This window comes from Convolutriloba macropyga, chromosome 1 (assembly GCF_964194025.1).
Source record: "Convolutriloba macropyga chromosome 1, txConMacr16.3, whole genome shotgun sequence".
Taxonomy (NCBI): Eukaryota; Metazoa; Xenacoelomorpha; order Acoela; family Convolutidae; genus Convolutriloba; species Convolutriloba macropyga.
The window spans coordinates 75,024,934-75,128,799 of record NC_134468.1 but is presented as its reverse complement, the minus strand read 5'-3'; the positions used below and the strand labels follow the sequence as shown (position 1 = coordinate 75,128,799).

Sequence of the window (103,866 nt, the reverse complement as noted above, 5' to 3'; positions counted from 1 at the left end):
ATCAGGCAGCCGAATTTTTTTGAAAAAAAATGGATTTTGAAAAAATCATTGGAAGCACTTGCAAAGGTCGTGCCCTTTTGCGCTTTTTCCTGCACGAGCATCCCTACCTTAAATTTTATCTGCTACATTTGTTAAGAGTGTTTGTCATAAAAACATTTAAAAAGATAAATTATGTATTTCTAATGATTGCTAGATCAAATGGAAAGAACGTGCAAACAATCTCTGTCTTATTGTGAAATTAGTAAACATCTGTTTATAAATTAGTAAATTAGATCAGACAAATAATTAAATAAATAAAAAAATATTTATATATATATATATATATATATATAAATATATATATATATATATATATATATATATATATATATAATACATTTAAATTATAAGTTCAGTTATATCCCTACTTATAACCCTAAGTGACTATTTCTGTATTTAACTTCATAATCAGAAATAAGCTCTAAAAGAAACATCAAACTTTTGTTACACTAACTTTGGTTTTTAAAAAGGAATGATATTCACCTCTTAATTCAAAAACATGATCCAATGGTTTTCTTCGTCATTATTCGAAAAAAAATTCATCAACTGTTCTCAAAATACTCAAAGTTGATAAGTTACAACATTGCAACAAACAGAACAACCGAAAAAAATATACAATTAATTTTGAAATCATTTTTTTGTATCAAATTTTTTTTCGGTTGCTCGGTTGCAATATTGGAAATTCTCATCTTTTCATGTTTTTTAGATAGAAAAAGTTATCACTGCCTTTTTTAAATCCGAGAACAAATTAATGATTTGCTGTTCCTTGCGGTGATTTTTGTTTTTCGGGGTGAAGTATAGAAGTAATCAATTAAATTTATAACTGATGGGGAACTGGCTGGGATATGCAAAATTTTTTTGTTTATTTTTCTGGCCAAGTTCAAATCTTTTTGTAATACAAAATTAAATATTCATTTCATACAAAACCATTCTTGCCTTTAGTTTGAGGCACTGTTTTATTAATTTTTTTTTTAGATTTTGGAATATATATGCTAGACCAGTTCCTTTTCTTCAATCAAAACTTCACTTTCTGTATACACATTGAGGCAATAAAAAGAAAAAATAATTTTGTAGACTTTAATGGCTACTATTGAGTTTCATTGACAAAATTGCATACTTTATGGCAGGGTGCAGATGGGGCCTTGTTTGAAAAATGTGAAGGAGAAAATCAAAGATTTGTAGGGGAGGGGCTTGATTTTTTGTTGCTGTTCACGGGCTCTTGTTTTCACATTTAACTGTTTTAAGTTCATTAATTGTTTTAAATTTATTTTTTGATAGTTTAACAGGTCAAAAGAGCCAAACCAGGAAAATGTTAAAAAAAAATTTAAAATCAAAAAAATTTCAAACGAAAAGAGTTAAAAAAGAAGAAGAGAAAATTTTAGTTTCCTCCTTTTTTAAATCTTTCGCTAATATAATAAAAAGAGTTTTTTTAGTTGTTAAATAGGATTTGACTTGACCGAAACTGTATCCAAGTTAACAATTGTCATACTACTGACGCACCAAAAACCTAAGATTAATAATTTTTCGAAAGAACAAGAAAAAGAAAGCATGAAAATGAAATATTTCATTCAAGTTTTTGCTGGTTATTCAAGTTTCTTGGAAACTGGTTTTTTTGATAGTTAACGAGTTAATCCAATCTGTGAATTTTTTTATTCAACAGAGGCAGTAGTGGTCAATTCTTCGATTAAAGAGAAAGATTAATCAAATATTGAAGAATTTTAGGTTTTTGTCATTTTCCGAGGGCACTTAAGCTAAGTCGAAGCCAAGCAGCTCCTTAATGATTTAAGGTTTGTCTTAATAAAACTGACAGCGATGGCCAAAAATCTTTGTTTTTAGAAAAAAGGCTGGTTTTTATTCTTTCTTTGTTGATTAAAACCTGATGTTTCAACTGAACCTCTGAAATTAATAATGCAACTGGCTTAGAGCTGACACTCTCTTTCAGTTAATTAATAATCTGAAGCAGCCACTTTTATGTTTTTCCTTCCTTGAAAAAATAAATCAATTCGGCATATTTTAACAGTAGATAATCATAACTTTATTGTAAAAATCTGCTAACATCCATGCTGTAGCTTGACTCTACATTCTGTATTAGGATTGTTTTGTTTTGTCCCAAAAGTTTGTGAAAGAATTTTAGAGTAGTCAATCAGAAATGAGACAAGAAAGAATAACCACTTTAGAAAACGGATAGAAAAATTCTAGAATCTTTTTAAGCCCTATAGACTTTTATTCGATTTGGTCCAAGTGCAGTTGAATTGGCTTCATTTTGTAAGGTTTATTTTTGGTGTTGTATCCGATTTAATGTAGATCTGGAATTTGTAGAAGTGTTTTGATCTTATAAAATCAAATATTACAGTACTTTCTGTGGAGTAGAAAAAATTTGGTCTTTATTAACCCTAAAAGTAATTAGGGGCTCACTCGGACTGTTAGTTGAATTAATCACCTTTCGGAACATTGTAAAACATCAAAAAAAGAGGAGCCAAAAATTGGTTTTGTTGTTCAACAGTGCTGTTATTCTCAACTGATGTTTCCTACTTAAAAAATTACTCTCTCCAATTTATCTAAAAGTGGCTGAAATCTAAAATCAATGTACAACTGAACCAACAATTGTGAGTGATTTGATATAGGACGACGTCACTGTCTTAATTAGAAAATTATATAAAGTTTCATAATTTTTCTTCAAATTGTAACAAAAACAACGAGAAAATTGATTGTTTGGTTAGCTTTAAAATGTACAGAATTTAACACTGCGAATAAAGAACTCACGATATTTTAAAAAACTTGGTTGATTTGGTCCAAGTGTATTTGAATTGGCTTCATTTTGTAAAGTTGATTTTTGGTGTTATAGCCGATTTAATGTAGATATGGAATTTGTAGAAGTGTTTTGATCTTATAAAATCAAATATTATAGTTTTTTCTGTGAAGTAGAAACATTTTGGTCTTTATTAAACCTAAATGAACTGCAAAAATTTGTGCTCCATGTAATTAGGGGCTCACTTGGACTGTTAGTTGAATTAATCACCTTTGGGAACATTGTAAAACATCAAAAAAAGGAGGAGCAGTAAAAAGGTTATGTTTTTCAACAGTGCTGTTATTCTCAATTGATGTTTCCTACTTAAAAAATTACTCTCTCCAATTTATCTAAAAGTTATTGAAACCTAAAATCATTGTACAACTGAACCAACAATTGTGAGTGATTTGATATACCACGACGTCACTGTCTTAATTAGAAAATTATATAAAGTTTCATAATTTTTCTTCAAATTGTAACGAAAACAACGAGAAAATTGATTGTTTGGTAAGCTTTAAAATGTACAGAATTTAACACTGCGAATAAAGGACTCACGATATTTTAAAAAACTTGTTTGATTTGGTCCACGTGCAGTTGAATTGGCTTCATTTTGTAAGGTTGATTTTTGGTGTTATATCCGATTTAATGTAGATATGGAATTTGTAGAAGTGTTTTGATCTTATAAAATCAAATATTATAGTACTTTCTGTGAAGTCGAAACATTTTGGTCTTTATTAAGCCTAAATGAACTGCAAAAATTTGTGCTCCATGTAATTAGGGGCTCACTTGGACTGTTAGTTGAATTAATCACCTTTGGGAACATTGTAGAACATCAAAAAAAGGAGGAGCCGTAAAAAGGTCATGTTTTTCAACAAGGCTGTTATTCTCAATTGATGTTTCCTACTTAAAAAATTACTCTCTCCAATTTATCTAAAAGTGACTGAAACCTAAAATCAATGTACAACTGAACCAACAATTGTGAGTGATTTGATATACCACGACGTCACCGTCTTAATTAGAAAATTATATAAAGTTTCATAATTTTTCTTCAAATTGTAACGAAAACAACGAGAAAATTGATTGTTTGGTTAGCTTTAAAATGTACAGAATTTAACACTGCGAATAAAGAACTCACGATATTTTAAAAAACTTGTTTGATTTGGTCCAAGTGCAGTTGAATTGGCTTCATTTTGTAAGGTTGATTTTTGGTGTTATATCCGATTTAATGTAGATATGGAATTTGTAGAAGTGTTTTGATCTTATAAAATCAAATATTATAGTAATTTCTGTGAAGTAGAAACGTTTTGGTCTTTATTAACCCTAAATTAACTGCAAAAATTTGTGCTCCATGTAATTAGGGGCTCACTTGGACTGTTAGTTGAATTAATCACCTTTGGGAACATTGTAAAACATCAAAAAAAGGAGGAGCCGTAAAAAGGTTATGTTTTTCAACAGTGCTGTTATTCTCAATTGAAGTTTCCTACTTAAAAAAGTACTCTCTCCAATTTATCTACAAGTGATTGGAACCTAAAATCATTGTACAACTGAACCAACAATTGTGAGTGATTTGATATACCAAGACGTCACTGTCTTAATTAGAAAATTATATAAAGTTTCATAATTTTTCTTCAAATTGTAACAAAAACAACGAGGAAATTGATTGTTTGGTTAGCTTTAAAATGTACAGAATTCAACACTGCGAATAAAGGACTCAAGATATTTTAAAAAATTTGTTCGATTTGGTTCAAGTGCAGTTGAATTGGCTTCATTTTGTAAGGTTGATTTTTGGTGTTATATCCGATTTAATGTAGATCTGGAATTTGTAGAAGTTCTTTGATCTTATAAAATCGAATATTACAGTACTTTCTGTGAAGTAGAAAAAATTTGGTCTTTATTAGCCCTAAATGAACTGCAGAAATTTGTGCTCCATGTAATTAGGGGCTCACTTGGACTGTTAGTTGAATTAATCACCTTTGGGAGCATTGTAAAACATCAAAAAAAGGAGGAGCCGAAAAAAGTTTATGTTTTTCAACAGTGCTGTTATTCTCAATTGATGTTTCCTATTTAAAAAATTACTCTCTCCAATTTATCTAAAAGTGACTGAAACCTAAAATCAATGTACAACTGAACCAACAATTGTGAGTGATTTGATATACAACGACGTCACTGTCTTAATTAGAAAAATATATATAGTTCCATAATTTTTCTTCAAATTGTAACGAAAACAAGGGAAAAAAGATTGTTTGGTTAGCTTTAAAATGCACAGAATTCAACACTGTGAATAAAGGACTCACGATATTTTAAAAAAGCTTGGAATTAGCTTCTTCCCAGAAAGACAAAAATCGATATACAAACTGACAATTATTTTCCCTTATTTGTTAACTAAAAATTTTCAACTGGTGCTTTTTTAAACTTGAAGATTCTGTAAGAATTTGTTTTATATTGTAATATAATTGATGACAAATTGATTTTGTGTTTGAAAAAAATACATCAATATTAAGGTTCCCAATTGTCCTTTGTTATCAAAATACAAAAGTGGTACTCAAGATTGCTACGGAAAAATGCTTGTTTGAGTTGCTAAGAATTAGTCAAAACAGATTTTCGTCTCAGAGCAAGGAGAAGCTTTTGACATATGTTTTTAGACTTATGTTGGAACATTATCGCAGCTTACAACGGACATCTAAAACCAATTAGACAGGCTAATAAACAAACGTTATTCTAAAATGGGAATTGCAATGACGTAGAGTGTAGATATATTGGAAAATGTCAAAATATGACAGATTTTAACAGATGACGACTTCCTGTAAACAATTTTGTTAAATTTTTAAAAACTTTCAACATATTTAGAAAAATCTTTTGGTTCGCTGATTTTAATCATTTTTCGCTCACTTCTCATATTTATCATTGTAATATGATAATTGCGTTCCACAATCATGCATAAAACATCAATCAATTTCCTTTATAAGCAACAAACCAAGTAACATATTTTTTGATATTTATTTACAAAATGTGGCGCTCAATCTTCATCAGATCCTGAAAACTGTATCAGTAAAATTAGCAATAAATGACGAGGTGTTCAGAGCATCAAATGTGCAGAAAGCAGAAGTTGGTAGTGGTTGCCGTAAAGTTTTTCGATGTTAAAATGTTAAATTTATCGGAGAAGCTTTATGTTCGGCAGCTTTTCGATTTATCAAATTATTAAATTTTAATTGTGCCGTTTCATCATCATCACCACCCCACCCCCCCCCCCCCCCCTCCCTCGAGTTCTTCTCTCAGTAACGATTCTTTCAATAAAACAGGTCTAGCAAAATACACGAATTTCGGCCAATTGAAACTTCTGTCTGATAATGTTTTGTTAAAATTTATCAGAGGAATGAACAAATTACAATTACAAACTGCTGATGATAAATACAATATCATTAAACATTTGTCAATTTGTCATTTCACAAGTTATTCACACAGATCGCCTGTTTTTCTGCTGAAAAGTGTTAATAACTTATCACACACACACGAGTAGTGTGAAGAGTATAAGTGTGTGTGATGATTATAGTGATGGAAGTGGTGTGAAAAAATAATGACTGTTTGAGATTTATAAGTAAAGTGAAGTATGAAAAGTGATGTTTGTGTGTAGTGGTGTGTGTGTGTGGTGTGTGTGTTCTTCTGTTTAGCCATGAAGAAGTGTTACATGTGAATGCGGCATGCGGATGTTTGTTGTGTTTGGTGGCTTTGTTTACAGAACAATCTGCGAAATTTATTAAATAAAGCATCTGTTCGGCAGTTGCACTTAACAAAACAAATAAAATTTTGATAAATTCATAAAACACAAATAATTTTTTCTCAGCTCTTTTCGTTTTTTCTCAATATCTGAAACATTTCTTGTCAATTTTTAGTTTCAGAGTTTTTGCTTTATCGCTCAGCTTGTTTTTCTTTTATTTCAATCAATTTTATGTCACTTCACTTTTGTTTTGCTGAAACTATTGAGTAAATTGCTCTTATATATTTGAAAAATAAACAAAAACAAACCCGGCTGAACAACAAACATCGAGGATAAACAAGTGAGTTTATTTATTATTTATTAACATTTATTAATGTAAATATATGAGCAAATAAATTAGCTTGTCAGAAAATATGGAAGTCAAACAGTTAAGCATTCAGCATACAGTTATGGTAGGAGTTTTCACTATTTGATCAAACTTTTTCCAATGTTGACTTCCCATTTTGTCCGATGTCATTTACTGACCAGAACTAAAAGCAAACAAAAAAATTAAAATTGACAACAACATATACTTAATGCAACTCCTCCCAGTCTTATGAACTAACTATGGCAATGACTTTTTCTGAGGGTAATGTTAGCCCCATCATCCAAAAAAAAAATAATAAAAATAATAAGAATTATTTTAAAAAAATTAGACGAAAAGATATTTTTCGTACGTCCTATATCACTCACTGTGGTACATTTTCATATAAAAGCCTTCGAAATCTTCAGAGCAGTTTTATATCTATCAAACGAATTGCAATAACTGCCCTGATAAGGAATCAAAACACACGAAATCGTCCATTCGAGCAAAGCAAAAAGTTAAAATACAGAAAAGGGGGTATGGAATATTTGGCGAAAACTCGATTAGGCAAATGAAATTTTTATAGGCGAAAATTCTTAATTGAATTTTTGTGGAAATTTGGAGAACAGCATTTATAACACCTAAAAGAGGTACTTCATGATCCACTCGATGCTGGAAAATTGTCAAGTGTCCCTCTCTGTCGTCTTTACAAGCAAGCGAGTAGTTAAAAATAACATGCTAATTGTATTACTTTTGCAATGTTTTGCAGCTGTTTTACTCTCCTTAGTATCATCCCAACCAATGATTTTGGTTAGAGAAAATTAACAGTGCAAGAAAAGAAAATCAATTAGAAAATCAATTAGAACTTACGGTGAAAAAAAGCACGAAAAAATTGGAGGGTTTGGGATTAAACCACACTGCAGAAATGATCTCATATCAAATACTCAGGTAAATTATTAATTGTTTTTGGATCTATTTTATTCGACGTTACATCATCAATCGGATATTGCAGTACCTCATATAATTATTTTTACTGGTATTCAATTAATTTCCACAAAACCTTAGTTGAGAGTTTTTGCCTAATGGCTACAAAAACTCCTGTTGTTTGCTCGAGTTTTAGCCTAATATTCTACGTCATATAAAAGGATAGAAAAACTTACACTCACAGATTTTTAGAAGCGCAAAAAGGTTGATTAACCGTGAGCAAAGATAAAATCTCTTGCAATAAGTTTACAGATTAACAAAACAGATTGCAAAACGTTCCATTAGATTGCGGAAAAACAACAAAAAGACCCAAAAAGTTTATTAAAACCATACCTTAAATTAATTTGCGGCTATCAATTTAGGTGCCACCTCAGCAATTATTAAATTTGTCTGCATCAATCATAAGCAATAGCTCAGATTCGATAAATTCTCAACTTATTACTAAATACAGTACCAAAAAACGCGAGGAAGCAACCGCCTGAAAGAAAACTGAACGCATACTTTTTCTCAACAATAACCAAATTTAAAAAATTATATCTAAAAAAATTAACTATGCAAATTTTAGTTCTCGGAAAGATTTTTTTTCTTAATTTCTCTCATTAACAGTGATATTGAGAATTTCTGACGTGTTTGTTTTCATCAATAATAACTCAACAGAGAGTGATCTGTATTCCATCCTAGGTTTATATATTTGTTGTTTTTTATATTAAAAATAAATTAACTGTCAATTTTTTCAAAATTATAGTTTTGCATTTTTCAAAAGTCTAAAAATTGATACAGTTGTTCCAAAGTTCTCAGTTGCTGTTTTCTTGCCAACCAAGATAACCAATAGCTGCCGGTCTTTTTTCTAGTTGTAGACTTCCTTATAAAAAGTTGCAATATCTTTTCTGAAACTTTCATTATTCTTGCTTTCTTTTTTTTGTGTGTGTTTAATTCTGTATAGATTAATGGTTTCTTTGCTAAAACAGTTTAATGTATCTCTTCTTTCGCTATTTAACATTTGTTTGTAAAGAGATTGGCAGGCATCTTCGATAAATGTTTATATTTTTCCCATGTAAGTATTTTTTTTATAAAAAAAGAGACTATAGAAAGGTTTTCATCTGAACATGAACATACTAGATCTCCTTTTTTATATATGCCTTTTCAGTATCAGAAAAAAACAATCAAAAAGGGAAAAAAGAGTTTTATTTTAAACGGGCTCCGAAAATCATTAGCAGTACTTGAATTTGTATGTTCGGACATCTCTCCCAGACCAACAATTATATATCAACTTCTTTCTATTTCTTTTAACTTTTATTCTATTCTATTTCTTCGATTTGTTCCATTTTCCTCGCGTTTCATCTTTTTAGATATAGCTCTAGTATAAAATTTTTAATTTCCAATATGAAAACATCAAAGTTGCTAAAATTGCTTTAAAACTTGTGAAAACCTGTTTGTGTCAAAAATGTCCAACATTACAAATTGAACGCCAAAAAGACCAAACACTATAAAACACTTTAAACATATCCTAGCACAACTAACAGTTTAACAAAAATGGAACTAGGGTAAGATTATGAATTTTACATATTGTTCCGGGACCTAACGCCAAGTCAATTTTAGTACTGGGCAAGTCTTATTTCAAGTGTTATTCCATTACAGATTCAGAATTAAGATCATGTCACTTTTTACACTCAGTCTAGACTGAGACTTGGCAATTATAAATCCAAGTCTGTTTTAAGACTTGGCAAGTCTTGGTCTTTTTACTCGAAAACTTTTCAAAAAACTGATATTGAGTTGGGAATCAAATTGCAAATGTCCTCCAAGTTTTGGCAAAGACTTGCGAGACTTGTGGCAATTGTAATTAGACCCACCCAGTACTGAAAAAATGGAATAAGACTTGTATTTAGACTTGCCCAGTACTGATGTTGACTTGGAGTTCAGTCAGTCCGGGTTTTTTCAGCTCAAATTGAAATTGAAAATGGTAATCAATATCTCACCAATAAATTTGGGCGAATGTTTTTCGAAGATCGCGCTTTTACATTATTCACTAGTTTGTCACCACATTCGATCGCACAAAGTTTCTTTCCAGACCAAAGTTTTAGGGTCTATCAATGCTTTCAAGCGCAGCAAAGTCTGGTCAATTGTCTGATTTGAGTCTGATCAGAGGATGAAAGTTTTCTTTAAACTGTTAAAACTCATAAAGAAAGAGCTGCTCTGTTAAGAGATTATTCGGATAAATTTTTGCTAAAAAAGCAACTCAGGAAATGTGCAAAAGCTACAATTATTCTTAAGTGCGATGAATGAAAATTGGAATTTTTGGCTTCAAATAGCCTGAAAATAAAGAAAAAAGATTGTAATCATTTTACCACTGTTGACGTAAAAAGATTCAAATACAAGTTCGAAAAGATTCGAAAACATATACAGGTTGTGATAAACTTGCTCAAAGTGTGTTGCACTCTAGTGGAGCACACAGGTTCAAAAGCAATGAAACTTTGCTAAAGTCTAAAAAGCGCTCTTTTCACCGCCTGTAATACTTTGTGAACTACTCAACAGATTGATGTCCTTGACCTTGGAAGAGAATTTAGGAAACGATATCAGACATTGTTAATGGTAGTTATGAACAGAGACTCCTAATAACAGAAGATCCCTTAACAAGAAACAAACTTTTCACAAGGTGCAACAATAAATAGGGGACCAAAAATTTATATCTCCTATTTATATATTTTATTGCTATCAACTAAATTTTAGATTTAAATTTATGACTGAGTGTATGACGTTTATTCAAAGTACGAAAATTGTACAAATTTTTTAAAAAATAAATAAATTATAAGAACGTAAAGTGAAAAGCATCCTTTGTCTAGCCCTCGAAATATGAAAACTGTTTAAAAATTTTGAAGGAGTTTATTACACGGTCAACATTAACTTGTCAATATGTGAAAGACACAGCATATTAAAAAGAATTGTATATTCAAAACAGATTTCTACAGAAATTTAAAGTTCAAAGAGAGTTAACGAATAAATTTGGGAAAAAAAATTAAAGTCAACTACCATGTCATATTTCGTTTTGCTGGCAAGAAGTTAATATCATTGTATCTTTAATTAAGGAAGCCTATAATTGGACAATTTTTAATTTTATAAAATGTTTTGAAAAATATAAGATAATTTTTCTTTCCGTTCCATGTTTAGGTTACAAATAAAGAAAAAATCTGAGGTTTTTGTTTCTTTTCGAAGAGTTTTTTATTAGAATTAAATCACGCTGCTAGATCCTGGTGAACAAAGTTGGCAAATGTGAAAAAATTTACTAAGTCTTTTATGGATTTCTTATTTACATGGAGTCTCTTGATCTGCGATTATAAAGAACAAAAAAAGTGCTCTCAAAAAAAAATATTTTTTAAATTGAATTGAAAGCAATGAACTTGAATCTACAGTATTTGCATCAAAAGGGAATAGAGACAAACTTAACAGCGCTATCATCAACACGAATTTTTTGGTCCCTCAGGGAAAAAGACTTATTGGTTATTTTTTTCGTTTGTTATATTTTTCAATGAAACTACAGAAACATCTCCAATAACATTAATGCAAAATAATTTTCAAAGGAAATAAGACACACGATGAAAGGCGAAGCGTTTAATTGCGCAGATACGAACATCAAAATAGTGATTTTCTTTTTTTTCTCAAAGAATTTCCTGATATGAGTTTTCTCTTATTTAACCCAAAATTTACCAGTGACTGCTTCACTTTTTTAGTTAAGTTATCTTCAGCAAGCCTGTTGATAGCCTAAATTAAAAAATAAGTTGGTTGAATTATCTTGAAAATTCATTATGAAGATAAACAAAACTGCTCTTTTTAAAACAAAATCTAGATTTTTGTTTAATTTTGGCCAACCCATTATACTTTCAATTATATCACTTCTCTAATAACTTAAGAGATAGTTTGTATAGATCATGAGTATCGAAGTTGTTCGAATGCAATCAGTCTCTAGCAAGTAAGACTGCTGAAAGAACAAAGAAGATACTGGAACTACAAAAATATCATTTTGATTTCTCAAGAAAAAGAAGAAACTTTAATTTATTTTTCTGTTTCTTTTCCGTTATCATTTCATGTGGAAAACAAATTCAGAAACCTAAATTTGGAAATGATCGCCAATTATAACATTATTTTTAACCTATAATTTGAATTTAATTATGTCGGATATTGTATCTGTTGCCAAACGTTAGTTGCAATTTAACTTTGCCTCGGCGCTCTCAATTTGGAATATGGGAAAAGAACCAACCAGAAATATTTTTTTTTCATGTCATCAACTCATTTAATTGTTTATTAGAACTATTAATTAAATAATTGAAATGGAATTGCGTTAATGAAGAAAACAAAATTTCACTTCAGTTTTGAAAAAAAAAATTTCTTTCCTTTTTTTTCATATGAAAACCATAAGAGGTAACCATAGGAGGTAACCCATTGAAAGTTTTCTAAATCGGACCAGAGGCCAACTTAGCAGCGCTATCATCAACGCGAATTTGGTTCTTTTAGGGAAGAAAGAAAAGGCATTTTTGGTTATTTTTCTCTGTTGTTATGTATTTCAACAAAATTATAGAATTGTCTTCAATAACATTTATGCAAAAATCAAATCTTTTAAAAATAATACATAGGGTTACAAGGCAGAGCGTGTAATTTCACGGATAAATATAGAAAAATGGACATTTTTTTGCTTTTCCAAAAAATGATTTATCTATTTCTTAATGAAAACATGCTGAAAATTGATGAAATATACTAAAAAATAATTAATTTTTTCGGTTTACCGAGTGGCTTTAGTTAGAAAATGTTTTGAAGCAAAAGCATTAATCAATATGATTTTAAGAAAAACAGATTTCTTCTTTCACCAAATTTCAAAACTATTAAAGAAAAGCGTTATCTTCGGATGTCCCTGGGGTTAGCTGACTCAAAAACATATTAAGAGTATCAAAGTCTTGCTTAAATTTCATGAACTGTATTATCAGCTTATGCGCTCTAAATTTTTTGCCCAGTGAACTATTGGCAATGATTGATTCCTTTTAAGACTCTAATGAGATCGATAGATTTTTAAATCAATTCTCGTTAGCCCATTTTGGGTATGAGCAAGATATGCTATCAGATCTGAGTTTTAAAAAATGCTCAAAATAGTAATGTTGAGGCAAATTGCAGACTGAACGTTGAGAATTGGCTGACGGAAAAAAATAAAATTGACAAATTAGGCAAACTAAAGCTGTTTCGCAATCCAGACGTTGCAAAACCAAAAAAAAATCAAGAACATAGAAGAGCTGGTTAGTGACTCCGCAAAGTTTTGTTGCATCAATTGCCAGCTCAGGTAGATTCTGAAACTACAGAAGGCAAAATTAACTCTTTTGATTTGCTTTGAGAGTTATCACAGAATCAGATCAGAAAAATAATCTTGGCATCGTCAAACAGTACTTTTCTAACCGACAGTATTCCGACTTATATTGTTGATGTTTCCCAGTTTCTAATCTTTCAATTTCTACAACCTCTAAAACTCTCCAAATATTTCAAGATGTCGGGATGTTCTCCCAAGATCTTTATAACGGCAACCTATGTGCCGTAAACTGCTAATTTCGTATATAAAGAACTTTTGAAACTATCAACCATTTTCAAACCGCAGCTCCTAGCTGAAACAAAAAGTTCAGGCGGGTTTTCAAGCTAACATGCGAATATCATAAAAGAGTATTTTTTAATTAAATATCGATATGTCTGCAAACTTATTTTTGACAGAAACACCCCGCTTGATGGTGGCTACTGATTCAATCCACATATTTAACTGAAAAAGAGCAATTTTGTTTTGGTATTTGTTTGTCAGATGTAACTGAAACCCTTGTTTTCGTCGATTTTGGTATTGGTTTAATTTTCGATTATTAAGCAGCAAACTTTGATAATAGTTATTTGAATTCATTAAAGATGATCTTTCGATGCCAAGAAGTACTAAAATGATTGTTCTATAAGCATCTTTAAAGAATTATTTTAGTTTTTAATTTTGCGGATGACACTTTTTTTGGGTACCAAGCTTATTTTAGTCAACAGCCGTTCGGTTTGAATAAGAGGACTTTGCAAAGTTGGTTCACTTTTGTTAATCTCAGACTGAACTCTGGCATATAGAACAATTTTTCGACAATTTTTGGAAAGACGAATCTCATTTGCGTTAATTAGTTTACACAGACACGGGTCTCTGTGAAAGTAATAATAACTTTCCTGGCTTTTATAAATATTACAGAAAATTCTGAAAAAATAGTTTTGTCTGTCGTAGATGTCTTTTTCTGTGATCACATACAGAAAGTGAAAAGAACAAATAACGAAACCTGTTGTCTCATTTTCAGACTATCCCCTGTTTTAGGCACATCATTTCATTATAAGGAATCTTACTGACTAACCATAAAGAAAAAGGACTCTTCATTTTTTGGACATCAGTCAGTTCATCAAACCTGGGGAAATCCAGGGTTTCTCGGCGCATCAAATTTCTAAAATTATAAGATGACCAGCTTCCAAAACGGATAAAATCTGAAACTTTCCACTTTCAAGCTGCACTTGCACCGAAAACAATCACTTTGCAGTTTCTTATGAAATGAGCCAATAAATCTTTGGTATAAAAAATTTACCGCTTGCTCTTGAATATTATACCACTATAGCTTGAACTTGAAGTTAATGTTGCAAATCAAGACAATGCAAATCAAATTTTACGCTAAGCTGGCAGGAGGTACCCAAACACTTCATTCAGATTAGAGGCCAATTACTTGTTATTCTAAAGAAGCCACAAAAACTAACGCATCTTACCGTGGTCTCCACAACTTGAAACCATTTTTAGAGTCTAATACTGATTAGCATCTAAAGACGGTCGTGGTATCCAAAATATAATAGAGTGGATGCAATTCCACCTGTTTTGACAAAATTAGCACGCATTCATATATTAGGATGGTATAGCATTGCAAAATAGCCTCATCTATATGTCAGCATGCAAATGAATGTTGTGGAACTTCACGCGCGTTTCATTGGCGTATAATTGATCAATGAAATGGGCCAAAAGAGCTGACTGCTCGGGAACGAAATTATGTTGCACAACGAAAGCCATTATTGAACACCCGCAATGAGTACCAATGCGAGGGGCTCATTTCATAATATTCGGCAACTGTAGGTTCATTGTTTTTTTCGAAAATTGCCTTTTAGCTAATTTAACCAATGAAACTTTCCAAACGGTTACCGAAGTAGCAGAAAGTCACAGAAAAGTTTAAAAATATAAATGACAAGCTTTTGAATAAATGATTTAAAGACGTAGTGAAAAACAAACTTTGTGAAAATTTTTGTTTCAGCAAAAAAACATCTCACACGTATCGCTTTGTTCCATAATTAAACTGATATTCTAGAATTGTTTCAAAATTATAGAATCCTAAACAGAATAACTTTGTGATGCATTTTACCTGAGCGTTTATAATTACATTTTAGGATGGCTTAGTTCTTTAACAACTGGAGGAACTTAAATCCTCGTTCAAATTTCAATTTAAAAGCACCTTTGAGTTCGTAAGTGAAGCGGAGAGAGAATAGTTAACTAATTAAATTGTAAACTATGAACAACTTTATATTGAGTTTTTGATTCTAAAGTTTTCGTACAAAAAATACGCCTCCACACATAGAAAAAATATGTAGCCACACAATCATTGGCGATATCTTAATCATTAGACGAGAAGACAATAATTTGACGTCCTCTGTTTCACCCCCCGTTAGCATTTATAATGCTTTTGCAATCCAAACAAATTTTGGGTGTGGAATTTCATGACAACCGGATCTGTTCATGATCTGATCATATATTCTTGTATCTTCCCAAATTTTTATCAACTTCTCAACCTCCAAAGATTTTCTTAAATTTTTTTCATAGCTGGGTTTTCTTGATTGATTATTAACACGACAAGTTGTATGCTTTTGTAAGAACTTTTGTAAATAACAATTTAAGATTAGCTTAGTTCTCTAACAACTGAAAGAACTAAAATTTTCTTTCAAATTTTATATTGAAAGCACATTTGAGTTCGTAACTTGAGGTTTTTAGACATAGAAGAAATACGTACCCTAAACATCATTGGCAAACTCTTAGTCGTGAGATCATTAGACAAGAACACAAGGATTTGGATCTACTCTGTTTAACCCCAGCTTAGCTTGTAAAAAGCTTTTTTGACCCCAACAAATTTTGGTTATGGAATTTGATGACAATTGGATCTGTTCATGACCTCATGAAAATATTTTTTATATCTTTTCTTGTTTTTTTTCCTTTTTATCAACCTGCTAAGACTTTCTAAGGTTTCGTTCAAAACAGAGTTTTCTTGAAAGATTTTTAACGCGACAACGTGTAAGCCTTGCAATGAAAACAAATATGAAATTGTAATTTTTTTTAAACTCCAAACAACTCAAATCTGAGCCACTAGCCGAAAGAAAAGTACAAAAGCCTTTCACGCAAAAAAGTGAACACCATGAAAAGGAAGTTGATTTAATAAAGATTAAGCTACAATCTCCATATTAATTCGACAGAAACGCCGCTCATGAAAGTGGCAACTGAATTACTCCAGAGAATTAAACATGAAAAATGTCCTTTTTTATTTTTACTGATCAATTATATGTGACACCCCTGAACTCTTAAATTTCAAGACTTGTTCAATTTTTCAATTTTAAGGCAGCATCTTTTTGTAATTAGTTACTTGAGTTCATAATGCCAAGAAATTCGCAAATGAGTGTTTTTTGAGAATCACCCTCTTGTCTCATGCTATTTTGTTCCATTTGATTTTCTTGAAAATCAAAGAAATTGATAACAATATTCATGTTTGGGGACGACAGTGTTTTTCAACTTGGACACCATGACTAAATAAGTCAGCAGCTGTTTACTGGTTAATGGGACACTGCAAAAGCAGTTCAGTGTTCCTAAGCTGAGACTGAACTCTGACAAAATAGAACAAATTTTAGTTGACGAAAAACTAATGTAAACAGCGCTATTTAGTCTCCAACGGAAATTACTCACATTGTTTTTTATTAGGATTATCAAATATCCTTGAAATAACAGCTTCGTGAGTCCTCGATGTTTTTTCTTCCTTCGAAAAATATACACCATCTCTGTTATTAAATTTTACTACATAAAATTTTAAACAGAAAGTAAAGCAAATAATGAGCTAAGCCTCTTGGCTCACTGTTAGACCACCCCCTGTACTACCAACATCATTTTATTTTGAGTCAATAAACTTTGAATTAAAAAAATATCATTTGAGCTTGAGTATCTGAAGTTTGGAAATCAGAGAAAAAGCTAAGCTAAGAAGCGATACTTTTCCTCCAATATAGAAGCCAATTAGTATAGAAAAAACAACGAACACTCTACAGTAGTTTCCACCACATAAAAATTCAAAATCTACTCAACATATTTAAAGTGTAACTTTTATTACCATGTGAAAGCGCTCGTGGTGTTCAAAATAAATTGTATTGGATGTGATTCCACTTATGTCGGAAAACTTGCACGCATTCAACCATTAATTAAAGCATTGAAAAAGCATGCTTGCTAATGTTGTGGCACTTCACGCACTTTAGATTGCCGTGTAGTTGATGAAAAAAATGGGCCGCAATAGCTGACTAATCGGGAAGGAAAACATGTAGCACAACGGAAGCTATTACTGAACGACCGCAATGAGTACCAAATCAGGGTTCTGATATTAAGAAATTAGTCAACTGGAGGCTCATTGCTTTTCCAAAAGTTGCAATTTATCAAATTTAACAACTGAAAAATTATTTAAAATAACCGAACTGGTAGAATATTAAAGAAAACTTTAAAAATCTAAATAACAAGATCAAGAATAAATGAAATAAAGCCTAAGCAAAAAACAAACCTTAATAATTTTTTTGTTTTAATGGCTGAGTCGTTGCTGAAAAACCCGAACAATTACAACTTTTACCATTTGATTTTTGATCGATTCTGGCGCGATTATTTGCCTGTCGAAGGAAGGTTCTCAACTTTTAGCAAAAAACATATGCCTACACAGGGAGCCCAAACTTATTGAGCAGGCTTCCAGCCCACTTCCTTTTTTGATATTTTTTCCGGTGCTAAATAATTAATGGCGTGAAGAGTACTTTAATGCAGAGTCAAACGATTGACGAAACAGTTTTTCTGTTGCTCACTTTGAAATGCCTATGATTGGCTTATAGTTAAACATTTTTCCAATTGCAAAATAAAATGAGGCCGTCATTGCGCTGTCCATGGACAACTGAATTTTTTTTTCCAATTTGTCAACCTAATGAGACTTTCTAAGGTTTCGTTCATAGCGGAACAAGATTATTAAAGCGACAAGGTGTAAGCCATGCTTTGAAAACAAAAATGAAATTGTAATATTTTTCAAAAGGTTTGTAATATTTTTCAAAAGGTTTCGTTCATAGCGGAACAAGATTATTAAAGCGACAATGTGCAAGATTATTAAAGCGACAAGTGAAATTGTAATATTTTTCAAACGCCAAAAATCCCAAAACCTAAGCCACTAGCCAAGAAAATTACAAGTTGCTTTTATTCAAAAAAATGAACACCATGACAAGGTAGTTTATTTAGTTTAGATCAAGCCACATGTTCCAAATTATTTTGACAGAAACATCGCTCATGAAAACGGCAACTGATTTATTCCGCGTATTAAACATGAAAACGGTCCTTTTTTGTTTTTACTGATCAATTGTATGTGACAACCTTGAACTCTTCAATTTCAGGACTTGTTTAATTTTCGATGATAAAGCAGCAAATTTTTTTATTTTGTTATTTGAAATCAAGTAATAAGATTTTGAATGCCAAAAACTTCGCAAATGAGTATTTTCTGAGAATTCCCCCTCCTGTTTTACGCTATTTAAGTTTCTTTTATAGCGGGGTTTTTTGAAAAACATTAAAATGACAAACTATAAGCCTTGCATTGAAAACAAATGTGAAAGTTTAAATTTTTTTGAGCTAAAAATATTCTAAACTCTGAGTTACTAGCGGAAACAAAAAGTACAAGCTGCTTCAATGACTAGATAGCTTATAGATGAAAGCTCATAGAATAAAGTTTTTCGACAGAAACATCCCTCATGAAGGTGACAACTGAATTACTCCGCAAATAAATGTGAAAATGAGCATTTTTTATTTTCAGTGATCAGATGTATGTGAGACTGTTGTTGATCTCTGCAATTTTGGGAACTAGGCCATTTTTTGGTAAAAAAGCAAACATTTTTGTAATTTGTGTTTTGAGTTCATCAAATATGGTCTTTCGATGCCAAGAGCTACATAAATTGGTGTTTTCTGAGAATCGCGTTCTAATTTCATGCTACGTTGTTCCCATTGATATTCTAGAAATTTGAAGGAATTGATAACACTTTTCATTTTTGTGGATAACTGTATTATACAATTTGGATACCACAATTTAAAAAAACAACAGCTGTTTAATGCATACAACTCTTCGATTTCCGGACTTTCGATTTTAAAGTAGCAATTTTTTGTAATTAGTTATTTGAGTTCAAGTAATTTGATTTTTCATGCCAACAACTTCGCAAATGAGTATTTTTTGAGAATACCCTTCTTGTTTTATGCTATTTAAGTTAATTTTATAGCGAGATTTTTGAGAGAACATTAAAATGACAAACTATAAGCCTTGCATTGAAAACAAATGTGAAAGTTTAAATTTTTTTGAGCTAAAAATATTCTAAACTCTGAGTTACTAGCGGAAACAAAAAGTACAAGCTGCTTCAATGACTAGATACCTTATAGATGAAAGTTCATAGAATAAAGTTTTTCGACAGAAACATCCCTCATGAAGGTGACAACTGAATTACTCCGCATATAAAATTGAAAATGAGCATTTTTATTCTCAGTGATCAGTTGTATGTGAGACTGTTGATCTCTGCAATTTTGGGAACAAGGCCAATTTTTGGTAAAAAAAAAACATTTTTGTAAGTTGTTTTTTGAGTTCATCAAATATGGTCTTTCGATGCCAAGAGCTACCTAAATTGGTGTTTTCTGAGAATCGCGTTCTAATTTCATGCTACGTTGTTCCAATTGATGTTCTAGAAAATTGAAGGAATTGATAACACTTTTCATTTTCGTGGATAACTGTATTATACAATTTGGATACCACAATTTAAAAAAACAACAGCTGTTTAATGCATACAACTCTTCGATTTCTGGACTTTCGATTTTAAAGTAGCAATTTTTTGTATTTAGTTATTTGAGTTCAAGTAATTTGATTTTTCAATGCCAAGAACTTCGCAAATGAGGATTTTTTTATTATCCCCCTCCTGTCTCATGCTACTTTGTTCCAATTGATTTTTTTAAAAATCAAAGAAATTGATAACAGTTTACAATTTTGGTGACGACAGTGTTATTCAACTTGGACACCATGACTAAATCAATCAGCAGCTGTTTATTGGTGTAATGGGGAATTGCAAAAGTGGTTCAGTGTTTCTAAGCGGATGCGGAATTTTGACAAAATAGAACAATATTTCATTTGACGAAAAACTAATGTAAACAGCGCTATTTTTTCTCCAACGGAAAAAACTCAAAAGTTTTTCTTCTATTAGGATTAACAAATATCTTTAAAATAACAGGTTTGTGTGTCTTCGATGTTTTTTCTTCCTGCGAAAAATATACACCATCTGTGATATTGAATTTTACTACATATCAATCTTCTACAGAAAGTAAAGAGAATAACGAGCAACGCCTGTTGGTTCACTGTTAGACTACCCCCTGTATTACCAACATCATTTTGCAAATCAGTAGTGAAGCTAAGCTAAGAAGCGATGCCTACACTTTTCTTCCAATTAAGAAGCCAATTACGCGTTAGTATTGAAAAAACAACAAAACGCATTCTAAAGTAGTCCCCACGACATGAAAATTCAAAATTTTAAGTAACTTCTTTTACCATGTAAAATCGCTCGTGGTGTTCAAAACAAAATTATAGTGGATATGATTCCACTTTTGTCGGAATACTTGCACGCATTGAACCATTAGGTAAAGCAGTGAAAAAGCATGCTAGCGAATGTTGCGGCACTTCACGCACTTTTGATTGCCATGTAACTGATCGAAAATTGGGCCACAAAAGCTGACTACACGGGAAGGAGATCATGTAGCACAACAAGAGCTGTTACTGAACGACTTTGATGAGTACCAAATCAGGGTTCTGATATTGAGAATTTAGTCAACTGGAGGCTCATAGATTTTTCAAAACCGAACAAATACTACCTTTACCGTTTGATTCTTGATCGATACAAGCGCAATAATTTTCCTGAAGACAGAATATTCTCAACTGTTAGCAAATTACATTTGCCTACACAGGGAGTTAAAACTTATTAGGCAGGCTTCCAGCCCACTTTCCATTTTCAAATTTTTTCCTGTGGTAAATAATTAATAAGGCGAAGAGTACTTTAATGCAGATTCAAACGATTGACGAAACAGTTTTTCTGTTGCTCACGTTTAAATGCCTATTATTGGCTTATTTTTAATACCTATCCTGTAGACGATCAAAATTCCAATCAAAGGTTAAACATTTTTCCAATTGCAAATTAAATTGAGGCCGTCATTGCGGTGTCCATAGATAACTGAATTTTTTTTTCTAATTTGTCAACCTCGTGAGACTTTCTAAGGTTTCGTTCATAGCGGATTTTTCTCAAAAGATTTTTAACGCGACAACGTGTAAGTCATGCTTTGAAAACAAAAAAGTAAATTGTAATACATTTTCAAACGGCAAAAATCTCAAAACCTAAGCCACTAGACGAAAGAAAAGTTCAACGGGCTTTCATTCAAAAAAGTGAACACCATTTATTTAATTTTGATCAAGCTACATGTTCAAAATTATTTTGACAGAAAGATCGCTCATGAAAGCGGCAACTGATTTATTCCGCGTACTCATTATGGAAACGGTCCTTTTTTGTTTTTACTGATCAATTGTATGTGTCATCCTTGAACTCTTCCATTTCAGGATTTCTTTTGATCATGAAGCACAAATTTGTGTAATTTGTTATTAAATTTCAAGTAATCAGATCTTTGAATGCCAACAACTTCGCAAATGAGTATTTTTCGTGAAAACCCTTCTTGTTTTATGCTATTTAAGTTTCTTTTATAGCGAGATTTTTGAGAGAACATTAAAATGACAACCTATAAGCCTTGCAATGAAAACAAATGTGGAAGTTTAATTTTTTTTTGAGCTAAAAAAATTCCAATCTCTGAGTTACTAGCGGAAACAAAAAGTACCAGCTGCTTCAATGCAGATTATTGAACTCCATGACTAGATAAATTATAGATGAAAGTTCATATAAAAAAGTTTTTTGACAGAAACATTCCTCATGAAGGTGACAACTGAATTACTCCGCATTAAAATTGAAAATGAGCATTTTTATTCTCAGTGATCAGTTGGATGTGAGACTGTTGATCTCTGCAATTTTGGGAACTAGGCCAATTTTTGGTAAAAAAGCAAACATTTTTGTAATTTGTATTTTGAGTTCATCAAATATGGTCTTTCGATGCCAAGAGCTAACTAAATTGGTGTTTTCTGAGAATCCCGTTCTAATTTCATGCTACGTTGTTCCCGTTGATATTCTAGAAATTTGAAGGAATTGATAACACTTTTCAATTTTGTGGATAAATGTGTTATACAATTTGTATACCACAATTTAAAAAGACAACAGCTGTTTAATGGATTAATGGGACTAGAATATAAAATACAATAACTTTGAGGTGCAAATTAAATGAACATTTGTATAACAAGTAAAGATTGGCTTAGTTCTCAACCAACTAATAGAACTAAAATTTTTGTTCAAAATTTATTTTAAAAGCACCTTTGAGTTCGTAAATTGAGCGCAAAACTATAATAGTAAACAAAGTTGAACTGTAAACTATGAAGAACTTTAAATTTAGACATAGAAAAAATGCGTACCCTAGGGAACATCATTGGGGAACTCTTAGTCGTAAGACCATTAGACGAGAATACAATGATTTGGATCCACTCCGTTAAAACCCAGCTTAGCTTGTAAAAAACTTTCGTGGCCCCAACAAGTTTTGGTAATGGAATTTGATGACAATTGGATCTGTTCATGATCTGATCAACATATCTTTTAATGTTTTTTTTTTCAAAATTTTCAACCTCTAAAGACTTTCTAAAGTTTCGTGCACAGTGGGGCTTTCTTGAAACATTATTATCGCGACAAATTAAAAGCAATGAAATCAAAACCAAAATGAAAACGTAAAATTATTTCAAACTGCAAACATCTCAGCCACTAGCCAACAGAAAAATACAAGCGGCTTTCATGCAAAAATGTGAAACCATGACAAGGTAGTTGATTAAGTATAGATCACGGTACATGTTCCAAATCAATTTGACAAAAACACCACTCATATAAGCGGCAACTGATTTACTCCGCGTATTAAAACATACCTTTTTTGTTTTTACGGATCAATTGTATGTGACAACCTTGAACTCTTCAATTTCAAGACTTGTTTAATTTTCGATGATAAAGCAGCAAATTTTTTTATTTTGTTATTTGAAATCAAGTAATAAGATTTTGAATGCCAAAAACTTCGCAAATGAGTATTTTCTGAGAATTCCCCCTCCTGTTTTACGCTATTTAAGTTTCTTTTATAGCGGGGTTTTTTGAAAAACAATAAAATGACAAACTATAAGCCTTGCATTGAAAACAAATGTGAAAGTTTAAATTTTTTTGAGCTAAAAATATTCTAAACTCTGAGTTACTAGCGGAAACAAAAAGTACAAGCTGCTTCAATGACTAGATACCTTATAGATGAAAGTTCATAGAATAAAGTTTTTCGACAGAAACATCCCTCATGAAGGTGACAACTGAATTACTCCGCATATAAAATTGAAAATGAGCATTTTTATTCTCAGTGATCAGTTGTATGTGAGACTGTTGATCTCTGCAATTTTGGGAACAAGGCCAATTTTTGGTAAAAGAAAACTTTTTGTAATTTGTTTTTTGAGTTCATCAAATATGGTCTTTCGATGCCAAGAGCTACCTAAATTGTTGTTTTCTGAGAATCGCGTTCTAATTTCATGCTACGTTGTTCCCATTGATGTTCTAGAAACTTGATGGAATTGATAACACTTTTCAATTTGGTGGATAAATGTGTTATACAATTTGTATACCACAATTTAAAAAGACAACAGCTGTTTAATGGATTAATGGGACTAGAATATAAAATAAAATAACTGTGAGGTGCAAATTAAATGAACATTTGTATAACAAGTAAAGATTGGCTTAGTTCTCAACCAACTAATAGAACTAAAATTTTTGTTCAAAATTTATTTTAAAAGCACCTTTGAGTTCGTAAATTGAGCGCAAAACTATAATAGTAAACAAAGTTGAACTGTAAACTATGAAGAACTTTAAATTTAGACATAGAAAAAATGCGTACCCTAGGGAACATCATTGGGGAACTCTTAGTCGTAAGACCATTAGACGAGAATACAATGATTTGGATCCACTCCGTTAAAACCCAGCTTAGCTTGTAAAAAACTTTCGTGGCCCCAACAAGTTTTGGTAATGGAATTTGATGACAATTGGATCTGTTCATGATCTGATCAACATATCTTTTAATGTTTTTTTTTCAAAATTTTCAACCTCTAAGGACTTTCTAAAGTTTCGTGCACAGTGGGGCTTTCTTGAAACATTATTATCGCGACAACTTAAAAGCAATGAAATCAAAGCCAAAATGAAAACGTAAAATTATTTCAAACTGCAAACCTCTCAGCCACTAGCCAACAGAAAAATGCAAGCGGCTTTCATGCAAAAATGTGAAACCATGACAAAGTAGTTGATTTAGTACAGATCACGGTACATGTTCCAAATCAATTTGACAAAAACACCACTCATATAAGCGGCAACTGATTTACTCCGCGTATTAAAACATACCTTTTTTTTCGTTTTTTCGGATCAATTTTATGTGACACCCTTTAACTCTTCGATTTCGGGACTTGTTTATTTTTCGATTTTAAAGTAGCAAATTTTGTAATTAGTTATTTGAATTCAAGTAATTTGATCTTTCAATGCCTAGAACTTTGCAAATGAGGATTTCTTTAGAATCCCCCTCTTGTCTCATGCTACTTTGTTCCAATTGATTTTTTTAAAAATCAAAGAAATTGATAACAGTTTACAATTTTGGCGACGACAGTGTTATTCAACTTGGACACCATGACTAATAAACTCAGCAGCTGTTTATTGGTGTAATGGGGAATTGCAAAAGCGGTTCAGTGTTTCTAAGCTGAGACTGAATACTGACAAAATAGAACAATATTTATTTGACGAAAAAGTAATGTAAACAGCGCTATTTATTCTCCAACGGAAAAAACTTAAAAGTTTTTCTTTTATTAGGATTAACAAATATCTTTAAAATAACAGCTTTGTGTGTCTTCGATGTTTTTTCTTCCTGCGAAAAATATACACCATCTGTGATATTGAATTTTACTACATATCAATCTTCTACAGAAAGTAAAGAGAATAACGAGCAACGCCTGTTGGTTCACTGTTAGACTACCCCCTGTATTACCAACATCATTTTGCAAATCAGTAGTGAAGCTAATTAGGAAGCGATGCCTACATTTTTCTTCCAATTTAGAAGCCAATTACGCGTTAGTATTTAAAAAAACAACAAAACGCATTCTAAAATAGTCTCCACGACATGAAAATTCAAAAATCTGCTCGCCATATTTAAAGTAACTTCTATTACTATGTAAAATCGCTCGTGGTATTCACAAAATTATAGTGGATATGATTCCACTTTTGTCCGAATACTTGCATGCATTGAACCATTAGGTAAAGCAGTGAAAAAGCATGCTAGTGAATGTTGCGGCACTTCACGCACTTATGATTGCCATGTAACTGATCAAAAAATGGGCCGCAAAAGCTGACTACACGGGAAGGAGATCATGTACCACAACGGGAGCTGTTACTGAACGACTTTGATGAGTACCAAATCAGGGTTCTGATATTGAGAATTTAGTCAACTGGAGGCTCATAGATTTCTCAAACCCGAACGAATACTACCTTTACCGTTTGATTCTTGATCGATACAAGCGCAATAATTTTCCTGACGACAGAATATTCTCAACTGTTAGCAAATTACATTTGCCTACACAGGGAGTTAAAATTTATTAGGCAGGCTTCCAGCTCACTTTCCATTTTCAAATTTTTTCCTGTGCTAAATAATTAATAAGGCGAAGAGTACTTTAATGCAGATTCCAACGATTGACGAAACAAATTTTCTGTTCCTCACTTTTAAATGCCTATGGCTGGCTTATAGTTATTCCCTACCCGGTAGACGTCAAAATTTCAATGGAATGTTAAACATTTTTCCAATTGCAAATCAAATTGAGGCCGTCATTACGCAGTCCAGGGGCACCTGAAAAAAAATTATTTTTCAATTTTGTCGACCTCGTGAGACTTTCTTTAGTTTCGTCTCTAGCGTTTTTTTAATTGAAAAACCATTAAAAGGACAACCTATAAGCCTTCAAAGAAAACAAATGTGAAATTTTATTCTTTTTTGAAGTACAATTTTTTAAAACCCTGAGCTACTAGAGATTTTAAAGCAGCAAATTTTTGTAATTAGTTATTTCAGTTCAAGTAATTTGATCTTTCAATGCCAAGAACTTCTTAAATGAGTATTTTTTTAGAATCCCCCGCTTGTCTCAAGCTATTTTGTTCCAATTGATTTTCTTACAAACCAAAAAAATTGATAACAATTTTCAATTTTGATGACGACAGTGTTATTCAACGTAAACGCCATGAATAATTAAGTCGGCAGCTGCTTACTGGATTAATGGTGAATTGCAAAAGCGGTTCAGTGTTGATAAGCTGACACTGAATTCTGACACGATAGAACAATTTTTCAGTTGAGGAAAAACAAATGTAAACAGCGCTATTTATTCTCCAACGGAAAATACTCAAAAGTTTTTCTTTTATTAAGATTAACAAATATCCTTAAAACAACAGCTTTGCAATGTATTTCCTTCCTGCGAAAAATATACACCATCTGTGATATATACTACCCTGTAGACGATCAAAATTTCAATCGAATGTTAAATTTTTTTCCATTTGCAGATTAAATTGAGGCCGTCATTTCGCTGCCAAGGACAACTGAAAGAATTTATTCTATTTTGTCAACCTCGTGAGACTTTCTAAAGTTTCGTTTATAGGGTAGTTTTTTGAAAGACCATTAAAACGACAACCTATACGCCTTCTAAGAAAACAAATGTGAAGTTTTAAAAAATTTTCGAAGTGCAAATTTTTAAACCCTAAGCTACTAGCGGAAAGAAAAAGTACAAGCTGCTTCCATACAAATATTTGAACACTATGACTAGGTAAATGATTTAATTTAGATGAAAGTGCATGTACCAAACTATTTTGACAGAAACATCCCTCATGAAGGTGGCAAATGAATTACTCCGCAAATTAAGTCTGAAAATGGGCTTTTTTTTACTGATCAGTTTTATCTAACACCATTTAACTCTTCAATTTCAGAACTTGTTTAATTTTCGATTTTAAAGCAGCAAATTGTTGTAATTACTTATTTGACTTTAAGTAATTTGATCCTTCAATGCCAAGAACTACTGAAATGGGGATTTTTTTAGAATCCCCTTCATGTCTCATGCTATTTTGTTCCAATTGATTTTCTTAAAAATCAAAGAAATTGATAACAATTTTCAATTTTGGTGACGACAGTATTATTCAACTTAGACGCCATTAATAATTAAGTCGGCAGCTGCTTACTGCATTAATGGGGAATTGCAAAAACGGTTCAGTGTTGCTAAGTTGAGACTGAATTTTGACAAAACAGAACAATTTTTCAGTTGACGAAAAACTAATGTAAACAGCGCTATTTATTCTCCAACGGAAAAAACTCAAAAGTTTTTCTTTTATTAGGATTAACAAATATCTTTAAAATAACAGGTTTGTGTGTCTTCGATGTTTTTTCTTCCTGCGAAAAATATACACCATCTGTGATATTGAATTTTACTACATATCAATCTTCTACAGAAAGTAAAGAGAATAACGAGCAACGCTTGTTTGTTCACTGTTAGACTACCCCCTGTATTACCAACATCATTTTGCAAATCAGTAGTGAAGCTAAGCTAGGAAGCGATGCCTACACTTTTCTTCCAATTTAGAAGCCAATTACGCGTTAGTATTGAAAAAAACAACAAAACGCATTCTAAAGTAGTCTCCACGACATGAAAATTCAAAATCTGCTCGCCATATTTAAAGTAATTTCTATTACCATGTAAAATCGCTCGTGGTGTTCAAAACAAAATTATAGTGGATATGATTCCACTTTTGTCCGAATACTTGCATGCATTGAACCATTAGGTAAAGCAGTGAAAAAGCATGCTAGTGAATGTTGCGGCACTTCACGCACTTATGATTGCCATGTAACTGATCAAAAAATAGGCCGCAAAAGCTGACTACACGGGAAGGAGATCATGTAGCACAACGGGAGCTGTTACTGAACGACTTTGATGAGTACCAAATCAGGGTTCTGATATTGAGAATTTAGTCAACTGGAGGCTCATAGGTTTTTCAAACCCGAACTAATACTACCTTTACCGTTTGATTCTTGATCGATACAAGCGCAATAATTTTCCTGACGGCAGAATATTCTCAACTGTTAGCAAATTACATTTGCCTACACAGGGAGTTAAAACTTATTAGGCAGGCTTCCAGCCCACTTTCCATTTTCAAATTTTTTCCTGTGGTAAATAATTAATAAAGCGAAGAGTACTTTAATGCAGATTCAAACGATTGACGAAACAAATTTTCTGTTCCTCACTTTTAAATGCCTATGGTTGGCTTATAGTTAATCCCTACCCGGTAGACGCCAAAATTTCAATGGAAGGTTAGACATTTTTCCAATTGCAAGTCAAATTGAGGCCGTCATTACGCAGTCCAGGGGCACCTGAAAAAAAATTATTTTTCAATTTTGTCGACCCCGTGAGACTTTCTTTAGTTTCGTCTCTAGCGTTTTTTTAATTGAAAAACCATTAAAAGGACAACCTATAAGCCTTCAAAGAAAACAAATGTGAAATTTTAATCTTTTTCGAAGTAGAATTTTTTTAAACCCTGAGCTACTAGAGATTTTAAAGCAGCAAAATTTTGTAATTAGTTATTTCAGTTCAAGTAATTTGATCTTTCAATGCCAAGAACTTCCTAAATGAATATTTTTTTAGAATCCCCCGCTTGTCTCATGCTATTTTGTTCCAATTGATTTTCTTACAAATCAAAAAAATTGATAACAGTTTTCAATTTTGAAGTGTTATTCAACTTAGACGCCATGAATAATAAAGTCGGCAGCTGTTTACTGGATTAATGGAAAATTGCAAAAGCGGTTCAGTGTTGCTAAGTTGAGACTGAATTCTGACAAAATAGAACAATTTTTCAGTTGACGAAAACCTAATTTTAACAGCGCTATTTAATCTCCAATGGAAAATACTCAAAACTTTTCTTTTATTAAGATTATCAAATATCCTTAAAATAACAACTTTGCGATGTTTTTTCTTCCTGCAAAAAAAATACACCATCTGTGATATATACTACCCTGTAGACGATCAAAACTTCAATCGAAGTTTAAACATTTTTTTAAATTGCAAATTAAATTGAGGCCGTCATTACGCTACCCAAGTACAACTGAAAAAATTTACTCCATTTTGTCAACCTCGTGTGACTTTCTAAATTTTCGTTTTCAGGGTAGTTTTTCGAAAGACCATTAAAACGACAACCTATAAGCCTTCAAAGAAAACAAATGTGAAATTTTAAAAATTTTTCGAAGTGCAAATTTTTTAAACCCTAAGCTACTAGCGGAAAGAAAAAGTACAGGCTTCTTCCATACAAAGAATTGAACACAATGACTAGGTAAATGATTTAGTTTAGATGAAAATGCATGTACCAAATCAAATTATTTTGACAGAAACGTCCCTCATGAACAGAAACATCCCGTCATTACGCTGTCCAAGGACAACTGAAAAAATCTATTCCATTTTGTCAACCTCGTGTGACTTTCTGACGTTTCGTTCATAGCGTAGTTTTTTGAAAGACCATTAAAACGACAACCTATAAGTTTCCAAAGAAAACAAATGTGAAATTTTAAAACTTTTTCGAAGTACAAATTTTTTAAAACCTGAGCTCCTAGGGGAAAGAAAAAGTACATGCCGCTTCCATACAAAGAATTGAACACAATGACTAGGTAAATGATTTAATTTAGATGAAAATGCATGTACCAAATTATTTTGACAGAAACATCCCTCATGAAGGTGGCGAATGAATTACTCCTCAAATTAAGTCTGAAAATGGGCATCTTTTTTACTGATCAGTTTTATGTGACACATTTTAACTCTTCAATTTCGGGACTTGTTTAATTTTTGAATTTAAAACAGCAAATTTTTGTAATTAGTTATTTGATTTTAAGTAATTTGATCCTTCAATGCCAAGAACTACTGAAATGGGGATTTTTTTAGAATCCCCCTCATGTCTCATGCAATTTTGTTCCAATTGGTTTTCTTAAAAATCAAAGAAATTGATAACAATTTGCAATTTTGGTGACGACAGTGTTATTCAACTTAGACGCCATGAATAATAAAGTCGGCAGCTGTTTACTTGATTAATGGGGAATTGCAAAAGCGGTTCAGTGTTGCGAAGTTGAGACTGAATTCTGACAAAATAGAACAATTTTTCAGTTGACGAAAACCTAATTTTAACAGTGCTATTTAATCTCCAACGGAAAAGACTCAAAGCTTTTCTTTTATTAAGATTATCAAATATCCTTAAAATAACAACTTTGCGATGTTTTTTCTTCCTGCGAAAAATATACACCATCTGTGATATATACTACCCTGTAGACGATCAAAACTTCAATCGAAGTTTTAACATTTTTCAAATTGTAAATTAAATCGAGGCCGTCATTACCCTATCCAAGGACAACTGAAAAAATTTATTCCATTTTGTCAACTTCGTGTGACTTTCTAAATTTTTGTTTTTAGGGTAGTTTTTTCGAAAGACCATTAAAACGACAACCTATAAGCCTTCAAAGAAAACAAATGTGAAATTTTAAAAATTTTTCGAAGTGCAAATTTTTTAAACCCTAAGCTACTAGCGGAAAGAAAAAGTACAAGCTGCTTCCATACAAAGAATTGAACACAATGACTAGGTAAATGATTTAATTTAGATGAAAATTCATGTACCAAATCAAATTATTTTGACAGAAACATCCCTCATGAAGGTGGCGAATGAATTACTCCGCAAATTAAGTCTGAAAATAGGCATTTTTGTTACTGATCAGTTTTATGTGACACCATTTAACTCTTCAATTTCGGGACTTGATTAAATTTCGATTTTAAAGCAGCAAATTTTTGTAATTAGTTATTTGACTTTAAGCAATGTGATCCTTCAATGCCAAGAACTATTGAAATGGGGATTTTTTTAGAATCCACCTCATGTCTCTTGCAATTTTGTTCCAATTGGTTTTCTTAAAAATCAAGGAAATTGATAACAATTTTCAATTTTGTTGACGACAGTGTTATTCAACTTAGACGCCATGAATAATAAAGTCGGCAGCTGCTTACTGGATTAATGGGGAATCGCAAAAACGGTTCAGTGTTGCTAAGTTGAGACTGAATTCTGACAAAATAGAACAATTTTTCAGTTGACGAAAAGCTAATTTTAACAGCGCAATTTATTCTCCAACGGAATATACTCAAAAATTTTTCTTTTATTAAGATTATCAAATATCCTTTAAATAACAGCTTTGCGATGTTTGTTCTTCCTGCGAACATTATACACCATCTGTGATATATACTACCCTGTAGACGATCAAAATTTCAATCAAAGGTTAAACATTTTTCAAATTGCAAATTAAATTGAGGCTGTCATTACGCTGTCCAAGGACAACTGAAAAAATCTATTCCATTTTGTCATTCTCGTGTGACTTTCTGACGTTTCGTTTATAGCGTAGTTTTTTGAAAGACCATTAAAACGACAACCTGTAAGCCTCCAAAAAAAACAAATGTGAAACTTTAAAACTTTTTCGAAGTACAAATTTTTTAAAACCTGAGCTCCTAGGGGAAAGAAAAAGTACATGCCGCTTCCATACAAAGAATTGAACACAATGACTAGGTAAATGATTTAATTTAGATGAAAATGCATGTACCAAACTATTTTGACAGAAACATCCCTCATGAAGGTGGCGAATGAATTACTCCTCAAATTAAGTCTGAAAATGGGCATCTTTTTTACTGATCAGTTTTATGTGACACATTTTAACTCTTCAATTTCGGGACTTGTTTAATTTTTGATTTTAAAACAGCAAATTTTTGTAATTAGTTATTTGATTTTAAGTAATTTGATCCTTCACTGCCAAGAACTACTGAAATGGGGATTTTTTTAGAATCCCCCTCATGTCTCATGCAATTTTGTTTCAATTGGTTTTCTTAAAAATCAAAGAAATTGATAACCATTTGCAATTTTGGTGACGACAGTGTTATTCAACTTAGACGCCATGAATAATAAAGTCGGCAGCTGTTTACTTGATTAATGGGGAATTGCAAAAGCGGTTCAGTGTTGCGAAGTTGAGACTGAATTCTGACAAAATAGAACAATTTTTCAGTTGACGAAAACCTAATTTTAACAGTGCTATTTAATCTCCAACGGAAAAGACTCAAAGCTTTTCTTTTATTAAGATTATCAAATATCCTTAAAATAACAACTTTGCGATGTTTTTTCTTCCTGCGAAAAATATACACCATCTGTGATATATACTACCCTGTAGACAATCAAAACTTCAATCGAAGGTTAAACATTTTTCAAATTGCAAATTAAATCGAGGCCGTCATTACCCTATCCAAGGACAACTGAAAAAATTTATTCCATTTTGTCAACTTCGTGTGACTTTCTAAATTTTTGTTTTTAGGGTAGTTTTTCGAAAGACCATTAAAACGACAACCTATAAGCCTTCAAAGAAAACAAATGTGAAATTTTAAAAACTTTTTGAAGTGCAAATTTTTTAAACCCTAAGCTACTGGCGGAAAGAAAAAGTACAAGCTGCTTCCATACAAAGAATTGAACACAATGACTAGGTAAATGATTTAATTTAGATGAAAATGCATGTACCAAATTATTTTGACAGAAACATCCTTCATGAAGGTGGCGAATGAATTACTCCGCAATTTAAGTCTGAAAAAGGGAATTTTTTTACTGATCAGTTTTATGTGACACCATTTAACTCTTCAATTTCGGGACTTATTTAATTTTCGATTTTAAAGCAGCAAATTTTTGTAATTTGTTATTTGACTTTAAGTAATTTGATCCTTCAATGCCAAGAACTACTGAGATGGGGATTTTTTTATGATCCCCCTCATGTCTCATGCAATTTTAATCCAATTGGTTTTCTTAAAAATCAAAGAAATTGATAACAATTTTCAATTTTGGTGACGACAGTGTTATTCAACTTAGACGCCATGAATAATAAAGTCAGCAGCTGCTTACTGGATTATTGCGGAATTGCAAAAACGGTTCAGTGTTGCTAAGTTGAGACTGAATTCTGACAAAATAGAACAATTTTTCAGTTGACGAAAAGCTAATTTTAACAGCGCTATTTATTCTCCAATGGAATATACTCAAAAATTTTTCTTTTGTTAAGATTATCAAATATCCTTTAAATAACAGCTTTGCGATGTTTTTTCTTCCCGCGAACATTATACACCATCTGTGATATATTCTACCCTGTAGACGATCAAAATTTCAATCGAAGGTTAAACATTTTTCAAATTGCAAATTAAATTGAGGCCGTCATTACGCTGTCCAAGGACAACTGAAGAAATTTGTTCCATTTTGTCAACCTCGTGTGACTTTCTGACGTTTCGTTTATAGCGTAATTTTTTGAAAGACCATTAAAACGACAACCTATAAGTTTCCAAAGAAAACAAATGTGAAATTTTAAAACTTTTTCGAAGTACAAATTTTTTAAAACCTGAGCTCCTAGTGGAAAGAAAAAGTACAAGCCGCTTCCATACAAAGAATTGAACACAATGACTAGGTAAATGATTTAATTTAGATGAAAATGCATGTACCAAATTATTTTGACAGAAACATCCCTCATGAAGGCGGCAAATGAATTACTCCGCAATATAAATCTGAAAATGGGCAATTTTTATTTTTACTGATCAGTTTTATGCGACACTCATGAACTCTTCAATTTCTGGACTTGTTTAATTTTTGATGATAAAGCAGCAAGTTTTTGTAATTAGTTATTTGAGTTCAAGTAATATGATCTTTCAATGCCATGAACTTCGCAAATGAGCGTTTTTTGAGAATCCTCTTCTTGTTTCATGCTATTTTGTTCCAATTTGTGTTCTTCAAATTCGAAGCAATTGATAACAATTTTTAATTTTGGCGATGACAGTGTTATTCAATCTGGATGCCATGACTAAATCAGTCAGCAGTTGTTTATTGGATTAATGGGACGTTGCAAAAGCGGTTCAGTGTTGCTAAGCTGAAACTGAACTCTGACAAAATAGAACAATTTTTCAGCTGACGAAACATTAATCTAAACTGCGCTATTATGTTTCCGACGGAAAATTCGCTTTTATTAAGATACTCAGATTTCGTTAAAAGATAGCTGGATCTTTTCCGTTTGTGCCCCCCAATACGTTATGCTCCCCCCAGTTACAGAGCACGTGTCATTACATAGTAAATCATTATGTAAAAATATTGCACGTGCATCTGGGGGTTGCAAATAATATGCACCCACTAAGCTGGGGGACACAAACGGAAAAGATCCAGATAGCTTTATGTATCGGCGATGTTTTTCCTGCAAAAAATATACACCATCTGTGATATTAAAATTTCCTACATGTCAATCTTTTAAGGAAAGTAAAGAAAAGAATGAGCTGAGCCTGTTGCCTCATTGTTGGACTACCCCCTGTATTACCAACATCATTTTATGAGTCAATTAATCTTTGAATTAAAAATTATATCACTTGAGCTTGAATATCTGATTTTTGCAAATCAAAAGTAAAGCTAAGCTAGGAAGCGATACCCTCACTTTTCTTAAAATTTAGAAATTAGGCGTTAGTCTAAAAAAGCTACAAAAAATAACGGAGCCTGCAGTGGTCTCCACAACATGAAAACTCAAAATCTGCTCACCGTATTTAAAGTTTAACTTTTATTAGCATCTAAAGGCGCTCGTGGTATTGGGAATAAATTATAGTGGATGTGATTCCACCTATGTCGGACAAATTTGCACGCATTTAGTCATTAGGTAGAGCAGTGAAAAAAATATGCAGGCGAGGGATGTGGTTGTTCTTTCACATGCGTTTGATTGGCGTATAATTGATCAATGAAATGAGCCAGAAAAGCTGTGTCTTTCCCATTATAGCCCCCCCATGAAATTATAGCCCCCCATTATGGTATAAATACCATGATGTGGGGGGGGGCTATAGGTTATCTAACCGCTAAGCTGGGGGGCTATAATGGGAAAGACCCGAAAAGCTCACTACTGTTCTGCGCCATCACTGACCACAAGTATGACATAAAAACATCAGACTACATAGCACGTAATACCAACGAACGAACCAGACAAGGCTCCAACTCCAGCTTCAACATTCCCAAAACCAGACTCAAAAGGACCGACGATAACTTCTGGACACGAAACGGAACACTGCACAACATTCTGAGTAAGCATATCGACTTAACAACGAAAGAAAACAGAAAAGCACGAATAACACAGCAATTTTGGAAATTCTTCGAAAAGTTCAACGAAGCCAGTCTATGTACCTGGAGGATACTCTGCCAATGCACGAACTGTAACCAACCTTCCAAACGTACTCACTAATGACATAAAGGGTGAAAACCCATGGTATATCCCTAAAGACTTCGCTACTACTACAACTACTCGGAAAGGAAAGCATGTAGCACAACGGAAGCCATTAATGAAAGCCCGCGATGAGTACCAAAACTAGGGGCTGATATTAAAATCTTTTTCAACTGGAGGCTCATTGCTTTTTTTCGAGGGTTGCGTTTTAGCGAATTTAGCCATCGAATTTTTCCAAACTGTTACCGAAGTGGTAGAAAGTAACAGAAAACTTTTTAAATCTAAATGACAAGCTCATGAATAAATGAATAATAGACGTAGCGAAAAATTAACTAAAAAATTTTTGTTTCATTGCTGATCCCTTGCTGAAATTCCCCAACGACTACTACCTTTAACATTTAATTCAAGATCGCTTCCGGCGGGCCCATTTTCCTGACGACCGAAAGGTTCTCAATTCTTTGCAAAATACATTGGCCTAATCCGGAAGCGGAAACGTTTTAGGCAGGCTTCCGGCCCACTTTCTATTTTCACATCTTTTCCGGTGCTAAATAATTAATAACGCGAAAGAGTGCTTTAATAGATATTCAAAGCGCTCACGAAACATTTGTTCTGTTGCTCACTTTAAAATGTCTGCGAGTGGTTTACAGTTAATCCCTACCTTGTAGACGATGGCATTTTCAATCGAAGATTAATCGTTTTTCTAATTGAAAGTTAAATTGAGACCGAGGCCGACATTGTGCTGTCCAGGAACTCGTCGGATCCTAATAGAAGGCGTGATTGAAGAAAAGCACAGGCTCATTTTTAGCCCATGATTCTATTCGACGAGAATTCTGGGTTTATAGATACTACGATCTATTTCAATCAGACTATTTCTGAGGAATGGTTAGACTTCTTGAAATTCCTATGCAAAAAAAGGCTCATAATTTCACATAGGTTAGACTCGGCTAGTTTTGCCTAAACAGAAAAGTCAACTCTTAACAACCGACCATGTTGATTTATTGTCCGTTTTCTAGTCCAGTATCACCAAGGGCATTATGCCTTACATCTTTGCCAGTATGCCATAGATGTAAATCCTTAAATAGCTCCATCAAAAGTGAATGCATGATATGATGGATTTACATACAATTTTCTTTGGCTCGCTCGGAAATTTATTTTTGAGAATTTTTTTAAGTTGAACAAGAGACAGTTCGGCATGCTTCAGGTTTCAAACCAATACAGATTAGCTTGGATTCTTGAAAGTTCCCGTCAAAGCATTTCAAGCTGTCGGAAAATCGAAGCGTAGTTGATGGGAAAACGCTATCAAGCAGGTCCTTATTATTTCGTAGAATAAGAAAAACTGGCGTAGTGCAGATCCTTGAAGTAAATTGGCAAGTAAATCTAGAAGCAGATAGAATGTAGACTATCTCGTCTAATGATCGTGCCGGATTTGTTGCTAGCTCTAATTTTTTGCAAGGGTTTTCATTATTTTGTGGATACGGTTGTAGGTTCCAACAGGGTGAGGTCATCTGGTAAAATAGTGTTCTCAATTACTGCTCTTTAATAAAATAATTTTGCGCCAAAAGAATTTGCTCCCTTTTTTGATACATCAAATTGTCAGCTTTAATCCTCTCAAAGATAGGTAATTGATCTCTACTCATCTTCGAAAACATTTCGGGCGTTTCATTTTGGTAAAAAAGCTTATGAATAAAACGTTTCAGTTTCAAATTGCCCGACAAAGCATTTTTGCCCAGCACGCCTTCACAGCTTATGTTCAGTATATTTTGAGAACACTTTTTTGGTGGAATAGTGAGTCTAATTGTATGAATTTTCAGCTAATTTTTAGTTTTCCGAATTCTCAGTCAGCTGTCATTGCTCTCCTAACTATTTTACGAGCACTGGCGAGTTTACGTTTTCAAATCAGTTTTATACGTTTATTAGTGTTTCTTAGGCATTTGGATGCGATGTGAGGCTTTGTCAATCCTCGTGACAGAATACAAACAATAAATATTTACAATAAAATATATAGCCAATTTTCGACATGATTTGGTCTATTAATGTCTAACTATGACCTATTTATTATGATTATTTTTCCTTTGCTTATTTTGTCATGACCGAAATAATAAGATTAGATTTCGATCATGAATATTATAGTTTGCATTGTTTAATTTTTGATATCATTGAAAATGTGGTTTAATAGTTTATCCTGATTGGATAAAAAGATTGTTATAATTCTATTCAAATGCTAAAATGTTATTGTATAGAACCTGAAAAATAGGGAAGTTGTCTTACTAAAGTTTGAAATGAAGAAGAGTTGTCAGAAATAAAAGTTGGTTGATGAAAAGAAGAGAATAGATATATCTGAATTGAAGTTGTGCACAAAGGTTTCCAGAGGGTATAGCCACATCGAATTCGCTCTTAATCCGAAGACCTAAAACATAGAGTAATCAGATACTTAATAGAACATACTAACGTAAGCGTTATGAGCTGGTGACAAGAGTGGGGTTACCATCAGCATTACCATTAGCAGAAGCACTTACAACCCCGGGAGAAACAACTACCCAATCTACAAATTGCTCTCAAATATGTCACAATTTCTAACACCTGAGCAATATAATACACCAACTTCAGAGTCATCAGCAACGTCATCACCAACGCAAACACAACCCTCTGCTTCCATGCAACCACCAACGTCTAATCTAGCATGGTTAATAAAAGAAAAACGTGAGCAACGAAAGCAAACAAATATAACAGATTAACAGCCATCACCCCTCCGATATTCTCTCAACCTACACAAACACTCAGTCGTACAACCAGTACAAAAATAACAGAAACTGGACCTCAAATTGCTGACACTACATCACTATATGGCCGTGAAACAAAACAAACGCAGTTTTTCTTCTGGGCAAAAATTCTTGACTTTTCACATTAAAGACAAGATTAAATTGAATTATTTTCCTTACAATTACTTAATTACGTCAATTTTGTTTAGCTTAATTAGCAATCTCATGTCTTTCAGGAACTTAACCATTACAAAGTAGTGACTAATAGAATACAAACTTTTCCCTTAAAACATTAACTTGAAACAACTATATATAGCGCTCTACTGAACGTATTAAATGACTGTGCACTCAACAGTGTGGAAGATAGCATTATAGGTAAGCCATTCCAATTTACCCGCAGGCACATTAGGAATACTTCGGTTATTCATTAGTTCCACAGTTTGAAACTTCAATTTTGCATAGCCATTTTCTATGCTTATACATGTTATTACCAATAAAATTGAAAAATCTTTTCAAGACAGAAATTTAAAAATTTACATCCACAGCGTTGTTCACCTTGTCAATACCTATCGTTTAGTCTATAATATGTTTCATAGCATATACTCAGAACTAATGGGGTGAATAATTTGAACCTATTTTAATACCTTATTGACACCATAATCATGCCTTTCTACATGAATCAATGTTCTTGGAAGCCATTTGGAAACATTCATGTCCGAACTGGCTGTAACTGCCCGGCTTTGCGTGTATTCCAGTAACAATGAGCTGTGCTTCAAAGTCACAATTTCAGCACAAGTTGCGACACATTCGCGACAGGAGATTTTCTTTACATGTTTTATCCAATTCCCTAAATAATATATACAAAGAAACTATAATAGAACATACTAACGTAAGCGTTATAAGATATTGTGTTTAATCTTCAATTTTTATTTTTTTAGGGTCATGCGTTGCTTGCCTTGATCAGACACTAAATAGATTTTTTTTTCACTTATCGAATTTTGGTGTCTATTTTGCTTTTTCGTTATTTTCTGGGGTTTCTGTTCAAAAGATTTTTGCTGATTTGAACAAAACATTACCACAAGTACGCGCTAGTAGTCATTTGCTCGCCACTGCTTGTAACGAATATCTTTAATATTGGATTTTTTTTTTATTTTCCGTGTCTGGCTCATTTTTCTGCGGCTCTTTCGTGACTGATTATTTTATTATAATATCTATTATTCTTCGAGTCAAGACCAAATAAATTTATATCGAAAGATTCAGAGTTTCAAAGGTACAGAAATTAAAAAAGAAGTCGAGAGTTCTTGACTTGCTTTTTACGTGAATGCTTTTGACAGCTTTTTTGTGATTTTAATAGTTATTATTCTTCTCTTCCTCATACAGTTCAGAGGATGTGACGGTTCATTTCCTTGCAGAAAGTTTAGTTGAATGTTTAAGTCAATCGTCGCCGGGTCGTTCTGGGAGTCTTTAGACTGTTTTTTCACTTAGTCAAAGAAAAATTTGCTTCGCGTTTCCCCCTTTTTGCCCGACTGTTGACATATTTGATATATTAGGTGAGATATCTTTGACTTTTCTAGGCTTGTTTCATTCTTCGTTCCTGGTGCTAAAAATTATGTAAGAAGCTGTTGCTCAGCAAAGCAATCGAAACTGAACCAAATCAAGTTAGAAAACGAAATGAAATTAGTTTTTTCTCTTCTTGTTTTTAATCTCAATCGGGGTCATGGGAATCAGTGGCGGGTGTTGTCCCCGATCTTCTGGGTATGTTTTTTAACAAGAATGTAAAAAGAGATGGTGTTCAAGGTGGTAACAATTATTTATTCTGATTAATTTATATTGAAGCACAGTATTTAAATGGTACCTAAACCTATAATATAATAATGATAAAATAAGAATAATTATAACATCTTGTCCTCTTGTAAGTTTAAGTGGTTGATTTTTTGTTTCATGATCTTCTAGTTTAATCTTGGTTTTTAAGTGAACTTAAAAGTATTTTTTATTATAATTGGCAATTGAATACTGCAGAAAACAATTATCTGATTTTAGTCTCAGATCTCTGGAGCGTTGCCTTTTTCGTTGTACAAATTATTCGGGCAACTATACTTTATGTTCTAATGTGTACTATGAAATGTCCAAGCGAAAAATGGAAACTTGAGTAGGCGAGATTTTTCATGTTTGTTTGCTATCATGTCTTTAGAATGTTTCTAAAATATCATCAGTAAATATATGTTTATCTCTTGAGAATGAGGAATTTGTTGTTGCCTCAACCACCACTAGTAGCGAGTGGGCATGTGGGGTGTTTGTTGTGGGGATTCTGTTGGTAATTGATAGGGGGTTTGGAATGTTTTGCTGGGATTAAATTAAACTGCATAAGTATCTCTCATCTTAGCTTACCAACCAATTGGCCACGTTGGCTAAATATTTTCTAGTGCCTTGTTGTTTTCCTCAGTTTTAGCCTAATTTGTCAATTTACCATTCAGTTGTTTTGTTGTTTTTATCGATTTAAACGCGCGTAAACCCTCTTGTTGCAATCCAGCCGATTGCTTACCCCCAACTAACTATAGCACCCCCTTTACACTCGTCTCGCTTTATTCCCCCCACACCTCCCCGCCTCCTCCCCGGTGTGTGGTGTTAGAGGGATAAAGCAATGGGAGGAATAAGCGGAAATGAGGAGCAGTAAGAAGGCAGTCTTCTAATATGTATATTGGATTGATACCTGGTTGTTTATTTGTTGTTTTCATTCACTTTCCATATTGTTTTCTTTTGTTTTTATTTACTATTTACACCTTTTTGGACACTGCTATCGCTCAACCTTCCCCCCAATCCATCTATCTGTCGTGCTGCTTATCTGTTACGTCTGATTATTTAAAATCTAAACGGCTATTCTAACTTGCTAATGCTGTTAACTATGCTAATAAATCTCATGATATTTCGTCTAAACTGTAAACATTTTGTTGTTTTTATTGGTTTCCCCCATTCTGTTGCGGAAAATCCCCCTCCTCTCAAATTTCAGCCACTTCCCTTGCTGCTTTTCTTGTGGGCTCTATTTCTCTCTTTCTCTCTCTCTCTCTCGTCATCTCTCACTGTTTCTATCTATGGATTAATTGTGCAATAGCTCGCCTGATTAATCAATAAGCATGGCCAATAAACCGATCTAACTCTTTGCCATCTTGCTATGCATTCATTTTATTTATTGCTTATAAAAATTGCCTCTGTCTCATCCCAAAATAAATAAACAACTCAAATAAACTGTAAGTTTTTCTCTATTTGGAGTAGAAAACAATATTTTCAACTAAAAGCTAATACAATAGTCTTAGTGTGAATTCCAAGTATTGCGTATTTTGAAAGTAATTCTGAAAAATTCTAACAGTCATAATGTTGACCTCATTTATCAAACTAACTCTATTTAAAGACCAATCTGAAAGTGTTTGAGCTTTTTTAAAATCCTGAGTTTGTATTTTGCTAAATTGTAGTTTACTACACGTGGAACTCTTTTCTTGTTTAGGCGATAAGTCGCCGACTGTCTGTTCGGAGCTCCGATTTCATCAGCTGAACGTTTCACCTCTGCTGCAAAAATTTGTTACACAATTCGAAGTGTTGCCCAGACGCCTTGTAGCAAGTCCCCCAACATGATGCCACAAATCAGGTAAGGTTTCATATCTGGACCTTAGGACTTTGTGAATAAAGTTTCAAATTTCATTATCTCAATTGAGATGTTGCAAGATTTGGAGTTTTGGAGACTATACTCCTAAAGTTGCCGAAAAAAATTTGATGCAATCTCTAAATGTCATATCTGTCTGCAAAAGACGGTGATGCATGTTTTAACTGTTATCAAAAATGGGCGCAAACGTAACAACAAATTTTATGATCCGCGAAGTGACAGCTGAAGCTAATATAGTGGTAAAACGTTTTTCTTCACAGATGGCCGTGGTTAGCTTCAAACATTTTGATCTTTCGTTCAAATTTAGTTTTCAAAACAGCAGAATTGTTCCGTACCTCAATCTTTTCGTCGTACAATCAAAGTTGTCTTAAATTTCAGCAACGCTTTTTCTTGAAGCAACCTGTTCTTCTGGCTGGAGTACGAGGATAGAAATTGATCAGGAAGCTCTATTATTGATCTCATAATGGTTGTATGCGTCAGTTTTTATTCTGACTATTTGATTGCGCCTCTAAAAATACTGCATTAACTTTTCACCTGAAATATATTAATGGGAATTGTTTTCAGTTGAAAAAATAAATTCAATTATTCAACATTTTACTCAATACAGTCAAGTCAATTATAGAGAATCAATTGGATTATGAAATTTAAAAGTCTGAACAATAGTTTCAAGTTGATGTCGATATCGTCCAATTTTGGTCGATTCTTATTTCGACATAGAAACAAGACTTCTTGTGCTCTCTATAGGTCCTGCCACATGGAATTTACATCATATCATTGGGATTAGTCTCGTGTTATATTTTTGCCTAGCTCGTGTTATGTAATTGCTATCAGTGTTTTCTTCACTTACGACTCTGAACAGTCGATTTAGCGGTTATTGTCTGACAATTTACCGGCTATTTTGCTTTTTGATTGCTCTCAAACGAAGTTTAGCAATTATATTAGGCTGTGCTTTTTTAATTCGATTTTTCACTTGACCGATGTTTCGTCCGACTCATTTGACTTTTCTTCCACAAAAACGGGATAAATAGGTAGCGCCCTGAGGCCATTTCAGAGCCTCTTAGAGCCTTTCAGCTCAATAGTCTCCAAGTATGCGATTCATAGAAATTGTTTTGGAGACGTATAATCATGTTGTGAAGGGCAGTTCTTAGAGTTTGACCCCAACCCCCCCCCCTCCCCCACTTCACCACTCTCCCACATCAGCCCCCCTCAATTCACCCCCATGCCCACCGCTGCACATCGCTCAGGCCGTACGGACGTGGCTCCCGTGCAGCCAAAGACCCCCGGACCGTTGCCCCCATCAATCCCCCTGTGCATGCCCCCCTCCCCGCTGCGCCCACATGCCCGTTGCATTAAGCTAAAGCTAGCCTCACAAAACCGTAGCTAGGTTTTGACGAATCCAATCGCTCGTCGGTCTTCTGTGAGCAATTCACCTTAATTTCAGCTTCTACAGGTGCGATACGTCGAATTTTGTGACAATAAAAGTATAACGATTTGTGGCAAAAAATATGTAATTTGGTTAATTGTTGGTTGTTTTATTTTAGCGTGAAGGCCTTGAGTTCGTCGGTACTTATGCGATAGTGTGTAGTATTATTTTAAGATTTTAAAATTTTCTTAACTCTGAGAGAACAAACTTTAAAACTCTGGATTCAAATTTTCCTATTCCTAACACCGTACCGAACTACTCACGATAGAACGAACCTCTGGGCTTAAAAGTTTGAAAAAAGGTTTATGATGTAAGGGTATCCAACTTTGATATTTAAAGGATGAGTGCGCTGTATTTATTTATGGATTGATTTAAATGTTGAGTTCAACGTTTTATTTGTAGTTGTTCTAGACCACCTTAGTTAGAATTTCTATAATTTTTCAAATATTAGGTTGAGATTGCCGAATTGGAGTTGTTTTTGAGCGTCCCTTGATTTCTTCGTCAGGATTTCTGCTGGGATCATTCATTCACGCCCCCTTCAAGATAGCTATTTGTGTAGTCATTGACGTCTCTGTCAACTGAAGTTTTGGGTCCTCGTTCTTCTCTTCTCGCACCAAAACTTTGAATTTCGTCCAAGGATTGTCAAAAATGCTTTTATACAGGCAGCTTAGGACGAATGTGCCCGTTTGAGTCAAATTTAAAATCAGTTTCGTGACGTGTGCAGTTAACCGAATTTAAAACAATGGAACTTCATTTGTTAAAATGATCGAAAGTGGTTTATCCCTGTGGTTTGTTGTTTTTCTTGGTAGCTACCCGGACATCTGAAGCAGTTATCCATCCTTTCTTTTAAAGATTTGGTTGTTTTGAATCGTTTCTAAGTGTTCTCGAACTGATTTTCCTTTTTGTGTCCTTTTTTACACTTTTAATCTGTCGAGTGCTAGTAGTATGCACGATAGCCGACTCAACGACTTGACGAACGTCGTTAACTATATGCGCTATCAACTTTAACACTAACTTGAGTTTATTGCGATATGGAACAAATCCGATGCATCCATATTTCGCAGTTTTATATTCGGGGACTCAGGATTAGAGTTTCTGTATGTGTTCTTGATCTAAATCAATTTTAGGGAAGCTACGATTTGAGGTTATCTATTGAACCTTATTTTGCTTTTCCTTGTTATAGATAAGATAGTGTGTGTATGTTAGCTAGTGAGTGAGTGAGTTTGTTTGGGCTTAGCACGTGTTTTACGTGTTTGTCTTGGTTTGTTTATCAACAGAGCAGAGTTTGTTTACAAACACAGTTTCAGGTGCAGTGTGGCGTAGGATAAACAACGAGTGCCTTTTGTTGTTTTCTTCCTTTCCCTCTTTGTCTCTTGCAGTGAGTCCACCGATTCCATTCTCTAAACACACAACCACATGCTCTCTTAATTGTTGTCCTCGAAGTACCGCCAACAGTACCTTCGTTATCTCCGCCTCGATTTATTTAACAGTCGAAGCTGCAGCCTCTTGCAAAGTTAGTCACGATTTTTGGCTTGTACTACTATTAGTTTCCCGAAGGTCACTTCTCACGACTAAATTATCACGACTGTTAATTTTCACGACCGTGAATTTTCACTTTCAACCTTTTTTCTCGTTGTTTGCGACTCAGTTTTCATGACTTGTATTCCACCTGTGAGCAACTAAAAAAAATTTTAATAGAAACGATTTTGCAGGTTAATTATAAAAATTATGTTTTAAATTTGACGGTACTAATAGTGTGTTCCCACAGGCAGATGATCGGGTTGTTTTTGATAGTTTCAAGTATAAATTTGTTTTGTGAACGCTTCAGACTGTGAAAATATTTTTCCCTCACTGGCATATCAAACTTCTTCGTTTTAGTCAAATGAAAGTATTAATCTCAATATTTGGACTAAAAGGGGCGGTAAAGTTTAATTCTGATGACTAAATGTTTATATTTGCTTAATAGTTATAGCATAAGGCAGTTAAATTTTGACAAACGATTCTTATGCAAAATTGGTTTGTGAACTTTAATTAGTTAGTGAGAATTAATTATCACTCATTCGCAAAAACCACCGTTTTTTTACAGCAGCTTTCTGAATAAAAAAGTTCTTTTGTTAGATCTTTGAAGTAATAATCTCTGCCGGAGCTTGATCAATTGGGTAGTACTAGGAACCGATTCATCAAACTGTTAGCTTTTGAGTCAACCATTTAGTTATCTGTAAGATTAAGGGTGACAATTAGACTTCTGTTTACTAGATTGTTTTTGATCCTATTGCGCAACAATGCTGGTCTTGTTGCTTCTGGTCAAACATACAAACTATATCTTGTTTCAACTATTAATTGTCCACTGCTTGTCAATGTGTATTCATAATAACTTGGACACTAGTTAAATCGGTAATAATGACGAGCGTTACTAATCAAAACAGTTATTATATCACATTGTTTTTGTTTCATCAAGCAAATTTACCCGTATCCTTTGTTCCACATGATTAGATATGAAAATAGATCTAGTACCGTCATAAAGAATATTGGGTGAAAAATTACAAACGTTTTGAGAGATAATGTTCATTTTTATTTTTGGTACTTTACGGAAACCATATAATTAGCTCTGGGAGGTGCATTGTTTCAACGACAGGTGCGTTAATCACCCTCTGCTGGGGTCTCTCAACATTTACTCGCAACTTACTCTAAGGATTATTTCTATAATCGTTTTGATTAATTGCGTGCTCTTATTGCATGTATACGTGTTAATAGCTTTTTTTGGTGTCAAACAACTGCTCAACTTTAAACGGATTTGCATATTCATATAACCAAAAAGTGCTAAGTGGCCAAAATACTGTAAGATAATAATAGCCTTTGCTAAAAGTTGGGACTAAAACTATCTTGCTTTAAATTCTATTAATTTTAAAAATTTAACTTATAAAAAAATAAGATCGGCGTGCAGCTTAAAATATACTCCAGTGCTTAGTTTTGTGACTCAAATAGAGAAAAATCTTTGTAGCGTACCGAAAGACAAAAATCTGGTCCTTTAGATAGGCTACCACTACTTGCTAAAATGATATAATCGCTGACGACTTAGTTCGGAAAAACGTGGATTCAGATGTTTCCTGGGCTCACTCGTTATTTGACGTTTTCATTCACTTGATAAAAAAACATTTAAGTTTTAAATCGACAAAATTTATTGTTTCTAACGGAGGGCTTATGTTTTTCAGTGTTATTAATTGCTCTCGAAAGATGTTTGAGGCAATTATTGTAAACGGGTGTTTTTATGCAAAATTTTTGCTCCACCGTTTTCATCTGGAACAATTTTGGATTTCACTTCTTTTGAGTTACTTGATAACGCTTGACTTTTTGAGTGATTTATGTTGCGCGCATTCTGAAATCAAGTCTATTGATAAAATGAAAGCAATTGTCATCCATTACCGTATATAGCCCGTGTAGCGTAGAGGTTTATGTAAACGGTGCTCATCAGAGAGGTGGAGGGTTCGAACCACACTCGAGTCGGAAGTTTTTGCACCATCTTTTCTGTTAGTGCCCCCACCCCGCAAGTACGTTCTTCAACTCGAAGTTACAGAGCTCGTGCCATAATATAGTGAATCATGGTATAAGAATATAGCACTTGCGCGATGGGCTTCAAATAGGATGCACACTAAGCGCGGGGGCCAAAGTTCCCCGCGGGGATCCAAAGTTTCCCTAGCATCTCCCCCTTTCTAAATTGTTTGGCTTGCAAAGGGTTTGAAAGCAATTCGTACTACGTTTGTCGGTTTATGTTCGTATCATTGATTAATTTTATTGCTGAAACTATTGTTAAGACTTATTATTCGGACAGAAACTGTGGTTCCTTAATGTCTCGGCAGAAACTATGGCAACATAAAGCCATCTTGATTGTTGTTTCACATGATTGCTGAAAATCAAGATGTTGAAAAATTTGTTTTTGTCTTGTGATAATCTTTTCTGAGCATAGGAAAAGGCAACGCAGTTGTTTAAAATTTATACGTTGAAAACTGTTTCTACATCTGATATTTAGTGCTAATCACAAATGGTTTTTAATACGCTGGAGGTTTTTTTTTATATAATCGTTCCCGAAAAACAAACTCGTCGAATACTTCGGCGCTGTTATTTTTTTTCGGGAAAAAAAACCGATTATCAACTTTCATTCATTTCTGAGAGCCAAAATTACTTAAATATTGCTCAACTTGTAGAGTTAGTACCGTTACACCAACATTTTGCTAAGGAGAGTTCTTTTTCGTTAAGTATGACATATTTTGCCTTCACTTCTCCTTTTCTGCCCCTTTAGGTTCAAAGAGCCGAGTCATTTCTGACCTGCTAACACCTGAGTTTAAAATTTGAACCCTTAAAACAATCTTTCTCTCTGTCTCTTGTGCAAGTTTGTAACAAACATGTGCTAGTGTTTGGCATTTTGTTTTTATTATAAGCCAGCTTCCCCGCAACGCTGACTTGGGTTGTGGAAGTTATTTGTTATGGAATGAGCGCGGAGGGGGATTTGAGTCGATATTTTATTTTGAGGGGATCATCGCGGGGATTTATCAGCAGGCACTGGGAGTTTCGAGAAGTAACTTTGTTGTTGTTGACTTTATTGTTATTAAAAGGTAATTGCTTTCCTGGTTGATAAACAGCTGCGATATTTACCTCAACTCGTAAACAAGGTTTAGCTCCTCAGTTCGAATTTTTCCTCCTCCAGACGCCATTTGTGTTTGTTGTGTTGTGTTGAGTGGCTGTATTGAGAAAGGCGGTTTTGTCCCCCGTGGCTCAGATTAGATTTATCTCCCCTAACCAATTTTGACCCTTGGGTGGCTCTGTTTTGTCTGCCCAAAAGCCCCTTTTTCCTCTTATTTACCCAATGATTGTTTAGTTTTTCCACAAGCAAATTGAGCCCAGCGTCAATAAACACAAACTATCAACCTAGAGTCTAAAGCAAATAACTAGATAACTGAGATCATATAATACATAAATCTAACTTTGCGCCCACTTTAAACAAATATCCAAATATCACTCCTCGCCTGTTTGCAAGGACCCAGTTTTAGTCTAGTCCTGTCCTGACTTATTGCTCGTTTGGTTGTTGTTGTGAGGTGAGAGCACAAGCACCCACTTGCACTCACACACTTGTTTTCATTTTGTTCTCTTCCTCAAATTGGTTTACTTATTTTTAGTTATTAGTTTATAACCTGGTAATAAGGACCGTGGGTGCCCGCCGTCGCTTCACACAGAATCAACAGCAGTAAACGCTTTATTTGTTTGGCAGCTTATTTTCCAAGCTTTCCGACGAGAGAGGCTGTTTATTTTGTTCATTGCTTTACAAATATTTGTGTTTGAGTTTCGGAGCTAGAAGGGTAAACACTCTCGTTAGAACGACAATAAAGAAAGCAACATAAATTTTTACTCAGTCGCTCTATTTCGGAAGATAACCAACGCCAAACATAACCTTCACCATTAGAGAAACCCATTCGATTCCTCTTGATTTACACTCATTTGTTATTGATGTCTCAATCGTCGCCAAAGTAAGTTAAGATGACAGGAAACGACTTAGACTTTCGCAATTAATCAAGTAGGCGTTATGGTTTGAATATTTTAAGTGTTTTAAGATATTTCGAAAAAAATTAAGTTATTTTTTTGTCTGATTGTTCCCAAAAGCTATGTCGTAAACGATCTGAGATTTTTACCAAATATGGATATTGGTAGACGTCTCAAAGGACAATTTATTCACTAGAAAGAGTTTTCTCAAAATCCAGAAAAAACCCTACGAATATGCCAAGAGGAAAAATTTTAGGAGAACAGTTCATGTCTCCAAAACTTGAAATACATTGAATCGCATAGTAACATTAAATTTATTTTCTGAGATTAAAGAAAATTTGCTTTTGATAATTGATATCTGATGTTTTTCAACATTATTTCTTCCTAATTTGTGCCTAATTATTTTCCAAAGGTGTCTTGAATCTTCCAACTAACTCCGTAATTAAAGCTCCAGTGTAACGAGCGAAAAGTAACCGGATCAAAAAAAAACTTGATACAAAGTTGTCTTTCTAAAAATGTTTAGTGAGTGAACTTTAAAATTTCTGATTCGAAACGCCCAATTTTTTAACCTAATATGTTATTGTACACAAGCATTAAGTTTCCAAAACCCATGATTCTAAAGTCTCCTAAATTTTATTCTCTAAAGATTCATTTTTCAAGTCTCCTGTTTTGTCACGACAATTTTTGGAGCTCTCTGTGTATGTTAGAAGTTGGTTATGGGACTTAGAGCCCACCCAGTTCGAGGGCTGGATACGAGGCTAAGGAAAAGGCTAGGATTTATGTTGTAACTTATTTTGAGAAACATTGCCGGAGGAAATCTAGAACTGACTCGAAGAAATCAGAGGAAAACAGGTCTTTCCAAAACATTAGCATCTTATTAAACCACTCATGGAAATTAAGAAAAAAAGTTGAAGTCAGTTCATGAAAATTTATTTTCTTAAAACGACTGAACACCTAGAAAAAAAGTTAACACCATAGAAACGTTTTTTTTCATATTTCAAGAAAAAGCATTTCGACAAATAAGGCTTTTAAAATGCCGGGAAAACATTAGGCTAGTCATAATACGCCATGAAACTTGCCTAAGATTATAGAAAAAAAATGAAAACTGCAAAAGTTAGAAAAACAGTTATAAAAATATCTTGATTTTCTGTCAAATATCTCAACAAAAAATATTTCATAACAAAACTGTACTCAGTTGGTATCTAATTACTTCGTAAGAATTAAGCGTTTTTTTAAATTCTGCTCATGGCAGTAAAACAACAATGTTAAAAATTTGCATAAAAATCAGCAAAATAGCTGAAAACCTCGAAATTAGCATAAAACTCATTATAATAACCAGAAACCTTACCAAACCTCTATCAATTTGGGGATTTTCAGCTGTTTGAGCCTAAACACAAGCATGGGCAAAATGTGTGTACAATAGTTAACTCACTGAACTGGAGAATTTTAATTATCAATGAATTACGAATTTGATATTTTAGCTTTTTTAATGTTGTGCAAATATGAGCATTTTTCATGATGTTTGTGATTTTATATCGGTTTTTTTATAAAGCTAAAATGTCCAATGAAGATATCCAAAAACTATCTCAACTGATTCTTTTTTTGGCAGCATTTTGAGAAAACTTAAATTGTTTTAGATTTTTTTGCATTCAAAGTCAAAGAGGAAAGGTTTTTCTAGAAGCTATATTGTCTGTGTTGTTTTGATCGACCGATCGTGTTTCATACAGACTTTTGCACATTTTAGCTTTTTAAGCATTTGAGATCAGCTTTTTATTTTAACTTGGTCACGTTAATGAGCACCCATGCTTGACACATCGAAATATAAGGTATATTGACATTTGCGACACTTCTTTTGTTTGTAACTGTTATGGCTGAGCGCTATCATTAAAAGCAAGATTTGTTTTTATAAGCAGACAATAGCTAGAAATACCAAAGTAACGTTTTTGATTGTTCCCTTTTTCTCTTTGCTTCAGTTATGTTCTAAAATCGTTGCTATAAGTTTTTTTTGAACTTTTCTTTACCATATTTTAACAAAGCTGCCATGAGCTGCTTGATCAAATTTTATCAGTTCGCAACTCCTGAGCGTTTATGTCAATTTATCCTGTTGTTATAGCATATATTGCAGGGTTTGTCATTCATTCCCATTTTGTCGAGGAAACGGCGCAAATGTCGAGTTAATTCGCTCTTTGTTTGTCTTTTTGTTTTGCTTGTATGTTTGTTTTGTTGTTTGTAATTCATTAATAATGAACTGGGGAGCAAATGGGAAAATTATATGGAGGTAATAAACAAAACGAGCAATTGAAAAACAACAACGACTCAATCTCACAAACAAAGAAATTGAGGAAAGAGCGGGGAACGGGAATGAGAGAAAATTAAGGAGAGGGGAGGGTCGAAAGCGAAGGAGGATCGAGTGTGAACAAATAAACAAAAACAAATAAACAGAGGGAGGGGGCACGGCGGATAACAAACAATGGCAAAATATGTTGGGGTTTTGCAATAATCATCGTGTTTGTGAATGTATCGATGAATGTTTATGTATAGATGGTGTAGACTAGGCAGGAAACTCGTGAGGGGCAGGGAGGGGAAACTAAGAGAATGGTACTATTTAATTAGTTGCAATTGAACATAGCCACACTGATACTGGAATAATACTATGCAATTACTATTACCACTACTAGACTAGAGTATCTATCCTGTTGGTTTTTGTTTTGTTTTGTTTTTAGATTCAAAAACAACAACTGAAACATAAGCATTCGTTCTTTCGCTTCAAGCTAACAGTTCATTATGACCGCTTGAAAAACTTGTATGGCTGGTTTATTTAAAAAAAAACGTGAGTTCTCACTCTGCCTTTCCCTAATCACTACTAATATTAATCGAACAAATTTTTTATTTCAAATTGTTCTCATTTCCAATTAGCATATAGAGATTTTAATTATTTTATTTTCAAATATCTTAGTTGGTGATAGTACGCTTTGAAGCGTTGTTTAAACATCTGAGGCTGATAATAAAATGTATTCTAATTAAAAAGATGAAATTTTCAGCTATTCTTTTGCTATTTTTTCCTGTTAGCCGCTTTTTGTAGCTGTTTTTGTAATCTTCTTCAATTTTTATAGCATTTGGGTAGTTATTTGCTTTTGCTGCTCTAATGGTTTTGGTGGTCTTTCAAATTGATCGATATTAAATTTTTTAGGCGTGCGTGTTAAAGAAAATGGAGTAATTTTAATCGAATTTTGATCCATTTTCTGTTTTTAAGCTTTTTGTTTATAATTTGATGTCCTTATTTGCCGTCAGTTTTTGTCCACCATTCATTTTAGAGCTCTTCTACTGATCATTGTACCACGAAGTGACATTTCAAGGTGGTACAGCGCAGTTTTCACTGAAATGAAAGATATATTTGTAATTTTTCCGGGTTTTGTAGTTTCCTTTTAATTGCTGTTCAGTGTGTCTCTCTGAAATTTAAAACGATTTGGTGGGTCACTAATCCAACAAAAGTTTGTGAAGAGTTTTTAGATTGGTTGTTTTGTAGTTTTTTTTGTATTTTGTAGTTATTCGTTTGAAAAAAAAAATGATTTTGCTTCTTTTCCTTTACCTGTGTTCGGTTTTCTCTATGTACCGTTTTTGTGGTTTCTATCGGTTTGCACTCGATTATGGAATGAAAACCACTTCTTATTGAACGGTCTTTTCTCAATAGTTGTTCCGGAAGTGTAGTAACTTGGGAAGAAAATCAGCTCTTTAATCAGTTTTTTTTATATTTGTCTTTTGTCATTTTATTTTTACTTTTTTTTTAACATGATTATTGTAATTAAGTGGGAGTTTAACTTTGTTTAACAAGTTGTTGGCTTGAATGTCTGAATGAATATCTACTTCGTATCGGTTTTGGGGTCTTTTTTCTATTTTTTTGCTCAAGATCACATTTTGATGATTTTTGAGAAATCAGTTTTAGGGTGATGTTTTTGGACTGGTCGAAAAATGGATCAAAAAAGCGAGCAACTTTTTTCACTCTGATTTTAATGTGGATTAAAAACGCGTTGCCTGAAAAAAACTTGGTTTCCTTTTTGTGATTTTTGTTCGCGCGGGGAATTTTGTCTTCTGTTGTTACTGTTTTTTCTAATTTTTTGTTTTCTATATGATTTTCCAAATCATTAAAGGGTCAGTTTAAGGTCTAGTTTTTTTAAGTCGATGGATTTTTGGAAAAGTTGTTCGGGAGTTGTATTGGTGCATTTTTCCATTTCGTCGCACAAAGATTTTATTCACTTTGCCTTAATTCGCTGTTTGTTCCACAATTTTCGTGAAACTTTTTTTACTACTCTAAGCTAGTTTCACTTTTCTTTCAATCTGTTTAAACTGCTCCCAATCTGCAGTTGCTTGGCACAATTTTGTAGTATCATGAGAGAAATTATCAAAAACGGTATCAAAAATGGAAATGAGATAATCCAATAAAGCCAATTTTAGATGCCTACAACTTGAATTTTGTTCTTATAGGCCTTAGATACCATCTCTAATGCTTGTTGGTAGGAATGATAGCCCCTCTATCCTCTTTTGAAGAAGAAGGAGTGTTTCCAACTAAGAAATGAAATCGAAATAGTTTGCACTCTTGAAATGTTTTTACATAAAATCAAGTTTTCCTTTTCTTTCAATCCCAATCGGGGTTGTCGGAATCAATGGTGGCTATTTTCCGGCAATCTAGCTGGTATGTTTTCCAGGCTATTGACTGAAAAAATCCCTGTTATGCCACAGAAGCATTAGCAAGCCTAGTATTCGAATTAATCCTCTAATGATTGCTCTAATGACTGCTCTAATGATTGCTAATGATTATTAATGACGAACCAACTGCTTTTTTTTTAATGAATAGACTCTGTGTAAAAAGACATTGTTTTGGTTTTTAAATTTATTCGATTTAGTCAAAGGTCTCTGGTTGTATGGCTTGAGACTGTCGTGTCAATGAATTTCAACTAAATACATTTCAATCAATGATCATTCTTACGCCTATTCAGGAGTTTGTTGTTTTCTGCGCTGCATTTTGGCCGGAATTGTTTTGCCGTTTTTAACTTTTTTTCGTAGACCAGTTTTTCCATTCGCAAAGAAAAATAGATAATTTCAAAACCTCATTGTTAAGAGGGTGCAATAATCTCTAAAAAGGGGTATCTATTCAAAACTGACGGTTGCTCAAACTTCTCGAATCTTCTGAAAACTGATATCTTTCCTACTTGCTTTTCATTAATCAGAAAAGCTCAGGTATACAAGCAGATCTAAAACGCTGTTTTTTCCAGTGCAGCAACGTGATGCATTTTATGTTTCAAGTCACAATGACAAGCACATAATCATGCGAGCCTTGTTGTTTATTTTAACGTTTTTGTCATAGTCCTATATTAAAGAATAATGCCTCTAAAAACGTCCAAAAAATGTAATTATACACAAACAAGTGGCCATTATTTGAGGAAAATTTCAGAAAGTCTCTCAGCAATGGTAAATTCATTAATTTAATTACAAATATAATTTTTCAAGCCTTAGCGTAACATTCCTTTAACTTTTTGCTTTCATTGGAATGCTGGTGGTTTTTGAGCTGTCTCTATTTATTGACAATTTTTACTACTTTCAAAGAACGGTGTCTCGCAGATAGCGAATGTGTGCTATGATTTATGTAAGGTTATCAATTCCACAGATCCGATTATTTCGATGTTTTGCCTGACCTATCTATCATTGATAGTAGTAGTTCACACGTTGTTTGTTTGCAATTAAGCTCAGGTAGCAATTTTAACTATCTGGTGCATGTGTATGGGTAAACCGCACATTGATTGCTCAAGCGGGCGGTCGCCACCAAAACCCCGATAGTTCGTCACCTGTTCCTTAATTTGTGGGGTCTGAACAAATAGTTTAATCACGTTTGAGCTTCTCTACCACCGGCCGCATTCAAAAAGTGCAACTAAGTTGCTATCTGTAGTAAACATTTAGTTTGTTTGGGCGCTGTGCGGTTTGCTGCGTTTTGCAACCTCTTTGCTTGTTGGATAAACATGAAAGCGAGGTTAGTTAACATAGTAGTAATGATAAGTTAGTTATGGTGTTGGTATTAAGAAATAATATAATTAATAACTTTGTTTATATTTTATATCATGAATGAATGTAACTATTTCGTATGTTGTATTTCGTAGTTTGTATCTTATCTCTGCTTGGTCATTCCCCCTCCTACTCTTCGCATTTCATAGATCGATCTATCTCGATCTCTCTCCCGAAGATAAACAACAATTTGTTTGCTCCCTTCGCGTTCCGCTCGCGCGCTCTCTCATTCTCTCTCGCCCCCTCTCGACTCTTCAATCGGAGCTACCTATACACTGCAGTAGTAATGATTCAGATTTGATCACCTTTATCTTGATTCCATTCATAAATATTGACTTGTTGTTCCCCCGCCTTTAGGCGCGCTTTCGAGCCATCGCTTCGACTAGTTGATCTATTCAAGTTATCTCTCTATGAACTTTGTTTTTATAAAGTGGACCAAAGCGCTTTGTTGAGACTTGTGTTTGAGGATTGAAAATATAGTTTGTAAATTGGAGATACTGAATTAATCCTATCGGAGAATCAACAAAACATTTGATCTGCCTCCGAGTTTCAAAATAAGTGATTCTTTAGCCTAGTTAAATTTGCAAATTTTAAAGGTAAGCAAAATCAGCATACAGTTTAACTGATACTGGGTTTTATAAAAATATATTTTCTTTTCGGCGAGCACTATTATTTTATCGTTCTAGTATAATTAAATGTTGACGGATACATTCTACGAGAAAAGTATTTCAGTAGTATTGTCAAGCCTTTTATTTTTTCTATTCCATGAAATAGAAACATTATTTCTTAAACAATTGCTATTAGGGTCTCTTGGTCTGATGATCTTGTGGAAAATAATCTCAGTAAAACATGGTTTTTTTGAAATTATTTTTTTAGTTATCACTAAGTGAGCTTTTGGTCATGTATTGAGAGTTAGCTGAGCTGAACGCCCCGTGCCGATTACATTTTCTGAAATATTTTTTAACCACAATTTATGACGTTACAGTTTAAACTTTCGAAAGCAAACGATTTTCACATTGGAGATATTACTGCTTTTCGAAATTTAAAAGTTTTATTAAAATGACCTGCAGTTAAGATCAGTATTGTAAGTGTCACAACATGAGATGCAAAAACCAGGAATTTGATTTGATGGTGTCCTGCTCTCTCAAAAAATGTTAAAACGTTTTGAAATTTTTGATTTTCTTTGATCTGATTTTTTTTGGTCGGATACATTAGATTTGGTTTCAAATAAGCACTTTTTGACGTCAGGATCCTACCCAGGTCGTGATGTTTAGATTGAAGTGACGTCTGATGAAATCATTTTTGAGCGAGCACTTGCGCACAGTGAGCTCGAAATACATAGTCTGAAAAAGTTGTCGAGCCAACAATAGTCTGGGCAAAGCTCTGGAACATGTCTGATCAGTGGCCGTTTCGAGCGCACTCTAGTCTGATCAGAACAGATTTCAAGCGCGGTTGTGAAATTTTGTACTTTATTACTCAGAGATGTTGCGTCTGCCAACAATACACATCAGGTTCTGATCAGAGACTGGTTTAGAATCTGATGGTGGTGATCAGAACCAAGGAGTCCAGCTGAAAACAATTTTAGGTCCCCTTTAGAGGTTATTTTGCAAAACTGTAGATCAAAACTTTTTATGGATAGCCGTCTAAGCTCATCTATTGATTCAGAAACTTGCACCAATGGCATGATAAACATTATTTTTTTATTATTTGGATTTTCTTGTCATTGGCAATACTCTTAGAATTTGCTTTTCCTTAGTTGAATATAATGCTGAAAATGCAAATTTTTGAAACGAATTTATTAAGCGATATTAAGAGATCTGTTCTTGTTTGAAACCGTTCTCTGATCAGACTATTTGGAGCTCAATTAAATCTAATCCGAGGTGATTTCGATGGCACTTGAGTCTGGTCAGAGGCCATTTTGAGCGCATGATAGTCTGATCAGATGTATCTTTGGTCTGGGAAGTCACATTTGTCATTGACGGCCTGATCAGAGGCAAATCAGGTCTGGATCTCAACCTGGGTATCGTTCTGATGTCAGTTTTTTGTGCGGCAGATTGATTCGGCATCTTGTGCAAATTTTTCTAAGCGTAATTACTTGATTGCTGTTTTCAAAATGCATTTCAATTGATTTTATCTGCATAATCTGATTAACAGTAGCTTATTGTAGCATTTTTTAAATGTATCATTTAGCTAATGTTTGCGTACTATTACTAATTATTCTCGAATGAGAAGCATTTATTGTAAAAGTGTCTTTTTTTCTGCAAAATTGTCACTTGACAGTTCTTGCGCGTTTCTTCTAGAATAATCTTTGACTTCTCAAGTGACTTTTTTTACGCACTTCTTGATTTTTGAGTGATTTCAAGTGCTCTCACTGCGAAATGTAGTTTGTTGTTCAAATAAAATTGATTGTCAGAGGACGATGAGAAGGCCCTGATAGCCGAGTGGGTAATGCCTCTATCGAGGTGGAGGAATCGGACTCAAGAGGTGGTTCGAATCCTACCATTGTTCATCTTTTTCCCCCATAAAGAAGATTTTATGTCCCGCCTGTCATTCGAGAGCAATTTTTCCGACATTAGTCGTTTTATGTTCTTCTTTGCAACATTTGAATAGAAACTATAGCAAAAATATGTATGAACAAGTTGCATGTCGTGTATTTAAGATATATGGTTAAGCGCATCCGATATTTTAAAACCAAGGGATAAAAATTTTCAATTTTCAGAAGTTAGCCAAATGTTTGAATGGTCATAGTAGGGTACCAAAATGCGATGCTTGTAAAGTGAGTTTTTAGCTATTACTTCAAAATTGTCTTTGATTTTTTCTAACATTGAATAGTTTTTCTGTATTGGGTTAAATGGCTTATGTCCATCTTTCTTCTGAGGCCAGAGTTTGGAAATTTTATGGAGCTGTCTAATTTTAGAGAAATAAGGAAATATGCTATTGTCACAAGTAATTTTGTGGTCCTTGTATAATTCTCTATCCTTTTGAAGCATGTTTGTGGGTATCGCTTCTGTGGATCTTTGTTTTTTTCTCGCTGCCTGGTCGAAGTTTCTGTTGCGCCTGAAGGTTGTTCCGTTCCACCTTTTGTTACTAAATTCTCTTCGGTCAACTTAGAAATGGCATTTCTGTATTTTCTATACTGGAGACGACGACAAGTATTCTCATTCGGTGTCGCCTAATTTGTGACGCAATCAACGCCGTCTTGCAAATTTTGAGCATTGCAAAGCATAGAACTTCATAAACATGAGCATTGCAAAACATAGAACTTCATAAACATAGAACGTTATTTACTCGAATTAATAAAAACAACATTGTTGATGCGTCATATTGTCTAATTAAGTGTTCGTAAATCTATTTGGCAATTTCACTTATCAATTTACTGTTGTATCAGCAAATAAGTTTATTTTGTTGCATTGAAAAGTTGGGAAAAATGCTAATTTTTCCACAGAGAAGAGAAAACAAATTGGAGAGGGGCGCCTATTAGAAATGGAAATAATTTGGTGGCATTTTTTTTTTAAATAAATGTAAACATTTGAGTAATATGTAATAATAATAATTCATTAGTTAGCATCGGGATTAGTTTGAGCAGTAGCAGATGTTAAATGTGAACATTGTGAAGGAATCTCACATTGTTTATGTTTACTCTTGTTTTCTCCCTCTTCAGCCAAACAAGAAAAGACAAAAGATTAAACAACAACCAAACTAGACTGACGAAACAGAAACACAGAAAGCAGAATGACAATAAAATAAGCGTAATAATAACAATAAAAACAAAACAAAACAACAAATGTTCACAACATTGCTTTTAAAAACTCCCACTAGCAAAATACGGTTCTCAACTTAAGAACTATCGATCGTTCTAACAAATTGTGCTCTATAACTTATCAACTAATCTACTAAATTTTGTTTATTGTTTTGCATTCTGTGCGTAAAACTTTCCCTGATTAATTTTCGCTCCATAAATTGTCAATAATTTGTTATAGTTTGTTATTCTGTTCTCTTTTGCATTAAAAATTGCGTTCGTTTATTTGTCTCCGTCGAAATTTTATATCGAGTTTTGTTTGACTTTGCAGTAATAACAAAGTTAAACTTCATAAAAATAAGCCACTTGTTTGTCTTTATTTATTAGTTGCCCTTAAACTTTCCATTTTTGCCAAATTGTGTAATTCCACAAATCAATATTCTAGTTCAAAACTGGTTTATTTGAAGCTGAGCCAGCCGGTTTCGAAACCCAAACTTTGTTTACAATTTTGCCTATGGAAGGAAAACTTGTAAATAAAACCCTGAGAGAATTTGCTGATTGCATTTTTATGCTTTCAACCATTAACAACGTGAGTTATAAATACGAAGTGGATTTGAAGCCTGTTTTTAGCCATAAAATTATAACAATTTTTATCAAGTGTATTGCTGCTGGTTGTTAGAATTTGTTTATTTCCAATTTGTAAATGGTAGCTTATTAATTCCTTTAGCTGAAGGTTCATTCACAATTTTTGAAGTCGGTAAGTTGGGCTTTCAAGTACGTTTAGATCAAGCTACGAGACCTTAACAAGTTGTTTACGCAGGGTTCATTAAGTACTTAATTAGCGGGCTTTTGAGCATCAATTAGATTTACCCGCTCATTTTTAAATGACACTTTGTGTGTTGTGTGTTTAGGATCTTGGATGAGTAATTGTAAAAATCTGCGCAGCTGAGAAAACGATCGAAGGAAAAAGGTGTGAATTAAAATCAGTTCACTCGTTTATTTTGCATGTCGTATGTTGCATCGAAACAACAAATAAACAGATTTATTGAACAATTTATTCAACTCTTGCAAAAAGTGTTTGTTCATTGTCAACATTGAGACGAAGCCCATATCTAGCGTAAACAAATCTCGCATAAACAAACTGACAAACAAACAACGTGCGCACGCAAATTGGGGCTTCGCAGCAAACAAACAGCCTTTGGATATTCCAGTTCTGCAACTATTTCATTAATTTACCCCGGAAAAGGTATTTGAATAAATCTTATTCAACTGCCGCTACCCAAAGAAGAGGGTTGTGACTTTTATCCAATCAGATTCCCCAATTGTTTCCCACATCACCTGGCCAACTATTCCATTGACTACATTTTAGTTAACAGCGTTGCTGGAGTTAAAATTCTTCACAAACATTGTTCGCCCTTTAAATTATTCAATATTTTGGATGAAAGTGAAGTTTATCTTATCGATTTTGCTCATTTAAAACAATTCCTTGTCAAAATTTGTCAAAATTATACAATTTACTTGAGCAAAAATTTGAAAATTGTGGATACGGAAATATCTGTGGATATTTACTGTTCTAATTGGTTAGTTGTTTGTTATTATTTGTTTGGAAGTTGAAAAGGAGTGAAACCGCTATGCAAAACACTCCAATGGATTTCGCAGCTTGCGCGGCGGCTGCTCTAGCTGCGAACACAGCACCAATAAACCTGTTCCAACAACAACTACTGCACCAACTGCACGTCAATCAACGACACTTGTTCCAGCAACAAATAAACAACAGCTCTAAACAAAACAGCCCCACTGCAACTTCTACCAACACTCTGACTTCCCCGAGTTTCACGACTCAACAGCAACAGTCACTTGGAATGACAAACTCTGCTTCTGTGACGTCATCCAGTGCCGCCTCGTCCCCTGTTGTGGCCGCCAGCAGTATCGATAGCATTTTCGGTAAGTTGCAAAGTTAACTCAATTGTCTCTCCCCCCCCCCCCCCTTGTCGGCCTTTGAGGTTTAACTTATCATTAAGTCTTTTGCTCAAACTACAAAATGTCTAAGGAAAAGGGTTTATCCCCTAAAAGTTTTGCTAAGCAATAATTTTCCGGATTCGCGGCAGACCCACATGCCAAATTTTACGGAATCGCCGATTTTTGGGAACAATTTTTGATATAGGAAACTATTTGGTACCCTGGATTCTTTCTTTAAAAATATTGTATACATTGGGCCACTGTATCTCTGAACGGACGTGTCTTAAGGCTGAGCATTTTGTCCATAATTTGTGCTTCGTGATTTTCCAATTGTTGTTACTTAACCAATGCATTAAAAGATATCACCCTTAGTGCTCTCATAGACTTATTATAATTTTTGTCTTATCATTATAAAATCATGGAATCAAAATAAAATGATCAGATAAATTACGGCTAATTTTTTTCTCACATCTGAATCTGTATTTCGGGTTTGAGTGATGACATAATCGTTTTCTGATTCTTTTTCGGATTACAATTTTTTGATTTTTTAAAGGTAAGAGTGATAAGAATGTTTTCCCGGATTTTATTGTGAACTCGACCACTTGACCTCTTCTGTAGCCCACACATAATAATGCCTCCAAACTTATGCTGTTTTTGGTGTCAACGAAACTGTCTCTGATCAGACATTGGAAGTGATCTGTATACTGAGACTAATCCTTAAAAAATTAGCCCTTCTTATTTGACAGCCCCCAGATTGTAGGTCAGATTGTTTTTTGTGCGTCCATAGTTCATATATATTTGTGTATTATTGCGGCGTAATTTTGGAATCAGTAAGTTTTTAGACAAAAAATTATTTTTATTTTCAAATACACTAAGTTGACAAGTTACAGTAAGCGTGGTCAATCCTTTTGTAAATAGTTAAAGCCTAACAAAAGTTTGAATCCTTTTGAAGTTGATATTTTTGTTTGCAATGAAACTAAATTGCAGGTGGTCTTGGCAATGGACATCCATTTGGGAAAACAGCAATAGGGGGAGGATTGAGTCTGGGCACAGGAGGTGCAGTTGCAGCAGGTGCTCTTATGTTCCCACAACAACAACAACAACACCCATTTATACCAACTGACCTCATGCTGCCTCCCATGGCCCTGTTGCACCCCAAATTGGCCCAACCGCCAGCATCGTAAGTCTTGCAGTTCTCCTCTTTTATTAAGAAAAATTAACTGATCCATTTTTTTCCTTGCTTTTCCTTGGGATACTTGTTATGATTTATTTCCCATTTTTTACGTATTTATCATGCAGTAAATTCCATGCCAGCACTATAGGTATCTGTCTTCTGAAATAGTTGCAGTCATGTCCATGGCTTTTGAAATTGGCTTTTGAAATTTCATCTTGAACGACTTCGTGAATAAATCTTGAAAGGGGATATTTCTTTGCCTTTTGGTTTGTAAGTTTGTTTCCAAAAGCTCTTGTGAATAAAGTAATACTTGTTATGCATTACAGTGGTATGTAAAAATGGACATTCAATATGTATGGATAGTCCAGTTTTTCCAGGGATATTGACTGTTCCGAATTTCTCAGAACCTAAATTATGTCAAGGGATCATTCTATCGCGATCTCTTTATTCAAGAATTTAACCAATTTTGAAGAACATATGCTGTTATGTGAAGTCTGTGTTTGTTTGTCAAGGAAACCTTCTGTTCAAATTGTCATTCATTTCTGTTTACAAGCTTTATATTGAGTCCTCATATTTGTGTACTTATTTTGAATTAGCAGTATGTTGTTGAAAACAAATAAACAAGCTCTGTCTGTTGATTATTTTTTCTTCAATTTGATTTGCGCTGTATATAATAATAATGGAGCATATGCATGGTGGGTTGGGGGGGGGGGGTGCAAGAGGAGGAAAGGGTGGCTGGTGGGTAATGAAGCAAACAAAAACAACAATAACAAAAAAGAAGCAGCGTAAATAACATTAATAAAATAACAAGAGGAGGCCTAATGAGCTCATCAACACAACAAAACAACAAACATACACAAATCAACACCTTACTTGGAATAATTTTGCCACCTCTCTTACCTTAAATGAGTAATACAGTAAAAAATCTAATCAACTTTTCATTCTCTAGCAGTAATCTAAGCAATTTTTCGCAAAAAAACAATAGCACATCAGTATTATGCGTTGCTGAAGTCTCGAACAGCGTCTATTAGATTTCAAATCCAAATTATTTCAAAATTGGATTGCGAAGTCATGTATAGATTTGTGACAGCTGTTTGTTTATACAAATTCATAGAAAGGGTTGTTTAGGGTCACAAATTCATAGAAAGGGTCTCTTTCAAATTTGTTTAGGGTCACTATGGTATCAGATGTAAAGATTTGATGTGATAGAAATAGAAATGTAATTGTTATGTCATGTCAATTGATTTCTTATAACTCATTTTTATACTTTTTAAACAAACAAAATCTACTGAAGTCTGAAAACGCAGTTGTTCAATTTTTTTAATGATTGCGATTCGATTAAATTAATTTGTACCAGTACTGCTGAATGTCAAAAAATGGTATAGTCTGACTATAGTCTACAACAGAATAATCAAAATCGCCCTAAGCTGTCGTGTAGTTCTCAAACTTTGAATGATATCTCAGTAGTTGTAAAAAAATAACAATGAAAGAAAATCATTTGTTCTACAAATCACTGAGGACCTGCTCATATTCATACTAACTGCGCTTTTCTGTTTGCAGTCTATCTGTACCCATTCCTTGCAATAATCAAGTTATTGCCTCAAAACTCAAAAAAGAATCTTTTTTTATTTTTCAATATTTAATTGCCCCCGAACAAAGTTTGAAGCCATTATTGTAAACTTGTTTTTAATGCAAAATTTCTGCTTGACCGTTTTTGTGCACTCTTTCTAGAAGATCCTTTCATTCTCGAGTATTTTGGTAATTGCGTTGGAATGAGAAGCAATTATTGTAAACGTGTGTGTCTTTTTTATGCAAAATGGTCACTTGACCGTTCTTGCGCTTTCCTTCTAGAATAATCTTTGACTTCTCAAATGACTTTTTTATGCACTTCTTGATTTTTGAGTGATTTCAATTGCTCGCACTCCGAAATAAGGTTTGTTGCTCAAACAAAACCGATTGTAAGAGAAATGAGGAGCAGGTCCTGATAGCCGAGTGGTTACTGCCGATGTCGAGGTGAAGGAATCGGACTCAGGAGGTCGGGAATCGAACCCTACCTTTGTCTGATTGATGTTTTTGCACCCACAATGAAAAATTCGCGTGATTCGATAACAGTTTTTCCAACGTTAGTCGGTTTATGTTTCAAGTTTGAACTTTTGGCTTTTGTATGATTTAATTTTCTCTCATTCAGAAATTAAATCTGTTGCGAAAATAGAAGCGATTGTAATCGAGTAGATTTCAAAAAATGTAAGTCGGCAGTGAAGGTCACAGACTGTGATCCAGAGATTGGGGGTTCGAACAACTCACGTGTCAGTATTCTTTAACCCATAAGTTCTCCAGGCTACACCACGCCTGTCGGTCGAAAAAGAATTGTTCCGATCCGTATTTATTTTATAATTTTTCACGAAAAAGGGATATATCATGTTCATCGTGCTTAACCATATTAACTTTGCTAGGAAGCTGTATACTGGAAAACAATTTCTCTTGAATTTCTCTCATTCATCTGTGTGAAATATGACACTGAAAAAAATTTCTTCGAAATATGCTCATTTTGATTTTTCAAACTTTTTGAAATCTGCCTACACAAATTTCAAATTTCCATTCCAGAAAATGGTTCTCTCGTGAAGTCACTCTGCTAGAAGAGACTGCTAAATATAGATTTGAATGCATCTTATAGAAAACCTTAGAGAATGGCAAAATAACCCTCATTAAATGTCTGGATATTGTTTGTGGTTGTTTTTTGTTGCTTGTTTGTTCCCCACTGGAGCAGCAGCAGTCTATTGGGGGCGGGCAGTGCGTGTGGCGACAGGCGATTGAGAATGGAGCCCCAGTGTTGTTTTTGGGCAAATTGAACTTATTTGCTCATCAAACACGCTTCAACTTTCCCTGTTTTTTGCCATTAATGACTTCTTGAGTAGTAGCCAACAAATAATAATGAAGTCAAGTGAATTCTAGTTATTATTTTGATTTCTTTGTCTCTGTATTATTTTCCTTTCATTCTCCCTTTCTGCTCTACCCATTTCAATTGGGAAAAGGAGGATGTGATATTGTTGCTCGTAGGCCCAAATAAACTAACAAACTTCTCTTCTCTGTGTCTTATTGTCTTGTCTTGTCCTGCTAATGACCCCGCTCCAATTTGGTCTGCCTGGATGCCAATGAACTGACCAAACCCCCTTCATATGCACAAAGTATGATGAGGTTCGGAGCTTTATAAAAACTGGAAGGAAAGCAAATTCAGTTGATTCTGAGAATTAAAAATTCGGAGTTTTTTTTTTAAAAAAAAGGAACATTCAAATTTCTGAATTTGAGAACCTTGGAGCACAAACTATTGAAATTATGTTGAGTTTGTATTTAAATTTGTGATTCTGTTTATTAATTTGAGTTTTTGGCCCAGTGATATGATATCTATAAAATTTTATTCACTGAACTGCAATCAAATTTTTTTAAACAAAAAATTAGGTCTGTTATTTTGTAAAGAGATGAGCAGAATTCGCTCTAAGTATCCATTCAGAATGACAGGTTGATACAGCTTTGATAAGACTCAATTGAGACATAAACAGGCCTAATGGGCTCTTTTCTCTATCGATTTTTTGTTTTCATAACCCTTTCTCTCTTCCAGTTACTGAAGTATGGGCTATTTTGGCAATTTGGGCCCAGAATGGGCTCCGCAGATATGTTTATGTTTTCATGTCTTATCACCTTGTGTTCTCCTGTCTTTATCGTCTCTCTTATCCGAAATTAAGTAGTTGCTAACTGGAGTATAAAGACACGCTACTGACGGCTAAACAAAACAACAAAAAGGCAAAGTAGATTATTGCTCTTTTTGAGCTGTATTTGAGCAAATACACACTGTTAAGTAACCAAAAGCTGCTCATCATATATTTTAAAGAAAAAAAATGTGAATAAAATTACGGAAATAAACTTGAAACTGAAAAATAATTTTCAAGTTCTCTTGAAGTAAAGTTTAGTTAGGGTTACTTTTATAGGGTTCCTTTTAGGGCATTGGGTGGGGCGTGGAGTTGGGTTCAAATGTTTTTAAACAGTGCCCATCTGTTTTTTCTTCGAATAAGGTAAGGGGATGGGCTTATTTGGAGATTGGGCTTATTTGGAGAAATAGTTAAATTAACTTTTGTAAATTGTTGATGGGTTTATTTGTGTGGTTAATAATGGTAGTAGTTGGTTGTTGTAGTTAGTTACTTAGTTATTTTTGCTCAAGAGAATTGATTAGAAATTGGTGCTGTCAAAAACAGTTGTTTCCCAGGAAGCGGCAACTCTTGCTTGTAGAAACAAAACAAGTCTGGCGCAGATAAATCTCCATTTTATTTTATTTTTGTTTCGATATTTGGGGAATTTTGTCAATTTGTTGCGCTTAGTAGTAAGCAAAGGAACGGGCTCTTAGCAAGTAAGGGCGCTTTGTTGCTACTTAAGCTGTACTAAACAGTCAGGCGCAGGAGCATTGGAAAGTTATTGATTTTTATTTTCTTCCTCATTAAAGATTAGGGGCTATAAAATCATACACAAACACTAAATACCCATTTGCACACAGTACACAAAAATAGCTAAATAAAAACAGCCATAAAGCACTACTGCTCAATTCCGCTCAGCTACTGAGGAGTAAATTAGATTTGAGGTTCCGGGCTAAAAAGTGACTAAATTTGAGAAGCGGGCTGGCAAAAGGAATTGAGATTTTTTATTTTTATTGTTTTTGATGTGTTGACAAACTTAAAAATTAGCTGACAAACAAATTTGTTCATGCCTCGTCAAATTGAGGAACATTTCATTGGGAAAATAATAACAAAGTGCAAAATGGCCACCTTTGTGGGGAAACAATTTCAGAATGCCAAGTCCAGAAAACCACTTCTTTTTCTGTCTTCCTGGGTGGGTTTTAATGCAGTAGTAATAAACAGAGGCAAATTGGAATTGAATTGAAGTTGAGGTTGTTGTGATATAACAACTTTTACTGGGCCCAAAGGTACATTGAATCACTCCCCGCCTCATTTTGAAATGCCCAACTGTTTCGGCCCAATAGTTGGTAGAATTAGATTTATTATTAAAACTTTAATTTTTTTCATTCAATTGGCGAAAAGGGTCAATTGATTAGTGTAACTTGATTCATTAGAACCGATCTGTAACCTGCAGTCGTAGAATCGACTTGCTCCTGCCTAAGTTTAAAATATAAAAATTCAAAAATTTAAAAAGCGGTTTTTTAAGGATTAGTTCACCGGTCATTAGTTTACCAGCTCAGCTATAATATTTTTTCTCTACGTAACTACACGAACTTTAATTTAAACTCCATAAATTTGCCGATCTTACCCTCTGTGTCGCTTCCAAACTTTGTCTCTTTTAGACTCAAATTCGAGCGTTTCTTTTTCCAATTCTTATTTGTGGTAAAAATGGTGACTACATTTTTGGTTCATCAGGTGTTTTCGTATTTTGTCGATTTTCTTGTACACATCAGTCAAATTCAAGAGATGCAAAAATAAATGACAGTATCAGAGTGACTGTTGGTATGTGATTACCCAGAAAGAAGACAAAAACCCGAATTTCTTGACTCGCCTCCTGGGGCAGAATTGAAAAAACAGGATTTGATTATTTGTCAACTGAATTGAAGTCTTGACAAAACAATCCAAACAAAAGCAATCTTTTAAAAGCACAACACAATACCACCGCTCAGCTAGGGAATCCTCCTCTTGTTGGGAATAAGCAACAAAGTTAAAAGCCACAACAATAGCCCGTTTACTCACCTAGTTGTCTCTATTCACTTATATTCTCTACTCATCCATTCATTTATTAATTCCATCTCATTTTCTAACTTCAATTCCATTAAATAATGAGTTGGCAATCTCCAAGATTTTGTGTTGTCACTTGACAGCCAGCTTTAATTTACCAATTGTTTTTACTGTCACTTTTTAATAACTCTTAAACAACAAAATGCTCCACTGCCAGCAAAATATGCCAAATTGCGTTGGTTCCCTGGTTCAATCAATTGAATATCAATCGGCCATTTTAATTTTCAGAAGTCAACTGTAATTTCACGATTTGAAGTTCGCAAATGTGCATTTTTTTTGTTGTATTTAATTATACTATATTTATATATAATTATACTCTATCTATATTTAGTACGCAGGGTATCAAATAAATAAATAAAAGCTTTTTATAAGTTGATTGAATTATAGGGAGTTTTTTTCTGGCAAAAATTATAAGTTTTTATCTTAAAAACTACAAGCAAAGTTTAAAACTCACAGAATTTTATCGGCTGGTCGCATTTGCTTTCACTATACTATAGTTGCTATGCTATATAATTGCTACTACCCCAGCCGAAACTATTTAGTTGCTACTACTATTTGCTACGTAGTTGTTGCTGATGATTTTTGTAGTCGTGTTTCTTATTTTTTATGCCAAATTTTTGCACGAGGTATTTGACTATCTGACTGTGTTTGTCCTTGGCTTCCTTATATTTTCCTTATCTAAGTTATAGTGATTATTTGCCTGATGGTAGCAGCTAAAATCAATTGCCAACTAATTTTCAACTAAATATCAAAAATGCGCTGATATCTTTTCAAGTAAGTAACTTAGCAGTCTGTAACAAGCTCTAATGACATCATTGGCAATATTATCCCCCTAAAAATAAATCGTTCTACAAAAAATATGAGCCCCGCTTGTTGTTCCAGCTCAATTTTTCCGATCTTAATCAGTTGATACCACATTTTTCAATTATTGTATTTTTTCGTCGGCGAATACAAAAAATTTGAATTTATTATTTGTTGTGGTATCATGCAACATCGATATCTTGGTTGTCGTCTCTGTTTGTGATTTTATGGGTGGTGGCGATGTTGAAATATTTTAAGAATTTGTTCCACAAAACTCATCTTGTTAACAGTTTTACGATTCGAGTAGGAGTTGTCGTAATGTATTTTTTAGTCCGTCGAGTTATTCTGAATCGGGATGTAAAAATTGAATGCCTCTCGTGTTCTAACTTTGATTTTCGTTCGTTGTTGAACAAAATTGATCAGAGGAGAGAAAAGAGAGGGGTAGTTTTGTTCATATCAGCTTTCAGAAGATATGTAATTACAAATCTAACCTCTTCGACTAGTGTTTTCATCAACCATATTAACCAGTATTTGTATGTTTGGAAGCGTTTTTGACCATGGGAATTATTTATGATTCTTAGATGCAATTTGAGTTATTTTTGTCATTTGTTTCATTTGAGACGTTTTTTTTAACCTTTTTCTATCCTTCCTCAATTGGTTTTTCTTTGTGAGTTTGTGGGTTGAAGTCAGTCTTTTGAGTTAAGTTGGCGTTCTTTTCGTTTGATTAAATTTTTTTGCGTTGTTGTTATTGATTCAAGTTGGTAATTCAATAGGTCTGTTTTCACTGAAATAATTGAAGTAATTTTTTGTTTTCTCATTCTTGTTTTAGCTCATTCTTGTTGTTTTGGCCGCGCTTGGTGTTTTTTTTGTTTGGATGGTCGTATTGGTAGTCATTGATTGAACACAGGTGGTCTTACTAGATTTCCATAGATAAAAATGGGGATCTCACCACTTCTACAGAATTGTATAAAAAAGAAAGTATTGTAATCAGATTTCAAATGTATTTTGTTCTTTGTTTCCATTTTTTTATGTATTCTTCTTGTTCTTATTCGTATTGTTCTTTTTGCGATGCTTCCAATCATTGGTCGAACAAAAGCTGTATCCCAACATCTGTGTAGAATCTGTGGTTTGGAGTCGCAACTTATGAAGAATTCTCAGGAAAAGTTTATCAAATTGTGTATTCCTCTTTATTTATTTGTAAAAAAATCTGTAAAAACTAAGAACGCAATTTGTTTCGTTTAGTGAGTAACGTTTGACTGAGGTCTATATTTACTTCCAGAGTCTTCCGGTTATGTTTTAAACTTTTTGTCGAATCATGATTTTACTCGATAGAGTACATAATGAAATTGAAAACTTCATCAGGTTACAGTACCAGTTAGGTTACAGTTTTGCTTTTGCTGTGGCTTCTTTGGTTCTTGACTGTACTGCATGCATGATTGTTTGTTGTTTACTTTTGTGTGTTTGTTGTTTTGTTTTGCTTGGCTGGAACAGAAGAGCATAAACAACAAGCAACCACCACCACAAAACAGAACGAGGTCTTTTGTCGTGTGACGCTCCCCTCGCTAATGTTCACAGCGCCTAACTCTTCTTTCTTGCTGTTACTTGACGAATGTTTGTTATTTGTGTATGCTTGGCTGATAATGTATTCATTTATGCCAATTTTTGTTTACAAATCACCGCTGCTGCAATCACAAGCGAGACCGAATTGTAAACGGCAGACTCAACCTCTGTTGTTGTTGATTAGTTAGTAAGCTTGTTTTGTTTGTTTGTTATTGTTGATTAATGACAAATTGTGAGCAAGAAAAAAGTGCCATAGACGTGATTTACGTTCTGTCGATTCGTTACGATTGAACTCTTTGAAGCTATGAAAGGCAGTGCTAAGTCGCGGTGAGTACCTATGATGTTTCTCCTCAAACACGTGGTTGCTTTTCGTTCATCACTTTTTCTTCCGTATTTAAACTAGGCAACATTTAAAAGTTTAAGGCGTCGTGAAACTTATACAGTCTAATACTAGAAACTTAAATTGATATCATGCGCTGTTACATAGTGAAGTATTCTGCGTTGTTCTTTTGGTTCTGTGATGTTTTTCTATGAGTAAGTTTTTTTGAAAAATGAAAACTCTTCTAAAAATTGGACTAATGATTTCTCCATGATTCATGTTAGTTTATTTATTTTCAGCGCTTAAGTGATCAAAGTTTTTTTTGCATTTTCCTAAGGGAAATTTGAAACTGCTCGTCGTAAGTTCTAAGGAACTTCGCTTGTTAATCTCTGTTAATGGCGAGGTAGAATATTGAGAAATAGTGTCATTTTTTGAGAACCATTTCAAGTGAAGATTTTTGATCAAAGTGGCGAACTGTTTGGGTGTTTTGTTTTTGTTATCAGTTTAATCGGCTTTAGCTAGACATTTTCGCTCCTGGGATTCGTATGTGATGATTGAGTGATGTTGGGATGTTGGAGCTGTTAGTCGATGAATGTGATTTTGATGTTGGTACAAGTCTAGTTTACTTTTACTCAGTAGTGGTCTTGCTGTCATCCATGTTAGTTTGCACTGTTGCTTATCACACCTAATTGCACAGTTTAGTGGAGCCACAAACAAACATCACACTGGCCTTAATCATTGTTATCATCAACTCAACCCAACAACCCCACAGCTCAAATGAACTCCTGTGTATGTGTTATGGTAATACTAGAGCACTGTGCGGCTCTTTCCTGCCACGATCGAGCTTTTCTTTTCTTGATTAGCCATAGCCTAGCTTCATACCATAATCTAAACAGTCTTGCGAAACATATTTATCAATTGGTAAACATAACTAACTAAGCATCATCCATTAAAACACACACAACCAACACACTCACACACACACCACATACACTAACATAGCTCCTTTAATATCGCTTATTATTGTTATTAGTGGTCGCCTTGACATTCACACATATATACACAACACAAGACAACATAAGCAACTGAGATCGTTATCTGAAAATTGTGTGTTTAGTTGTTTCGAGAACCTCGTTTTATATATTATTCATAAACAACATAACCATAATAACTGAAACTAGCTGTGGTCCATGTTACGAAGATGTCCAACAGATGTGCTCTTTTTTAAGCTAAACGTTTAGTGTCATCATGAGGGCTTCTAGGTATGTTGCAAACTCGCTTTGAACTTTTTTGATGTTTTTTTTTGGCAATTTTGGGTTTTGTGCCACTTATTGGACTCGTAACTTTATATTTTTAAAGTTCAAATTTGTGAAAATTTGTTTTTTGAGGCCTCCCTAAATTAAAAATATTGTTAATTGTAGCAAATTTATAAAAAAAAACTTTTCTCAGTTTCCCAATTTTTTTTGGTTATGTGCTCGAAACTTCATATATTTACTAATTCTTTTTACTAATTTGAAGCGAGTATGAACAGATAATAACGGTTGCTTTAGAGTAACCCACAGAAGAAAGTATATTGATTGTAAAAATAGTTATGCTTTAATTATTTAGAATAGTTTCTTTTCATAATATATTTGAGGCCGGTATGTATAAGTGTACAATTGCTGCTTCATAGGCCAACGAACGAAGACGGTAGCTCGCATCCACTGTTTGCGAACAATATGTGCAAGTGGCCAGGGTGTGAACGGATATGTGAAGACTTCCCCGCCTTCCTCAAACACCTCTCAACTGACCATGTCTTAGATGACAAGTGCACTGCTCAGCTCAGAGTACAGCAACAGGTCAGTACCTGTTAGGCCCTTAAAAATATTTGACCCGATATGACAATTCTCAGACATAATACCAAGGCAAAAAATTGTTGATGTTCATTTAACATAGATTGCATAATATTCTTCAAATTCAGCCTATGTTGATCTGTGTATAGGAGGCGGCCTGTCACAAAAATTTTTATAAAGTGTTATGCTAAGTAGTTAGTAGTTTATTAAATACTAGTAAGTATAATGATTCCAAGTTTTGATGACAATTAACAATGACCAAAAAATGGTCATGACTAAAAGAGGTTTAATCGTCAAATTGTTACTAGAATTTTTCCTTACCTCCGTCTATTTTCAGTGTTTTTGTAAATTTTTATCAGTGACTATAAATCATGGGTTTTTGAGGTAACATTTTTTTTCAAATGTCGATTCTGTTGCTACAGGTGGTTGCGCAATTGGAGTCTCAACTTCACAGAGAGAGGGAGATCTATTTTGCAATGAACACTCATTTGCAGCAGAAGAAACAACAGCAGCAACAGTCTGCTACAACCAATACACCTGTTGTACATCAGCCCAATAACCCCCTTCACATCAAACAGGAATCGGCAGTTAACACTCAACCTCCAAATAACTTCCTATTTGTAAGTTTGTCTTCAATTATTTTCATTCAGAGTTTTCTTGAGTTTCTAAGAAGAAAGTTTCATGTTCAATATCAGCTGATTGTGTACATCAAGAAGTATCGATGAATAGTTAAGCTTATGACATGTATCCTGGACCAACATTAATAGCCGCACAGTGATAGCTGGGGCTATTATTGGCCTTCTCTTGGTTTTTTACAATTCAAAGAATTTGAATTGTATTGGGGTGCTGTTTTTTTTCAAGATCTGTTCACACATTTTCACGATTTTTGAATTTTCAAATTGGAGTACTGATTTTGGTCACGCCGAAACAGGAAGTGGAGCGAAAAAGCGAGAGGTTTTGCGGCGTGAAATTTTTTTCGCTCTAATTTCAAAGTAGAGTGAGAAAACAGTGTTTGAACAAAAATTCACTTTCTTGCTAGTGGATTTTTTGTTCACATGCGGCAATTTCACTTTGAGTTTTTACTGTTTTTTTCGATTTTTTGAATCGGATTTTTTTCTAAATGGTTTTCCCAATCCATGCATAGTTCATTCTAGGTCTAGTTTTTTGTTTAGTCAATGAAAATTCTTTGAATTGTACGTCAGGACTTGTCCTGCTATGTTTTTTTATTTCGTCGTCGCGATTTTTGTTACAACCATATGACGTCACAACCACTTCAAATCTGCTTTTTGTTCATTCGTTCATGCAATTTCAACTGAATTGCTTGCGTGACGTCATTTTTTGCTCTTAGTGGAGCGAATTTTTTTCATTCGCGTGATTAAATTTTTGGTCACATTTGACTTACCTCACTCTGAAAAATGACTTCCTCACTTTGAAATTGACTTTTATTTACTTTAATTCAAAGAGATAAGGTCAAATGGGTATGTGTCACTGTAAATGAAGGTTATTTGAGAGCAGCTAATAGAGGCAGCAAAAATTTATAAAGAGTTTTAATCAAATATAACAATTTTTTTTGGTCTGCCTTTTTTACTGTTTTTTTTTGAGACTGCAGATCTACGAAGCTATTGCGGCTATTTTCTGGCAATCTGCCAGCTATGTTTTTTATATTTGCATTTGATAATAACTTGTTTTTAGTCTGATCTTCATCATTGCTATTTGAAGCAAAAAATGAGCTGATTTTTTATGCTCCAGTATTTCTAAATATGAAACTTGCAACCAAGAAATTCCGCTTTTTCTGAGGAGCTCTTCTGATTGAAGTTTCTTTTAGGGGTCGCCTCTAGCAAACTTGTTCCTGCAGAACAGCATCATAAACAACAATAACAACAACAATGCAGCACTCATGGCTAGTCTGACCAACATTGCCAATGGTGTCAACTCCTCAGCCGTTCCTTCACCAGGTGTGCAACACCCTCAAACAAACAGCCTCATCAATTCGCCTGTTAACAACAACAGTGGAAATGTAAACAGCAGCAACACTGTGACGTCATCAACAAGTGCCGTGTCTTCGAACGACATTTTGAACAACTTGTTAAACCGACAAACAAATTGTTTACCAACTACAGGAACCCTCGCAGGTTTGACGAGCGGAGGGGCCGGAAATTTGTCAATTGATGGCGCAAGTTTGACTCCGACCAGTTTGACGTCCCTTGTGACTGCGACATCCCCCAGTAGTTCTACGAGTGAGGGTGGAAAGTCTTCATCGCTCTTTTTGGACACAACCTCGCCCCCGACTCCCATCTCGGCTGGCGGTGGACCAATCAAAAGGCGTGACAAGTCTATCCTTCCTCTAGCGGCAGGTACAAAACAGCTTTTTCTGGCTTATGCGATTATTCTATTGCGAAAATTGAATCGAGTTGTGAAAACGTTTTTTTTTGCAAAAGGATATTGCAGATCATTAAACTGCTTCACTGATTGACTGATTGGCATTTTTGAAACATTTTTGTCGACAATTTTTTTATCGACATTTTTGTAACGATCACTCTTAACTTAGCTGATAGCTTTGCTTCAATTGAAGTTTACGTTTGGAAATCTTGGTTATGATATTTTCTTACCTTTGGCATAGTATTCTCTTTGTCATAGTATGATTGAATAAACGTGCTCAATTCATGAATAGAATATACCGGGCAAGAAAAGTTTTTTGGTGCATAAATTGAATAATGTTGTCTCCAATCTTAATACATGAATAATCACTAGAGGGGGCCACGATCAGATTAATGCTTTCATGATCTGATCATTTTTTCAGGGATCATTTCTTGAGGAGGGATACTTTTTTTACAACTGTTGACATCACATTAATGCTTGTGATTCTAAAACTATCTAACTGATAATTCTGTGCCATTTGTTAACTTTTGAAAATGTGATTGCTGGGTTTCTCTCAGCATTTATAAAATTTGGGGGGCATTGTGGAAAGGGGGCTGGGAAAAAGTGAGCTTGGCTGACTGGTAAATAAATAAAATGCATTTCCGGCCTGAGTGTCAACTAAGCAGATTGCATCCGGTGGGAAAAGTGTCATTTGTCAATTAATAGTAAATAAACCTATCCCTGTTTTCCTCCCTCGCCCATCCCTCCCCTCCCCTTCCCAGTCCAACAGTTGACAACAAAAAAATAAACTCGAGATGCGATGGCAGGAAGCAATCAGGAAGCCCTGTTCAAGTTATTAATGGAAAACCCGGGCGGGGGAGAGATGAGAGAGGGTATAGGCTCTTAAATGCTGGATTAGAACATAAGAGTTTTATATTATTATTTAAAAAAATCCCAACTCGATATTATTTATCTTTATTTATTGTATATTATCTAAATCGATTGAGATATTGAGAGTTAACTACTTTCTTAAATCTCTTTTTTGTGCTATACTAACTCATTTGAGTTTTACTAAATAAGTTAAAATCAATGCATTTAAGCAATTTGCTATTATATTTGTTTCCTCTTAGTTGGTTAAGTAAACAGAGCTTTTATTGACAATAGAGAAAAAATTGCTGGCCATCCTTTTGTCCAATAATGAGTCAATAAAAATAAAAAAGAACAATTTAAGGCGCATTTTCCACAAACAAACACCCCGTCGCTCGCATCTATAAGCGTTATTTTGGGTGGAATCTTATTTTTAATTCCCAAAGTCAACAAAGAAGTTGTGGCTAATGTAAGCAGTAGGAACTGTTTGAGAATATCAATCAAAACAAAAGGCAACTTTGTTTGCATTGTTGTTGGTGCTCTTTTAATTTACCAATAAACTTCACTTCGGTTCTTGTGGTAATTTGTGCTTACAAGACTTTGCTCTCTATTCCCAATTGAAGTTAGTAGGGATAGTGAAATGAGGGATAAGGGAGGGGAACAGGCCCACGTGACAGTCCCTTGTTGACTCTTGAGTTTGTCACTCTCTGTCAACACAAACAAATTCGCATTCCAAACAAAAACACTCCAAATTTCCTATCACCACAAGCTAACTGGCTATCCGGCTAATCTCATATGAGTGAAGTCATTGTTTTGTTAACAGAAATTACATTTGCGGAGCAGGAAATTTGCTGCTTTCTATGATATATTATGAGAATCAAAATTACAGAGTTCAGCCTCATCGGACTAGCACTTTCAAATCACTATAAGCATGCATATACAAGGCGTTTACATGAACTTTTGTAATGAAAACAAAAAAAGTAAATTATTACTTTTTAAAATCTCCATTCTGATTTTTGTCTTAGTGAAGAAAACTAATTTAATATTTGTCGAAAAATTACGCATTCGGTGTGATGAGGTTTTAAAATCTTACGTTATAAATCTGATTACCATTAAAATAATTTGATATTAGTTAACTGCTTAAAGATAGTAAAAATTGTTGAAATAAATTTTCAACATTTTGTTTCGATAGTTAACTAAGGAACAAGGGCATTACATTACTGGTGGAGATAAAACTGGTTGCATGAAATATTTTTCATTGTTTTTCAGAAATAGAGAGGAACCGAGACTACTACCAGAGCAGTGACGTCAGGCCTCCCTTCACCTATGCCTCCCTGATCCGCCAGTCGATCCTGGATCACCCTGAGAAGCAGCTGACTCTGAACGAGATCTACAACTGGTTCCAGAAGACATTCGCCTACTTCAGGAGGAATGCTGCCACGTGGAAGAATGCAGTGAGACACAACCTCAGTCTACACAAATGCTTCATCCGAATGGAAAACATAAAAGGTATACACACCTCGCGTTTGCTCTGCTTCACTCCGGGTGGAGGGAGAGGGGACATCCCAAACACCGTTTTCCTAAAGTTTGTAAATTGAAAATTCACGTTTCATACATTACCCAAGTGTTTATGTTACTTACTTTTACCTTTGGATTTTTTAAACTAAAAATTAAGTCAAAATTATAGACTTCAGAAATTTGCGGAACTTGCATCCTGATATTAGGTGATTTGTCATGTTACTTCATGGGATGAATTAATTCTGAAGGCGGGTAGTTGATATTGTTGATGAACGTTTATTTCATGAAGTTTCGAAGTAAATGATTGTGTTGGTATGTCAATTTAATGTTTGCCAACTGATAATTTTAATCAGTTTTAAATATTTTGGTTGGGTATCTAAAATAACACGTGTTTCTGAACGCAACGAAAATGAAGTTAGGAGCTGATGTAATTTTAGGAAGTGTGTGGACTGTTGATGAAATAGAGTTCCAGAGAAGGAGACTACAAAGACTGGGATCCAAGGTGGAACCTGGCACAGGTGGAAGTGGAAATGCTGGAGGACTCTCGAGCATTGGCGAGGCTTCATCCATACAGTAAGCCCCTCATCGCTTTTTGAATTGCTGTGAAGATAAAATGGGTCTTTCCCATTATAGCCCCTCCCCAACTTAGTGTGGTCAGATAACCTATAGCCCCCCCCCCCAATCATGGTGAATATACAATAATGGGTAGGCTAAAATTTCATGGGGGGGCTATAATGGGAAAGACCCCAATCTTTTGTACCACAGTCTTTTAAGTTGTTCGAGGGCCACCTCTGCATAGGTAGTCTCTCAGACCTTAATTGTGTACATTGATTATGTATCTTGATAATGTACGTTATATTATCTACATGAGTGACCTTATTCTTCGATTTCTCGTTTCTGATATAACAGAACCAGAGTTAAACCAAGATTAGGATCAAATCAAGAATCAGCAGAATTATAATATAATGAGGCTGTATTAGTGTTCAAATTTTAAAGAGCTGTTAAGACGTGAGAGCTCAATTTATCGGAAGCTTTGTTTATCGAATAAATTGTATTTAGTTCTCCCGACTGCATTCCGGGACTGACGTCATCGGGCGAACTTCTGACTCCCTCCCCGGCCGCCTATGCCAAAGAGGAGCCGTTGGACTTCCATATGGGGAATGATAACGAAGCTCTGAACTTGTCAGTGAGAACTCCAAACAACAGCCACAGCAGAAACAGCAGTCCCCCTCCCACCATGGTCAACCAGACACTCCAGAGCCAGACATCTGTGGGTGTCTGCCTGGACCAGCAGATTACAAACACATCATCATACGCAGTAGCTCAGGTACTTGAACTTCAAACGTCCACAATTATGGCTATAGATTTAACCTATCAATTTGTTACAATAAAACAAAGATGTTTTTCAACCAAGAAGGTTTTGAGCAATTCATCAAAATATCCTAATCTGGTTTTTTGATGCTGGTGAAAAGTTTTGATGCTCATTCACATCAATTTCAATTTTGACAAATAGAGAACGTTTCCAATTGCATTTTATCTATTGTTATGCAGGTGCTTCAACAATTAGCAAACAATTCATCAGCAGCAATAGCTTCCAAACAGCAAAAACAGCAGCAGCTTCAGCAAGGAAAGCAGCAGTTGTTCACACTGCAGAACCAGCAGCCTGAAGTAATCGAGAACGGGGATGACATCACCAACATGGAAACGGACCAATCAGATTCATCCGTTGTCGACGAGTTACGTCACATGCCTTTGATTAGTCATGCTCTTGCCAAGGGAACAAGTGCTTCCGCGAGTGCACTCGCCTCAACAGTAGCCGCTTCTAGCCAAAACAACCAAGTTTTCGATTTCTCCTTCGCCACTTCAGTGTCTTCCTCCCAAGTGTCTCAGCCAGCCGAAAGCCATTCATTATCCAGCATAGCCAACAGTACAGCTGTTCTGACCAACTCTTTCACCAATGAACTTCAGGACCAAATCATGAATTCAACCGTAAAAGACCACCAGGCACCAGAGGTCAAGATATTCTCTCCAGTGAATGCTTCGCTCGGCTTCACCAAGAACAGTTCTCGTGATTCTGTGAGGTGTTCTGAACATGAATCGGAGTCCTCTGCCAGTCCAAACGCGAGCGAAAGGTGAGTTCTACTAAAGATAATTTTTTAAAACATTTTTTTTTCACTGGTTGAAAAATCTGATAGATTACTAAAAGTTACTACAAATTACTTAGAAATTGCCCAACTACTAAAAATTGAAAGTTTGTATATTGCAATAATAAAGTAATGCAATTGAGAACAATTCGTTGAGAGCAAAAAAAACGATCGATCACTTGAAGTGGAATAATACTTTATTTTTGAAGAGCATAAAACATTCGATACTCATTAAATTTTTTGAAGACACTGATTTAACTGCTTAGTGTTTTCCAGGTCCGCTTCTTTATCTGGTTCCTCAAGTGACCCTGAAAGCATCTCTCCGTCATCATTATCCGATTCATCTTCTTCTCCTACAAAAGCCACATTAACCACTTCTGTGACGTCATCAGCAACTATACCCAACTTTCTCTTCTCAACATCCACGACAAATAATGACAATGAAAGTACGTCATCAATGCAACAGTGTGTAGTTGTCCCACAGGCCACCTGCTGAGAGCTTCCCAATTGTCAATGTTCTATAGCTCTAGATGATTCTTCAAGACATATTTAAAAGATACTGGAAGGACTGGTGCGCTTGCGTAAACCGTAACAATTATACGTCATCATGCAAGATTTTCTGATTCTGAAATTGAGTAATTTGGAGACAACATTTGAAAAAAAAACACAACGCCAAAAAACAAGCAATGCCATATAACTGGAAGATTTGAAGGTGCTTAATAGCTGCTTGTGTTGAAAATTATAAGCTGGTTATGAGTTTGTAAAATTTTATGAATTTTAGAGACAACATCAAGCTCTCTAGTTTTGAATTGCTTCGTTTCCCAAAAAAAATGTGGACGGTGCTTTACTTCGTAAGGTTTCGGCTTTTTGTATACTGCAACCCGGTTGTTAAATCAAATTTTGTAGTTGTAGTCATCTTGCTATCGTTCCTTCATCGGTCATTAATAAAAATATCGGAAATTAGATTATGCCGGTCAAACACGTTTGCTTTGTATTATCACCCATTCGCCATTGATCCATCACGGATTCTCATAGTTAAATACGCTTTTGTTAGCTTGTGGACAAATGGCTAGTAGTTTGTTGGTTAATAAATAGAGTTTAAAAAGTTCTAATGTATCGGAATATAATTTGTAACAAATGCGCAATAAACTCCTTCGTAATTCTGTTGTATAAGTTAATCACGCCCACTCCCGTAGTTAAAAGAGCCCCTTCTCCCCAATTTACCTGTCAGCTCCGTTTGCAGTTCTTTCTTTTATTTGTTTATGAGTTGGGTTTTGTTGGATTATATTTTATTCTATTTTGTTCAATGTTTTACTCTTCAATTCAAATTCGCTCTTTTTATTCTTTTTGATGACTTTCATAAGCGCGTTTGTAATAATAAAACGTCGAAACTGCAGAATACGTTATGCAAAGATAATGATTGCTTGGTGGCAACATACATAGGATTAAATGCCGAATTGGATTGATATATCAAAAATAATAATTTAAATTTGATTTCCGAGCAGAAAATAACATTACACAAAAAGTACATAGAGAACACAAAACGACAGCTCTGAATGTCAAAGGGTATCCTATAATAAAGATATTTCATCGTTTAATCAAAATACAATATTAATATCGAAAGCGATGACCAGTGAAGCCCTTACTGATAGAGGCGTGGTTATATACACTATGGTACCAAAATGCTACTACGTACATATGAAGATTTTTAAAAAAGCATTACAAACACCAAATATAACATTTTGAGTTCAAATTTGTTCTCTAATAACGCATCAGTACACCTTAAGTTCTCTTAACGTCTAGCAGAAGGTTTGTATAGTTATCATACATGTTTCTCACGACTTCTGCAGCAATTTTGTGCCGAATTTCAGACACTTCTTCAAAATTTTCCCAAACTACTGCCTGTTTTCGTAAGCTCTGCTTCAAAATCGCCCAAACTTTTAATAGGACTCTGATCTGGACTATATGCTGTATTACACTGCAAAACATAAGTGATCGTTTGTCTGAACTCATTTTTGCGTGTTTTTCAAATCTTGTTCTATTTTTTCGAAAAACTCGAAAAATTCCGTCACTGGCGCGCCCTTGTTTCATCATTAAAAACAACATTCTCCCAGAAAGAAACAGACTTCTTGAGCAAATTGATAAACCATTTTGACCGAAAGCACCTGACTGACTTTTTTGCGACATTTCTTGAAAAAACCCCATATTTTTTGAGAATTCACCTAACTGTACCCGTGGAAATTAAATCATAGCAAGCGATAGCGTTGTGGGTTACTGTAATGCATTCCATTGAGGTTTCGGCATATTTCGAAAAATCGCTAATTAAAATTTTTGAAATTTTTGGGGGTCTCTCGCTTGATTTTTGGGCCTCGAAACTTATTTTCCAAGTAACGTTTGTATGCATACTGTGCAATCAAAAAATTTTGATTTCAAGTTGAGTTGCTTTTGTTTTTTCGTCCTTGAAGATCCGACATCTCGTAGCATAACAATTTGGCAAACAGTGCAAGAACAAAGCAGTTTAACCGTCTTTTCTGTTTAAGGGGAAGAAAGTGAGAATGAAATTATTCTTAAATTTTCTAACATTTGCACTTTTTTCACGCCTTACCACAAATCATATGAAGTACGAATCATGCTTTAAAAGCAGAAATCATGCTGTACGTAGCTTTTTGGTAACGTAGTCTATTTTTTATGTATTAAAACGACGACAGGCAGATGATAGGAGATCCTTCTGTTCTAAAAAATAGTTTTTATTAATAGATACATAAATTCTGGATGTTCTGAGTTACCCAGATTTGTTAAATTGTAAGTATTTGCAGCAATTTGTGAAAATTATGAAAATTACGCGCAAAAAGGTAATAGACGGATTATCAGACCTCCAAACAGTTTTTTATCACTAAGGAATGAGTTAATGCTATTAGCTACTCGTTCCGGAAAGGAAAAATATTTGTTAGTTTTGTGAGATAAAAGCTTGATCAATGTACTGCGCACATTGAGATAAGGCCAAATTTGAGAAGTTGGAGTTTTCCACGTTCGACTTTATATGTATGATTGGCTAGATCTAATTTGCTCATGTACTTGAAAGTAAAAAGCTGAAGTTAATTGGTGGCTTTTTCTTGCAAAATATTAATTCAAACGTGCTCAAATATGGATCTATTTTTACTAAATTGACAATCATCACGAGGTTTCTGAGCACGAGCAAAAAGGAAAACTGAAGAAATCTTGCAAGCCTGTTCATAGCACAGAACCTCCTGTTCAATCAGACTTCCCATGTGTTTACTACTTATTAACAAGAGATTTCCAGATTACAATGAATTGCTAGGTTGCACACGTGGGTAAAACATAAAACCCGCAAATTTTACAAATCAAAACAAATCAGAAGTCATCAATCAATCAAAACAAATTAAGGAAATCAAGCTTGTGCTTGAACAGACCGGGCCGCGTGCATGAGGGTAAAACTGAATACTCTTGTTGTATTTTACAATTTAAGATTTCGACAATCAAGTTTACATGATTCTTTTGCTGATATGTAATTTCAACATTGTTTTGTAATGTCGAAGCTGTTAAGATGATCTGTTGTCATAATTGAGGGCATTTTTGGCTTTCTGTGTGTGTGTGTAAGTGTAAATTTGTTGTACACTCTTCCGGGTCGACACATATACACCGGCAAATTTTACAAATCAAAACAAATCAGAAGTCATCAATCAATCAAAACAAATTAAGGAAATCAAGCTTGTGCTTGAACACCATGCGTGTTTTTATGGGCTGCAAAATGAACTGAAGCGAAGCCCTTCTCAAAATTTTTTTAAAAATCAATCCATGGACTACTGGAATTATTATAAGTGAAAATTGGGTAAACTTATTCCAATTTTTGCCATATTTTGCCGCAAAGGCGTTTATGGGTGAGTTTATAAAACCAAATGTCGAGAAATCACCTGTATTCATTGATAATCACTTCTGAATTCTAGCCGCCCAATTGTTGATGTATTCTCTAAAAATTAATAATTAGAATTTTGCTCATAATTTTTCAATTTTCCGGTTCCTATCTGTGAACGCTGTTCAGATCATTATTGACCACATGATTTTCCCTAGTTCAGCGATGAAATTAAGAAAAAAAAACAAAAAAAATTAAAATTTGATTTATTTAAGAAAAATTTCCTGAAAATTTGTGAATGGAATCATCTAATGGAGAATCGAGATGCTGTTAAATTTACAATTTCCAGTTCCTTTTGGATATAAAATATCTCAAGTTAAAACAATTGACCCCGATGAATTTTTCAGAAGCCCTTTTTGCTATAATCAGATACGTTTTTTAGGTTAGTCGTTGCATTTGCTTTAAAAATCCTTTCTTTTACCATAAAAATTTTTTGGCCACTTTTGCCAATGAATAATAAAATTTTGTGAGTGAAACATCTAAAACTAGTGCGTTCTGTTTGCATTAAAATCACCAGCTAATTTTGCATTTCATGTATTTCTTTCTAATTCTTTATCAATTTGTTTTGGTTTGAGCGCCATATAAAACTTGAACAAATGCTTTGATCATTCACTTGAATAAACGTTCATATGTTGTAAAAATCAACTCGAAAAAGAGCTTCTTCCACTCCACAGCCACAACTTGAGAGAATAATTGTTTTCCAAAATTAGGTCGAAACTTGGAAAAAAGAAGGAATTAATTATCTTGAGATCTGGTAACCATCGTGATTTGCTTAATAGAATCCGATTGATATAGCAGGAGGCTATCTGCAGCGATAACAGAAAAATTCCAAACAGAATCCTTTATTGCTTAATTGGCAACCAGTGTAGCTAGTTCGAGAGCAAAACATTTTCTGTCAAAGGCAACAATGGAACTATCAAACGCGCAGCGTAATTCTGTTTTTCGCTGAAATTTCGCGTACAAAAAATCGCTGACCATCGCAAAGCAAATAACAATAGTCAACAAGTCATAACAAAAAACGTCTAAGTAAGATGGACTCCATACTTTGATCCTTGACCATAATTTACGCAGGTAGTAATATGAACTCGAATAAACAAAGTTCACATGCAAAGACAGGTAAATTTTGTTTGTTCCAAGTTTTTTAACTCCTGCCTAAATTGTGTTAATTTTGAGATTGTATTAAAACACCCGACCTAATCAAATTATTGGGAGCTTTAATGTCAACAGCGGCCGACAAGCCTTCTCAAAGTCTCATCTAAATTTGTTCAGTCTTGTCTCATCGTCAAAGAAAGAGGACGTTTGATCTGGCATATATTTTGATTTTCAGAGGATGGTTTTTTGCAACAAAAGTATTTTCGTTCAATAAAAGCACGCTCAATTTCAGAATTATCTCTATGATCGGAGCAGTTTTAAGTTTTTTCTCAATCACTGCTGCGTGAAAATATCAGATTTTATAGTACGAAGCTTTCGTCATGCCTAAATTCTTATGCTTTTGTAAAAGAAACAACGCCATGATTAAAGATTTTAGGGAGATATTCATAAGATTCTGACCTCTCAGCAACTTCGGATGTTATAATATTGTCTAAAATTTTAACTATATTGTTAGTAACTACAATATTTTGTGTTTACAATGCAAAAATCATCTAAAAAAGTCAATCATTTGAGAGTAGCATAAAAAAATTAAAATCACCTACAAAAAAAAGATGTTAAACAACAGCACTTTCTCCTCAACATGATTTCTACACCTTTATTAACAAACGTATATTGATATTTGGTTGAATAATTAAAATGATTAAAAGATACTAGAACTCGCCAACGTGAATTCGGGAAAAACCCTTCCGCGCTTGACTAACAAAGATTTCAAAAATATCGACAGGTAAAGTTCCATCGCAGTGCACATCTGATCCTACGCTTTTTTCTGTTTTTTTGTGAATATTTTTTACAAAGTTGTGAACAAAGATCTTTCTAATAACGATCTTTCGTGTTTGAAAGTTTCCGGCATTGAATGTATTAGTTAACCATTTTCAAAAATTTGACATTGATTTTCTTTTATCTCATCTTCTGTTATTGTTCAAATCACTCGTTCAATTTTTGTGCATTTCACATGGGAGTATTTAGTTTTTAATAGAAATAAAATTATTTTCACTTGACGCAGGTGATGTTAATTTTTTTAACCACAACTCTTACTCCAATTTTTATTCAAAGAAACACTATTGAGTAGTTTTTGTGAAATATTTATTTTTGGTTTTTAATGGTTAATAATTTTATGTAAATCTCTTCACAATTTCCTATGACACAAAAAAAACATTCTGATACGTAGTTTTGCCATTAAAATAGGGCTATTTGTTCTTTTATGAAACTAAAAATTTTAGAAGATCAAACATTTTTTAAATTTTTTGCACGCCATGCATCTCCTAAAGGTAAAAAATTTTTTTCTGGAAAGCTAATTGCTCGGACATTATTTATCAAGAGTCGAAATTGCCGGTTTTAAATTAATACAGGATAGATCTTAAACTCAGTTTTCACAACAGCAAACAATTTTTTTTGTACTTTTGTGGTGCAGTTTAAAAATACAAAAAATTGTTCCAGGTTCTTAGATCTTTCAGAAATCAATTTTTCAGCGAGTTTTTTTTGGAATTTGTGAGTTCAAGCAGCAACTTTTCAACGAAGGGTTTCCAGGCGCAGCTTAAACAAGAGTTATTTTCTTTTTACCTTGAATATATTTGTCTGAAAACCATTGTGCTTAAATTGTCTCTATTCTTCAACGAACTACAAATAAATATCTGCCATCCAATGCTAATTTTATTTGATTCATGCGAAAGTCACTGCTTCATGAAAGTCCAAATCAAGCTAAAGACGATTTCGAAACAACAGAGAAATTCCAAAATGAACATTGAACTGAAGTAAATTATGTTTCGTTCCAAAAGAATTTGGAACAGTTTCAGTTGCAGCAATTTTTAATTAATTAATTGATTTTATGTTTTTTATAGGTAGACTCTACTCCACTTTTGTTGTTAGTGACAAAAATAAATTCTTTTGGAACGAAACATAATTTACTTCAGTTCAATGTTCATTCCATAAAGGCAAAACAGCCAAAATTAGGCATGAGCCTATTGTTTTTTTAATTGCCAGGTGTTCTATATGGCGTGCTTCGAAAGAAAGTAGTGATCCTTCCATTCTCATTCTTCTGAATTTCTGTGTGCAATTTCAGTTAGCTTAACTAGAGAAATTTTATTTTTATTGCAAGTATTTTTGAAGAAGCTGAAAACAACCAAAACCTGGTGTATCTCATCACACATTGAGATTTTTCACACTGAGATACAAATTAACGTCGCAAAATTCCGTCGTAATTTTACTTTTAACACCTTTATCAACAAACTAATATTGATATTTGGGTAAAAATGTAAAATAATTGAAATATATACGAATTAACCAGCATGAATTCGAGAGGAGGCATTTCCGCGATTGACTAACAAATATTTAAAAATTATCGACTGCTAAAGTTCCATCACTGTGCACAGCTTATCCTCCGCAATTTTTCCTTTTTTTAAGCAAAAATGCATTAGTAATTAGTACAAAACTGGTGCGGAAATAATCATCAATAGTACAACACTGCTGCGGAAAATAATCACAAAAGCAAACAAAATTTTGTGTATCTCATCAGACATTGAGACTTGTCACTCTGCGCTGCAAATAAACATCGTAATTTTCCTTCCAATAAAACTAATGTGAGCAAATTTGGTTGCAACTTTATTCCTATGTTTCTGCATTCACTTACATAGAGAATTTTTTTGATATCTAGGCCTTTTTTCAGCGGCCGACTGTCACATATGTTTGAAACTGTCGAAAAAAACGTAAACTAAAGTTCCTAGGGAAAACAATTTGTTTGGGGATTCGTTCTCACGGTAAAAATTAATCTGGGTACCATTGCTTTCATCATTACTTCATAATGTGTCTGCAGTTTGGTATTCTTCGGCTGCAGCAAATCAGAAATTTGTCTATGCATTAAAGTTTGTTATGTTGCCATTAGCTTATCAGCGAATTCAAATTGATGTTTCACTGCTTTTTAGAACCGCAGGGGGAATGGTGGATTTAGGTGTCAAAGTACAACAAGAGCACAAAGGGAGGCTAATCACCCTATTTGTAAACAAATTGATGATTTAAAAATGTCGTTGACCAAACTAAAAGATGCTAGTAACATCATTTGTCATTTAAAAAACATTTTTTTTCAACCGAATTAAAGTTCTTCCATTAAATACCAGCCAGTTTCACGTTTTAAATTTTTATTTTCTTAAATCATTTTTTGGTTTTAGCGTTGTTTAAAATTTCAAAACTAAGCAAATATTTGAGCAAAGGTTTTGATACTTTACCTGAATCAACGTTCAGTTGGTATAAATTTCAACTAAAAAAAAACATTTTTCCTTTCAACAGTCACCGCCTGTGAGAGCGATTGTTTTCCAAAATAGATGGAAACAGAGAAAAAGTAGAAGTTATTTATATTACATTCTTGTAACCGTAGTGTTTTGTTTAATATGTTCAAATAGATTTAGCGGGAGATTAGCTGCAGCGAGTACAATAAGATTTCAAAAAGAACAATTAATTGCTTAATTGGCAACCAGTGTAGCTGGTTCGAGAACAAAAATTTTGTGTAAAAAGCGACAAAACGCGCAGCTAAATTCCGTTTTATGCTGAAAATTTGCTTACAAAACAAAATTGGCTGATCATTGCGAAGTAAATAACAATAGTCAACACTTCACAACATTTAGAGTCTAAGTAGGATGGATTTCTTATTATGATCTTTGACCATAATTTTAGCAGGTATCAAAATGAACTCGAACAAACAAAAATCACTTGCAAAGTCAGGTGAATATTCTTTGTTCGAATTCTTTAAACTCTTCCTTCATTGTGGTAGTTTTGAGCTAATAGTGAAACATCCGTCCCATTTGATTTATTGGGATTTTTAATGTCAACAGCGGCTGACGAGCTTTTTCAAGGTCTCGATTTGTTCAGCGTTCTTGCTTCATCTTTAAAAAAAGAAACGTTTGATATGGCATATAATTTGGGTTTTCAGAGGATGGCTTTGAGCAACATAAATATTTTATACCATTGAAAACAACGTTCAGGTTTCAGGATGATTTGTGTTGATCGGAGCAATAATATGTTTTTCGAAGTCTTCTGCGGGAAAATCGAAGCGTGTTTTCCACGCGACCTGCCTCATATCTAAAAACAAGATATTCTTAGGTTTCAACATTCTCGGAAGTTATAATATGATCTAAAGTTCTGTCGATAATGTGAGTAAGCACAGTATTTTGCGGTTACCATGTTATTATCCAAAAAACTCTATCATTTGATAACAGCATTGACTAAAGCCCATAAACATTGATAGATACTAAAATCAGTATTTACAATAGAACAAACATGATTCTGTAATTTAGTGGTGCAGTTTAAAATTACATAACATTGTTTCAGGTTCTTAGGTTTATTAGAAATAAATTTTTTCAGCGCTGTCTTCGTTGACTTCGTTGACGTTTGTGATCGTGAAACAGCCACTTTTGAACAAAGGGTTTCCAGGCGCAGTTTAAACAAATAAAATTCTATTTTTAAACCGAAAATTTTCGTATGAAAATTGTTGTGCTTAAATTTTATCTATTTTTCAATGAACTACAAAGAAATATCTTGCCTCTAAGTCTATTTTTATTTGATTAAATCGAAGTTCATGACTTCCTTAAAGTCCAAATCAAGTTAAAGAAGATTTCGAAATAACAAAAAAGTTTCGAAATGCTTACAGTTGCTGCAGTTTTTAAATAATTAATTGATTCTATGCTTTGTGCGGGTTGATTTTGTTGTTAATGAGAAAAAATGTCTTTTGGAACAAAAAATAGATTACTGAAGTTCATTGTTCATTCCACATAGGCGAAACAACAAGTGTTGAGAATGAGCCTATTGTTTTTTATTGTCAATTGTTCTATATGGCCTGCTTCGAACTAAAATAATGGTCCTTTTATTCCCATTCTTCTGAATTTTTTTGTGCATTTTCATTTTCCTTAACAGGAGAAGTTTCATTTTTATTGCAAAAATTTCAAGATACTCAAAGCAACCTCAAGATGCTCATCATAACACTGTCTAAAATTCTACCTATACTGTTAGTAACTACAATATTTTATGTTTACAATGCAAGAATCGTCTAAAAAAGTCAATCATTTGAGAGTATCATTAAAACATTAAAAACTTAAAAATTTAAATTACCTACAAAAATCAAGATGTTAAACAACAGCACCCTCTCCTCAACATGATTTCTTCACCTTCATTAACAAACTTATATTGATGTTTGGTTGAAGATTTAAAATAATTAAAAGATACAAGAACTTGCTAACGTGAATTGGAGAAAAGACCCTTCCGCGCTTGACTAACAAAAGTTTGAAAAATATCCACATGTATTGTTCCATCGCAGTACACATCTAATGCTCCGCTTTTTGCTACTTTTTTGTGAATTTATTTCATTTACAAGGTTGTGAATAAATATGTTTCTAATAACGATCTTTCGTGTTTGAAAGTTTCCGGCATTGAATGTATTAGTTAACCCTTTTCGAAAATTTGACATTGATTTTCTTTTATCTCATTTTCTGTTATTGATCAAATCACTCGTTCAATTTTTGTGCATTTCAAATGGGAGTTTTTAGTTCTGATTAGAAGTAGAATTATTTTCACTTGATGTCAAGTTTTCTCACCACAACTCTTGCTCCACTTTTTTTCAACGACACACTATTGAGTAGTTTTTGTGAAATATTTCTTTTTGGTTTTTAACAGTTAATATTTTGTGTAAATCTCTTCACAATTTCCTATGACACAGAAAAAACATTATGATACGTAGTTTTGCCATTAAAATCAAGCTATTTGTTCTTTTATGAAACTAAAAATTTTAGAAGATGAAACATTTTTTTAATTTTTTTCACGCCGTGAATCTCCTCAAGGTAAAAAACTGTTTTCTGGAAAGCTAAATGCTCAGACATGATTTTTTCGGGAGCCAAAAACTCCCATTGTAAATTATGACAGGATAGATACAAAACTCAGTATTTACAACAGCAAACAGTCTCATTTGTAATTTTGTGATGCAGATTGAAAATATGAAACATTGTTTCAGGTTCTTAGATTTTTCAGAAATCAATTTTTCATCAAGATCTTTGCTGGTGTGTGTGATCTTCAAACAGAAACTTTTGAACAAGGCGTTTCCAAGCGCAGCTTAAACAAGTTTAGTTTTCTTTTTACCTTGAATATTTTTGACTGAAAATCATTGTGCTTAAGTTGTCTCTATTCTTCAATGAACTCTAAATAAATGTTTTGTATCCAATGCTAGTTTTATTTGATTCGTGCAAAAAACATTGCTTCATGAAAGTCCAAATCAAGCCAAAGCCGATTTCGAATCAACAGAAAAATTCCAATTTGCTTACAGTTGTTGCAAATTTCAATCAAATAATTGATTTTATGTTTTATATAGGTAGACTCGAATTCAATTTTGTTGTTAATGACAAAAATGACTTTTGGAACGAAACATAAATTACTCAAGTTCAAATATCATTCCATACAGAACAGCCATGGCAAAACAGCTAATCTTAAGCATAAACCTTTTAATTTTTCGTCGTCAGGTGTTCCATATGGCGTGCATCGAATAAAAGTAATGGTCTTTTTATTCTCATTCTTCTGAATTTCTCAGTGCAATCTCAGTTGCCTTATCTAGAGCAGTTTCATTTTTATTGCAAATATTTTTGAAACTCAAAACAACCATCTTGTGTATCTCATCAGACATTGAGACTTGTCACTCTGGGCTACAAATTAACGTAACTAAATTCCGTCGTAAATTTCTTTCGTACAATTTTATCAACAATTTAACGTTGATATTCGAATGAAGATCAAAAGTATATTTAAAAATGTGTGAATTGACAAACATGAGTTTGAGAGAAAGAATTTTTGCGTTCGAATAAAAAATATTAGAAAAATTCTCGACTGCCAATTTTCCATCACAGTACACATTTAATCCTCTGCAATTTTTCCTTTTTTAGAAAAAATGTATTAATAATTGATACAACGCTGCTGCAAAAAATAATCATCATTTGAGCTATTATTGAGCCAATATTCTCTGTAAAATATAAAGTTATAATCAAAAAGAATTTTTATTAGCGAGGTCTTAAAGCAAAACGATGTTGCTTTGTTTAGACAAATTTTCTAAGGTCGCTGACAGATTTAGATTTAGACAGCCGCGTATCAAAAGAAAAAAATTGAAAGACGCGTAGAGTCATTGTTTCAGGTTCTTGGAGTTTTTAGAAATCAACTTTTTAACGGGTCCTTCGTTGGTGTTTTTGAACGTCAAACAGCAACTTTTGAACGAAGGGTTTTCAGGCCCAGCTTGATCAGGAGCAGTTCTCTTTTTACATTGAATTTTTTTGTCTGAAAATAAATGCACTCAAAAAGTATCTATTCTTCAATGAACGGCAAATAAAAATCTTGCATCCAATGCTATTTTTATTTGATTCATGCGAAAATCATGGCTTCATAAAAAACCAAATCAAGCTAAACACAATTTTGAAAAAAAACAGTAAATTTGCAAAAGGCTTACAGTTGCTACAATTTTTGTTTAATAAATTTATTTTTGTTTTTATATGAGTAGATTCTTTTCCGCTTTTGTTGCTAGTGACAACATTAAAGTCTTTTGGAAAAAAACATAATTTAATCAAGTTCAGTTTTCATTCAATATAGGCTAAACAAGTTGTTACATATGGCGTGCTTCGAACTAAAGTATTGGTCCTTTTATTCTCATTTTTCTGAATTTCTGAGTGCAATTTACTATGCCTTAACTAGAGCAGTCTCATTTTTATGGCCAAACTTCAATTACTCAGAACAACCAAAACTTTGTATATCTCATCAGAATTTGAGACCTGTTACTCTGGGCTACAGATAAAATCCAAAAATTGCCTTCCATTAGAAAAAATGTGAGCCAATTTTGTTGCAAATTTATACTTATATTTCTGCTAGTCACTTTCATAGAGAATTTTTTTTTTGATATGTAGGGCTTTTTCTGCTGCCGACTGTCACATACGTTTAAAAAAATCCAAACAATCGGATACTAAAGTTGATAAGGAAAACAACTTGTTGGGGGTTCCTTTCTTGCGGCAAAAAAATTTTGGATACCATTGCTTTCTTCAGTACTTCAATATGTGTCTGCAGTTTGGTATCCTTCGGCTACAACAAACCAGACACTTGTAGATGCACTAAAGTTTGTTATGTTGCCATAAGCTTATCAGCGAATTCAAATTAATATTCCATTGCTTTTTTGAACAGTAGGGGGAATGGTGGATTTTTGCCTCAAAGTACAACAAGAGCACAAAGAGAAGCTAATCAGCCGATTTGTAAACAAATTGATGATTTAAAAATGTCGTTGACCAAAGTAAAAGATGCTAGTAACATTTGTCATTCAAAAAACATTTTTTAAAACCCAATTAACGTTTTTTGCATTAAAATTACCAGTCAATTTCACGTTTTTAATTTTTTAAATATTTTTTTTTGGTGTTAGCGTTGCTTAAAATGTCAATAATAAGCAAATATTTGACTAAAGATTTTGATACCTTACCTGAATCAACAATCAGTTGGTATAATATTAAACTAAAAAAAAATTTTTCCGTTTAAGATTCAAAGCCTGCGAGAGCAATTGTTTTCCAAAATAGATTTAAAAAATGGAAATTATTTATGTTACGTTCTGGTAACCGTTGTGTTTTGTTTAATAAGCTTCGATAGATTTAGCGGGAGATTAGCTGCAGAGAGTACAAAAAGTTTTCAAAAAAAATTAATTGCTTAATTGGCAACCAGTGTAGCTAGCTCGAGAACAAAAATTTTGTGTAATAGGCTACAAAAAACATTAAACGCGCAGCTAAAGTCTGTTTTTTGCTGAAAATTTGCGTACAGAATACAATTGGCTGACCATTGCGAAATAAATAACAATAGTTAACAGGTCATAAAATTTAGAGTCTCAGTAGGATAAATTTCTTACTATGATCTTTGACCATGATTTAAGCAGGTATCAAAATTAATTCGAACACACAAAAATCACATGCAAAGACAGGTAAATATTCTTTGTTCAATTTTTTTATCTCTTCGTTTAGTTAAGGTAATTTTTTGATAATAATGAAACATCCTTCCTAATGAATTATTGGGATTTTTAATGTCAACAGCGGCTTACGAGCCTTTTCAAAGTCTCGGTTTGTTCAGTATTCTCGCTTCGTCTTAAAATGGGACGTTTGATATGACATATTTTTTGGGATTTCAGAGGATGGCTTTGACCAACATAATTATTTCGTTCAAGTTTCAGGATGATTTCTGTTGATCGGAGCAATAATATTTTTTTCAAAGACTTCTGTGTGAAAATCGAAGCGTGTTTTCCAATGCCTTCCTCATATCTAAATACAAGATATTCTTAGCTTTCAACATTCTCGGAAGTTATAATATTGTCTAAAGTTCTGTCGATGGTGTGAGTAAGCACAGTAATTTGAGGTTACCATGTATATTATCCAAAAAACTCTATAATTTGATAACAGCATTGACTAAAGCCCAAAAACATTGATTAATACTAAAATCAGTGTTTACAATAGAACAAACTTGATTCTGTTTTTTATGGGTGCAGTTTAGAATTACATAACATTGTCTCCAGTTCTTAGGTTTATTATAAATAAATTTTTTCAGCGATGTCTTCGTTGGCGTTTTTGAAGGTGAAACAGCAACGTTTGAACAAATCGAATATTTTTGTATGAAAATTGTTGTGCTTAATTTATCTCTATTTTTCAATGAACTAAATACAAAGATCTTGCCCCAATTTTAGTTTTATTTGATTAAATTCTAAGTTCATGACTTCATGAAAGTCCAAATCAAGATAAAGACGATTTCGAAAAAACAGAAAAGTTTCAAAATGCTTACAGTTGCTGCAGTTTTTAAATAATTAAGGGATTCTATGTTTTGTGCAGGTAGATTTCGTTGTTAATGGGAAAAAAATGTGTTCGGGAATGAAAAATAATTTACTCAAGTTCAGTGTTCATTCCATATATGTGAAACAACAAATGTTGAGAATGAGTCTTTTGCTTTTTTATCGTCAGGTGTTCTAAATGGCATGCTTCGAACTATTGTAATAGTCCTTTTATTCTCATTCTTCTGAATTTTTTGTGCAATTTGATTTGCCTTAACTGGAGAAGTTTCTTTTTTATTGCAAATATTTCAAGATACTCGAAGCAACCAAAACTTTGTGTATCTGATCATACATTGAGAGTTGCCATTCTGAGCTGCAAATTAACGTGGCAAAATTTCGACGTAGTTTTCCTTATCACACCTTTATCAACAAACTAATATTCATGTTTGGTTGAAGATTAAAAATAATTAGAATATCCACGAATTGGCAAGCAGGATTTCGAGAAAAGACGTTTGTGCACTTGACTAACAAAGATTTGAAAAATTTTGGAAAGGTAAAATTCTATCGCAGTACACATCTAATCTTCCGCCATTTTTTGCCTTTTTAGCACCAAAATATTAGTAACTGGTACAACACCGCTGGAAAAACGAGCGTCATTTGAGCTTTTATTGAGCCTAGTTTGTTTTTAAAACATGAAGTTGATATCAAAAGCTCCAAAAACAATTTTTATTAGCTAGGTCCTAATGCAAAGCAATCTTGTACAAATTTTAGAAGTTCGCTGTCAGATTCAGTTTTAGGCAGCAGGGTATCGAAGAAAAACGGCCATTTCCTCCCATTCAAATAAAGTCGCGCAGAAAAATGCTTTGGCCAAAGACTGGGAATTTCAACATGAACTTTATCGAATTTCTAACAAAATTAGGAGAATTATTTCCAACGGCACTGTTTTTTTGGAGCTTTTACAAATACACGTTAGATATACTTCTTTATTCCAGGAGAACTCTTTTAAATACAGAGCTGCCTAAACTACAAAGGTAATGATGCTGCATTTTCAATGGCACTTTAATTGCACTGATTGTTGGCTGATAATTAATTTGAGGAAATTCGGAAAAATTTTGGTTTTCTGTTTTGAAAAAATTCGGAATATGATTATTGTGTGTCTTTCCTGAAACAAAAAACTAATCTTACTACTACTACTAATACTACTACTACTCTTTTTACTGCTACTACTACTACTACTACTACTACTACTACTACTACTACTACTACTACTACTACTACTACTACTACTACTACTACTACTACCACTACTACTACTACTACTACTACTACTACTACTACTACTACTACTACTACTACTACTACTAATACTACTACTACTACTACTACTGCTACTACTACTACTACTACTACTACTACTACTACTACTACTACTACTACTACTACTACTACTACTACTACTACTACTACTACTACTACTACTACTACTACTACTACTACTACTACTACTACTACTGTTTGAACACTTAAATTCCATAAAGAAATAAAGGAACAATGACAATAAGTACAAACAAGTTAATAGAACGCATATAACTTTGAGCTTATCTGGGTTTATTTAATCCAGGAAATGCTGTTCGACAAAACTGTTGAAGCGGGATTTAGACTCTGTTTTCGCTTTCTGTCGTAAGGTGATGTAGCTCATGTTGTTCCTTGAGCAATCTTCTTCAAGTTGATCCATCCACGTCTTGCGTTGACCCCCCGGAGCTCGTTTAGCATATCGATATTTTTCTGTCGGCTCCCAGGTGAAGGCTCGGAGCGCTAGACGATCGTCATTCATCCTCAGGATATGGCCAAACCATTTCAACCGTTTAATCATGATCATTGCAGAAAGTGTCGACATACGTGATCTAGACAGTACTTCTTCATTTGTCACCCTCTCCAGATATGAAAAACATAGTATCCTTCGCAGACAACTGGTGTGAAAACTCTCAAGTTTCCTTTGCGCTGATTTATTCATGGTCCACGTTTCAGAGCTATATAAGACCACTGATAACACGAGAGCTCTGTATAACTTGCATTTGAGGGGAATACTAAGTTGTTTGCTCTTCCAAAGCTTCTGAAAGCTCGCAAATCGCTGTCTCCCTTCCGCCAGCTTGACACTGATTTCCTTTAGGTCACCATGTTGCAAGCTCACGAAGGAACCGAGATACTTGAAAGCTTCTACATTTTCGAACTCCACTCCATCTCGATCGTGGACATTGCAGGAGAAAATGCGAGATCTTCCAGCCTTTTCTCTGCCGCAGTATTGTGACTCGTGAATTCGTCGGCCTTTCACAGTTGCGAATTTCCTAGTGCACTTCTGACAAGTGAGGCTTTTCTCCAGCCCAACAAACCCTTACGCGCTGTCTTCGACCCTCTTCGAATTCTTAGACTTGCAGAATCTGGCTTCATGCACTTTGCAGCCTCTTGCAGTGTCGAAGCGACGTTTACAACCTGAACATACACAACTATCGTCATCAGAGACCGCAGATGATCTTTTATTCGCCGTAGACACTAGATCAGCAACCACTGACCTCTCGTCGCTGCTAACTGTCACAAGCTCAGCCTCTGCTGAACTCTTCAGTCTCAGTTTCTCACCAGCTAGTGTCTCGAACCAGCCCGCATTCTTCTTCTTGCCCACCATCACCTCTCTGCCAATGAGTGGTCGGGATTGGTTTTCGGCCTCAATGAGAGTCCCAAAACAGCCTTTGCGGTTTCCTGTAAGAACTTCCACGTTCCTTTGAGCAATGGGTACACTGGCTGCGGGTTTTTCGCATTTAACACCCGTATTCTTTGTCTTCCCAACATTGATCATTAGGCCAACAGCCTCGGCTAAAGATTTAATTCTATGTAGATTTGCTTGAACTTCGGAATCAGAGACGCCCAATAGGGCAACATTATCGGCGAAGTCAAGATCAGCAACACAGCGTCCAATGTCGATTCCTCCTTGAACTGAATTAGCCAACACATAGTTTATCACAAGGCCAAAGAGAATAGGCAACCATACATCACCCTGGCGAACACCAGTTTTTACGTCGAACATCTGGCCCTTCGCGCCCTCTGTCTTGACGCAGCACTTGAAGCCTTCGTAACTGTTGCGGATGACATTCACAAGTTTTTGTGGGAGCCCGTAGTGTTTCATTATCTTGTACATCATCTCGCGGTCCACCGAATCGAATGCAGCGCGGAAGTCAATGAAACAAAAACTGACGTCCAATTGGAAGGCCATGCATTTCTCTAGTATTTGCCTCAACGCAAACAATTGGTCAGTGCAGCCCCTGCTTTTTCGGAATCCGCATTGTTCTTCTCTGAGCACTTGATCAAGTGCATCTTTGCATCTATTCAGGATGATTGACGCAAAAACTTTTCCAGGTACCGAGAGCAGTGAGATTCCGCGATAGTTCCCACACTCAGATCTTTTTCCTTTGCTTTTGTATAGCGGGACAACTTCTGCTAACTTCCAGTCTTGTGGAAAATTTTCTTCAGTCCAGCACTTGTTGACAATGTCCCAAAGCCATTCAGCGATTCCAATATGCGACTTTAGCATTTCGGCAGAAATATCGTCTGGTCCACTTGCTTTGAACTCCTTGCATTGGGTTTTAAGGCTAATATACAACTAGTAGCGCCACCAACTAGAGGACCCTTGCCTCGTTAGCTCGGTGGTACTATGCATCTGCCCTACGGGCAGCTGCTGCACCACTTACCCCAGGGGACACCGCGGGGAGGGGAGGTTGGATTTTGCCCCCCACTACTACTACTACTACTACTACTACTACTACTACTACTACTACTACTACTACTACTACTACTACTACTACTACTACTACTACTACTACTACTACTACTACTACTACTACTACTACTACTACTACTACTACTACTACTACTACTACTACTACTACTACTACTACTACTACTACTACTACTACTACTACTACTGTTTGAACACTTAAATTCCATAAAGAAACAAAGGAACAATGGCAATAAGTACAAACAAGTTAATAGAACGCATATAACTTTGAGCTTATCTGGGTTTTTTTAATCCAAGAAATGCTGTTCGACAAAACTGTTGAGGCGGGATTTAGACACTTTTTTCGCTTTATGTCGTAAGGTGATGTAGCTCATGTTGTTCCTTGAGCAATCTTCTTCAACTTGGTCCAGCCACGTCTTGCGTTGACCCCCTGGAGCTCGTTTAGCATAACGATATTTTTCTGTCGGCTCCCAGGTGAGGGCTCGAAGCGCTAGACGATCGTCAGTCGTCCTCAGGACATGGCCAAACCATTTCAACCGTTTAATCATGATCATTGCAGAAAGTGTCGACATACGTGATCTAGCCAGTACTTCTTCATTTGTCACCTTCTCTATATATGAAAAACATAGTATCCTTCGCAGACAACTGGTGTGAAAGCTCTCAAGTTTCCGTTGCGTTGATTTATTCATGGTCCACGTTTCAGAGCTATATAAGACAACTGATAACACAAGAGCTCTGTATAACTTGCATTTGAGGGGAATATTAAGTTGTTTGCTCTTCCAAAGCTTCTCAAAGCTCGCAAATTGCTGTGTCCCTTCCGCCAGCTTGACACTGATTTCCTTTAGGTCACCATGTGGTAAGCTCACGAAAAAACCGAGATATTTGAAAACTTTTACATTATCGAACTCCACTCCATCTCGATCGTGGACATTGCAGGAGAAAATGCGAGATCTTCCAGCCTTTTCTCTGCCGCAGTATCGTGACTCGTGAATTCGTCGGCCTTTCACAGTCGCAAATTTCCTGGTGCACTTCTGACAGGTGAGGCTATTCTCTAGCCCAACAAACCTTGACGCGCTGTCTTTGACACTCTTCGAATTCTTAGACTTGCAGAATCTGGCTTCATGCACTTTGCAGCCTCTTGCAGTGTCAAAGCGACGTCTACAACCTGAACATACACAACTCTCGTCATCAGAGACCGCAGATGATCTGTTACTGGCCTAGACACTAGATCAGCAACCACTGACCTCGCGTCGCTGCTAACTGTCACAAGCTCAGCCTCCGCTGAACTTTTCAATCTCAGTTTCTCACCAGCTAGTGTCTCAAAACAGCCCGCATTCTTCTTTTTGCCCACCAGCACCTCCCTGCCAATGAGTAGTCGGGATTGGTTTTCGGTCTCAATGAGAGTCCCATAACGGCCTTTGTGGTTTCCTGTAAGAACGTTCACGTTTTTTGGAGCAATGGGTACACTGGCTCCGGGTTTTTCGCATTTAACACCCATATTCTTTGTCTTCCCAACATTGATCATTAGGCCAACAGCCTCGGCTGAAGATTCAATTCTGCGTAGATTTGCTTGAACTTCGGAATCAGAGACGCCCAATAGGGCAACATCATCGGCGAAATCAAGATCAGCAACACAGCGTCCAATGTCGATTCCTCCTTGAACTGAATTAGACAACACATAGTTTATCACAAGGCCAAAGAGAATAGGCGACCATACATCGCCCTGGCGAACACCAGTTTTTACGTCGAACATCTGGCCCTTCTCGACCTCTGCCTTGACGCAGCACTTGAAGCCTTGGTAACTGTTGCGGATGACATTCACAACTTTTTGTGGGAGCCCGTAATGTTTCATTATCTTGTACATCATCTCGCGGTCCACCGAATCGAATGCAGCGCGGAAATCAATGAAACAAAAACTGACATCCAATTGGAAGGCCATGCATTTCTCTAGTATTTGCCTCAACGCAAACAATTGGTCAGTGCAGCCCCTGCTCTTTCGGAATCCGCATTGTTCTTCTCTTAGCACTTGATCAAGTGCATCTTTGCATCTTTTCAGAATGATTGATGCAAAAATTTTTCCAGGTACCGAGAGCAGTGAAAAGCCGCGATAGTTCCCACACTCAGATCTTTTTCCTTTGTTTTTATATAGCGGGACAACTTCTGCTAACTTCCAGTCTTGTGGAAGATTTTCTTCAGTCCAGCACTTGTGGACAATGTCCAACAGCCATTCAGCGATTCCATTTTGCGACTTTAGCATTTCGGCAGAAATATTGTCTGGTCCACTTGCTTTACCGTTTTTCAGTTTACGGATGGCATATAGAACTTCATCAAACCGAATTGGACCTAGGTCTATTTTAAGACTCTCGGATGCTTCCACTATGCTCAACACAGAATTGCCGCTTGTCGTGGCTGGATTCAACAGATGCTTAAAGTGCTCGGTCCAACGTTCCAACCTTTCTTCTTTTGTTTTCAGAGGCTCGCCTGTGGTTGAAACTAATTTACTTAAATGAGGACTCCACTTCCGGCATAACTGATTTGACTCCCCAAAACACTTCTTTCAGGTCACCTTTGTCTGAATGATCTTGTATTGTTTCACCTTTGTTTTTCAGCCACTGTCTTTTGTCACATCTTAACGCTTTTCGTACTTCTTTGCAGCAATTAGAGAACACTAGCAGCGCCTCCGCGCTATTATGCTTCCTCAACTGTAACTCGGCCCGTTTCCTAATCAACGCCAGCGTTTCAACTATAATCCAGGGTTTGTGCACACGCTTTTCGGGGATGAGTAGTTTTGTTGCCGCTGTATTAAGAGCCGTTCGAAAATTTGCCCAAGATTGCTCTACGCCTTCAACAATATCGCTCTCATCAAGATAGCGTTTCACTTCTGCGCAGAAAGCTTCGCGCGTGACTTCATCGCGCAACTTGGCAGAGCAGACTTTCGTTTGACTGCGTGGCTTCTGTGCCACTAGTTTGAATCGCACTTCAGCAATGACCATTTCGTGATCGTTTGGAGTGATCTTTCCCCTCCTTGTCCTTACGTTGTGCAAACAACTCCTATGCCTCGAACCGAATAAGATATGATCTAACATCTTCTTTCGCATCTGTTGGTCAGGGGGTTAAAAGTATACCGGTGCTCTAACCGGTGTCGAAACCAGGTTCCACCAATCAACAGGTCATGAGAGACACAAAAGGACAACAATTTTCTGAGTTATCATTTTCCTCGCCCATTCCAAAGGGTCCTCGGCAAGGCACGTTGACATCAGATTGTTGACCAGGTTCCGCATTGAAGTCCCCGACGAGGCAGAATCTCTCCCTTTGTTTGAAACTGGATACCAAGCTGCTCAACTGATTCCAAAAATTGTCTTTCGCTAAGTCGTCAGCTTCATTTGTGGGCGCATAACACACAATCACAACAAGGTTAGCTCGTCTCTGATCTGCAAACTTCACATAAGCCATTCGCTCTCAAACAGCAACTTGCTCAATAATGCTACCGGCAAGTCTTTTCGTCACTGCAATACCAACTCCTCCTTGTCTCGCTTTTGCAGTCGATAGCCAGGAGTCAGTGAGGAAGAGCTTGTGGTCGCCAAGATCTATTTCCTGCTCCTCCAGTCTCGTTTCCTGCACTCCCAGAACCTCCAAATTGTACTTCTTCAGGTCTTCTTTCAGGCTTTCCAGTGAACCTGATTGAGCCAGTGTCCTGACATTGAGGGTTCCAATTCCGAGATTTCTATTCCACGGGAGATTCTTTGCACCCCTTACCCGGGACTCGGGGCCATTTGTGTTTGAACTCATTGCATTGGGTTTTAAGGCTAATATACAATTAGTCGCGCCACCAACTAGAGGACCCTTGCCTCGTTAGCTCGGTGGTACTATGCATCTGCCCTACGGGCACCTGCTGCACCACTTACCCCAGGGGACACCGCGGGGAGGGGAGGTTGGATTTGCCCCCCCTACTACTACTACTACTACTACTACTACTACTACTACTACTACTACTACTACTACTACTACTACTACTACTACTACTACTACTACTACTACTACTACTACTACTACTACTACTACTACTACTACTACTACTACTACTACTACTACTACTACTACTACTACTACTACTACTACTACTACTACTACTACTACTACTACTACTTCTGTTTGAACACTTAAATTCCATAAAGAAATAAAGGAACAATGACAATAAGTACAAACAAGTTAATAAAATGCATATAAGTTTGAGCTTATCTGGGTTTATTTAATCCAGGAAATGCTGTTCGACAAAACTGTTGAAGCGGGATTTAGACTCTCTTTTCGCTTTCTGTCGTAAGGTGATGTAGCTCATGTTGTTCCTTGAGCAATCTTCTTCAACTTGGTCCATCCACGTCTTGCGTTGACCCCCTGGAGCTCGTTTAGCATATCGATATTTTTCTGTCGGCTCCCAGGTGAAGGCTCGGAGCGCTAGACGATCGTCATTCATCCTCAGGATATGGCCAAACCATTTCAACCGTTTAATCATGATCATTGCAGAAAGTGTCGACATACGTGATCTAGCCAGTACTTCTTCATTTGTCACCCTCTCCAGATATGAAAAACATAGTATCCTTCGCAGACAACTGGTGTGAAAGCTCTCAAGTTTCCGTTGAGTTGATTTTTTCATTGTCCACGTTTCAGAGCTATATAAGACCACTGATAACACGAGAGCTCTGTATAACTTGCATTTGAGGGGAATACTAAGTTGTTTGCTCTTCCAAAGCTTCTGAAAGCTCGCAAATCGCTGTCTCCTTTCCGCCAGCTTGACACTGATTTCCTTTAGGTCACCATGTTGCAAGCTCACTAAAGAACCGAGATACTTGAAAGCTTCTACATTTTCGAACTCCACTCCATCTCGATCGTGGACATTGCAGGAGAAAATGCGAGATCTTCCAGCCTTTTCTTTGCCGCAGTATCGTGACTCGTGAATTCGTCGGCCTTTCACAGTTGCGAATTTCCTAGTGCACTTCTGACAAGTGAGGCTTTTCTCTCGCCCAACAAACTTTGACGCGCTGTCTTCGACCCTCTTCGAATTCTTAGACTTGCAGAATCTGGCTTCATGCACTTTGCAGCCCCTTGCAGTGTCGAAGCGACGTTTACAACCTGAACATACACAACTATCGTCATCAGAGACCGCAGATGATCTGTTATTCGCCGTACTACTACTACTGCTACTCCTACTACTACTACTACTACTACTACTACTACTACTACTACTACTACTACTACTACTACTACTACTACTACTACTACTACTACTACTACTACTACTACTACTACTACTACTACTACTACTACTACTACTACTACTACTACTACAACAACTACTACTACTGTTGTCCCTATTGTATAGTTTTTGAAGGACACCGTCGCATGTTGTTATTGCATCTTGCAAAATTAACAACTACTAACAACATTGATAGAAAACGTTGAACTGTTTTCAAAATTGACCAATATAGGGCAAAAATCCAAAGTCGTCCATGACCATTATTGGTTGATCTAAAATCAAACTTTATCAATACTGTCGACCTAAATATACTGTCAACACCAATATCTTCCAACTAAAGTCGACCATGGCCAATATTGTTTGCCCTAAAGTCAAAGATGACCATTAAGGTCGACCTAAACTCTGATCATACGAATTATCAGTCAACCACTGTCTTTTCATACCCGATATCGGTCAAGTAGAGACTCTTTATAAGTCGACCTCTCAACTGGGGGATTTAGTAAGAGCGGTGCATGAGGGGAGACCTTTTCAATTTACGATTATCTTGCGAAACTCGACACCTACAACTATCAGTGATCTATGATGACGTCGCATCAACGCCACGGTTATGAGAACAAAAAACCGGAATAGAAAAAATAGCACCAAGTTTTGCATCAAAAGATGCAGAGTTGGGAATCACATATCATCATACGTATATTTTTAATTCTTTAGGGTCCATAGGACCTAAAAATGGAATAACAGCATTCTTCTATATAT

The 103,866-nt window shown here is 34.6% G+C and overlaps 1 protein-coding gene across 8 annotated transcripts; it reads left to right on the top strand.

Moving 5' to 3' along the window:
• Window positions 1-6,775: 6,775 nt before the first annotated feature.
• On the top strand, window positions 6,776-80,537 carry LOC142342610 (uncharacterized). 8 transcript variants are annotated; one of them, XM_075394022.1, is made up of 12 exons: window positions 6,776-6,882; window positions 41,975-42,115; window positions 59,790-60,822; window positions 61,825-62,017; window positions 72,150-72,315; window positions 72,732-72,929; window positions 74,135-74,663; window positions 76,804-77,043; window positions 77,490-77,625; window positions 78,112-78,379; window positions 78,604-79,184; window positions 79,473-80,537. In XM_075394022.1, the coding sequence occupies exons 3-12, from the start codon at window positions 60,510-60,512 to the stop codon at window positions 79,690-79,692; spliced, it is 2,844 nt and encodes a 947-aa protein (XP_075250137.1). In that variant the 5' UTR covers window positions 6,776-6,882; window positions 41,975-42,115; window positions 59,790-60,509; the 3' UTR covers window positions 79,693-80,537. The 8 variants fall into 8 exon arrangements, with proteins under 8 accessions (XP_075250137.1, XP_075250154.1, XP_075250162.1 ...); XM_075394039.1 differs by lacking the exon at window positions 6,776-6,882 and adding an exon at window positions 41,384-41,720; XM_075394047.1 differs by lacking the exons at window positions 6,776-6,882; window positions 41,975-42,115 and adding an exon at window positions 48,837-49,072.
• The last annotated feature ends 23,329 nt before the right edge of the window (window positions 80,538-103,866 follow it).

Coding starts and splice junctions, on each gene's coding strand:
- LOC142342610 (XM_075394022.1), top strand. CDS start 60,510: ATGCAAAACACTCCAATGGATTTCGCAGCTTGCGCGGCGGCTGCTCTA. Junction 62,018..72,149: donor TTGGCCCAACCGCCAGCATC/GTAAGTCTTGCA, acceptor GCTGCTTCATAG/GCCAACGAACGAAGACGGTA. Junction 72,316..72,731: donor AGCTCAGAGTACAGCAACAG/GTCAGTACCTGT, acceptor CTGTTGCTACAG/GTGGTTGCGCAATTGGAGTC.